Here is a 139,931-nt window from a genome sequence, read left to right as displayed (position 1 = left end):
ACTGACATTTTTGGGACAAGACAATGCAAAGCAACCTGGCATAACATAATAAGTACTTAGATTACATCTATGATAAGCTAAAAGAAAAATGATAATAAATTATAAAACCTCCTAAATATACAAAATAGTATACAATATATTAGACCTCTAATACAGATAATGACCTATACTAACCTTAGACCTATACTAACCTAAGACAAGTGGGGTACAGTTAGTGTAATATTGCTGATAGTGCAACCAGTAGCTGAAAGTGACAGTGTGTAAAGTGACTAGTGAGAAATGCATCAATGTAAGGTGGCTAGTGAGAAAAGTCCATGTAAATATCCCATGTTACCCCGCTCCTCATCTCTCTCCACTGGCTACCTATCATGGCCCGTATCAGATTCAAGACCCTGGTATTGACCTTCCGAGCAGTGAATGGGACTGCACCCGTCTACATCAAGTCTCTCCTGCAGCCTTACACCCCCACCCGTCACCTACGGTCTTCGTCAGACAACCGCCTGGTGGTCCCACCGCTCAAGACCGCCCGGTCCCAACACAAGCTCTTCTCCTGTCTGGCCCCCCAGTGGTGGAATCAACTCCCCACCTCCATCAGAGACACTGACTGTCTCTCCACCTTCAAGAAAAGGCTCAAGACGCACTTGTTCCGAGAGTACAACGGTACTTAGGAATGGTTCGCTTGACCCGATGTTAGTTTCCTCAAACATTAGTTTCCTCAAACATTCCTCGCAATGTTTTGTGGCTATCTTGTTGTTATGATCAGTGACCTATGCACTTTGTAAAGCTCTCTCTTGGAAGTGTCTTTGGATAAAAGCATCTGCTAAATGAATAAATGTAAATGTAAAATGTAATGTAAATGTTCATTCAGAAGCCTGCTGGCCCTTGGATAGAAACTGTTGTTCAGAAGGCAGCGGGGTAGAGACTGAAAGATGGGTGGTAGCAGTCTTTTAGAATCCTGCCAGCTTTCCTGAGGCATCGTGTGGTAGGTGTCCTGTAGGGCTGGGAACTTCCTGTCGATGATAACTCAACAGACCTGACCACACTTCGTAGGACCTTGCGTTTTTTTTTGTCACGCCTCTCCAGACATCGCCCCACAGTCTTTCAATGCGTTGATTATGAGTGCTCCCTCGGGTTGATCCTCGGAAGACATCCATGAAGAGACAAATGGCGTTGTTTTCCCCTCCATAGTCACATCTGACTCTGGATGGGACACCAAACTGGGCGACTGCTTCCGAAAACAGGTCCATTACAATGTCACTTCTGTTGTTGTTAGAAGCCTTCAGGAAAACCACCAGTCGGCTGAACCCATCGATTCCTCCATGGATTACAATACTCCAAGATCTCTCACCCAAGATCTCCGCAATCTGTTTAGCAGAGAAGTTAGGACAACAACATATGCAACTGCTCTTGGGCGATTTGGTAAACCGGCCTTCCTCCAGTCTGTCCTCCCATTCGAGGTACGGTGAAACCAGGAGAAACTGCAGTTCAAGAGAAAAATGTTAGAGGCATCGTGTTTTTAATCTTGCTTCTTCAGATCATGTTTAAATATGACGAGTACATTACCACGTTGTTGTTGCTGATCGTTGGCTTCCCGAATTAACTCGCTGAGCAAAAGCATTTCATCAACCACTTCAGATTGAAGCAGTCGCCCTCTGCTCCAGCGAACGCTCGTCGCCATGATCTCCAACCTGTTAGCATGACAAAATATATTAGTGGTAGGCTAACTACAACAAAGCTTGTTAAACAACTGTTTAAGATTGCTGGCTTCAGTAACATAACCGCATTCAGTAACGCAATATTCAAAGTCTTATAAGGTCTAGTTTAGCTGCGTTAATTTGAAGTTGCTCATTATTTAAGAGTTAGTTAGCACTAAGTGTGTTGATGAGAAGTCAGGAGCCCAGGAGGACAGGACTAGCCAAACAACTATACAAAACAAGTAACTTGGCTTAACGTTGCTAATTGATAGCTTACCTGGTTAGAGCAGTCTGTATAGAATCCTGGTCATCTGAAGACAAATGTCGGGTACATGCTTCAAAAGTTCCGAAAGTTTGTGGTCTCATTGTCTGCTATTTGCCTCCACCAGAATTCGAAATCACACACGTGTTCGTCTTCTTCTTTGGTTCTTTTAATGGCGGTTAGCAAACAAGGTATAGGTGCATCATCGCCACCTACTGGACTGAAGTGTGATACAGGATAAACCGCACAATTTTTCTTCCCCACACAAATGGACTGTCCCAAATACTAAATGATAGCTACGTAACAGCCCACATGATCACAGTAGAACTACGTACAGCCTAGCGCAGACACTAGGTCAAAATGGGGGGTGGCTATGTTGGTCCCAACCAATAGCATGGAAGCATAGATGGTCCAAACGTGTACAGACGTCAAAATTTACGTCTGTACACGTTAAAATGTAACGTCTGCACACGAACGAGAATTCAGACGTTTTGGCACAGTTGGCGTTCCATAATACTAGAGAGCTGTCATAGTCTGACACGGTAAACTACTAAATACGCCAGGAAATAATAAAGCCTCATATTAGTATTTCGTTTGGTCTCAGCATTTATATTTTTGACCCTTTTGTGATAGGAAAATGTCACCCAAAAAGAAAAGATGTATCATAAGTTTTTTTCACCACCCAGAGAGTAGCTAGCAAGGTCGTTGTTAGTTAGCTAGTAGGAAAATTACCCACACAGTGCAAACCTGCTAGCCTTACATCGCCACCCATTCTACAATGGAAACATGTTTTGAAAGTTGTTAGTGTAGTAGAGCATGTAACTTTTGCTTGTATTAAATCTATCCCTAGCGTCTGCAATCTTTCGGCCAGGGTGTTAGCAGCAGCTGGTCTTGTTGAAGCCAGAAGGATAAAGCTAACCTACCCACATAATGGGACCGTGCTAGTTTAGCCTAGTACCAGCAGGCTAGCAATTTAAAAGTGATATTAACTGGTAATAAGTAGTTAGGCCTATAATCCCTTGGATAGTAATATGGCTATCCCTGTAATCTCGACCAATGTCAGCAGTCAACTAAGCATGGTTAGTGTCTGTTTAAAATTGATGAATTACTGTGCAGGAAAAACAGCACTCTGAAGCTACAGATGTCGAGCAGGTTGGTGATGAATCAGCATCAGGGGTTCAGGTGAGAAGTTGAATTTGTCCATTTTGGTAAAGATTGCATTAAATTGCTGTTTTTAAGGGATGTTTAGACAATGTTATCCATGAATGTTATCATTCACACTTATACTTGTAGGTAGTAAAAAGGTGCTATAAATTGGGATGCCCAAATATAAATCATGATTTAATTGCTCAGAAGTCCAGTACAGATGATGTAGGCACAGCTCCATAAAACCTAAACCAATTACCTACATATATATATATTTTTTTTTACTGGGGGGGGGGGGGGGGGGGGGGGGGGGGCGTTCAGTGTCCCTACCAAAGCTGAGACCAAACCTACACCCTTGATATATAGTCTGTGGGACTGTGAGCGGACGGCTTCGATGTGTCGCATTGGCAACATACGGCTGAAGCTGGCAAAGATACGTAATTCCCTCTGCTGAGAATCTATAGCTTTCTTAAAGTTACTCATGAGGGAATGCGAAAGGGTTTTGTCGGTCTCTAAATGTTCTGGCTCTTCTGAGCGCACCTCTCACTATCCGCGCACTAAGCTCCACAGGATCTATGAACGGTGACGGCATTATCCTCAAGAATGAGTTAGTGGGCGGGGCTTTTATACCGGTTGATCTCTGATCTCCAACTTAACCTGCTCCCGACCAGGTTAGCTGTTCAGCATGTGTTACCATGGCGATCTACCCCGGTAACAAGTGATCCTCCGTCGTAGTACAGAAAACCCTGGGTTGAACCTGAAGTTACCATGTATAGTTTACATTTATGTACTGAGGGGGGGGGGGGGGGGGGGGGGGGGACGACTACTTCTAAAGAAATTTACTATAATTTAACCACACGAGGTTTTAAAGAGAAGACAAATCATTTTTTATTAGTATTCGTAGAGCGAGAGAGCATTAGTGCTAACACTACTGTGTACTGTCTTGAATGTCAAGAAAAAGGAAAGAATCATCTACATTTTAAAGATAATGAAGGGCCTCATAAAACTGCTGTCTGCTCCCGTATTCCTGCTGCATTATTTCACCTTTGATGAAATAAAAATGCATTTGAAATTACCAAACACATTATTTAATAAAATATCTTTCTTTTTGGTAAAAAAAACCCAACAAAAAAACGATTTAATTACTTACAGGCAAAGTTAAGAAATTGAACAATTTATTATTAATAACAAAAACAGCTGCAAGTTTACTAGGACAGCGAGTAAACACATTGATCTCAATTGAGATATGGCACGGAATACACAATATTGAGACTGCAAAGCTAAAATGTGGGCTCCAACAATTAAATCCTTTAGATGGATTTTAAATTATGCAGACCTTATGGAGATGCTTATGAAGACCTACCAAGTAAAAATTAAGACAAACGGCATTTCATCAGTGTTACTTGATCTGTTAAGAAATACTTTTGTAAATGCCATTGGAAATTTATCAAAATATATTCTTTGAACTACCAAGGGTATGAACCAGATTTTTTATAATCTATAAGCAGTGGTATCCTAGAATTACCTACCCTTCCTCATAAATTTTAACATCATATCTACCACACAATTGTACAAGTTAAACTGAAACAGTTCAGGTTCCACCAAGGGCGTTGAGTGGATCGTCAAATATGTTGCCTGTTGAATCCTCTGCTGCACTGGTGTCTGGTGCGGGAGGGGTTTTCTTAGATTTAACTGAAGTCTTTGCCACTGGTTTTGCGGCACACGATGAGAAGATGTCATCTTTACCAAATACATAAAACATTAGTCAGTTACATGATTAAAAAGAAATATATTTTCATAAATGAATGCACCCCGATCCATGATCTTCTGTTGTACTTTCTATGTGCACTATTTGTATGTCATTCTGGATACAAGCATCTGCTAAATAAATAAAATGTAATTTAATTCTGAAAACAAAGTCATCAAATAGGTACCATTTGATTGATACTGTTACACTCACCCATGTCATCGCCAAATATCGATTTTGTTTCCACTTTCTTTTTGGATGGCTTCTCTTTTGGTTTCGAAGTTAAGGTCAAATCAGCAAAAATGTCTATATTGTCATCAAACAAGCTGGCATTCAAAGATATGTCAGTGTGTTTCTTATTAGTTTGGGGTAAAGGCTCCATTTGATCCTGGAAAAAAGAGAAGGCAGACCAAGGAAACATATTTAAACAATAAGACCTATGAAACACACACACACACACACACACAATATTGAACAATACTAATGAGCATACCTGGAAAATGTCCTTCTTGGTCAAGTTTGCGCTCGAGTTAAGGGCAGCTGTGGGGGTGGACCCCTTCCCAAACCCAAAGATATCCTCTTCATCATCATCTTTCACAAGGAACGACGAAGCTGTGGCTTTCTGAGCTGACCTTGGCTTGACCTTCTGAAATAGGTTGTCACTGTGATCATCAAAGATGGAGGGAGCTGTATCCTTCCCTTTCCCCTTCCTTACAGCCACACTGCTGCCGGCCAGATCCTCTGTAGTTGTTGTTTCAGATTTGATGGAGGGGGTTGTTAACTTAGGGGCTGGTATGGACCCAAACAGGCCATCAGAGCCAAAAAGGTCATTCTCATCTGGAGAGGGCAGCACTTCAGGCTTGCTTATGCTCTTGGCAGATTCTGTCTTCTGAGAGTTAGTAGACACAGGCAATGTGAGGACCGAGGGTCTAGTGCTAACATCTATGAGTGGGGGTTGGAAGGGCAGGGCAGTGGTCGGCTGTGTGTTAGTTGGACTAGGTAGTGTTGGACTAGACTGGTCTGGCGTCAGCCGGGATGAGTTGGGTAGAGCTGGCCTGGGATGGACAGGGTTTGGCCCAGAGCTTTCCTGGTTCTCTACTTCTTGATCTATGGAGTTCTGAGCTGACTGCTGCCTCGCTGCTCTGGACTGGGGTCGACGGCGGACGGAGCCTTTGGTACGTCCCTACAGACAGAGACTGGTTAGACAGCAAGGACTTTTCTAAGATGAGAAAAGTGTAAAACCGAACCATGACCTACCTTGTTTGCACTCTGCAATGTGGTGACCTGGGCAGGGCTGTCAAAGCTCACCCCTTCACCAGTGGCTGCCTGGGCCCCCCCCCCCGGAGTGAGGACAGGGCTATGGCTAGATCTGGTTATCAGGCTGGGACTAGGGCTGTGGCTGAGTCCCCCCAAAGAAGCAGCAGGCACCAATCTGGGGAGTGCACTGACCCCCCCAGGAATATGGGGAACAGCACCAGGGAGGAGTGTTGCAGGATTGATGAGCAGGTTGGTCTGTATGGATGATAAATGTCAGTCTTGGTCACATATTCGCACTCTCTAACTGGAGAACAGATGATGGGGTAGCAACTAATGAATTCCTTAGTAATCATACATTTCTATGGATAAAATGGAGGAAAGCTGTCTGAGGCAAAGAACTAGCAAGTACAATCTTGCTACACACAAAAATGATCAATAGCTGATTTTTGCACATGCCAGAGATACATAGGAGAACCCAAGAATACAGATGGTTTGAAAAGTGATGAAATGTAAAACACACAGTGCAGCTGGAACAAAGGACGATCAGACACTTTAATTTAGGAAAAAAATAAATGTCAGCTTTCAAGTAGCATTCAGCAGTTGAAGGGGACAGAAAGAAAAAAAAAAGCCAGTGTTATGTTATTTATCTTATTTACATGACGGCATGTCATTTCTATTTCTACACGGTCGCAGCCCCCCCCCCCCCCCCCACAGCGTAAAGAAGGTGTAGCATCAAGTACATGAAAAATTACTTGAATTTTTCCAATTTGTGATGAAGGTTCTTTAGCCTTTACAGGGCTTGTAGCAGGCTTCTGTGTGGTTGGGTGACAAAAAGTTCAGAAAATAAACTCAGCTATAATCATTTGGCATTACAGTTCAGAAACTCTGAATATGAATTGTAAAAGGTGTACAGATATAACTACACTCTAACACCAATAGCAAATGGACAAACACACAGTATATCCTCATCTTTGAGTTCTCAAGTAAGAGAACATTCTATTTGGACCTTAAAAAGCTACTTAGTGGTCTTTGTTGTGTGAGAAGAGTGATACAGTAAATGAGCAGTACCTCAGAGTTTGGCACTGTTACTGTGGCAACAGGTTTGGAAGTTGACTCTTCTTGTGTGGGTTTCCTAGGCTTATCTGAAACCTTCTGTGAATTAAGGTTAAATACATTGTCACATTGTTAATACTGGTTGCACATGGCTGCTGTGAGGGTGTCACTTCATCAACCAAGTCCAATCAAATTGTACTTGTCTACATTTTTTGTACATGTGTGATTCTGTACCGGAGGTGGTGCTTTGGAGCTGAAGAGGTCATCGTCATCATCATCCACAAACAGTGTGGGTGCTGATGACTTTGAAGAGCTGGGTTTGGCACTCTATAACACAATGCACATATAGCATCACCATGCTCTACTGACTTTAAACAAAGTTGGCTTATTACAACTATGGTTTGGAAGTGAGAAAAAAGCACAGATTTCTGGTACATACTGTATCATTTTGACTCACCAGAGTTTTGGACGGTGTCGCAAACAGGTCAACATCAGGGTCATTGTCTTTCTGTTGAGTCTGACTGAACAGCAGCTCTTCATCCTGGAACACCCCTGTGCTCTTGGTGTGAGGTCGCTCTTCTGGAGCCTAACAAAAGTACACAAACAGGAGTTACACACACTTCCAAGTCACACAGGAGCTTAACATCACAAAAGAAAGAGATGCAGGAGTAAAAAAAGAACATATATATTAGAATAACAAAACACAAACCTTTAGTATGTTTTGGGAATCTGGTTTTGAACTGGGTATGGATATAGGGGCAGTCCAATCATCATCTTCCTCATCAAAAAGACTTAGTGTTTTGTTTTTGGCTTTAATGTCCTGCTCCTCCTTTTCTCCCTTCTCCTTTTCCACACGGCTGTCCTTAGACAGAAAGTCATCCTCACCATCAAGCTCGTCCAATGGGCTCTTGTTCGCTTTTTTGGCAAGTACATCAATCCCCCCAAACAGACTCACAGCCCCTATGGGCTTCTTCTTAGCCTCACTAGCCTCTGGTGGTAACAAGGAGGACTGCACGTCAGGTTTCTTCTCTGTTGCTACCCTCTTCTCCCCTGGAAACCTCCCCTCCTGGGGAGTTGTCACTTTCTCTGAGTCTAAGAGGGAGGGGACCTCGGAAGCCACAACAGAGGCCTGCGGCTGAGCACATGGTACAGAGAGAAGAGTGGTGAGGTTAGGGTTAGAAATCATTAAAAACACAAAAAATCAGGTCACATAACTAAAATGAACAGAAACTGCTGTACTTTATCAACAGGTGATGGAGTGTTGTTGTTGACAGCTGGTTTGGAACCAAATAAAGATCCTTTATCGTCAACATCCTCATCCTCGTCTTGAAATAGGAGAGATACTCTCTGTGGCTTCTTTTGACTGTATATATATATTTTTTTTTTACAAAAAAAAAACAACAATTATGACAAAACAAAGCATTTAACAGATGTGTGCAATCATTAGATGTTACAGTTGCACAGTGTTGCACAGGTGTTGGACAATAACAGCTTGATGGAACTGTGAGCACCTTGTCTCCTTAACAGCACCAAAAAGGTCATCGTTGTTATCGTCAAAGAGGCTGCTTTTCTGGGATCCTTTGACACCAGGGAGACTGGATGGGGCGCTAACACTAGGCTTCATCTCTCCAAGTTTAGCCTCAGGTGCACCCACAATGGTTTTGTCTCTCATCCACTGGTCCTGACACAAAGCAATAGCACACACACACACACACGTCAGTGAAGTGACAGCACACACCTGGCAATCATGTGTTTGAGTGGTCCATTAGATGGTACAGTTTAAGATGGATAGATGGCCTCAAGGGATTACGGTTACCTCGTCGTCACTGAAGAGGGAGCTGGAAAGGGGCTTCTTGCCTTGGGATGTGGTGGCTTTGGCCTGCTTTGATTTAGACTTTTCAGCAGATGCAAACAGATCCTGTGTGATGAAATAAAGATAGTATTATAAGATGTGTCTCTGACTGTATAAAGCAGCTTTCTGTGAACATTTCCTGACCTCTTCCTCCTCCTCCTCCTCATCGTTGAATAGGGACAGAGGGGAATTGTTTTCTTTGATCTTGGATGTAGTTTCAAGCTTGGACTGACACTTAGGGATGGTGGGAAATACCTACAAACAAAAAAGAAAAAAAAAGTGACACTGCTTAAGTGAAAATACGCATCATGTGAGTTATTAAATCATTAATTGGTTGTTTGGGTATGACCCCTTCTAAATAGTTTAATAACTTGTGAGACTTCATTTTATCAGAAAAAAATAAACCATACCTGTGCGTCTTCGTCATCAGAGAAGAGACCCAAGGTCTGGGGTTTCTCAGTTGGTTTGGCAGGGGCTATCTTAATATCTGAAGAAGGACCGTTCTGTAACAAGTAAAATAAAATCGGTAATGAATGGAAAACATGTCAGAGGTGAAAAGAGGGGAAGCAAGAGAACCAAGAGACAAGAAACCAAATCAGATATGAACAAACCTCTTCAGATTTCTCAGACTCCTCACTGGTGGAAGGACAACGTTTCCTCAGACCCTCAGTGAGCAGACTCTTTGTGCCAGGGCCAAACATGGAGATGGCCCCTGCTGGCATCTAAACACAAACAACAATAAGAAACAGCATTCGTTCATCACTACAACTTGGTCAAGGTAGCCACACAGGTGATGGCTAGCAGCCTCGTTACCTTCTTCTCTGAAGCTGTTTGTTTCCCTTTCTCATCAACCACCTCCTTATTGCTGTGCAGGGGTGGGGGGGCTCTGGAGCTCTCACTAAAGATATCCCCCTCTTCATCATCTCCCCCAAAGAGATCCACAGTCTTCTTTACTTTGGCTTTCACCTGTCCAGCTATGAGAAGACAGTGAGCCAGATGAATCCCAAGTTTGGATTTAGCCTACGTTGCTGTGACAAGGGACTAGTGAAGGAAGTGACATACTTACCAGAGCTGGACTTTTTCAGGCTTTTACTATTGAAGAAGTTGTCATCCTCATCATCGTCAAACAGCCCTCCCACAACCCCAGTGGAGGCCTGTTTGGGGGCTGTCTGTGTCTTGGATTTCACTGGACTGCCATTCTCTTTGCTCCTTACCGAATCAGCATCATTACGCAAGCCAAACAGGGTCTTGTCTATAAAGAAAGTAAACAGAACGAAAAAATCATCTGTATGTATTTGTTCTTAATATTCTTATATTTAATACAGTATATCATCTAGCTATTCTGCTGTCCTTCCAGCATTTTCTGGTACCTGGGAATATTGCAACAACACTCAATGGCACTTTATTCTTCAAAGGCGTGGGAGGTTCTGGCCAACAAACATTTAAAATTTTTATTTTTATTTTAAGTTCAACCCAACTACATGCAACTAGCATCTTACTTTCCACTTGACTTAAATGTGATCGATGCTGGTTGTTACCTGAGGTCTGGCCAGTGCTCTTTGTCTTCTCTTCAGCTACAAGATGTTTTGGTGCATCAGAGAACAGATCACCCTGTACAAACAAAACATGTAACAATGTAAACACTTACTAAGTTCCTAATGGTTGTTTTCAGATGTAATAGGTGTTATTTGAGAGATGTATGAAAAGATCAACCTACCTCTTCATCATCATCATCATCATCAAACAGCCCCTTCCCCCCACTGAAAAGGCCACTTTTCCCTCCAAACGGAGAAAAGTCCTCGTCCTCCATCTTGGGCGGCTCGAACAGCTGGTTACTGTCATTGTCAACTGCTGTAAAAAAGGCAGACAAACGGATGAGGTGTTGAAAATCTGCAAACACAGTTACAAAGGGAATTTCTCACCCATCTCTAGATTATTCATAATAAAATCTGAGAAACGATGAGTTATGTTCTTTTCTATTAAAAAAGAAAAATGTCATGGGTAGGTATGTGAAGTATTTGTGTGAATGGGATGGTTCTAGTCCTACCCGGTACTTTGGCTGGTTTTGGCTCAGTCTTCCCTTTACTCTTCTTCTTAGATGCAGATGACAAAGCTTCAGAACCATGACATGGAAGAAAGAATACATTCATGTGCATGCATTGATGGGATGTGCTATGGTCTAAACTGTAGCACAGAATCTCATCATAACAAACGCAAACTGAGGATAAAAGAGCTAAATAATAGCCAACACTGATGAGTGGACTTACTTGTAGGATCTTCTTCAGGCTTGCTGACTGGTTCCCCTTTGATTCGGGCAGCAAGCTCATCAGCGAAAGACGATGAGCCTGTCTTCTGAATGCAATGAATATACTAGTAAATCCATACAAATACTTTATTCTGGGTTAAAAGAGAAACCTGTCCAATGAAATGCTTAAAATACAGTGTGTGATTGTTACACTTGGCAAAAAGCCATCACAAACAAACCTTTCTTTCTACGTCATCGTTATCATCTTTGTCTGAGTCTCCAAATATGTCAGAATCACCATCCTCATCCTCTTCTTCCTCATCATCAAAGCTCATCATTGATGCTTTCTGTGGCAAAACATCAAAATGTGTTTTGGGTGTAGGTTGGGTTTGAGAGTCACAAACCACAGATCTTTGACCAAAGGTTTAAAAAAATAACCTCACCTTCTTAATGCTGCCCTGATCCCCATCCTCCTGATCAAAGTCCTCATCTGATTGCTGTTGCAATAAACGTTATGTGGATTACTCTTATAATACACCCCTATACAGTCACGTTTACTAAAATATACTTTCACCATGACCAAAACTTACATCGGCTTCTTTGCCATCCTCGCTTTCCATTACACTGTCTCGATCACTGTCTATTGACATTTCTGGTGGTAGAATTTTTTATTTTTTTACAAATTGAAAACTCGACACAAAAAACACAAAAGAAAGCTAACACAACTGATTGAAACAACAATAATGGTACACTTTACCTTCACTGGAGAGGTCACCAAGTCCAACATCCTCTTGCTCCATGAAGGGCTGAGAGCCTATCAGATACGGCAAGGGCCTGTCCACATACAGGTCCTGAAGAAGACAAAGTAAAGAAGAGAGAGGCAGAACTGCATAGCTCAATACTTGTTCAAACCCTATGTTGAGACCTGTATGCAAACTTACAAGACTCAGCCCCAACTTCCAAATGCTACACAATTCAAGTGAAAATACCTTACACTGTATGTTTGAAGTAAGAAAAAGTATTCAGAACAGCAAAAATGAGGAGGCAGTAGAGATACAAAAAATTGGACTGACAGAAATCAAGCACTCCTTTTAAGATGTATTTTGTCATTACTGGAATAGCTTCAAGGTTCTACACCAGGGCCCACCTTTGGCTCCAGTATAGGTTCCACTCTGTCTGTAGCCTCCTCGTCCTCAGAGTCTGAATTTCCGGCCTTGATGTCAAGCTGCTCGAAGGCTGAATCCAGAACCTTAAGCCCATAGTTCACTGCTTCCTGCATCTTAGGAATCAGCTCTGCCTCTTTCTGCTCACGGGTCTTTTCCTGAGTAAAACAAAAATCTGCCATGAAGGCTGTGCTTTGTATGAATAGATTGAAAAAGGAAGGACTGAGAAGGATGTTTACCTGCTCAGGCTGCTTCTCTGGGACCTCTGGCTTAGGGACTGACTCCTCCACCTCTTCATCATACACCCTCTGTAGAAAAACACAACTCAGGTTATCTTCTGTGTTACGATGTATTTCAGAAAATGTCAGTGCAAAATCACCTACATTCTCTATAAACTGTGTATTGGAGAGCATAAGGAAATCGTTGAAGACAGTGTGCAGACAGCAGTCTGTAGCCTTGGTATCCCTGATAAGTCCATCCAGCTGTTTCTCTATTTCATGAGTCTTTGAAAGCATTCTCTGAGAGAATTCTTGGAGGAACAGGAAGAGCTGTAAAGGGGAACTACAGTTAAAATCCATTGTAATAATGCGACATGGCCATGTCTTTCCAATAAACCACATTGATTTTCTAAACAGGTAACCAATGCACTTAGTGACAATGTGGTGTTGCCTTGGTCGAGATGAAGATTAGGCTATTGCAAATACGCAAGTTGCTACATCTTATATGTGACTTACCCCCGAATCGGCGGCAAGTGACCAATTTGCGCCTGTTTGTCGAATCTCGTCAAGTGTCCAGGGTCTCTCCCATATCTGCACATCTTTCCCAATGGGGTTGCTCTGACTCGGGCCATACGCACTGCTGTCGGGCAACCCGCTCATCTGAAATTAAACAACCTGTTGCTATCTGTCCCTATCTTGTCAAGCAAATTTGCTATTTCGTTGAACAATTCATTTTAGTTAAGCTATAGCCCTGGCAAGATGTCAACAACAATAGCTGGCAAGCTTTAGGTAGCTAGTCTACCTGAACTCTATATTGATCATAATATTGCCAAATACAATAGTTAATTTTCACACCCTCAACCGGATAACTGATTCTTTACATGATTACTTAGTTCACCCAAACAGACATAACAACGGAAGTTCGTGTCTGTAATTAAAATCGAATAGTTCGTTGCTAGCTGTTAGCTAGCTAACAAGGTTTCTAAGTAACAAAACCTAGCTTTCTTTCTCACCCAGCGATGTTACACTTACTTTGAATAGATAAGGTATTCACAGTTATGGTGGATATGCAACGAAAAATGTTAGAAAGTGAAATCGATTATGCTAAATAGAGCGTTTTCCTCATTGGTTTTCTGACAGGTCGGCCATGTTTTGTCTGCAGGCAATCAGCTGATGATAGTCACCTGATACGCGGTGCAAAGCAGCAATGTACAGTAATAAATATAAAACGTATTTCTATCTATCATCAAGTAGGCTATACACAAATCTGACAGAAAGATTATCTATTGCAAAATCAATTTAAATATTTTGTCATAGACCATCATAGAATAATCCGTATCATTTCCTTGTTCTAAAAAGATTGCGACACGCATTCTCTGTTTTATATAGATATTAAAAACACATACTTAGACACTACTTGCCCCATCTAAACCTTGTATGTATGATAATTTCAGTGAATTAAGTTTCGTTAATTAACTAATGCGATTAACAAAGGCATTCAAAGGTTTGGACATTAGCGGTTAGAACCGAAGCTGTACTGTACTGTAGCGAGTGGTACGTGCCAGTGGAGCGAGTGGTACGTGACAGTAGCTTGTGGTACAACCCAGCAGACAGATATATATAAATCTTTATATATATCTATGCATGCCAGTGCCTCCACTGGCACGTGACAATAGGTGAGTTCGACATGGACTACGGCTGCATGAAACGACCGGCGAGAGTAGCCGCTCGCAGTCGGGGAGGAGTTGAAAACGGCTCTGTGAAGTCCGACACAAACTGTTGCTGCATTGACGTCAGTCATGGCCGATCAAGCGCTGTTTGCTTACTTTACTTTATTCATAAACTTAATCTTTCCGTTAGTGAAGAGGCGGACTAAAACCCTTTCTTCAACACATTTTTAATTCAATTAAACTGTTTGGTCCGGATTTGAGCGTTGGCGAAACTGAAGGTGTCAGAATAATTACAAAACACGCGTCAAAGTTGTCGTGTGTGAGTCTGGCCAATCATGAAATAGCTGTGTCCTCATTAGAACCCGTGCAGTTGCTCTTGAGAAAATGCGCTCGGCTACACCATAGACATAAGGTGCGTTCGACATGACCTGACTTGACGGCTGACTTGAAACAGTGAATTCTGGTTAGACTTTTTGTCCGACTTGAGACGGCGCCGAGGCTAGGTCACTGTGACGTAGCCATCAAAGTACCGTAAGATCGATTCGAGAACTGCCAGCTGTGTATGGTGTGAAATTAGTGCCAGGAGAGCGAGCTCTGTAAAAACGATTTGTAACTTGCAAAAAAGATTTGTATCTCTGTAGAAAATGATTCGTGTACTTGCAAAAAAAGTTTTGTGTCTCCGTAGAAGAAGGCAAGATTTGTGTACTTGCAAAAAAGATTTGTAACTTGCAAAAAAGCTTTGTGTACTTGTAAAAAAAAGTTTTGTGTCTCCGTAGAAGAAAAATATTTGTGTACTTGTAAAAAAAAGTTTTGTGTCTCCGTAGAAGAAAATGATTCGTGTACTTTTAAAAAAAAGTTTTGTGTCTTCGTAGAAGAAAAAGATTTGTGTACTTGTAAAAAAAGTTTTGTGTCTCCGTAGAAGAAAAAGATTCGTGTACTTGTAAAAAAAGGTTTTGTGTCTCCGTACAAGAAGGCGGGAACAATGCTCCCAAAACCATCTAAGCCAATCAAATATAGCCATTTCTGTGTCTAGTATCATTGGACATTTTCGTCTGTCTATCACACAAAGAACGTCAGCGAATAAGAACAAAACTAGAATGCTGATGATTTCAATGGCGAGTCATTGGGTGTGCTCAAGCCTTCGGCGAGAGCACAACCTTTGTTCTCTCACATATATATTATTATTATTATTATTTTTATTTCTTTTTGCCCCCCTAAAACTCAGTAAATACTTGGCCTACATAGACAACGTAGGTGTCAAAAGTTTCGTCTTGGTAGCGATTGAGTTGCTTCTATTGGAATTTACGTTCCGTTGCATGGTTTAAGCGTAAGTTAAGTTTTTGTGGCGAAAAGTGAAGCTAACGGTGGCTAATTTGCTAGCCACAGTCACTGACGTTACTAACGTCACTGCGTCACTAACGTCACGAAAACACGCGTGACTACCTTTGCCAGAACATTCGTTTCACATCTGTTAACTTGGGGGATAGCTAGGCTAACTATAGCTTTACTGCAAGGCAGCTGCAGAAACGCCACAAGCAAAGAGGCCAGGGTGATAACTATTTACTCATTTTACTTTGTGATATGACACACAATTGTGATGTGTAATGTACAATATAAGCTGATATTATTAAGGAAGTACATCTACTTTCGGAAACAGTAGTCTACTATTTCACTGAAGTATTAGCATCATGACATTAGCCTGTGTTTCCCGGGCAACACATACTACAGTGGTCTATGATGTAGCGTTATCTGTTTTCAATCGTTAAAATAAACATTCCTCACATATACATTTTCGTTGTAGGATTTATTCTGACATTAGAAAACGATTTGTTGGTGAAATTACCATTACCTGTGGTTTCAAACCAGTGTAGCTCACTGCAACGCTGTAGCCTACTGTACCCGAGACACTAGTGTGAGTAGCTAACAACAACTCCTCAGCTGTTTAAGTCAAACGGCAACAGAACATGTTCGGCACTCCCCTTACTCAAAAGTCTTTCAGTAGGGAAACTATCTGACTACTAACCTGAACTTCATTGCCACAGCCTAAACTTTGTCAATCTGTTCATGAAAATAATTAATTTCAGCCTAAACCGTACAACGGAACGTTTAATCGAATTCAACCAACGCAATCGCTATCAAGACGAACACAGCAGTAGTCTAGTACTGTACTGTAGTAGTAGAATTTACCGGGGCAGCTTCTCCACACAGGGCTATATCGCATTTTGAGTTGTTACTGACAATGATCGCTACCAGTGAGCTTTTTATGAATGAGCTATTTTCCACTAAATAAATGTCAAGCTTATTTACGTTTTTGGGGGCATATTTTCAGTTAGCAGATGGTACTGTTTGAATCGCGATTCTATCTTCTGCCGGTAAAGTCGTAGAATAATCTTAAAAGGGGGTTCTTTATTAATGAATGAATGCAATATGAGTAGTCTAAATGCCTGAAAATATCACGAGAAGGGACAACTTAAAAGGACGTTTAAGTCATAGAGATTAGGTCCATTTGTACACCGGTCTGCCAAATGTATTCGTTTTGATTCAGCCTGTCAGCTGCCTCTTGCAGGGGAAATGAGAAGACATCATATTTCATTCTACACTTCACTCATATTTTGAGTTGTAAATGAGCAGCAAAAAAAAGATGCTTTTAAATCTATGTAATCTTTATAAATAATAAGTAGGCCCGATGCATTTTTATATAAAATATACAGACCCCTGTGCAACCGACGCAAGCAAGCACACCCTACAATTTCCCCAGAAATTGTATCCTCTCTAGTTTGGTAAGTAGTTCAAAATATCCATTTACATTTAGTCCTTTAGCAGAAGCTCTTATCCAGAGCGATTTACAGTAAGTACAGGGACATTCCCCCGAAGCAAGTAGGGTGAAGTGTCTTGCCCAAGGACACAACGTCAGTTGGCATGACCGGGAATCGAACTGGCAACCTTCGGATTACTAGCCCGATTCCCTCACCGCTCAGACACCTGACTCCCGGGCAAGCATCCATGGGCATGTATCTTTAATGCAACATTTAAAGATTATTCGGTTAGCTCACTCTTAACAGTATAAATTAATGGATAAGAGTCGTAGTAAGTTGAATAGTTTTTTAATGTATATATGTATTCGGATATTTAATTAGACGACCTGTCATTAAACCTAGCCTTAGTTGGACAATGTGCAGCAATTTTTAGCAAGTTACAAATCTTTTATGCAAGTACACAAATCTTGCCTTCTTCTACGGAGACACAAAACTTTTTTTTTGCAAGTACACGAATCATTTTCTACAGAGACACAAATCTTTTTTGCAAGTTACAAATCGTTTTTACAGAGCTCGCTCTCCTGGCACTAATTTCACGCCATAGCTGTGTAGCCGAGCGCATTTTCTCAAGAGCAACTGCACGGGTTCAAATGACGACACAGCTATTTCATTATTGGCCAGACTCACACACTACAACTTTGACGCGTGTTTTGTAATTATTCTGACACCTTCAATTTCGCCAACGCTCAAATCCTGACAAAACAGTTTAATTGAATTAAAAGTCCGCCTCTTCACTAACGGAAAGACTAAGTTTAATTATAAATAAAGTAAAGTAAGCAAACAGCGCTTGATCGGCCATGACTGACGTCAACGCAGCAAACACGAGAAGCTGGAATGTCCGACTTTACAGAGCCGTTTTCAACTCCTCCCCGACTGCAAGCGGCTACTCTTGCCGGTCGTTTCATGCAGCCGCAGTCCATGTCGAATGCACCTATATATACATGTATATATGTCTATGGGCTACACAGCCTGCAGTTCTAGAATCGATCTCACGGTACTTTGATGGCTACGTCACAGTGACTTAACCTCGGCGCCGTCTCAAGTCGGATAAAAAGTCTAACCAGAATTTCAAGTCAGCCGCCTGCAGCCGGCTGCAGCGCTGCATGAAGTCAGTCCATGTCGAATGCACCTTATATTTCCAGAAATCTGTGTGTCACTGACATAATCGCAGGCAATGTGCCCCATCTATAATTCCAGGAATCTGTGTTTGTGCCACCCATTTTATCATGGGCATTATGCATTTTCTATAGTTCGACTAATCTCTGTGTGTTTCACTGACATCTTAATCTATGACTGCATCACGGGCACTATGCACTAGCTAACTATAATTGTGTCTGTCTGTGTGTTTGTCTATGTGTGGCTCAATTAACTCGAGAACTGGGCAATGTATAAGTGGAAAATCGGCCGGTATATTGTTCAGGCCCCAAGGACGTGAAGTTCTTCGTGAAACGTTGTTTTAGGTGCTGTTCCATGTTTGGACAAAATTAAGTGAGCGAACCACCACATAAAGGCATTTGCTGCATGCCAAAAAAGCAGTGCCTCACCCGGTCTTGGGGCTAGAAGCCCTCATACTTGTGTCAACCTGTGATAGACCGGAAAGGACCTGTGCATTAATGACGTCAGTGAGAATTCATACATTGGTATTCCAAGACCTAGCAGGCAACAAGCATTCAAATAGGACAGCACAGAAGGCAACTGAGACAAATAACTTAATATTCTCCTTCAGATCTTCAAGGATTAAGAGCTCATTGGATAAATTAGTTTATACTGATCAATGGGAAGAAACACAAAAACAGCAATCACCAGAGAAGTTAACTTGTTTATTCTCAAAACTAAATCCTTCTGATCATACTATGAAGTCCCATTGCAGCTAGTGTGCATTTAATAGAATATCTAATTGTTAAAATATGAATACAAAAAGTTTACTTTCACAGCTTGTGAACAAGTTGATTTGAAAACATGAAAAAGTCAGTGGGGGTAGAATCCTTTTCATAGGCACTGCAAGCAGATGTCTTGGTGAAAAATACCAAACCTAAAATGTACCAAGACACCACATTAATTGAGGGATCTCTGAGATGAAAGTATAGTGTGAAAGTCATCTCTGAAATTTAATTTAATCAAGTGCAAAAAAGACATTAAGCTAGTCAGGCGTATTATGACAGGACTATATATGGTGGTTTCCAGTCACAACAGTTTAATGTTTCACATCTAGCAGAGCTGAAAATTTGGTACGTTTGCATCCCCCCAAAAAGGTCAAGGCCAAATGCCATTTATTGATTGAAGTAGGGCCCTAACAATGACACATTATCTGAAACTGTACACATCCATAACTAAAAGCTACAGGAATCGTCAGTTTTGTTCAGCTTTCCTGTTGAACAAGCATGGAGGTAAAGCAGTATCACTTTGTAAATACTCTTTGACCATTATCAGATATCCCATTTGGAATTGCGTAAACAAACATGCTGATAAAACATGAATTAAACATTCCCAAGAGGTGCACATCTAGGGTTCAAATAATAAACAGAACTTCTAATTTTTAAATCAATTTCACATTAACATATTTTCAAGAATTCTTCTGCATTAACACAGTACTTAACACATTAAAACAGGAGGTCAAGGACCCAAACTATTATTTACTTTCTCCTTTGGGAACTCGAGAAAAATAGAAGGATAAACACAACACACAGGGGAAAATACAGTGCAAATAGAGATGCTAAAAATATAGAAAACGTTTTTTACAGTACAGCCAAAACTATTTATTGCAAACAAGACCCTGAAAATCTAAAATTTCCCTGAGATAGAGGAATACACAAGTTAATAGGAAAATCCTAAATTATAATTGTCTCACTTAGCCACTGTTTACCTTTTTCTTGTGTCTCTTCTTCAACCTCCTCTACTTCTATGTCCTTTTTTGGTTCCCTCCCCTCAACCAAGTCTTCCTGGAGCTCCATCCTCTCCTCTGACTCTTCACTGGTTGGGGATGGATCATCCTCTTCATTGTCCTTTAAGGACTCGTCCTTCTTAGGCAAGACATCATGTTTTCTTACATTTTGGAGCTCTTCTTCAGCTATCAAAGAGTCTTTTCTCTCTTCCCTGTGCCCTTCCTCCATCTCCTCTTTGTCTATGTTGGATTCATTTGCAGGACTATCAGTCTTCTTCTCATCTTCCTCCTCAATGCTTGAGTCATTCTCTTCCCTCCCTTCTTGAATGTTGTATTCCTCGCTTTCCACCTCCTCTTTCCCACCGGTAACCGCTTCCTCCACCTTTGCCTCTCTTTCTCTATAAATGTCTCCTTCTCTCTGGGCACTGAGGCTCTCCTGGCTGCAGACCAGCATGTCCTCTGGTAGAGGCTGCCAATAGTCATACAATTTACCCTGTAGGGACATAAAGAGCAGAAAATCACCACCAAGCATGACTGTGTGCTGAGATGAGAAGAAAAGTCTGGAGGTCAGGGAGATGGTACAGTACCTGGAGAGGTCTGGTTCTCTGGAGCAGCACCTGCCATTTTGTGTAGATCCGAGCAACAAAGTCCTTCACCTAGGACAGACACAGACACACAGAGACGTGTAAATTATTGAAGACAATTGAGTAGTTACAAATTATAGGTGCCGATAGCTTGAAGTCATGAATGAATGCAGTAAAAAAATACTGTCCATCTACCTTGCTCCGGTAAAGACACTTCTCACTTTCTCTGATGTCACACTTTATATGCTTCTCTAGTTGAGCACATAGGTACTGCAAATGGTTCTGATGGTTAGGAGGGAGCAGAATGAAAAATGACAGTTTAATGGCAACCAGTTGCATAACTGAAAATTACTTTCTGTACACCAAAGACTGGTTCAAAATACCTTCTGTTCTGGTGGAAAGAACTCAAAATTGGAGGCTTCATTAGCCAAAGCCAGAAGGCTGTAGCACAGGTAGTAGGCCTGTAACCAAGTAACAATCAACACAATGAACCATGTCTAGCTCACTCTCACAATCCGAAAACAGAAGACAAATTTGGTAGCATTAAGGACCCTAGTCTGAACGGCAGTAGTTCTTTTTAACCTGCTGATCAAGGCTTCCCGAGTCATCATAGTCCTCCTCCTGCTCCCTTTGTCTGTGGCTCCTGGCAAGCTGCATGCCTTTGAGTAGGGCCGAAGGACGCATAAGAGGCAGGTACTTCTGTAGATCGGACAGCTGGGACACAACACACACTGCAGGTTAGCAATTGACATTCATAAAAAATATATGTAAACTAAATATTTAAAAGTAATGATTTAACCATTGCCTGGTTCATTACCTGGAACTCTGTCTTGGAAGGCTTGTAAGTGCACGTGTGGTTTAACAACTTGGAGATCATTGCCACACTAACATGTCTCCGGAGTTGCCTGCAGGAAAGTAGATATTTTCTTTTGTGCTGTGCAATCATTAGGCCAACTGGTCATGTGGATTTCACTTAATTGTTCAGAAAGACAACTTCCCACATCTCAGGATAAGGAGAGTAAACAAAGAGATGGACGTGGAGGACAGAGCCAGGCTTACGTTCCACGTGTGTTGTCAGGTAGCATCTGAACGAGCCAGCGCAGATTGTGATGATCCTCCGTCAGGTTTGAAAGGGCCAAGCAGATCCTAGGAAGCTAAACCACAAACATCAGTCATTACCATGACGCATGGTGAGTTGTCCTAACTGTTAACAGTGGTTGTTGAGAGGCTCCGCTAAACTAGAACCTTTCCATCATTCTTAAATTACATAACTGAGGTTTGCTGTACTAAAGAGAAACTGACCATGTTGTCCCAGTCCCTCATGTTGTTGACCAGATTGTGCTCCAGGGAGCTCAGGTCCATGGTGGGCAGGAGGGTGAGCTGTATCTCCAGACCTATTCTGCTCACCATGGTCATCAACAGCAACAGCTCTGTGTCACAGTAGGCCCGCGGACACAGGGCTGTCACATCAGACAAATACTGAGGAGGATTGAGAATACAAACATGTAAATATGGATTTACACAACGTAAAATACACACACGAAACAGACCAGAATAATACAAATGAAAGCAGAAATTAATCTCCAGTACATTGTATATTCCTTGAACCCTAATCCCCATTACCAGAGATGATGTTTTACCTTGATGACATTCTCAACGTTGTGTTCTGGAAAAGTGCTCAGTTCTTTCTTACAGGATAAGCTTTCAGTGCTGATATGGATGCCCTCTCTACAAGCACATACAAACATGTAACACACACGAAAGCCAATTCTCAGCAGGAAATACAGTCACCTTATTTAGCTACATGTACAAATCAATGCAAATCCTTGGACTTACAGTAGGTCTCCCTCGGTAAAGGGTGGCTGTAGACTTTCCAGAGGGAAAAGTGTGATGAAGGAAACCCCCATGTTCATGAAGACCAGAGCCACGTCGCTAATGCTGGGCACCCACACCTCAAACTGAGAACTCTTATTCACCTCTGTACAGAAATAAATAAAATATACACAATATTTATAGAATAGCTTTAACCATAACAAGAAAAAAGGAACAGGAAGACTGTCAAAGAAACACACCTGTGTGTTCTGCAGAGGAGCAGGCAATGTCTCTGAGTGCCTGAAGTATTTGGTTGGAGATCCTCCTCTCACTGTGGACAGACATCAACTGACAGGGACCACAGACCAGTAAATACACACAATTCAATAAAAAAAGACTCCTGTCACACTAAATAGTCCCCATGTGGTTGAATGTGAAGTCCACATAGCCAGTAGCTGTGGTTACTAGGTTACCTGGAACAGCCTACGAGCCACCTGGGGTGGACAGGGGGAGGACCGGTAGGCTGCCTGTAACAGTCCAGCACCGAGCAGCAACCTGAACTGATCTGGACTGGACCTGAGAGACAGAACTAAATGGAGTAGATTGTCTAACATTAACAAAACCCACAGCCAGCCATTCACCCACCCCTTACCAAAGTAGGGTTTTCTGTGCCGTTCCTTGCGGAGTGACATTGCATTGCCTGAAGTGCAGGGTGTGCTGGTTGAACAGACGGCCAAAGTTGGCCAAGCAGAAAATCTCTTCTCCTGGGTGCAGGTCCCTGATGGCGCTGGACACAACTGAGAAACGCAGCAGGAACTCTCTGACGGACAACAAGAAACGCACACAAAACACTGAGATGCAGATCCCAAGCAAGAGTCCAGAAGTTTGTGTGTGTGTCTGTGTTGAAGTGCCTACTTGTGTTCCTTTGAGATGGCTTCCTCCATGTTCTCTTTGCTCTCCTCCTCCTCCTCCTCTTTGAATCGCAGCAGATCCTCCTTACAGGAGAGAAGCAACTTCATCTCAATCTCCTTGAACCTGGAGATGGGGAGGCGTACAGTGGGGAGGGGGAGACATGCATGATTAAAGAACCTGCTTCTTAAGCTGATCTTTCCTCTATGTTGATTGCCCGCCACGGCAACATTTCTGCCACGGTATTAGAAATAGGGCTGTACAAAAGGCCGTCTATCAGCAGTGATTGTTAGAGTGCGGGCGCGAGCGCCACTGTGCGTCCTTGATAACTGTAAGTCGTATAACTTATGATGTCAGTTCATTTAAGCCTGCCTTTATATTCGTCTATAGTTCTTGAAAATTACAATTAAGTTAACTGGTGATTTTCGTTGTTTGTATTCTTCACCTGCTAGGTAAATTGCACTTGGCTGTTGATTCGATAGTGATTGCTGAATGCCTGAAGTAGTTACACTGCATTAAGATAATGTAATTAATAGTGGGTTTATTGTTATCATTTGCTACACAATGCTTAGCCTATATGTCAAGATCAAATTAAGCAGACAGTGTACACATGCGTTGGTGGCCTACCATATGCTGCATACACACTAAAAGAGTCTTTAAATCTTTTAAGATTTTCAAAATGTGAGAGACCACAAACATGAACCGTTTTGCTCCTATAGTGTGTGGTGTTTGTCCTCGGGGTTCCCCCCACACATCAGGATTTCTGATCAATATTCACGATCGGGGCGGCTCCGACGGTCTTCCGAGGAAATTCTGTCACTCTTAACACACCTCACACCAAGGGAAGATCTGATAAAATAATCTGTAGATAATCGGGACATTACCTAGGATTGTCGGAAGGGGGAAATCGGCCCAAAATCAGCCCGATTATCTTGTGGTGTGTACCCAGCATTAATCGATAGGCTATAGCAGGGATGGACAACCCTGGTCCTCGAGAGCCACTATACTGCAGGACAGCGGCTCTCGAGGACCAGGGTTGTCCACCCCTGGGCTATAGGCTACTGACCATTTACAATATGTTATGTCAATTATTAATTGGCAGCATTTATGCCTTTTAGAACATACTGTATGAGTGGAAGGGGTGTCTTTAAGTAGCCTAACCTTATTGCTTTAGGGGGAAATAGGACAAAAATATGTGTAATATTACATTAGCCTTTAGACAGTAGACTATTACATTAACCTGCTCTGAAATATAGTGAACTTCGTCTCGGCTGGGGGCTTGGGGGGGGGGGTTCTTGTTCGGACAGACCTGCCCCCACTTCTGAAGAAAAAATCCTAAAGGAAACACTGCTTTGGTGAAGACAAAACGTTAGTCAGAGCTTTACCTCTGATTGCTCTCTTTTTCCTTCAGCATCTGCTCCAGTGTGTTCTTGTAATTGACAGGCTTCCCTTTGGATGTTACAGGTAGCTGGAGCTGGAGTAAAAACGAACAAAAAAAGAGAGAAACTCAAGTATTTGCCACAACGCCATTTGCTGACAGTCCTTATTGAAAAGACCTGAATTTCAATACAACTTCAAAAAAAGAATTGAGAATGCCCAGTCGGTGTAATAATCTACTACATAAGGCCCCATTGGTTTGCAACTCACAAGTTTGGATTGGCATCTGGATAACACAGGTGTGCCAGGTTCAGGGAGGGTTCCCTTCTCTGGTGTGTCTGTAGGCTTAATGCTGCCATCCAGAATCTCCTGCAGGGACAGCAGATGATCCTCTTCACTGCTGCTGCTGCTGCTCTGGGACAGGTCCATATCCAGCTCCAGGCTCAGGCCTAGCTCCACATCCAGATGGTCTTCCTCCCTGCCCATTTGCTCTCCCTCTCCTCCCCCTAGTCTGGCCAGGGGTGCCAAAGGAGATGGGTGGAGGCTGGGATTGCCTTTAGTTGTCTCCATGTCCCTGCACGGCCTGTTTCTTTTGGGACTGACTGTTGATTTGGTTTCTGTCTCCGTTTGAACTGATTCATCTTCACACTGTCTAACTTGAGGAAAAGTAGGACTATTTGTGAGTTTAGAATTGTCTTTAATCATACAAGACGTGTCTAAAGACTTCCCTGATGTGACAAGAGAGTTGATTTTAGATAGCGGGATCCTCTCCAGTTTGACAAATCCGTTTTTACATGGCTCTTGTTTGACCAACGAGGAGTGTAAGGTTTTGGGGTCTGGGGCCACCAGAGAAGAGGATGCTTTAAGGATCTGCCTCATTTGAGAAGGGGATCCTGCCTCAACTGAGTTGGGAAGAGCAGCTGAACTAGACACAGAGCGAGATAAACCGTCACTTCTCTCAGAACTATACTTTTTTGATTTTGGTGAAGGGTTTGACACCAAGATCACAGGGTCAGGGGTGAAGAGTTCATCCTGCTGAATCAAAGTTCTTCGAAGGCGAGCAGCTTTATTCTGTTCTGTTCCACGAGATTGCGGGGAACCTAAACTTAAACTTGTGGTGAGTTTGGAAGCTCTATGGTCTATGCTGCCTACAGGTTTACCACTACTCCCTTCTCTGATCTCTGTTTTGCTCACGTCCTTATTCGGCATTCTGAGAGACAAGGTTAGGGATCCACCTTGAGTGTTACCAGACTGAAGATTACCACTACGGTCTCTAAATCCCTGAGAAGGTGCCTGAGTCTGGCCTTGGAGGAAATGTTTAACAGGCTTAGTGGAGGCTGGAGATTTCCCTTTCTCCTCCATCCCTTGTCCATAATGTATTCCATCCTTCACTGGAGACAGCCACTCTTGCAGTTTCAGTGTAGGACTTAGACTGGGCTTCATGTAGACTTGCTTTGTGCCTATGGAGAATTGAGATCTGAGTGGTTGGCTGGAAGCAGTACTGGGTCTAGGCTCCATCCCAGCCATTGGTTGTGGTCTTGTGTCTGGGGGACAGCTCCTCTTGGCTTGGTCCCCAATACAATCTCTGTCCTCTGACTCAGAGTTTCTGTTTCTCTTTCGAGACAGGGATCGGCTGCCCCCTAGTGCAGTAGTGGAGTACAAGAGCATATTGTCAACACTGTCATATTCATTGATGTTTCGTTTCACATTATAGTTCTAGGCAAGATAAAGGTGAATAGTAGGGGTGGGGGGAAAATCGATTCACATTTGAATCACGATTCAGTCTGCTAGCAATTCAGATTGATGCACAAATCTATGAGAATCGATTTTTAATTTTATTTTAATTTTATTTTTTATTATTTATTTTATTTTTAATTCTCTGAGAAATCGTGAATTGATTTTTAATCGAATCTTGAGGTACCAAAAGATTCCCACCCCTAGTGAATAGACAAGCCTATATGTCAACTCAACTGTGAGGAATACAAAAACAAAGAAATACAAACAAACTTGAGAAGTGTAACCAAAGTCTACAATACAAATGATCACAAACCTCTCTTACGTCACTAAGATTCCTTAATATACATTTTCCTTCTCAAAGGCAGGGTAGGCAATGTTGTTGAGAAGCACTTTGTCATTTTTCCTGAAATAAAACCTGATTCCTTCACATCCTGATAGCAACCAATCAATTTAAAGGTTTGACAGTAACATTTAATCAATTCGATATCTGTGGAAGTGAAGGACAGTAATAAACATGACCAATCATTAAGGTCGGACTGACACTAATGATTGGACATTCGGACTGAATGTAACGATTGGATGGGCTACTTGTCTGTCTGCCTCCCAGCAGCGTTCATGTGTTTTGGGGAAGTGGCTTTGAAGGGAGGGGTGGGATATTTTGGTCTGAAAACATTTTGGACGTTTAGGTTTGCAAAACGTGCCTAACTTGCCTTTGATGGGAAAACAACTTGTGCAAGAACTTTATTTTGAATTTTACAAGAATGAAAGACATGTAAAAGTATACCTGCAGTAGACCTCTCTGTTGAAGGAGTCCTTTTTTGCTCTAGGGATATATGCTCCTGAGAAAATAATAGAACAGGGACTCCTAAAAAAGCATCTTATGTGTGGGAAATGAAGCCTGAAGCACAATACATGACACTGACATGACAGCCAGAAATTGAGAACAGTCACATACAGCACATGAAACAGGATTACTGAGACTCACTAACAGCAAACAAACTAGTGAAGTGAGAACTCACTGTTCTAAGGGGAAAAACAACCCTCAACGGCATTGTCTGCTTCTACAAATGTTTATCAACTACCTAAGCAGCCTTGAGAAGCAACATCAAAAGTACTCACTTTAGGTTTTGGGAGGCAGTTGACATGGAAAACTTGCATGTTGGGTGAGACAGAACAACCATTGTCAAGTTTGTTCATTCCGTCTCCTGGGGACTGGGAACTGTGCTGCCTAGAAAGGCTGGACCCAGGACTCCAGTGGTCCGAATGAGAAGAGGGGAGAGAATGGCATTCTTGACCAGAAATGAAGGTGTGGGATGTGGGGACTACAAGCTTGCGGGGTTGGCTCGCAGGTCTTGAACATCCACCCCTGGGTCCACCCTAATGGACACACAAACAGACATCAAGAAACTTCCACTCATTAATTGCAATTAGTCGAGTGAACATGTTCCTCTTTTCTAGGTGTGTAGAATGGAATTCACAACCATACCTTGTGCGAATCCTCCTCTGAGGTTGATCTGGGTGTACTGGGTTTGCACAGAGGGGGTGTTTCACTCTTATTGGAGGGGGGTGAGAGAGGGTTGCCTTTACCTGGCCCAAGGCTACACCTTATGTCTTTGGATTGATTAAGGCTGATGGGAGCTGACTGAACCTTCCTAACCTGGGAGTGTGAATTGGTCAAACTGCCTGGGGTGCCACGTGGGACCCCTGAGGAATTAGGATGGCAAGTTGAGGAGTGTTTGCCTCTGTGGTCCATGTCAGACCTTTTGAGGGTTAATGCCTGCCTGAGTGGAGGATAAGAGGGTCGGTAGTTAGGGGGCTGAATTGGCTTCATGCGAATTTCCTGATGTGTGACTGGTTTGGAGACTGGGCCTTGATGGCGATGGGATCCCAGAGGGATGAGGTCCTTCACTGAAACAAAAAATGTCAGCACAATTTTCGCATTGTCAGCACAACAGACAGATTCCTAAACCCTTGAAGTTGACACACTATACATTAAACAGACACAATCAACGCAACTTAGCATGTAGCTGAGTCAGCTTTTACCCATCACCATGCATTAATGCATTAGCAAGCCCATTCACTTGCCATAGCACACATTTGTTTTGGGATTTAGTAGCCCGATACTATACAGCAACAGCATGCCATTCTTAAGAGTTTGCAAAAAGGGTTTTCAGGCAGGAGAGGGAATTGCAGATGAAGGATGTCATGCCTCAAGCCAAATTGTAAAATAAAATGTCTCACCAGCATTTGTGAAGTACTCCCTAAGCCTAAGGTTACTCATCATTCTATATTTACAGGATAAAGACCAGATTGAGAGTTGAGGCTAACACAAATGTATAACACATATATGCAGAAATAAAATCATATTTATATTACCCCACCCTATGAAACCAGTCAGATAACTACTAATACATAAACAGTGACAACAGTTTCTGTTGTGTTAAAAAATATTGTTATAAGGAACCATTGTAAACTCATTAAAATTTAAAAAAATATGCATAAGAACGTGTGACTCATAGAATCTGAGTTCTAAACCACATCTTAACTATTTCAAAACAGTGTAAAAGTGTCAACACAATCTTTGTATTTCCACCCACCTTTGCTTTTAGGACAGAAGTAGTCTGGAATTGTTCTGCAAAAAAACAACATAGACGTTTGTCTCACACATCCCAGCAAAATGGGTATAATAAAATGCTTGTGGCAGAGAAAACAGTGAAAATCCCAATCTTGACTAGCTACTGTTTCTAACTATTCATACAACGACATCCTTAAAATGCTCTATTCACAACCAATCACAAACTGAGAAGTGGCAGGTCGAGTTAACAGAATTATGCTGTTAACCAATCAGTGTGTTCTTTTAGCATGCTAGCCAGTCGTACTAACACATACTAGAGCTAGATTATCTGGTTTACGGATAGCCACTCTAGGCTAGGTAGCTATCTGAAGTGATAGCCGTGGCCCTGCTGCTGTCTAAATGTATAAAACAGAACAACAGCCAAACAACATCAAAACACGGAAAACTAACTAGATGTATAGCTAGCTCTACCTTTGTAACACGTTTGTAAACTAATTGCCTTAGCTAAGACTTAAGAGTAATACCGGTCTTGACTAACATACAGCCATCGGTTCTTGTCAGCGCGCACCCTGTCACTACAACGTTAGTACTTGCTAGATAGCAATGGATGCATGTTGTTTGTCAACATGACATCTAGCCTAGCTCTCTAGCTAGTAAAGCTAGCGGAGTCATGTTCGAACCCAACTTCGCAACGCATAGAGCTAGCAGTTAGCTAGCTAGTTTCAAATCAGGAAATTGTCAGCTACAGTAACGAAGACAGCGTTAACTAAGTACAGTAGTTTAGTATACATGAGCATTTTAACCTCAAGTACAGTAGCAAGAACACACACAGAGGTATATTTTTCACGTAACAGCAGTACGATGGGCTACTACTAGCTAGCCAATTTGAAGAAAAACACACGCAGTAGGGTACAGTACAGTAGTGGCTAGCTAGGATTATGAACCTAGTTTAAACAAGCGTTAGCTAGTCAGCGGTGTTAGCCTAAGTTTGGAATGTGTTCAATTTACCTGCCTAAACCAACGTTAATTGCTTTCTCCATTGATAACGCAGCCTATACGCAATTGTTGTGCCAAACTTGCCAGATCCTCACAACTGTGGACCGTAGCTAATTTCACTCTCCCGCCACCTCTAGCGCCATGTTACCCGCCATGGATACCAAAGTCTAAAACGAAATGTCACTTGGAGTCGAATCTTGCTACTATAAAGAGTCGACTCGATTGATCCTCAACCTCCTCCTCAGAATCTGCTTTGGTAGGTTGGTGCATAACAATCAAAATAGTAAGTACAAATACAAACAAATATAAAACAAGTAGCTAGTAAAACTTGAGTGAACTTAGTACGTATACAACAGATATGAACGTAGCTCTAGTGATTTATGAGATTGGTTGATTTGAATGCTTTATTTGGGTCTTAAGCATATTTAAGTTTCAGTGAACATTTTAATTGTTCCTTTTAACCTACTCTCTAGTGTTTTGATTAATTGCAATCTGAATGCAAGAACATCAAATTCACACTTGGAACGAAAGTGTATTAGCCTACCCAGATAGTAGACCAACAATGAACCAATGAATCAACATTGAATCAATGTTAATGTATCAACCAAACTATCACTGAAATGTAACATTTAACATCAAGTTTACACCCTGAAATAATGTTATTTCAATGATGAAAAATATATCAAGATAGACATAAAATCTGTATTTTTTCAACTTAAATTCAATTGCTTATTTAACATTGAATCAACATTGAAATAACATCAAATCAATCTTGTTTTATGTACAGCAAGATTATATTCCAGTAAATCATCTCTGTTTTGATTCATTTCAATTGGAGGTCATGTAGAGCTGCAATTAACATGGTTTTGAACCAAAAAGTTACTAACTCAAAAAATAAAATGTCCTTCAATTTAAATGCAAATGTATTTATTTATGTCCCACACATTGTTTGAACAGGAAATAACATCACATTCGGGAAAAACAGGAGGCTCTAAAGATGGCATTTTGTAATTACTTTAAAATGTCTAGAGTTTAAAATACAATTAACCTTTCTGGAATCCTGTTCAATTTGCCTGAAAACGCCTAAACAGCATACCCAAAGTAAATTGAAAGCTGTTCTTGAACCATTTGGAGTACATGCAGTCCTACTTACGCCTAGATTTTGTTTGAAAACAGAGGCCTGAAGAGGCCTAGAGGTGGTAGGTATTAGCTGGAAGACAAAATTGGACCACAGGATGAAGCCTTACCCAATTCAAATCAAAAGTCAAACATAATACCACAATATATTCATATTTGATACATGTTTTTATAAGAGTACATTGAGGAGTTTTCTAAAAGGTCCTTTTGGAGACTTCAAAATGACCCTTTGTAACCAAGGTCAAATACTTAGGATAAAAAGGTATTATTTTTCATAATGTTATTCATTTTTCATGTTATCTCTAATGAAAGGTGGTACTTAGAACTATCATATACAATAGATAAATCCCTAATTAGTATTACTGAAACACAAAACCTGAAGCATGAACACATTGGAGTGCTTTATCTGATTCCCAGGATTGGCGCACAAAGAACACTGATTCTGTCAACCATATTGCGCAATCAACTTTTATTTTGGCTCCACAGAGACATACATATGAGGTATTAGCATTTTCAGCTAGCTCTCAGCTACAAGGCTAACGAGCTAATTTCAGAGCCCGTCAAAGCCAGTTCGAGAAATTTGTTTAGAACGAGTGTGGGGGCAGGGAGGGGGCAGGACGCACAGACCTAGTTGGCTTTAGAGGGCTGTCAAGGGGGCATGGAAGCTCCTATTGGGTCAAACAAGGTGTCAATCGAAAGGGCAGAGTGTAGCGGACATTTTAAGACCATCCACTCCTAAATACTAGTGATGGGCATTCCGGCTCTTTTTCGTGAGCCGGCTCGTATGGTTCAGCTCACTAAAAAGAGCCGTCTCTTTTGGCTCCCGAACGGCTCTTTAAAAAATACATGTTTTAACTATGAATTTGACTATGATAGGTGTGAAAACAATTTGAATTAAATTATGAAATCATACTCGACCGTAACCACATATCTTTAAAAATGCATTGATTTGTCATGGCTCTCCTCCGAGTTTTGACTACTCTCTGACTGTGTGTGAGTTGGCTCGGCCCTCCCTCATGCAGGATTGACAGGAACAGAATGTGAGGATGATCGTGTGCGCCTTTAAGCCGACAAGTATTTTTTTGTTCTTTGAATTAGTCAATTATTTTAAGTATACAATTAATATTCATTATTTCATAATCATTTAGTTTTTATAGGCTGTATTAATCTATTAAAAATAGAGTCGGCTCTTCAGATATGCGAGCCAGCTCCCGACGTTCACCTTCAAGAGCCGGCTCTTAGAGCCGGATCTTTCGCGAACGACCCATCACTATTAAATACTCGAACCACATCTCCTCCTATGAGGGATAGTGCGTGAGAGACTGAAATAAAAATAATTTGAGAAGGAAGAATGAAGCAACAACCCAGCTAACACAGTTACGTTGCCCTTACGTTGACGCAAACGTCACTCGATGACCAAACATACGTTGCCGCAACGTCTTTGTGTTAGTGTTAAAGGCCGTCTGTCTCTGGTCCATGTTAAAACTGTCCGCCGTGAAATGGTCAATGCAGAGGCGGCTGTTGGAGTTTATCCGAAGCTTTCCATGAGCGTGGCTCTTCACAAAATCTATCCACCTATTTTTCCTTTCATTATCAATAGGGAACTTAAATGGCGTTGCAGCGCAGCTGGAGTTCTTGCATCCAGGGAAGATGCAGTTGCGGGTGGTGGGAGACATCCTGAAGCTAGCTAGCTAGCTGATGTAGGCTACAATAACAGTACAGCAGGAGGAGCCATTGAGTGATCTGACGTAGATAGGGCGAAATGACGTAGATAGGGCATTTTTTGGCTCCGCCCATTAAAACCTGATCTGAAAACGGAAGAGAAACTGTTCTTCGGTTTAACTCCACATTTCAGTGTGACAAAGTTTTAGCGCTTTGCACATGCTTTCAGGAACTCATTTCAGACGTATATAATGTACTTAGAAGCAAAACATGGAATTTACTTTACAGGATCTTTTAATGTACATTGCATTAAGCTTTACTGTACTCGTATTCAAAAAGGCAGTGTAATCTAATTTATATATTTGAAGTTCCCAAACACGGTATAGATTATGGAATAGTAAACTCGTCTGTGGTGAAGTATAATGTCTATCTACTCCCTGTGGCACAGACTTTTTTTTTTATCCCTTTCTACTTTGCCTTCCCCTGGGCAGCAACAGCTTCCATAGCTTTCCGTACGGTCTCTTCATCTCCCAAGAACTGCATGGGTTTGACAGGTTTCAGGTTCTTGTCCAACTCATAGAGAATGGGGATGCCTGTGGGCAGATTAAGCTCCATAATGGCCTCCTCTGACATACCTGTAGATGGCAGCACAGACATTGACATGAGTTCCCCTTTATTATCCCCCTCTATTCAGAACCATGTTACGGAGTTACTGCAGGAGAAGTGCTGCTGCCAAAGTGAAAATATGCAATGTGTGACAGAATGAGTCAACTTCTGATTACTTAGCTGTGAGAGGAAGCACTTACCCTCCAGGTGCTTAACAATACCCCTGAGGCTGTTTCCATGGGCAGCTATGAGCACCCTCTTCCCCCGTTTGATCTTCGGGGCAATTTCATCATTCCAGAAGGGCAGTGCCCTGGCAATGGTGTCCTTCAAGCTTTCACAGGAAGGAAGCTGCTCCACTGATAATTCAGCATAGCGACGGTCCTAAACAGATCTCGGGCAAATCTTTATCATAGTACTAGTTGTTGACCCAGACCCTGTCAATGCAGAGAAAACTTTACCCAATCAATCTCAACCTCCCTGAGCTTTGAACTTTAAACTTCCCCTCTACTCTGTTATAAATTAGCCTCTACAACATGCCCTCTAGTACACAGGTTGTGACGATGGCTTTTTTGTCTTTTTCATTGAGTTTTCTGGTTTGCCACAAAGTTTTGAGAACAATTCTACACAAAATTCCATATTTTCTTTCTGGCTACCCTCCTGGACATCCTAAAAGCAATTTCTCCTTCTTTTAAACAAATTGCCATTGATCTGGTACATTAATGCAAATGATTATGTAGCCTTCATTTGTTGGCCGTTTCCTACGTTATCAAGTCTTGTATTGTCTTGTATTTATTGTATTCACATAAATAAGACACAGACAACTGACTGAGGAGGCTATATCCGTGCCTCAAGAAACCGACCGAGGAGGCTATATCCGTGCCTCAAGAAACCGACCGAGGAGGCTATATCCGTGCCTCAAGAAACCGACCGAGGAGGCTAAAGTGGTAGGAATAGTGTTCTTGTTCTATACCCGTTGCAGTTCGTTTCGGCATCGACAACCAACCGAGAAGCAGGCCCGAATCATCAAGTTACAGACCCCGCGCATTGCCCGTAATGCAAACGGAGATTAAGATATTGCTTACTTGATTCAGTGGCACACAGACACAGAGTTTCCAGGAAATATAGATAGTAGTTATAACGTGGATCTCAAAGCTCTTATCCAAACAACGTCAAACATGGCACTGCACATCTTTGGGTTCTACAACTGCAAAATCAAAATCTTGCCTGGTTTGCAAAATAATTGTTGCCTATAATCCCACTATAAAACCACACACAGACAGATTCATTTCATTATAGTATAGAAGATGTATCACCTTGCTGATGACTGTGTAGAAATCATGGTCTGGATCCATGGTGGGAGGAGGGATGTCAAAAGATCTTCTCCAGATCTTAACCTGTGCCTCTCCATGCATGGCGGCCGTCTCTGCCTTGTTCAGTCCAGTCAAGCCACCATAGTGACGCTCATTCAGGCGCCAGGTCCGGTAGACCGGCACCCACATCTGGTCGATACTGTCCATAACCAACCACAGAGTCTTGATGGCCCGTTTCAGTACGGAGGTGTAGCACACATCAAACTCATACCCAGCATCTTGTAATGTCCAGAAAAGATTAGCAAAGTATGGACTGTCAGAAAGGATTCAATACATCTTGCATGTAATTGTGTAATGTTACATTGTTGAATATGAAGGGGGTCCAGCGGAAAAGACAGAAAGCATACACTAGATTGACACTTATGAGGCGCTGTTTATTAAATATTTCACTGTTGTTACACAAACACATATGAAACACTTACACATTCACTTCTGAAACGTTCACACACATCCTACTACTCACATGAAACGCATATTGATTTTGTTGATTCAAACTGTTTGGATTTAGCAGTCATGAAGTAGTGGCTAGGAATTTATTACGTCACAGCAGTGTTGCCAGGTACGCGGTTTCCAGCAGAATTGGGCTACTTTTGAAGTGTTGCCGCGGGTTGAATTTTTTGTCCGCTGGTTCGGGTAGACCTTTTTTGCATGCAAATTACATGAATATCTTAAAAAAAAATCCATATTTTAAATGAAATAATGTATTTATACCCAAATCCTACCAAACTGACTCCATATCAGCACGTACACACATGGACATGGGACACGCCCACATACACACAGTGCGTGTGCACACGTGCCTAATGCTCTCATTCTCCTGAGAAAACCTCCTCAAAGCTGCTTTAAATGCTGGCATACTAAACATTTGGTGTTACTTTGAAGATATTACAATACATTTGGCAATGATAGCAATGCTGTTGGACTTTAAAAGCAGTGTATATGGTTTGGCAGGGGCATATTTTGAGTTCTGATATTGGGCTGGTTTTATTGGCCATTGGGCTGGTTTTGTCACACAGACCTGGCAACCCTGCATCACAGTCAACACAGCTTCCAAAATGAGCTGTGTTGACAGCTAAGACTGAGAGGAGGGGGAGTAGTGCTCATATTGGAAAACATTAGAAAGGAGGCGGGCCAGCATCGTGATAAACGTTGCAAGTGAATAGATTGAACGAAACATTTATCTCTGGCAATTGGTTAAATCGTGTGTTTATTATTCCTATCGAATCCATAAGTTAGTATGCGTTGCACCATGTAGGACTAAATGTAGTCTTCATTCATTGCAATGTAAGAGCTTAATTGATGGACACATGGTGCAAGCATATCGTTCCGCTTTGTGAACAAGAAGGAGAAGTCACTAGCTTTTCGAGCAAACGTTCTAAAAGAATAAGAAGTCACCTTTCAGGGCCTGTCCTCCACGCTTTGCCTCCAGTTCTCCGGTTTCGCTCAAATCGGCATCGAACCAGCCACAGAATCGATTCTCCTGGTTCCAGTTGCTCTCCCCATGCCGAATCAGCACCAATTTATAGGCTGCCATTTATCTGATTTTCGAGCTATGCTAAAACACAGACGTGTAACTCGAAAGGAGTTGCCTGTCGCCTACTTGTCTAATGCAGTGAGTAGTCCCACCTTGACCTTTGATCTGAACTGAATGGTGACAAATAGTGTGTTGTAATTGGTTACGTAGCCACAACCCTTATTTCACAACCAATGGAACTCCACGTTGTGCTATCTGTACTGCCGACCAATGAGACGGAAAGGACAAGGGTTGAGTGACCTGCAAGAAGTCTCCGGACAATATTGGACATTCGTCACATTTGAAATATCATTTTCATTGTTAAAGTCTGCTTAAACAATACCATAAATTGAATTTGAATAATTCTGTAGCGGGGTTTGCTCGTTTAAAGATAGAAATACTTAATTGATCATAAAGTCTCGGGGCCCCCCCTAATATTGGTTTAGGACATTAGGGAATCCTATGTTTAATATGTAATAATCAGTCTCATCTTTAGGAATGAATTCGTTCTAAGTGTAGAGCCAATCGTAACATCAGTGAACACGCACGTAAAAATATCTTTACAATGAATTTATTCAAGTAAGGTAAACAGATCTTATGAACAAGTTGGATTATGGGTTTGATATGAGAGATTGGTTTCAATGAACAGAATGAAATGGTCTAACTTAAAGAAAGACAGAAATTTTACAGTCAATGATTACATCCTTACAAATCATAAACAGAGCTCACGCCAATGCCATGTCGAGGAGGAAAGAGCGTTAGCCATAGTTACGTTTGATCAGGGGTTGATCAATGATGTTGAGGGCGGTTTGCGCCAAAGGTCCATTTGAAGAATCTGAAGTCACAGCGCGGCTGCGCTGGGTCATGTGACTGAGTCTGCGGGATCTCAGTGAAGTCGCATTTGGAATTGCGTTTTTGGTTCTTCTGTTGAAACGTCCAGCTAGTGACACGTTCACTGTGAAGTTGAATTTCAGGAGAAGCTTGGCGACGTCCTTTGGAACGCAAATCCTGATGGCGTTCATGCCATGGTCGGTTTCGCTGGAGTCCGAGATTGATGGTCATCTTTATACAGTTCGAGAGAGGACCCGTCTGGGGTCAGATGTGGATTGGGGGAAGCTGGGTTCTCAACTCCCCCCTCCTTCCTTCACACCTACCAAAGGTGTGATCTGATCTCTGGCTGGTTCATTCGATGGTTCAAATATTGTTCTGGACATCTTGGTACAGTTACAAAATATAGTTAAATGATTGTTTTATTATGATAGCTTCGTGTAGATACCAAGAATGACGTGGTTATCTTTCAGGAAGAAGGAGTTGTTACTAGAATCAAGATTTCAGTGAACACAACATTAAAACAAAGTAACAAACATAACACAAATATCCCTCTCATAATTCTCCACCTTGTACTCTTGTGGTAAAGGTGAAGTCTCAAGAACTTTCCTCAAAAGTTCTGATCAAGGTATGTTCTTTGTTCAAATCGCCGCCGAAACGGATAGCAAATGGTCGCTGGAGACGTGTTGTCTAAATCAGGCCCTTTGAAGCTTGCAAGCTAGCAGGAGGGCTGATTAGGTAGATTGGGGAGGTCCCCCCCCCCAATTCTATGGTTCCTTTGCATCGGCGTTTGGTGGGTAATCAGCATACTGAGGGTGTCACAAGGGCTGATTAGGTTTGTCTGATGTGATTGAATCACTCTTCAGGTGTGGCAAGATGTTGGCTCTGTGTGGTCTTGCGGACCTCGCTACAATTCTATAAACGTTTATTACAAAAAAACGAACTGAAAAACATAGCTACACCACTGAAGAACTGCCCCTTATTCAGTGTTTTTTAGTTTAAGGTGGTTGTACAGAGAGCTATTATTAGATGGTGGCACTGCCATTACAAAAAATGCCTGACACTCATCACGAAGATAGCTTTAGAACAAGAGAGCAGCTCAGCATTCTACCAAACTCTACAGGGGGAGACCCTCAGCTCAGCTGACCATTATTAGCCTACGTGAGGTATGGCGCGGAGTTCCAACTGAGGAACCGCACGTAGCCGCTTGTCAGTCTTTTCACCCAGGGGCAGCCGACTACGGCAGACAGGCAGTTTAACCCTTGTGTTATCTTCGGGTCATTCTGACCCATCAGTCATTGTGACCCACCGTCGTATTGCGACAAATTTACCTCATACAAAAACAAAGTGAAGCATTTTCTTTTAACTGTCTGGCTGTCTCAGACCCCCCACATTGGAATGGTTAAAAGAAAATGATTTTTATTTGTTTTTGTATTGGGTAAAATTGGGTAAACACAACGATGGTTCGTTATGAACCTTTGGGTCATGTGACCCGAAGGCAGCACGAGGGTTAAGCTCGATGGGCTTAACCCTCATGTTGTCTTAACATTCTGTACACTCCCCTTGTCCTAAGGGTCAAAAATGACCCACCTTCACCAACCCCCTAATATAAAGCAGCTTAATTGAATTTTAAACTCCTAATCTATTTTGCATGAAGAAACAACCTGTACTTCATCACAACATTTGTGAATATGTGGGTTTTCCCTCTTCACATTGCAGAAAGACTGCATTTAATCAGTGGACAACCATTTGTTTTTATTACAGCAGACCTGTCATAACTTTTTTCTTTACTAAAGTAGAGGTGTATTATTGCTTCATGCTCTGGGTTGTATTATTCCCCATCTTCTTCAGATACCTCCTTTTCTAAATCATTTTTCTCTTGTTCCTTCTGGACATCTGAAAATATCAGATCTACAACCTGTAGATCTGAGAGCTTAGACCCTAACCCTGTTGGGCACTGAAATGTGCAGTCATGGCTTCAGCAATGAATACTGGGGGTACTGTCATTTGCAGGACCTTTGTAGCCTCTGACTGCATTCCCCATTAGTAAACAATGCTTTGAAGACATTTTTATTTTGTCTGAAATTTGGTTTAGTTTGTCTGAAATTGTTTTTATTTTGTCTGTGAACTTGAGTCATGTAGGGAGGGGAGATGCTGCACCTGCACATGGAAGTTTTAGCTTTGTCTAAGTTCAATCAGTAGCACAAATAATGTAATTATCTTATTGTATGTGTGTGAGTGTATGTGTGTCTCTTTGTTGTTTTTGTGGTGTGTATAATGGTTTTATAACTGCCGGTTCAAAAATGACCCCTAAGAAAATCTTTGTACCCTAGTGGTGTGCAGCTTTCATGGAAATGTGAAAAAAGACAGTGTTTCACTTTTTCTTATGTATGGGTCATTCTAGGAAAAGTCATGAATTTTCAGTTTAAAAAAAATCAACATTTTTGGGGTTTTCTCTGCTGATAAACATAGTGATGATTTTTGACCCCTAAGACAACACAAGGATTAAACAGCCGCCCAGCTCACCTTGGGATCTGTTTAGTAGATGGCATAGATAGGCCAGTTGTTACCACTCTGTTTTGAATGAAATGTTGTTTTAATAGACACGGGCCTACTTTAAATACTCAAATAGCATATGCCTAAAATAAAATATAGGCTAAACGCCAAGCCTTGGCTAAACGCCAATCTGCACCAACGTAGCTACACACGCTGTTTCAGTCATTCAAGTTTCTGCTATGTATTATTTTTGTATTTAATTAAAAAATACTTTGAATAGCCTGAGTTGAAAAATTGGCTTTGCCACGTTTATACAAGTCCAAGTGGTATGGTGTCATGTAGGTCTATGCTTTGAAAACAAGTACCGGTAATGTAATTTAAACTACAATGATTGACCTTGGTGTTGTAGACATGAGCAGGCTCCAAAAATATAAATACAAGGAAACTCCAAAGCATTCTCTTTGAAAATATTTGAAATGTCTTTATTGTCATGGCATGGTCATGTTAAAGAAACCCTGACGCGTTTCGGCATCAAGCCTTCGTCTGGGAGTCAAAAAGGGCTGGTTCTTAGAACCCCTCTGGAGTAGATCCTCTTACATATTTTTGCTTCAATTCAGAATCACTCAGTAGTGCAGCTTCATGTTGTATTTTGTAACTATAGGCCTACTTTTAAGCAGCTTTTTAAATATGAAAAATATGAAGGCAGCAGTTTGTTGTCAAAAAGATTCATGAGTAACTTTAAAAACACACGAGAGTTGTTATTAATCCTGGTTTTCCAAAGTGGGTTATGGTCAGTGGTTGCAGCCTATTTCCATAGCAATTGTCTTGTGGTAGGCTTGATAGGCACAGTACTATGGAAGGCTGTTTGTGCCAAAACACCAAATTTAACGTTTGTGTACAGACGGCATATTTAACCATGTACAGACATCAATTTATGTCGTCTGTACACTGCCGTTTTTAACATCTGTACACGTTTAAAATTGGGTGCTACCACTTCATTTGTTTCTGAGGGGAAACCAGATAACGATCATTGCAAGAGAGAAAACCTGTCCCTACTCAACCAATCTTGATTGAATTAAGGTTAAGAAATAGGCTAATATAAATTGCCAGTGACATTATCAACAACTGTAGGCTAGTTTGTAAGCTACTGGTTACTTACTGAGAAAATAATTAAGCTTGTATACTATATCATATTCACATTTCCAAAAAGGTATACATTTAAGATTGCTAAAGTGTCCACTAGATGGCAGTGTGAGAGCACAAATGGTAAGGGCAGAGCCTCTGGTCAATGTGATGGGTATACCCAAGGATAAATTGGGGCGCAACAGCAAGCAAAATAACATTACAATAAAACAGGTTAGGAATACACAGGGTTGAAGACAACTGGACAGTACACAAAGTAGCCTTATTCAATAAATAAAATACAGGTAAAAAAAAAAATGACTAAATGTAAATGTAAAATGTAATACCCATGGCAATATACAAGTAATATCCAACACAGGGAATGTACAAAATACTTTTAATGTAATTGAGATTAAATGAAAATGTACAGGGTCTGGTTTTCCCCCTGGATAGGGATGGGAACTTTTATAGGATAGAGACCTGTGTTAGTCAGAGCATGTTTGAAGGGAGTTGTAAATTAGCTTTCGAACAATCACATATGTGCAACGCTACTCCTTAACGGGTTAATAAGTTATTGTCTCCCCCCAAAAAATAATATACAGTTCTATCTACTGCGAGCAATTAATGCACAGGTCAGGTAATAAAGGATAAGCACAGGGCAGCAGCAATCGTCAAATCATAATCAATCATAAGGCCTAGCAAGCCCTGGAACTTTAAAGGGCAGTGAATGAAATTCCAAATCTTGGCTAGTGCTCTACAGTTTACAAAAATAATCCTCCCAGAACTTCCCTCTTAATATCAAAACCTAAAGTAAATAGACAACGACTGAAAACGAAGACAATGGCCAAAAAATATATATATTTTAGAAAACAATTGCCTAATCATCAAAACTTTCCGCAGTGCCGCAAGACTCTCCAGGTCGCGAGTCACAGGTCACGTGTCATTCGCTTCCGCTCCGACCCTATGCTTTCTACCTGCCGCACACACAGGTAGCTAACTGCAAGATTAGGCTTCAGTATTTCCAAATGGAGTGACAGCAAAGGCTACAATCGTTGGCAAACAGATTTAACAATGTGGTTATTCGTTATAACTCTGGACAGACTGAAGAAGCCAGTGACAACCCTGCAAGTTCTGCGACACTGGTAGACAGGTTAGTGCAATATTTACTTCAATAGGCTATTAGTCTGCCAGAACCACGATTGGGTAAATTCCCACCACAAAGTGTAATGTTACATCTTAATAGTCGGCATACTGTAGGCCTATAGCTAAAACAAACTTTATATGTACCTGATCCTCATTGTATCCCACTATTGTTGTAATCACTAGCCAACCTGTTTGAATGTTGGACATTTACAGTCTATATATTTCGGAATCAGAAATCTAATAACACGATCATGGGTCATTTTAGCATGCATTGATAAGGCTTTGAAGGTCAGTCATCGTATTGTGTGTCGTAGTAGTGCATGTGTTTTAGATGTTTACCTCTTCCAACACACCTGACGCCTCTTCCACAAAGCAAGTTTACCGAAGAAGCCAGGCTTAACTCGCTTTGTGGAACATGCCCCTTGGTTGAAATGAATGGGTCATTATCAAACTAAACACAACCAAATTACACATTCAATTGTATCTGGTGTTGTGGAAAAGGCTAACATAGGATTGAGAAAGGCAGTTTAGTACATAGACAATGGTTGCTTGTCTTCCTACATACCAACCAGAACGTTCCATGAAAATTATCTGTCTGGCACCATGTGAAAAATGGACACGGGTTGAATGGTCTTTATTTTCAGATTTGATAATTTGAGTGAATTTGATTTTAGCGTTTATGTAATGATTCTTTTTCATAAAGACTTGGGGTGTTTAGGAGAGGTCAGGAGCCCAGGAGGACAGGACCAGCCAAACAGCGGATGACGACAATAAGTTCTCCCAAATGGCAGAGACACATTATATTTTCCGAGATGTAATTTAAGGGGGAGAACAGTAGTAGGCAGGTGTGACGGATATGTAACAGAAGTAGCCACGCTCCGTCACAACAAGGTATCGTTCGCCACCCGCGGGATTCGAACACTCGACCTCCGACTTGCCAAGCACGACCACTACCAACTACGCCAAAGAAAAGCTAGCTCTTCTTTGACGCGGGTGGCCTCTTACATACCTGGGGAGTGAGTTTCACGGTTCTCACTCCGTTATACAGGGGCAAAGACAAGATTGCTTATAATGTCTGCCAACCCAACCATCAGAAAGACGCTTAACCTAGACAAAGTCTCTACAGACAAGTTTAATAAAATGGTTTACCAATGGAAAGTCACAATCGTTTAGAAATATTCTTTGTCACTGTAAGTAGTAGCTTACATATGAGTAGGCTAATACAACCTAATTTCCAATAAACAAGCTATGTTGTTTTAAGTAACTCAATTTTTGAAATTGATAAAAGGATGTAAAAGAACCTATAAACAATTTCCGATCTTTGTGGTTTTATCCTTTCCTCAGCTGGTTCATCAATAAAGAAACTTGCGGTTCCACTGTCCAGAAGGTGAATTTATCAACAAGATTATTAGGCCTATTGACAATGTGATTACAACAGTTAAATGATGTGTGTGCACTGTATTTAAGACAGGACATTGAGAACCTGTTCAAGAACATCAGTTCCCAAACTGTCTCTATCTCCACCCAAAGGATTTGTGTGTTGCCAGATGTGTTCCAACTGTTCGTCACTTGGTTGAAATTGGTTTAGGGGAATCACAACTCTGTAGCCAGTCCCCCTGGTCGGCCACTCCCTGGTCGGTCGGCCGCTGGAACTGGCCCCTCGTCTGCTCCAAATATACCTTGGATACCAGTGTGATGTTGCAACTGTTGTGTCAGACAACCTTGCACAAAAATCTGATATGGTGACATGTATCTGAGACTTGTGTTCCCAGCTTAACGCACTGCTTCCTGTCAGACAGGAAGTCTATGATCAGGTGGAATCAGCCGGTGGTGATTCCATTGATTGCAAAACAATCCAAGTACACGATTTATACGAGGCAGGTGAACGAAGTAAGGAGGCCAAAGATGCCTTTCGTTGTTGGCAATAATGATTCCTTCCTTTTTCTAGATATGTAAACAAGGAGTGGTAGACTCCTTTTGTCACGCTTCTCCAGACATCGCCCCACAGTCTTTCAATGCGTTGATTATGAGTGCTCCTCCATCTTAAAGCACTCTCTCAGGTTGATCCTCGGAAGACATTCACATCTGACTCTGGATGGGACACCAAACTGGGTGACTGCTTCCAAAAACGGGTCCATTACAGTGTCACTTCTGTTGTTGTTAGAAGCTTTCAGGAAAACCACCAGTCGGCTGAACCCATCGATTCCTCCATGGATTACAATCCTCCACCTAAAAGATGACGGAAGGGAAAATAAAGGATTTCACTTGCATATCTAATTTTATAAATAACAAAAAAATATAAATGGCTTTAATGTAGCTAAAATGATTTGTATACATTTCTGTGCTACATGTTGGGCTAGAATAGCAAGAAAAGTCAGAATCAGAATGGGTTTTATTCGCCATGAAAGTTTGCACAGACAAGGAATTAACATATAGGAATCTAAAATGTAAATATGAGACTAACTATACTAAGGGTACATAACTAGCAATACTAAGTGGAATAGAATTAAAATAAACTATACAATAAAATTTGCAGTAATTTACAATATAAAAATACAAATATTACAAAAAATACAAATGGTACAAGATTGTGTAGTTCAGTGCAAAAGCAGTGTGTTTTAAGGACATTGAGTCATGAAGTCAGTGTGAACCCTTGGCCTTGTTGAAGAGGCCAACAGCGGAAGGGAAGAAACTGTTTTTGTGGCGTGTGGTATTGGTCCTGATGGACCGCAGCCTTCTGCCGGAGGGGAGTGACTGAAACAGGGAGTGACCAGGGTGGGAGGAGTCGGCCACAATCTTCCTCGCTCGCCTCAGGGTCCTCGAGGTGTGCAGGTCCTCGAGGGTAGGCAGATTGCAGCCAATCACCTTCTCAGCAGTGCGGATGATACGGAGCCTGCTCTTGTCCTTGGCAGTGGCAGCAGCGTACCAGATGGTGATGGAGGAGGTGAGGATGGACTCAATGATGGCTGTGTAGAAGTGCACCATCATTGTCTTTGGCAGGTTGAATTTCTTCAGCTGCTGTAGGAAGTACATCCTCTGTTGTGCTTTCTTGGTGAGGGAGCTGATGTTCAGTTCCCACTTGAGGTCCTGGGAGAGGATAGTGCCCAGGAAGCGGAAGGACTCCACAGTGTTGACTGGGGAGTCACACAGGGTGATGGGGGTGAGTGGGGCTGTATTCTTCCTGAAGTCCACAACCATCTCCACTGTCTTAACCCTTGTGTTATCTTTGGGTCATTCTGACCCATCAGTCATTGTGACCCACCGTTGTATTGCGACAACTTTACCGCATACAAAAACAAAGTGAAGCATTTTCTTTTAACCGTTGGGCTGTCTCAGACCCCCCACATTGCAAAGGTTTATTTTTATTTGTTTTTGTATTGGGTAAAATTGGGTTAACACAACGATGGTTCGTTGGTCATGTGACCCGAAGGCAGCTCAAGGGTTAAGAGCATTGAGCTCTAGGTTGTTCTGGCTGCACCAGGTCACCAGGTTGGCCGCTTCACACCTATAATCAGACTCGTCTCCACCAGAGATGAGCCCAATGATGGTGGTGTCGTCCGCAAACTTCAGGAGTTTGAAGGACGGATGACTAGAGGTGCAGCTGTTGGTGTACAGGGAGAAAAGCAGAGCAAAAAGGACGCAGCCCTGGGGTGATCCAGTGCTGGTGGACTGGGAGTCAGAGACTTGTGTTCCCAGCTTAACGTACTGCTTCCTGTCAGACAGGAAGTCTGTGATCCACCTGCAGGTGGAATCAGGCACGTTCAGCTGGGAGAGCTTGTCCTGAAGCAGGGCGGGATGATGGTATTGAAGGCAGAGCTCAAGATCAAGTCGCAACAGCAAGTTCGGTCAACGTCTTTGTCCAGTCACAAATATGTAAACAAAGCAAAAGCAAACTATTCTACTCACCCTAAAAGGTTCAGCCTGGTCCAGGTATGCAAACAATCTGAATAAAAATTGACTGGTTACATTCCCAAAGGTCCAAACTATCTAACCAGTTTGTCCAAACCATGGGCGTCATTAGACCCTTTTTACTGGGGCATGTGCCCCAGTATGAATCTGCTTTGCCCCAGTAAATTCAAAAGTTTTAGTTTTAACAATTTACTTTATTTGTCAGTGCATTAATTTAGATTGATAATCCTGGAAAAAATAAACGCAGGATCCCAATCAACGGTTGTAAAAGTGTTTAACCGAAAACACAAACCGATGCCCGCAGAATTCCATGTCAGCGCGCTCTTCTGAGCTTGCCAAATAGCCACTGCAGCACGCACACAGAAGTCCAGGTGTCGGACTCGGCACACAAGTCAGAATTGAGGTAGGCTAAGAAAACATTACAAAACTAAAGACAGTTTATAAATGAGAGGCCTACCGATAATCTTATTTTGACTAAAACATAAAAACATTATTACATTAAACCCGAAAAAAAACTGTATTTGCACTCAAATGAATGCGAAAAAAATGTGCCCTCGCATTAACTATTGCTGTCCCTGCCAAAGCTGATATCAAACTTGCGTCCCTGAACTGTTGTATAGCGGGTTAAACAAGGGGAGTTTCTATAGCCTAGTAGTGCATTGTGCGCAGCAAGCGTGAAAGAAAAAAAGGGATATGAATAGGGGCCTGTGCCCCAGTAGAGTTTTATGTCTAACAACGCCTCTGGTCCAAACAATGAATTATATCAAGACATAGCCACGAACTTGTTGCTTCATTCTGCTTTCGCCGATTCAATTTTTGCACCCTCTCACGCACTTTCGCTCATAGGAGCGATAACATTTAACAGAGATTAACTGCATCGTCCATAGACCTGGTGGCTCTGTAGGCAAACTGCAGGGGTCCAGTAGAGGGTCTGTGATGGATTTAAGGTGTGCCAGCACCAGGCGCTCGAAAGACTTCATTACCACAGAGGTCAGGGCGACGGGTCTGTAGTAATTATGTCCTGTTGGCCTTGGCTTTTGGGCCGCCACGGCAAAATCAACATAGAGGAAACATTGTTAGCAGCACTTTCAGGATTAGTCCTGATGACACCTTGCCTCACACGCCATCTCTGGACTATGACACCCTCACCCACAAGCCAGGGCTTGACAGCTTCTGGTCCTATTTCATCATTGCCAGAGATGATATCCAGCACATGGTTATCAAGTGCATCATCTGTTAGATCCGTGTAGCGACCCCTAAAAGAGAGATTGTACTGTCTATGGAAGACAATGTATACATATTAGAATTTAGATACATTCATCCCTAGTAGTAACTCTCAACAAAACAATGCGTTTAAGGAACAGTGACAAGGCCAGCTATGTGGTACATGCGCATTAGTTCTTTTCCCCCAAAGATATGGGATATGAAAGAGTTCTATCACAGTATATTGTTTTCTTTATGAAATGTATAGAAAGGGTAATTCTGCAGTGTTTCATGTGCTTTGTAAAGAAACAAAATAATTGTATAGGGCTCAGTGAAAAAGGGGTTACATTTTTCACATCTCTCCTGAACTAGTCCTTAAATTGACACATACCTTAATCATCGGTTCACTATTCTTCTAGAGACACCCAAGGAGATTTGGTAAACCGGCCTTCCTGTCTGTCCTCCCGTTCGAGGTATGGTGAAACCAGGACCAACTGCAGGTCAAGAGAAAAATGTTAGAGGCATCGTGTTTTGATTCTTGCCCCTACAGATTATGTTTACTATGAGGAGTAAATTACCAGGTTGTTGTTGATCGTTAGCTCGCTAATGAGCAAAAGCATTTCATCAACCACTTCAGATTGAAGCAGTCGCCCTCTGCTCCAGCGAACGCTCGTCGCCATGATCTCTAACCTGTTAGCATGACAAAATATATTAGTGGTAGGCTAACTACAACAAAGCCAGTTAAACCAGACTCTTTGAGATTGCTGGCTTCAGTAACATAATAACCATCAGTAACGCAATATTCAAAGCCTTATAAGCTCTATTTTAGCGGCGTTAATTTGAGCTTGCTCATTATAAAAGAGTTAGCACTACAAGTGTGTTGACGAGAAGTCAGGAGCCCAGGAGGACAGGACTAGCCAAACAGCTATACAAAACAAGTAACTTGGCTTAACGTTGCTAATTGATAGCCTACCTGGTTAGAACAGGCTGTATAAAATCCTGTTGGTCATCTGAAGACAAAAGTCAGGTACAATCTGCAAAAGTCTGGGAACAACTGTTCAGAAAGTTTCTGGTTGTCATTTTCTGCGATTTACCTCCACCAGAATTCGAAATCACACTCAACGTGTTCGTCTTCTTCTTTGGTTCTTTTAATGGCGGTCAGCAAACAAGGTATAGGTGCATTACCGCCACCTACTGGACTGGAGTGTGATACCGGATATACCGCACAAGTGTCTCTCCCCCACACAAATGGACTGTCCCAAATACTAAATTATACGTAAGAGCCCACATGATCACAGTAGGACTATGTACAGGCTTGCACAGACACTACATCAAAAGGGGGGTGGCTATGTTGGTCCCAGCGTCAAAAAGGGGGTGGGTATGTTGGTCCCAACATCAAAAACGGGTGGGTATGTTTACGCCAACCAATAGCATGGAAGCATAGATGGTCCAAACGTGTACAGACGTTAAAAATGGCCATGTACAGATGTCAATTTATGTTGTCTGTACACGGTTAAAGATGCTGTAAAGTGGAATTGAAAATGAGTTTTAAGTTCATCACACCACAGAAGAATGTGTTGTTAACTACCCATCCAAATGAGAATGGATAAAAAACACAGACAAGTATGTTAAATTAGGCTTTGAAATCGTGAGAAAATCAGCAGTCTTCTCTGCTTGAGACTGGGGGGGTGTGTCGCCTGAAGGAGCTGAAGCTCCGCCCCCTCAAATTTGTATTGAATTTAGCAACAACAGCAACTAGGTAAATCAATTGCAGATATTAGAACAGACCTACATGCAGTCTCTAAGTGTTTTATGAGTTAATTATTTTGTCTTTGCATCATACCAGCTGAGTAACAGAATGCAACCGTCTGTGATCTGACGTAGATAAGTCGCTGTGACGTAGATAGGTGGGGTTTTGGCTCCGCCTATACGCAAAATCATGGAATTTGCTTTACAGCACCTTTAAATATGACGTCTTTACACAAACGTTAAATTGGGGTTTTTGGCACAAACGGCCTTCCATACGGTACACACTCAAGAGCTGTAACATTAGAAAGTGTGCAGCGGCGAGGATGTGACGAACACGTGGGAGTGATGGGTGGAAAGCTGACTTAAATGGGTTTATCAACAAAGTGTCACAGGGGGGTTTGCGCAGGTTGAGCAACCCGAGACCACCAATCTGGGTGGGTCAACCCCATACACGGACATGGAGACTTTTACGTCACAGCTGGGACTCCCCATTAAGCAGGTGCTTGGCAGTCAGCGCGTCGTGTGATAGTGAACGAGAACACAGGACACCAGCCGCCAACTAGACACGGACACTTCTTTTAAATTTCAATTTAATCGATTATTCGATGGTCTTATTTCACTCGTCAAGATTCACTATGAATGTAAGCAACTTCGGATTCACTTTGTTTAATGACAGTAAAATATCGATGTAGGTTAACACGTGAATAGGCAGTGATATTACTGTCATAGTTTGTGATACAATGTGATGATAATCAAGTTGTTTGCAGGTCTATTATCTTAATCATATCCTGTATAAATCTAATGCCAGTCTCATTAGACTCAAAACAGCAGTTAAAAAGACTTACTATGGATCTATGAATCTATTCTGGAAACTTGGTTTACAGCTATACAAAACATGTGACTGTCCATTTATTTTGCATTGAGGTCACAGTTATGTTTAATCTATCTCTTTGTGATCCTATTACAGGTGGCAACAGTCAATTTGCATGCTATGAACCTGCTAAGGAGAATGAACTTCCAGAGAATAGAGGGCCAGTTCTGTGACTGTGTGATCCGCCCATCCATTCAACTAGGTCCAGGTGGACTCTACCTGGCACACAAGAACATCCTGGCAGCCTCCAGTCCCATTCTGGCATCCCTTCTGCCAACTACAGGTGCTTTGCTGGAACTGCAGGTCCCCTGTCTTACAAAGGAGGTTCTGGAGTCTTTGCTGGATTACATTTACACTGGGGCTCTTCCTCCTTCACATCAGAACCTCTCCCTGCTGTCTGCTGCCACCTATCTGCAGATGGAGGAACTGCAGCTATCTCTGAAAAGGAGACTGGATGCAGCACACCGGTCTGCCAAATGTGCTGAGCCTGAATGGATTGTTGATGGTAAAGTACAAGCCATAAAATAAAGCTATTATAATGAAAATGTATCTATGTATATATACAGTACACATTCTTGGAATACACCATAAATTATGAGAAGCTTTCTACATGGTCAGCTGACATTCACAAAACAGATGAGAAGTGCAGATATTTTTATTATATGTGCCTTTTAAAGGAGTTGAGATTCCTTAGAAATACAGCCCCTGATTTCTACAACTATTCTTTCTTCCAGGTGACAAGAATCCACATTTGAAGATGAAATGTGTTTCTGGTCAGCAGCCTTGCAGGAAGAAAGATGTGTCTTCTTCTCATTGGCCCCTGTTTCCACTGAGCTGTGAGGTGGTCCCAGTCATCTGTCACAGCCGCATGGCAGGGAAACCTCCATTCCTGGCAGAAAAACGTCCTCAGGATTATCTTACAACCTCTCATGACAGGATAGAACAGGCCAGCTGGCAACAACACCGTCTCCACAGCTCTGATATGGAGAGGGATGGGGAGGATGACGCTAGGTTTCGCGAGCAACAATCTAAACACAGTAAATTGTCATCAGCCAGAATGAGACAATTCGGTGTGCAGGAGGTTACCATGGGTGCTCGAGACGAACCAGCCTATTACAATAGGGGTCAAAGAGTATCTTTAGGTTCAATCTGGTCACACAGCCCAGGCCAGGCAGTGCAAGCAAAGTCTGGTGTCTGTTCAGAGTTGGGCAGTGAGTATCTACTCTCTCCTCAGTCTGAAACAAGAGGGCAGAAGGGAAACTATATGCACAGCTCCTCCCAGATCCACCACTCCATGGATCACCATGGCCATCCATTTTCACCCTGCAAATTCACAGTGTCACAGACATTAGACCTGGATTATGACACTCTCTCAATGTGTGACCAATCAGAGCCAGAGAGAGAAAAGGCCTCAAGACTCAGCCCTTCTCCCTTTTTTGAAAACTGTTCTGGTACTGATGATGTCATCGCTGAAGACACCCAGGACCAACTGGGGCCAAAGTTTACAAGCAGAACCTGTTCACCGGTTGAGGAGACACAGTTGGTTTGGGTGGAGCCTGGAAGAATTCCTAAAATACACCCCTGGAGAAGGGAAAACCATAGATTAGAGGGGATTACGTCAGAAGAGCACAGACATGACATCACCAGTGACGTATCCCCCCAGCAAGGCCAAGTTGGCTACCACTGCCAGCCTTTGGACACCCAACTGCCAGCCACCTCCAGTGAGTCCAGTGATGAATATGCTCCCTCCTCTAGTCCCAAACAAGGTCCCAGTCCCGTCAAATACCCTCTGGGGGGCAGAAGCAGACAGACTAGCATCTCCCCCTTGATCCTGCTGGACATAGAAGCCAAACCCCTATCAACAGCCTCCACAGACCTCCTTGGGGGGGCCCTGGCAGCCAGTGTGCCTGGTGGCGGTGTTGGCCAAGCCTACCAGTGCTCCCTATGTGAGCGGGCATTCAGCCAGAGGGGCTACCTCAATAGACACTTGCGTTCCCACCTGGGTCTGAGGCCCTACTCTTGTCCCCATTGCCCCATGGCCTTCTCCAGACAGTACAGGGTCACAGAGCACATGCAAGTGCACCAGAGAGGCCTGGAAGTCCTACAGAAGACTGGGCCCACCAGATGAGATCTGGATCGCACTGGAACACTTATGGAACATAGATACAAAAGGCAATGATCAAGCCCCTTGTGGATCCTTTTTTCTGACCAAGGCTGATTTGTTCATCAGAATAGAGCCTGTAGGTGTGTCGCTTTTGATAGGATTGGATGTAGCACACCAGGAACACCAAACATGCAATGTCAGAGAAATGGTTTGTAAATACAACCAACTCTGATATAAACAAAACATTTGGAAACTTTCTTCAGGTCAATATGCAATCGCACAAAAAACAAATGTTTTCTTGACCATACATTTTGTGTACTCGATCTGTTTGTGTATATATACTTATATTTTGTGAAAATATTAATGTTTGGGAAAATAAGCCCCAATTTTTTGGGGGGGAAAATAAGACTAATTTTCTATAATCTGCACCCCATATTCCAACAATATTCAGTTGGAATGTTTGAAATTGCATATATGCGACGTTGCGCTGTGAGACCCGCATTCGAACGATCACATATGTGCGACGCTACTCCTTAACGGGTTAAATAGCATTCAAGAAAAAAGTGTTTTTACAGTTGTTTTGTTATAAAAACGTGCTATAAGCCAAATCAAAATATAAGCCTCACCACCACAAGAACTATTTAAAATCAGGGTATAAACCACTGCTTTATTTCCGAAAAATACGGTATGTGCCTATACTGTGTTGGCAAGACATGCCCAGCCTCCCTCATAAAAAGTTTCATATACAAAGATGTGGTGTTAGTCAGTGCTGGTCCTAGCACATTAGGTGCACTAGGCAAGGTTTACCTACCTGTAATTTAAGTACTGTGTGTAAGAAATCACTAATGAAGAGGCCATTTGGGAGGAGGAGCATCTGTCACGCCCTGCCCTAACATCTAGCCTGTGTCCAGGCTCCCTCTCTCTTGTCTGTCTCTGTCTGTGTGTCTGTGGATGTGGTTTAAGGCTCCAGTGCTATCCTGATTACATCATCCAGTCCACCTGCTCTTTTAACACATCTGCCAAATCATCTACTATACAGTAGTCTACTCTGGTCTACTCTGGCTCTGTACCCACTCCATTTTTATTTTTTTATTTTTTGGGCTTTGCATCAGTTTTGCTGTAGGCTATTTTGTAGTAAATACCAGTAACTAGCTATTGTTACTAATCATGTTTTCCTGTTATTTAGTTCCACTCCCCAGTTCTTTGTGCGTGTATGTACATGGCCCCAGGCTCCGGTGTTCCATACCATGTCTTCAACTATACCTGTTTTGCCTTCACACCTGTGGTTCATCAGCTCATCAACTCAGTATAGCAACCCTGTTTCTCCATCCACTCACCGCCAGACAGCAGCGCGGTCAGGAGGGTGCCCGGGGGGCAACGGCCAACCTGATCAAATTTCTGCCTCCCCCCCCACTGGCCCCGCTAATCACGAGCTGCATATCGTCCGCCATCCAGATTTTTTTCATTAATGGAAGGGGGAATTAAACTTGACATAGGTTACTGGGAGTTATTTTATGACCAATCAACATATCCCTGTACACACAATTATTAGTTATTAAAATTAAAGTCCAATGAAACAAAAAGTATGTTTACATTTTTAAGCAAATTAAATGTGCTCTAGTTATGTATTAGACTGTTAGACTACAGGTTCTTAGTGTTGAGTGCCAGTGTATAGAAGGTGCTGTGCTGTGTCTACTATTATGTGAACAGACTGAATGTGCACTGCAGCAGCACTGAATGTGTCAAAGCAGATTATACAGGAGTTGTGGTACTCATTAGAATTTAGATGTTATATAAATAATATTTTAATATAATATGTATAATATGCAGACCAAACTAGTATTTATTTAATAAACAATGTATTAGTAGTTAGTAAGCTATCTAAAAAATGTTTATTAATGACTATATTCCCTGCAGCAATTATATTTTGAGACTGCAGAACCTTTGATTGCTTTATTTGGTCTGCATTGACTTTTTGGTTTATTAATATAGTGTGATTTTAATTAGTGTTGGTTATCATTTGAATTTGTCTTTGTTTTTGTTGAAGTTAATGGGGATCCAAATTAAAATAAATAAAAATAATCTTCTTTCCAGGCAATGGTCGTGGCTTTATTTTGAAGCCAGTGATCATCAAAGTCAATAAAGCTTTCAACTGTCATCTTGGGCATAATGCTATTATAGTTAATGTCTTTAACAACTGTAACTGTTACAGTGATGCAAGAACACTGACATTCACCACTAGAGGGCACTGCATATTGCGAATTCTGTTGATGGGTTACCCAAATCCTCACAGACATGTGTAGCCCTGAATATTAAACATTTCATTTGATAATGAAATGAAACGAACCTTAGTTTGTTTGTAAAATTTGCTTTTCAGATGCTCACAAATAAGATTTCTTTTTCAACAGTTATTTCCCATTATTAAAGTGCATTTGTTCTTCATGCAGGAATTTATTTGTTTTTTCGAATCCTGACTTCTCCTCGAGAGATTTACAAGAACTGGTGTGAGAGGTTTTGACTTGCAGTAAATGTAATCTAAAAGCTCCTATGAGTTTTTTGGGTACCTTGTTAGTTGATGGTGGAGGCAGCCTGTTGATGTCTGTTAGAAACATTTGAAGAAAAGTGGAGCCTACATTTGGGTGTAGGCTAAGCAGCTTACAAGTTACGACCATCCAGCCTCAACACACTGCTCACTGGTTTGAGGTGCTTTGGGCTACAACTGAACATCACTGTTGTGGAGCAGGATAAGAAAGTCACTCTGAGCGTTGACGTGTTACAAATCACTACTGGTTAACACTCTTCCAACTTCTCCATACATGACACAGGGATATAGTTAAACTAGGAAATATAATTTATTGCATAAAAATTATATTTAGTTACAGGTAAGAAGGCTAGACGTTTATTTACAAATGGTAGTTTACAGAGTGAAGCAAGTCTGTTTTTGTCTCAGAATTTGTTTTTTTTTGTAAAAACAACATGAACAGCCTGAAATCGAAGGCTTGTAGTCCGGTTCTGATCCAGGTGGCTACCCGAGTGGGTTATGTCTGGTAGGATTCAGACCCAGAGAAAACATCAAACATCTTGTCATTGTTCTGTAATGATAACCAGTCTTCTGTATCAAACAGGTTGGGAGAAGGGGGTAGTGGGATAGCATCCATTGTTCAAGGAGGTTCAATGCTTGTGACCCATTTAGAAATCTGTTTCTGTAGGGTCACGATGCTGAAGGACATAATATTCTTCATCATCACTGTAATCATCATCATCATCCTCAATATCAGCATTTCACTTCTTAGGCTGTGCTTTACTGAGCAGGGATTACAGTGATCATATGTCAGCCCAGACTTTGTATCCATTTGGAGCTCCCACATTACACACAAGAGAACTACATTAGAGTATCATCAGAGTTTCCATTGCTGTGCACTTTGTTCAATCAGCAGGTGTGACACATTATCAATTCAACCCTGTCTGCCTGCATCCTTGCATCTCACTGAGAAATATACATGTTTCCAGGGAACAAAGAGGATTTGATAATTCACTGTCATTTTGTACTTGCATAGTACTTAGAAAGATGGCAGATACATCTCAATCAAGCACACACACATACAGTTTTTAATTCATTCATACAGTGACGGATAGCTCACGGCTGGGGAGGAAAGATGAGATACTGCCATGTATTTGTTTTGGATTTGCAATCATGGAGTTGAACACTATTTTTTTGCTTCAAGGGCCAAAAACCAGACATCAGAGATACAGAGAGAGTTAAAACAAATTTAGGCTGTCTGACAATAAACGAAATGACAATATTGACAATGTAAGTAGCTTAATGACCCTGACCACAAAGCAGGCAGCATGTAAAAGGGAAACAATCAGTTAGTAAGAGGCATGGAAGAAAAGAGTAAGCTAAATAAGAGTTAGACAGACAGAGAGAAAGAGACGCGTGGGGCATATAGGAAGAGAAAGGGGTTGAAATACAGTTTAGAAAACTTGAGGTAAGGATTTATGCTCCATTGCTGCCAGGTCAACACAAGGCAAGATTAATCTGCCAACAAGCCACATCATTATTATCTGGCAGCACTGCTGACTGTCAACATGATAACAGAGGTTGTCTTACCACAGCCAATGTTATTTTACATATTAGTTTGATAAATCAAGTAAATACACACATTTGAAAATTATTATTTGTTTTTCCAGCCTTCCACTGTTCCACCTCTTCCAGGCTAGCTCCTCCAGCATCAACAAAAACCAAGCAACATTGTACCTTGGTAATCAAGCACAACTTTAAAAAACAGATTTCATGTCTTGATAATAACAGCAGTGACACAAATGACAAAGAACAGATCCACAAATATGGATAATAACTTAAAAGAGCGTTCCCTAAAGGAAACTTTTAAGGGTGGACTGAGGGCTCTCCTGCTGTGTATTCTGAATCGGAACAGATTAAAGGCCGAGCAGAAAGACAGGAGAGAATGATTCAAGGAGAAGGAAAGATAAAAGAAAGGAGAGAGACCTTCTTTGAAGCTGACTGTTCTACCAAGACTTTGAGGCATCTGGGGGTACATTATCAATAATCAGTCTTGATCACCTGCCCCACCTATCCATAAACACCTCTGTCCTCATACACCCCATTGTACTCCACCCCCAAATCCAACCAAATTAGAACTTCAAACTCAAAACCATTCCTGATATGATTTGTTGTCAGTCACACCATAATTATGAGGATAATATCTGTCAGAGTTGGCAAGAGGGCAGTCTGTGAGTCTGTCCCTCTGTGTCTGCCAGTAGCCTGAGGGGTTGCAGACAGGTACCTATCCTGTCGCTAGCTGCAAACACACCATGACAATGGGGACCTCAAATATGGGCTGGTCGCTAGGAAACAAAGCCCAATCCATGAGGTGAGAGGGTGTTTAATCATGCACTTTCACACTGGGCTTCGAGTATGTCTGCAGACAGAAGTGCGGGCGTGCCTGTACGTGCATGTGTGTGCTTTGATGTATGATTGCTTGGATTTTTGTGCGAGAATCCTCAAGCATTGTGTTTATGTACAAACAAACCACATTTATTTGTTTTTCCTCTGAAGAAGAATGCAATTTGCACTGCACATACAACACTGGGATGGTTATATGCCAATATTTTACACCTCCTTGCAACTCCACCCGTATTCACCTCCACAAAAGGTGCCACATTGCTCTGAAGACAGGCCTGGGTAGTGAGTGTCACAGGTAGCCCAGTGTGGTGAGGGTGTGGTGGAACTGATGGGAAAGCTTGGAGAGGAGATGAGGCAGAGGTAATAAAGAGGTGGATATGACAGAAATGCTCTCTAAGAGCTGTGTAGGGTCCTAGTTTCTTTGTGCATATATAGGCAAGTATTGGTATTTTCTTCATGATGGCAGATGTGCTCTCTTTGTTCTGTTTTCACTTGACCAATCAGCAATCCCCATCTGTTGTCATGACGACCAGCACCTCACTCTTGCCCATGTCTTCGAGTGCGGTCGCTAGAGAGACTAGGTCTGCGTCACCTTGGTGACAGGCCTCCCATAGGTCCAGCAGAACACCTGTGGGGCTGGGTTTTGTTGCAAAGTAGTTGAGATACCTGAGAGAGGCAGGGGAAAGGAATGAGGTGAAGGTTAGTGTCAAGAGAAAGGAATATAACAATAAGGGCTCTCTGCCGGCGCTTTATTATAGATACATACAGTTGAAAAAACAACACAGAGAACAATACAATTCACACACAAGCAACCCCCCCAAAAAATACAAAATAAAAATAAACCCCACACAATAACAAGCCATGTCTGAGGTTGTTTCTGACCTGTCGAACCCCAAGCTATGTGCCAGTAGTCTCCAGTCACATCCGCGGGCACTAGGGGCGTCAAGACTGGCACAGATTTTGTGGCGGATGGTGGCAGGCAGGCGAAAGGCATAGGGGCCCACCTGGGAGGAGGGCAGACAGGTGCCTCCCGAGGGCATGGGCGAGTGTGGTGGCAGGGTCTAAAAAGTGGGTAGGAGAAGGCAAGCTGTTGGAAACCAAGAGAGGTCTGGCACATACTGTTGATGCTCCTTTCCTTGTACATAAAATGGTGGTGGCTTCATTTTAACTGACCTTTCCCCCTCTAATCCCAACCTCCCAAGTACCTCCTGGATGTCTGTGTTCAGCTGGAAGATCTGGCCTTCTCCCTCCACCTGCCGGACACAGATCTTGCAGGCAAGCTGGGACACCGCCAGGCTGCCTCGCTCCAGACTGAAGGTGCAGTGGAGAGGCCTCTGGCTGCCACTCCAAATGTGGTAGAAGGGGATCTCCTACAAATCCCCAAAACACAAGCCCAAATAGCTGGGGTCACAAAAAAAGTGACGAAAGCCATTGACAAGTTCATTCATTTGTTTTAGGGTTGGGGTAATCTGTAAGATGTCTGACTTGTCATGACTGGGATGTAAACTCAATAGCTGAGGTTCTCTACATGTTTTACAGAGAGAACTGGGGTGGCAATGATGTTGGTTTTCTGACCTGGTACTTTGCCAACAGCTTGCTCCTCCAGTGGGAGTGTGGGATGTCATGGATGGACAGGCGCAGGTTGTGGTAGCTGTCTTTGAACATGAGAGGCTTGGGGTCCTCCAGCAGAACTCCACCTAGACTCTTCTCCAGTTCCAAAACCTCCTATGTAAAAAAAGAGAGAGGGGGGACATAAGGGGCATGTGGGTCCAGATGTGAACAGAAACACAGAGAGGGATAGAAATAGAAACATAAAACAAATTAGGGAAAATATGACACAAGAAAGGGAAGGGGGGGTTACCTTGAGTGCATGGGGGGTGTCCTGGATGCAGTAGATGCGCAGGCTGTAGTCCAGGGAGAGGCAGGGGGCTCGGGGGGCAAACAAGGCCAGCTGCAGACGCTTGCAGGCAGACTGGGGTGGTGCGGATTGGCCCACCAGGCCGTAGGTGCCAAGCTGCTCCAACAGCACGTGGCAGCTCTCCTCCTCCAGTTGCAGGTAGCAGGGCGATGACAGGGTCTCCTCCCCCACCGTAAGCACCTCCTTTAGGCAAGGGGCAGAAGCACAGCATCAACAGACAGCACACTGCACACTTGACTAATATATGAAACAACTCACCAGATTTGATGAAGTTATGTTTTGGTTGTTTGTAATTAGCAGTGATAGGAGAAAATAGATCCAGATCCCCCCCCCCCCCCCCAACTACTCCTCACCTCCCAGGCCCCCTGATGTGTCTGGGTCTTGAGGGTGAGGATCCAGTCTGGGGTAGGGGTGTCCAGCTGGGCGCAGTGTGGCAGTGTGAGAACCACAGGCCGGCTCAGCAGCATCCCTGATGGTCCACAGCTCACTATGGGGCTGAGCACTGTTTGATTGCCCTCTGACGGGAGCCTACACACAAGGAGAACAACATGAGAATGGCCATTTTTTGCTTCTCTATCACGCAGACTTAAAGTAAGGATCCCAACTGAGATTGACATGTAGGTAATGCTAGTTACCTTACTATCACAGATACTGTAAAAAGAAAGGATTCTACAGGAAGAATGTAACAGAACAGGTACTTTTTGCAGGCTGAATCACAGCTTTAAACTTGCTTGCACAGCAACTCTGAATTCAACTTAGGATTTGTTCTCTTTGGTTAGGAACCCACAGAACTGTAACTTTTACTGACGATCCATGAACTAAAACCTTAGAACTAAAGACCCGATACTTCTAAATGATAGTGATTTTGATGGTGAGGTATTTTCCCCAAAGTTATTCCTTCTGAGAAAGCTTAGAGGAAGGGAGATGCTGGCTTACGTTGTTTTTTCCCACTTGCTGATTATCAAGTACATCTCGTAAAACTTCCCCTGAGGAATGGTTCCTGGTGGAATTAGCAGACTCACACCTAAGAGTATGTGTGTGAGAACGAGATAGACAGAGGGAGAGAGAAAGAAATAGAAAGAGCAGATTACACTGATTACTATAAACCACCATTAGAAGGCACCTCCATTTGCTGTTGCGTGTGTGTTCCAGTGCGTTACATTGTCTGTGTGTAACTGAACAGGCCTTCACATTACCTGTGTTGGGGATGGTGAGGCGCCCACCCAGGTGACCCAGGGTGGCGCTGGTGCTGTGTCCAGGCTCTCTGGACAGTGTCTGCCCATGGTGCTCCCTGTCCCTGCCCACCGTGCCCACCATCTTCAGGCTCAGGATCTCCCCATCAGAGGAGCCCCCCGAGGGGGGAAGCTCCAGGGAGGACAGTGTGGAGGAGTTGTACACCTTAATCTTCAGGCTGGGGAGAGGATCCAGCAGGGGAGAGGTGGTCATGGGGATCTTGTGGGGGCTGTCGTTGGCCCCCTGCTGCAGGGAGAAAAGGGGCCCACGGAAGGGTCCCACGGTGGCAGTCAAGTCTGGGGGCGCTGAAGGGTGCAGGAGGTGGGGGTTGTCTGGAGGGAGAGAGAGACAGAAAGAGAGAGAGAGATGAAAGAGTCAGGTGGCTGAGCGGTTAGGGAATCGGGCTAGTAATCTGAAGTTTGCCAGTTCGATTCCCAGCTGTGTCAAATGACGTTGTGTCCTTGGGCAAGGCACTTCACCCTACTTGCCTCGGGGGAATGTCCCTGTACTTATTGTAAGTCGCTCTGGATAAGAGCGTCTGCTAAATGACTAAAATGTAAAAATGTTAAATGTAAATGTAAGAGACAGATGAAAAAAGAAAGAGAGAAAGTGTGAGAGAGACCTATTTATATGTTGTCTGGTAACTATTCAAAGATCCTAAGAAACACAGTTGCTACAAAGGATTGGTGCCATCAATAAACTTAGGATGGTTAGGGTAATAGAATAGAGATAATAAAAAACACATATAGTGACATATAGGGTACAGAACCCCCCACCACAACAAGGATGGACAAATTAAGAACACTACAGACAAAAGAGGGATGATCAGGCAAATCAGAGCATTGCAGAAGCCATTTAAAAGCAGAAGCATGAGAGCTCCCTACCCTGTCTGGGAGCCTTGTAGTTGCCAGGGTGGAAGGCCGCTGTGAGGGCAGAGGAAGAATCTGTGATGTCACCGTGGAGGTGGCGGCACCTGCGTCGGTATGCCAGTATACCCACACACAGCACCAGTACGCCGCACAGCAACAGTGCCCCCACCAGGCCAGCATACACCGCCACACCCATGCCAGGCTCCAAAGCTGGGGGAGGGCAAAGACGTAGGGTTAGGTTTTCCACAACGATATACACACACACACACACACACACACACACACATCTGGATCCAAAGCTGACAGAGGACGGAGTGGCAGCTATATGTGTATACATGTACAAATCCACAAGTACATAAATAATTAAAATCAGGGAATCACAAGAGAACAGGGTTGTTTGTGATGCAGATAACAACTGTAGCCTTTAAAAAAAGATTTATTTCATTCTAACTTTGTTGTAAAATCAATGCTACATTCCCATTTCCTCTCCAAGTCCATTATCCTGTGGGGGCTCTACAGAACAGTGGTAATGATCACACATTAGTCTGCCTCCCCACCCTTGACTTGCAGGGATAGTTCTTCACAAAAAAACTGTGGCAAGGGGAGGTGGGTGAGGGGGCATTAACCTGACCTGCTGCCTACCCCAACTCCCTCCACGCTCTCTTCTGCTGGTAGATCGTATCTGACTGGGTAGCAGACACACACACCAACACACACTACTCAACTCCTCTACCTATCCCATTTCCTCCTACTAGTGAAAAGATGAGCAATTGATGGCACATGAGCTAGAGGAGAGGAGAGGTGGGGAGGGGAAAGGAGGGGAGAGGAGAGCAGAGGAGAGGGCCACTTGGGTAGTTGGAAAAAGAGGACCAATACAGTAGAGGAAGAATGGAAGATGTACGCTCCACAGATGAGAAAGGAATGAACACTGTTGTTTGAGAGAAGGACCCAGGAGGGGTAGAGAAATGAAAACAAGTTAGGAGACAGGAAGGATGGGAATGCAGAGAGGCAAGAGCAAAAAAGTACATGGAGTACAAGGAAAAGTTAGGGAGGTTGCTGAGAGCCAGAGGCGGCCTGGCCGAGAGGAGGAAAAGAGAGCTTGCACGCTCACGTGGCACAACGGAAGTGAATCCGACAGCCGTCCGCACTTATTACCAAAGAGGGAACAATGGAGAATTAGGTGCATTACTGGGGCCGGCTCGGCCTGCTCCCCTGTCACATCCAGCTAGTCACAACTAGCATCACCCCGACGGTAAACTCTAGAATATTGATAACATGGGCCCGATTTTAAATCTGTTGAAATTGTGAAAGTGAAAATAATTCACTTTTTTTTATATATACCTAGTAGATCCTTCTATGTGAATAATAAGCAGCGTCGACTACACTGCAATATCAACAAATCTTGCACAGTACAAGTCCCGACTACTCATTTAGGATGGATGGATTCGCTTTTGATTTTGTTTTTTCATGTGATGGCATTAATTATTCTCTTTCTCGTGTTTGTGTATCTTCAAACCACTGTTTATTTAGGTTAGCTGGCTTCCTGTGAGGGAGGAAACCAAATGGGAGCTGGTTGGCAGACGTATGTTAGTCTAATAAACGACACACAGCTCAGGACGTGACAGCAGTCCTAACCAGGATAGACAGGGACAGAGGTGTGTTTGAAATGACCTCCTTGTGAGATGACGCAAAACAGGACACAGTCATGTGCCATGCTATGACTCCTCATCTGTGTCCACAGAAACACACACACACACACACACACACTAACACACACATACTAACATATACACACAACTAGGCAGGAAGTGGATGAATAGTGGACAGTGGGAGGGGAAGTGATGAAGAGGTGAACTTACGATGACTTGCATGTTCAATAGAAACCTTTTTATCTGTTTGAACAGAAACAACAAGAGAAGGAAGAAAAGAAAGAACATAAAAATGTATGTAGAAATGCAAATGAATGTAATAGCAACATAAGGAAAATGCAAAAAAGGTGGTCACAAAGTCCATGAATACAGTATGCAATAAAAAGGAAACTACTGTACTGAAGTCAAAATGAGCCTATGATAAAACAAGATCAAACAAGTTTACACCCTATTTAATGTAATTTCTGTTGAAGTAGGCCTACGGCTTTTTGTACAAATACACACAGCCTGGCCTGCGCCAGTAAATTAATGAATGAGAGAAAGGTTGAGTTGATTGTGAGTGTGATTACTGTGACGAATGAACAGTAAAGCAGTTAATCCAGCTACTTAGGCAGTAGTTTTCTTCTAGACTCCAAGCTGCTACAAGTGCTGTAGTCTCTCCACTGGACTCTCCACAGGGCCTCCAGCACTAAGGAACTACAGACAATACTCCTGTGCAGCTGCATCAGTGTGTGTGAGCTTTAGGCCTGTATTCCTCGCTGCTTTGTGTGAGAAGAGTCTGTAGAGGACGTATTTTGTCTGCATCCACACACACTGTGAGTGTGTGTGTGTCTCAACAAGTAGAGGACTCCTGTGGACACTGTGAGTGTATGTGTATGTGTGTCTGTGTTTGTCGAGTTTCCATGTATGCATTGAGTGTTGGAGCACAAAGATGTGTGCGTCTGGGAGAGTCTAATACGCTGTCAGCTGGATTCCGCCCAGCTCATCACGGGTTGCACATCGGGTGTCAGGCTGGATCTGACTCACTCTCATATGCTCTCCCCTCTGTTAATTCCTCTACTTGCTTGTGTCATGCACACTTCCCAACTCTCTGGTCTCCTTACCACACCCTTGTTGAGTTCCTCTATCTGCACTCCTTTAATCTGGACGCTTTTCTATTCTCCTCTCTAGGAGGCAATTTTCCACCACCAAACGCCTTTGTGTGTGCCAGTTTACTAACTACATGAGGGCTTTTTCAGACCCCCCTTCCCCCAAGAAGACTACTTGGGGCTGATGCTGAACTGCAATCAGATTTCTGGCTTGTCATGCTGATATCTGATTGGATGCTAGTCTACTCTAATTTACCAATTGGCTGCTCTGTGTGAGGTCAGGTGACTCACTGCGTGTGCACAGGCCCTCGGTGCAGTTCTTGCTTTCCATTATGCTCCCACTGCAGTGGCGGCCCCCATTTCGAGGAGGAGGGGCCTGGCATTCGCGGCTGCGCCAGTGAGTACACTCCGTCCCACAGGCCGACCACTTAGCCCACTCCGTCCAGCCCCCGTCAACTGGATAGGAGGGGGCAGAGGGGCGGAGGTCACAGTGAGGATTTCATAAGTTCATGTAACAAATCCACCTCTGACTGGCTCCCTATGCATTAACAAGGCCTTTGTCTTGGCTGAAGGGGGTCATATGTCAGTTCTCTGTGTGTGTGTGTTCATACTTTCATTCTCACCTGGACAGAGGGTGGTGCAGGTCACTCTCTGAAAGGGTGGGCCCTCACAGAAGGTTCCTCCATTGAGTGGAGCAGGATTGGTGCAGCTGCGCGTTCGTCTTTGCCAGCCCCGCCCACAGCGTGTGTTACATTCCGACCATTCGGTCCAAGAGGACCAGCCTCCACTGACTGACAGAGGATATAGCCAATCAGTGGAAATAAAAACCTGCAACTCATCTCTGTAATACAGCCCCCCAAATGAAGCCCCCTGATGCTGAGTTTATGCATGTGTGTTACCGTAGACGATAAGTGTGGCCGTGCTGCTTCGTCGCTTGGCCACCACGTTGCGGGCAACGCATGTGTAGTTTGCCGTATCGGACAGACGAGCCTGCTTGATGATGAGGTCATGGTCGATGGTCATCAGGAAGTTGGAATCCAGAGCCAGGTCGATAGTATCCTCGTTCTTCAGCCAGTCCACCTGCGAGAGACATTACAGGAAAGACATACACACAAGCGAACACAAAACAGACCAAACAAAACACGTACACAAACACACAAACAAACCCACACAGGACAGTAAATAAACACAAAGAGTAATCCATCAATCCAGTCTGTGCTTGCAGTGCTCCTAAGTCCTTCTGACATTTGCAGAGCACTGAAGATATATTTGCTGAGGGAGATATGAATATCATGTCTGTCACTCACACACACTCATACACACACACACACACATTACAAGCTTAATCGGGATCAGAGTAAAGAGGGGGAAGAGGATGAGAACGAAGAAGAATGATGAAGCAGGGGTACCTCAGCAGGTGGCATTCCCTCTGGGGGGCGACACTGGAGTAGCACCTCCTGATCCAGCCGCACCTCCCTGCCCAGGGGCTCCTGCTCAAAGTTCTTCCGTAGGTCTGTGGGGGTGAGGGGGATGTAGAGAGCCGGGGGTTAGTGACAGTCTGACAGACACCCTCCTCGTCTCAGCCAGTCATCTGCTGTCACACCCTGGGAGGGACGTGTGGGTGCATCCAAGAATAGCCTCTGCCCAGTGTTTAGCTGCATTTCCTTATAAACATGCACTCTGTCAGTCACTATGCACAACACACACACATGCCCATGGGAGAAACTTGTGAGGAGAAGATGCACTGTGGAGTACACACATGCAAAAATAGACCTATGTAAAATAAATAAATAGTGAAATGTGTGCATGCACACAAGCACACAGCCCTGGGAGATCTGAATTGGAGAAATCCTACTTTAGCATTAGGCTGCCTGAAGTGTCTGGCGGGAGGGAGCATTCTTAAGGAATAGTCCCCTGATACAACACAACAGACACGCACCCTTGAGAAAAGATAAGTCATTCAAAGTATTACCAATGGTACCCAGGTCTGACACCCAAAACTGCATACATGAATTCAAGCACATGTGTATACATACACACACATAGTGGTGAGGTACTGACATGCGATGCGGACGTATGCACGGGTGCTCTTGGTTGTGCCAGCAGAGCTCCAGGCCACACACTGGCACCAGTAGTCCTCCAGGCCAAACAACTCCTCTACCTGGGTCCTGGACACTGAGATGTCCACCTCCCTCACAACTAGACCTGGGTTTCCGAGAGAGAGAGGGGTGAGGGGAGGGGGGGGGGTGAGAGAGAGACGGAAACAGATGGGGGGAGAGGGGGAGCAGAGAAAGAAGGCAATGGGAGAGGAAGAGATGTGGAAATAGAGAAACAAAGAGAGATGGGGAGAAAGAGAGACAGAATGGGAATGTCACAGAGAGATGAGAAGTGAATGTTTATGCATAGTCCTTTAATAATCATGTAAGCAACCATTATTATGCAAAATCCATTTGAATGTCTATCGTCTATTTGAGCTAATTGTCGTGGGGTGTTGTAAGGGAAGTTGGGAATGTGTGTGTTTCTTAGTGTTATGTGTGTGATTTATGACTGGCTTGGTCGTACCTGTGACTTGGTCCAGGCTCTCCCTGGTCACATGGTCATTCTGGTTGACCCACTCTCCGTTGCATTTGAAGTAGATCTGGGTGGCCGGAGCAGCTCGGCATCGGAGCTGGACTGGGCGGTTCTTCACTATGAAGGCATCCTCAGGCTCCAGCTGGAACTCTGGGAGCGGTTCTGCTGGGGCCGAGGGGAACGAGTCTGGGAGGACTTCACTGTAGTCACTGCTCTCTGAAACACAAATAACCACACGGTCAGGCACCTGGAGGGAGTGTATGTCTGAGAGTATATGCAGTGTAGCAGCAGATGTGTAGGGAGTCAGGTGGCTGAGCGGTGAGGGAATCGGGCTAGTAATCTGAAGGTTGCCAGTTCGATTCCCGGCCGTGTCAAATGACGTTGTGTCCTTGGGCAAGGCACTTCACCCTACTTGCCTCAGGGGGAATGTCCCTGTACTTACTGTAAGTCGCTCTGGATAAGAGCGTCTGCTAAATGACTAAATGTAAATGTAAATGTGTGTGCCAGAGGGATGGTATGCAAGACATCACAAAGAAGAACACACTTTTGTTGGGGTGGTGTGTGTGGTGTGAGTATAAAGCGCATGCAAGTTTGTTTTGAAAAGACCTTTTGAGGTGTTGGCAGTTCGCGTGTGTGTGGAGGAGAGGGGGGGGGTTGACATTTGTGCTCCCTTCTGGTCTCAGTGGTCTGCTTCAGCCAGCCCCTACCATGGGTCAGGTCTTTCTAGGGTGTGTGTGTGTGTGTGTATGCGTGTGTAAGAGGGGGGCATGTCTCAGTGGGTATCTGGGGACAAGGGGACCTGTGACAGGCTCAGTGATCACACATTAGGCCTGACATTTTTCTCCTATGATATTTTCCTCTTAGAAGCTCCACTGAGAGAAAGAGGGACACACAAGCTCAGACTTTTCTCACAGACAGCCCTTAAAGCTGGACCCAGGACCCAGGGTGCATCATATTTTACCATAAAACATATTTAGGTAAAAAAACAAACTTTTAAGCATTTCACACATTTTGCAAGTACACACCAAAATAAAACAAAACTCCAAACCCTATTCAGGTTGCAAGTCTTCATCAGCCACTGTCTGAATCTTGACAGATGTATTGAGTATTGATCTCTCACATATTCTTAACTCTCAACACCTTTTAGCTGAGTCTTCTCATGTCCTTCAGCCATCCCTCTCCACCTCATTGAGCCTCTGGGCGTTTGGTCAACTTGCTGCTGCCAGTAAACTTATCTAGAGTCAATAAACATAAGATGCAGGACAGGAGGGAGAGCAAAGAGATGGAGACCACATCCTCATGTCTGCTAATGCCAATATGGCATTAGACACACACACACACACAGAAACACACCAGTAGCCCTTTGCAAAGTGTCTGAAGATTGTGACTATCACTAGGCTCTTTGTTGTAAACAGTTCTTAGAGAAACAGTCATTAATAACAAACAAGAACAGCTGCTCTCCAGGGGCAGATCACTGGGTGGCATGTGAACCAGCGTGGCCAAGGACAGGCCTAGCAGGGCCAGAAGCCAGAGTGGCACTCAGCTCTGGTCCTGGGGTAGGAGGAGAAGAGGAGAGAACAGGACGATAGAAGGACAGGATGGAGGGAGAGGAGGACAATAACAAAATAAAGAAGAATGGAGGGGGCAGGAAGACGGAAGTAGAGGGCAGGGGCTTCAAGTCCAGAGGGCATCCAGTGGACCTGTCACTCTCAATTTACCTCAGCCTATCACACACACAACACACACAGGAACAAACACAGCAGTGTCCTCTCTGGTCCTGAGAAAGGACAGGCCACACACACGCACAAACTCATATATTATTTAAATATCACACATCTTTGAAAATGATAACATGTCAAACTTCAAGATGTAACCTTTGTATTTTGCATCAATCACACTCTTGTTCCTTTTGAGTTTTTTGAGGGTCTCTTTCTGTTCACCTTTCTCTCCCTCCACAACACTGTCCCTTCTCTAAGCTGTCGCCTTCAGTCTTTCAGGCTTTGAGTACTCTGTCAATAACCAATTGTGTTTCTCTTTCTGTCCCTGCCTTTGTCCAGCATTGATCACTTTGCTCAAACACAGAGTAAAAAACACAGCCTGTCACTGTGAGCTGGAGCGTAGGCACAGAGAGACAAACATGGAGAAATAGGGAAAGAGAGAGATAAAGGGAAAGAGAGAGAGAGAGAGAGAGAGAGAGAGAGAGAGAGAGAGAGAGAGAGAGAGAGAGAGAGAGAGAGAGAGAAAGAGAGACAGAAAGAGAGAGAAGCGGAGAAGACACATTGTCGAGACAGCGGTGTAGACAGAATAGGAGGAGTACTTTGTGTTTGTGTATGTGTTGATGTTTGTGTGTGTGTGTGTATGTGCGTATCTTTGGTGTGCCAGCAAGGCAGACACAGTTTAATTAAAACACTGCTGGGAACTGACAAAGCTTTCCTCCACTCTTGGGGATAACAGAACTAAGGGTTTACAATGTTTTGGAGCAGGCAGGCAGGCCGACAGACAGACAGGCAGACAAACATCCTTTGGGCCCCAGCAGCCAGCAATTTGTGTGGAATGGAAAAGCCTTGAAAGACAAGAGGCCATGTAAAGGCTCCACAACTCTTTTATTACACTAATGACAGACTGCAGCTCAACATTATTTTCTGTTAAACATTCACACACACAGAATATGACAAAGCAAGCAATGAAAAACACACATGCTGTATTGTACAACAGTAAAACAGGGTATTTGTGCAGGCTCGCAGAATTATGGGTGTCGTCAAGTTAGCCAACCCGGAGTAAACACACAGACTCTCTCACACATACACGCACACACACACACACACACACACACACACATTGTAGTGGCCTCATATTTGTCACTCTCTGTGTAATGGTGTTGGTCTCTAATGACCAGTGTGTAACAAGGTTAACAACAGTGTTGCTTCATCTGTAAATATTCTCTTTCCTAACAGAGCTCTGTCTCTCTGTCTCTCTCTGTTGCTTTTTGTTCCCTAGTGCCTCAAGCCAAATTAGAGTCTAGAGCATCTATACTTTCGTCCACATTACCTTACAGAGTTAGTCATTGTTAGTCCCCCCTTGTGAAATAGCTTCCAAAACCCCAACACACACAAATGCACACACAAATGCACACACACACACACACACACAGTGAGAGAGAAGAGAAAGATGCAGATGGTACAGACAGGGTCAGGAGGTGTCCAGAGAGATCTCATGCCATCAGCTTGTTCTTGTCGAGTCTTGAGCAGTCTCAGAGGAGAAAACCAAACAAAGATATGAGTGTGTCTCTTCCTCCTCCTCTCCTTCCAGTGGAGTGTCTAATGAGGCTGTGAGTTTCTGCTTCCTCTCACCAGCCTCCTATAGCCTGCCAGCTGGGCACGCTGCACTCCAGCTCCAGTCTACTTCAACTGCTATTTCATCGACTTAAACACACACAATACACACACACACACACCCAAGCTGGAGCTACGGTAGATAGCGCCAGAGATGGGGTTGTGACCCTCATCTACTCATCACAGATGATTCACTAAGCTTTCTGAGACGGACACACTGATAACAACAATGACACTTAATTCTGTTTAGCCAGGAATGATCATGAATTTTCATCAACCACAATCTCTCATTCCAGTATGTGAGCCATGAAGTATGGACACCGTACACACACACATATATACACACACTCACACACACACACACCCACACTGTGTAGTGGAGACAGAGATGGATAGAGGGAGAGTCTCTCCTTGCCTTCCTTAAAGGACAATTAAAGTACATGATTGATATTCAGAGTGACCTCATCCTCATCAGTTTCAACACAGCTACTAACATACCAGGAGTGAGGGGGAGAGAGGGAGAGAGATAGAGAATCGAGAGAAAGAATGAGAAAGATAGAAAGGGAGTGGGAGAGAGAACTGGAAAGAGAGATAGAAAGGAAGCAGGAGAAAGAGAGGGAGAGAATGAGCAAGAGAGGAGGAGAGCGAGATTAGTCCGAGATTTTTGATTATAGAGGAACAACGGCAGAATAGGGTGCGGAGCTAAGAGATTGAGGGGAGCGATTTGGTAGTGAGGCAAAAGAAGAAGTGAGATGATAGACAAGAAAGAAGCAGCTTGGCATCAAAGTGTGTGTGGAGGTATATCTGGGTATGCAAAGACATGTCTAGTGAAGGGGTCGCCAGGTTTGACTTAACAGCGTCCTCTCTCCTCTTCACACCAATAAAGGCAGACGGAGCGAGAGGAGTCGTGTTGCCCACTCATTCGTCTGACTGCACACACACACACCCTGCTTGCTGCACCTGGCAACATGTTCAACACACACACACCGATCCCTGCACCTGGCCACATGTCACACAAATATATCACTCTTTACATCCTCTTCAGCTCTGTCCATCTTTTCCATTTCTGTGCCTCTCTACCTCTCTGCCTTCTCTTCCTTTGCTTCCCCAGTTTATCCTTTTCCTCAACACCTCATTGCTCGCCCCCCCCCCTTCTCCATTTAACAGGTTGGAAGTGATCATATCTGAGATAAAAGTCACACACAAAATCCCACCTACATACTGTATACAATCACACACACAGCTACACACAATGACACCTACGCACTGTAAACAAAAACACACGCAGACACATGCAGACACACGCAGACACACGCAGACACACACATTCACACGCTGTACAGACCCGTTTCGGGTGGCTTGGGAGCTCGTCACAGCAGTGGAAATGTCACGCCTTTGATTGCCTTGAACATAACAAGGACGCCTGCGGTGGTACTATTTCGGTCAAGTGTGAGACCCCCCCTTTGTGTACGAGTCTGTTAACGCATAGGCCGAGCGAGAATCAGAGATTATGTTGAGACTTGGAGCTTGTGTGTCTGTGTGCGTGTGTGCGGATGAGTAAGGTGGCAAGGTGGCAGGGGGGCAAGAGAGCAGATTGGGAGAGGAGAGGGCCAAGCAGGTGATGGAGATACAGAGTGACAGAAATGCTTCGCTCGTCCATCTAGTTTGTCTGGGTGACAGGAAGAGAGCCTAGGGATGCACACACACACACTTAACCCCCACACACACATACATACACTTGAAGAGTCACACGTACACAAGTTGGCAACCTTTACTAACCTGTGAGCAGGCAAATACACAAACACACACCTCTGAAATAGGGTGTTTTTCTAATTAGATTTAACACTCCTCTAAGGTAGGTTACTGAGTGACACCTTAATTAGTTGTGTAATTGTCCATTCCTACTGGACACATTCTTTCCCCCCAACTTTTGGTAATTTAACTTAATTAGCCACACATGCGCGCACACAAACACCCACACACACAAACACACAGCTAATCGTACTAGACAGCCTTAGATAGTGTTGGCATGTGTGCATAAGTCATAGTGACAGTTGGTGTTTTTGAAACTGATAAGTGGATGGAAGTTCTTATAATATGGTGTACAAGGTTGATGCCTTGTTCAGATAACCAAGCATGTATACAGTCATACCTGTAAACACTGTGCTTTTGCATCCAGTATGGGCTTGCATATGCAAATTATGTGAGGCTATTTGTGTTTATGTGAGTATGTGTGGGTGAGTGTGACTATGAGTGTGGGCGTAGTAACAGGATTTCAAATCCCAGAGCGGATCGTCAGATCCATTGTGTTCCTCATCGAGGGTGATTCTGCACTTCAAAACCTTGGAGGTAGGGGGCGCCACCCCCTACTAAGTCCATTCATCACAACCCTTTAATAAGTGTCCTGGTGATGTGGATGTGTGTGCCTGTGTTTGTGTGTGTGTGTGGTGTGCATGTATATGTCGACGCATGTGTAAGCCCATCCGACCACCTACTGCATGGGAACTTAGACACACAACTACCTCCATCAATCACTATCAGAGAAAGAGAGAGGGAAGATAGAGGAAAGGAAAGCAAGAGGGAGAGCTTCACAATATTGGTGTTCCCAGCATAGATCAACCAGTCTAGTACAATGTCATCACATGGAGGTCAAGCTCAGACAAGGCAGAATGTGACTGAGCGTGATTTTGTGTGTGCGTGTAAGTGTGTGCATGTGTGAGCATGCACATTTTTTCATGTGTGTCTTTGCATGGGCGTGTGGTTAGCTAGTTATGTTTGTGTAAGTGCCAGTATGGGTGTGTGTGTGTTTTACTGTCGGGCGCCACTACTTGTCTGCTCTGCCGCTGTGCAACTGCTTGATGAGCCCAGTGTGGCTGGTTGCCATGACATGCAGTCACACTGAACCAGCTCCTCAAGAGGCCTGCAGTCCACACACGGATCACCATGGTGCACACAGCAACTAGACACCAGTCTCTCTCCCGTCTCCCCCGCTTTCCTCATGCACCCACTGATCTTCTGTAATGTACTTCTCAAAGTGTGTGTGGGTGTGTGTGTGTGTGTGTGTGTGTGTGGAGGTGTGTATAGATGTGTGTACATGTGTGAGTAAGTGTGAGTGAGAGAGAGAACAGGAAAAAAGAAAGAAGGAAAGAGTGAGAGAGAGAGAGAGAGAGAGAGAGAGAGAGAGAGAGAGAGAGAGAGAGAGAGAGAGAGAGAGAGAGAGAGAGAGAGAGAGAGAGAGCGGGGTGGAAAGAAAAAGAGAGAGAGATTGTGGTGCTAGTACAGTGGACTGAGTGTTTGGGAGCAGGGGCTGTTTAAATGGCAGTAATTACATGAGAAGATGAGCAGCATTCCTTCCTCAGGGCAGGCTGATTACAGGCCCCTCTCTCTCTCTCTTGCTGGGCCCCTGTAATTAACCCCCCGCCTCCCCTCCCCTTCTCCTGCACTCAGTTCTGCCCGGGCTGGGGCAACAGGGCTGTACTCTTCCACCCCTTCTCTTCGCTCTCTCTCCTCCTCCCCACCCCCACTTTGCCTCTTCTTCTTGGTGCCACTTTGCTTTTCTGTGCCTGATTAGGGTTCTTTGACAAAGGACACACCAAGGACGGAACAGACACTTTGATAAAGTAACACGTTTCATAAAGTTACACAGAAACATGACAGGGCCTTACACAAGCAACAACACACACACAAAGATTGCATTTCTACTGAACAGGCAAGTAAGAATACAAACACATAAGTGCAGTGGTCAATAAACAAACTGACCTGACCTGTGTATGTAAGAGTTAATTTTGTTGACAATCTATTAAGACTCTGGACCCCACCCAGAGACCAGCCCAATGACAGGCCCTGACAAGTAATTCACCCCCACTCCCTGCTCCCCTCATGCCCTTCCGACTGTTCTCACACAAACCAGTTTGTCCACACCAGCCACCAGCCAGACTATACCTGGAGACAGACAGATTAACAGATAGTGGAGAGACAGATAAACAGACAAACAGATTTCTAGTCCCAGTCCAAACCTCCCCTCACTCCACAGACCCAGAGAGTTCCTCTCATGGTAGTAGGGTGCTAGTTTGTTTCCAGCTGTGGCAATTTACCATAACCAACTACCATGAAACACACTGCATGACTTGATTTGTTAGTGTGTCTTTTTTAAGTATAGTGTGTATATGTGTGTGTCTTGTTGGAAGGATAGTGAATGTGTGTCTTGTTTGACCGATAGTACTGTATACATATGTGCCATGTTTAAAGGATAGTGAATGTGTGTGTGTCTAATTGGAGGGACAGTGTGTGAATGCATCTTCATTTTACGTTGATAAGGCTGCTTTATTCTCACAGCACATTATGTACACCATTATGATGACTACAGGTCTGTTGTACGATGGGCAGTGTGCATTTGGTTGGTTGATGGCAGTCAGTGCAGCTACTGTAGGCATTGGGTGTGTGCGTGTGTATGGGTGACAGCCTGTCTATGAGCTCTATGTTAGCACTATGCTTTTTGTATTTTAACAGCAAATACTGTATGTGTCCAAGACAAACGTCCTTCGGGACAATTAAGTAAATCCTATCTTATTATTGTTTGTAGCAAAGTACAGTCGGTGTGTAGATGATTGCCAACATGATGATATTATGGGATGTTGTGCTTGGCATGTGACATTTACGTGTGTGATGGAGTGAGTGTCAAGGAAACAGTGTTAACTAGAGCTCAATATATAATTCCCACTCTCTTGAGATGGGGGCTTATCTGAATCCGACTTCCTGTGACAACAACAGCCGGCGCCTTGTCAATGGCGCTAATGAAAAGAACCAGGAGACGGGGTGAGAGGAGGGCAAAGGGAGCCGAAGAAGCAGACACACTCGTCTGACACAGAGATGGAGAGGAAGGGGTTAAGAAACCCTCTCAGGTAACCAGGGTAATGCGTGATCATGTGATTGGGAGGGATGGAGGAAGGGAAGGAGAGACAGAATAGAGACAAGGTGTTGAGGAGAGAGGCGATCACAGTGTGACATATGCGCAGGGAGCAGGTAACCATGGCAAGGGAAGGGTGGGGTGAGAAGGAAAGAGAGAGCGAAAGAGAGTGGAAAAAAGTTGAAGGGAAGAGGTAGGGTTCATACTACCTGGTTACTGTTTCAATGCAACATGTGGTGAGGTTAAAGAAGGTGTAGATGTGCGTGTGTGTGTTGCACTTTTAGAGAGGCAGGCTGGTATAATGTGTTGTGACAGGGCTGCTTCTTGTGACTAACTGCTTTGGCAGCAGAGGGCTAATAAAAACATGAAGAGATGAACGGGATTGACAGGGGATCGACTGTCAAACCATGCACACACGCGAACACATACACACATACAGATACTGTTTCTGATTGTTTGATCAGTATTCTGATCAGTAATCAAACTCTAAGAGATGGGTGAAAACAAATCTACAAACCAGTGAGTTAACAGCGGACAAACAAAGACAGGCTGGCGTCACTGTGTTCCAGCATTGCGTCCCCTTGCATCAGGATGATCCCCAGGTAAATCAGTCACATCTCACAACAAGCAGTGTTGGAGAGCATGACCTGTGTGTGTGTGCGAGAGAGTGTGTCTGGGTGTATAGGATTGTTAAAGAGGGTTGGAGAGACTGTGAAGTGTGTGGGTTAGAGTGATGGATCGTGAATAAATAAGAAAAAATAGGGCAGAGATGAGAGGAAGAGATGGATGAAGGGCAGTGATGGGAAATAGTGTGGAAGCAGGAGTAGAAGGAAAGGTAAGGGATTGAGAGAGATTTGGACCTCATCTCTTCACCTCGTGGATTCTCTGGGTCTTGTAAGGGGAGGCAGTGCTCAGTACTGGTTAATTAGGGCTAATACTCACGTTATCCTTCCTGCCTCTCTTTCTCTCTCCTTCATCCTCACCCAACCTCTCTCAGTATGTGTCTCACTTACTTACATAACTTTTTCCTCTCTCTCTCTTTCTCTCTCGCTTGTCACTTTTTCCTATCTCTCCCTTTCTCTTGTCAATTATTTCTATTTCTCTCTCCTTCTCTCTCTATTCTCTCACTTACTCTATTTCAATTTATATCCATCTTACAAACAGACAACAGATCTCTCTTTGTGTCTCACCTCTGTCTGCGTCACTCCAACTAGGTCAGAAGAAGCAGATCACTTCCCTGCCTAGACGGCAATGGACAACAAAAAGTATAACTAGCCAGCCAAGACCCTGACAGAACCTCAAAAGTTGCTGTGTTTCTGGTGCCAGTATGAATGGGTTTCCCCAGGTGGTGAGTCAGCATGTACACATCAATCATTTCTGAGCCCTTTATTTGGGCATGTCAGCAGGGGATGATGTCACAATTGTGTGGTCAGCAGTCCAGGGGGTAAACTATGTGTCCTACATCTGTGGAATGAGGAGGGAGTGGGGCATGTGGCATGTGGAGGGGGTGGGGCTTGGGACACTCTGAAGCCTGAAAAATCCCAGTTGGGAGGGGGAATGAAGAAAGGGTAGTAAGGAACATTGTCTTGTGCAAATGGAAAAAATAAAAGAGCTGGCAGGAGTCAGAACTGAACCAGGAGTGAGGGATGAACAGAGGGAAAAATGGAAGGAAAGGAGGGTCGAATGAACAGCGCCCAAGGCCACCCTGGACAGGGTTTGACCATGAGTGACGAGTGTGTAAGACACGTTGACAGTAATGAGGGGCGACTGCTTCGGTTTCCCTCGCTCTGTCTTTGATCCTCTCCTCCTTCTCCCTCTGACTCTCCTGACATCCAGTGCTCCCTCCCTCCATCACTGTCCTGTCAGCAGCCTATCCCTGCAGGACCCACCCTGCCCCCACCTTCCCAGGGGAACATTTTGGCTGTAGCTTCTCCGGACAGCCGGGTATTAACATACTGTAGTGGATCCTAATGACCCTGTCCTACTCATATTTGGGGATGGACGAACTGATGAAAAGATGGCCATTCTGTCAGTCAGACAGGCAGGAAGAGAGACAAGCTAGCCTGTAGAGGGATACTGTAACTGGAGCAGAGCCCCACAGTGACACATTCAGTTGTTTGTTGGACCGCACAGTGTGTGTGTATCGGGGATGCGTTTGGACCAGAGTGGCTCGCTCCAGGAGCCTAGTGGGCAGGGCAGAGGCATCTGTAGCTCTGCGTCTGGTTAAGAGGGTTGTGTATCCCATTAGGATGATGAAGAGGCCTTTCATCAGTGAGCTCCCTCAGGCCACTGCTCTGACAAGAGCTTTACCTCTACGAGCCTCTGTCCTACACACTCTACGGGAGACAGCACAGGGATCCGCAGGCACAGGCACAACGTGCGCACACACGCACACACACACAAAAGATAGGAGATAGCTATTGGAAGGCCGGGACATTTCCTTAACGCCTTTCAGTTTGCATCACACTCTGTTTCTAACAAGAGCAAATGGTTGTTACTGTATGGTCGGACGTGGGGTGGGGGAAGGGGTGAGAGAAAGACAAGGCTTCACTAATTCTGACACTCTATTCTCATCTATTTTTAACCATTGCCTCATGAGGACTAAACTAATAGTGGGACGGCCATGCAGTGCTAGGTCCAGATGGGCACTATCATTTTTCGAGAAGGAGTGAGAGATCTAGTGCAAAGTGATGTCAGAGAGAGAGAGTGACAGAGAGAGGGAGAGAACTACAGGAACCAAACTGACCTGGATTTAGAATAATAATATTGATAAGTAAATCATGAAAGGGAAAAAGAAACCAAGAGCTCAAAACCAAATAAATGATCACACACACACGTAGAGTGTGTACACACGTATGTGAGACAAACACACACATGGCTAGAGCCCTCAGAAACAAACATGATTACCGTAAGAACACAATCTAACTCTGAATATTTGGCCTTTGATTTCTGAGGCAATATAGGAGTATATATGAGTGTATAGGAGATGTTTTTTGTTGTTGTTTGCAAGCATTTACACTTGAATAAACACACACACAGAGGCCCAATCGCAGCCTGGATTATACCATACAACCATAGCGACAGATTATCTTTCTGTAATCACTCAGTGAAATCAGAGCTAAAAGCAACCACGCCCTTTCAACATTCACAATAACACCCAAACCTTGAGACACATGTAAGACCACTGCTATTATGTGATCCTGGTTCATCCCTTTAGGAGATGATCAAGCACATCCCTAAATTGCAAGCCCAGTCGAAGGGTCCACAGTGGTGCCAGCTGGAGAGCTTGGCTCAGCTCAACTCAGACTGCCTGCACATTCCAGAGGTGAGGGCGAGAGAGCGTGAGTGTGTATGTTGGGCCCAGCTGAAGCAGTAGAATGGACCTGCTGTATGAGGAAATGAGGCTAAGAATGAGAGTGTTTGACACTCATGTAGCTGCGGTCAATTGGGTCATTTATGGAACACAATGGCAGGCAGCAAACAACACAGACTAGTCGATCTTTTTTCCCACAATTCACAATCCATTCAGCATGACTGGCTTACGATCTGCTCACTCCACCTCCACAAAGAACTCACATTTGATGTGTGGAAAGGGGAAAGCAAGACATTCTTCTGGAGAGAGCAGACTGGAGACTTGAAAGTAGATGTATGTGGCCAGACATGGAGAATCTCAAAGAGTTAAACCCTAGAGTAAGAGAGGTAGATTGAGATGGAGAATTGAGGGGGGTAGTAAGGGGGCAAGTAAGGGGTCTTCAGACATACAGCTCTGGAAAGAAATTAAGAGAACACTGCAAATTTGTCTTAAATTATCATCTCTACATGAATGGCAGCCATTCCATTCCTGTGTCTGTTCCAACACAGGCCCACCTCATTCTACTGAATGAGGTTCTGATCAGGTGATCACCTGAACCAAATTGTATTTAACGAGGAAAAGTATAAAAACCACTGCAAATGTCATCACTATCCTTTTGCAATAGGACCAGCAACGACGACCCTCCACTGACTGGGATGACCGCCAACTCATTTGAATGTCATTCAACAACTGTAGGATGACATCAAGTGACCTACAAAAAGAATGGCAAACAGTAGCTGGGGTGAAGTGAACGACAAGGACGGTTCAAATCAGGTTCCTAGGGGCAGAGCTGAAGTCAAGCAAAGCTAGACCACTGTTGAATTTGGTGGAGGATCAGTAATGATCTGGGGCTGCTTCAGCAAGGCTGGAATTGGGAATATTTGTCTTTGAGAAGGATGCATGAATCAAGCCATGTAAAAGGTTGTCCTGAAAGAAAACGTGCTTACTTCTGCTCTGACAACATTCCCCATCTCTGAGAATTGGTTTGTCCAGCAGGACAATGTTCCATGCCTCAATCAAGGTGTCAATGGAGGACCACTAGATCAAGACCCCGTCATGGCCAGCACCATCGGGCTCTGGAATGTGATCAAGGAAACTCTGGAATGTGATCAAGAGGAAGATGGATGGTCACAAGCCATCAAACAAAGCCGAACTGCTTGAATTGTTGTGCCAGGAGTAGGGATGGGTATCGAGAACCGGTTCCCAGTGAATCGATTCCTTGGAATCGTTAGCAAAATTCCTTAACGATTCTGTTAACGATTCTCTGTGCCGTTAAACAATTAAAATGCTAAGTTTAATAATGGATTAAAAATCGATATGCTCAGTTTAATAATGGGACACGCGAACGTCTGTCTGAATAAACTATAAAAGTTTGCGCACGCATGCGCGAAGACAGACTGCAGCAAACATGGAAACTAGGAAGAAGCGTTCTAAAGTTTGGTTGTATTTCACACCACAAAATGACAACAACGCCACTTGTAACGCGTGTAAAAAGTCTATTTCGTCGAAGGGAGGAAATACTACAAATATGAAGAAGCATTTGAACACATAGCATGGAATGAAGTTACTGGAACATCATGTGTTCGATGCATGCAGCAGCGCAGCTAACGTTCGCGCTTCATCTCTAACTATCTAAGGTAGAGCTAAACTGCTCAATAGTGATCACAACCACTTGTTACTGTGTGAAGAAATTTGCCTTTATTGTGTGTAGTAGATCTAGTTATCTTCTGTCCCGTCGTTTGAAGCATACATTTTAGCTCCGGCATTCGTCTCCCATTAGTATTGATCTTATTGATCATTTCACGTTATCAGGGCGCCGTGTGTTATCAGCAAACGTTCGCGTGTCGCATTATTAAACTGAGCATATCGATTTTTAATCCATTATTAAACTTAGCATTTTAATTGTTTAACCTTTTAATAGTCCTGTTAAATGTGCCTGAAAACGCCTAAACAACATACCCAAAGTACATTGAAAGCTGTTGTTGAACCATTTGGAGTAAATGCATGAAAATGGTCTCTTTTGAAAGGTGACACTGAAGTTATTTCCCCTGTTGTTAGGACCCCTGTAAGTCCTACTGGTGTTGAGTAATAGAAGCTTGAACACAAGGAAACTGAAAGTTTCTATCTCCGACTAGATTTTGTTTTGAAAACAGAGGCCTGAAGAGGCCTAGAGGTGGTAGGTATCAGCTCATTTCAGAGCCAGTCAAAGCCATTTTGAGAAATTCGTTTAGAACGAGTGTGTGTGTGGGGGGGTGCAGGGCGCCCAGACCTAGTTGGCTGTAGAGGGGAACATCAATAAGAGAATCGATTAGGAATCGAATCGACAAGCAGAAATTGATAAGGAGTCGGAAGCGTTAAAATCTTATCAATACGCATCCCTAGCCAGGAGTGGCATAAAGTCACCCAACATCAATGTGGAAGACTAGCAGAGAGCATGCAAAGATGCATGAAAGCTGTAATTGGAAATCCGGGTTACTCCACCTAATATTGATTTCTGAACTGTTCCAAAGTTAAAACATTTGTATTGTTGTTTAAAACGAATATTAACTTATTTTCTTTGCATTATTTGAGGTCTGACAACACTGCATCTTTTTATGATCAGCTGTCATTTTCTTCAAATAAATGCTCTAAACAACCAATGTTTTTATCTAGATTTCGTTGTCAGTAGTTTATAGAATAAAACTGTAATTTGACCCAAACAAATCTCTCTAATAATGCCAGGAATCCGTGTGTTTGTGTGTACAAATTAGAATGAATTTAGTTTTCCACGATCAGCGAAAGAACCGGGCACTCTGCAAAGTTCCTATCTTGCAGGTGTCCTCTTTATAATCCAACAGAGTGCAGTGCCACGATTGACGTTGTTTGGATAAGCATTTCGACATTAAATTATGAAAAAATAATTTTTGGACAGTTTGGCTTGCTCTCTTCGGGTCCCAGCCCCTTCACTCTGATTGGTCCTCTGGTCTGCAGCGAGTTGAAATGAAAGATCCTGTAAAGCTAATTTCATGATTTGCTTCTCTGTACATTATATACGTGTGAAATGAGTTCCTGAAAGCATGTGCAAAGCGCGAAAACTGTCGCACTGAAATGTGGAGTTAAACCGTAGAACAGTTTCTCTTCCGTTTCCAGATCAGGTTTTAATGGGCGGAGACAAAAAATTACCTATCTACGTCATTTTGACCCATCTACGTCAGATCACTGAACGGCTCCTCCTGCTGTACTGTTATTGTAGCCTACATCAGCTAGCTAGCTGGATGTCTCCCTCCACCCGCAACTGCATCTTCCCTGGATGCAAGAACTTCAGCTGCGCTGCAGCGCTATTTAATTTCCCTATTGACGAGGAAAGGAAAAATAGGTGAATTGATTTTGTGAAGAGCCACGCTAATGGAAAGCTTCGGATAAACTCCAACAGCCACCTCTGCAGTGACCATTTCACCGCGGATAATTTTAACATGGACCAGAGACAGTCGGGGTTCAGGGACACACGGCTTCTCTTGCAGCTCGGAGCCGTACCGAGCATCGCCCTCCCGGCCGTTCCTCCTCCGGTCGCACCTGGACCATCCACCGCCGCCAGCAGTTCATCACTCAGTTCTGTGTGCTTGTTATAATTATACTAGATAACGTGGTAACACTTTATAATAAGTCAACGCTTTTTGGCATTTACAAAGTGTTAACTAATAGTTAGTTAATCCTTTATAAAACATTTTGAAACATTAACAATACATTATTAAATAGTTAATAAGCTTATTATTAAATGCTATGTTAATCATTAATAAACACTGTTAAACATTATGGATTTGATTCATAATTCAATTCATAAGGTGTTTGATAACTGCATTACCATACTTTATAGACAGCTTGTTAATATAGTTGCAAACCAGTAGTTTATAATCTGTTAATGGTACATGCGCTGGTATAGAAAGCATTAGCAAATGGTGAACAAACCATTTACATTACCTTTACAAAGCATGAGTAAATAACTAACAACATATTTAATTATGTCTTTAATTAATGTACGCCAAGTCGAATAGATGATGTACACTAATACTTAGCAGATGTCTTAACAACTATTTTATAAACACTTACTAATGATGCAACTTGTGATTAGTAATGCAAGTTATAAAGCATTTACTAACTGTTAGTTAAGGCTTTTGTGTTATTTATTAAGGTGTTCTTGTCCATTCTCAAACCTCACATTCACAAAGGTATCATAACAACTATTTTATAAACACTTACTAATGATGCAACTTGTGATTAGTAATGCAAGTTATAAAGCATTTACTAACTGTTAGTTAAGGCTTTTGCGTGACCTAATCTAAAGTGTGAACTATCTATGCCTTATTAAACATTTATAAGTTATTTATTAAGGTATTCTTGTCCATTCTCGAACCTCACATTCACAAAGGCTGAACATACGTTTCTCAAAAGGAAACAGACACAACACAATGTGATACAAAAAATTACTATTTTATTGAAGTAATGACAGGCATGTGTCTTACTAACTACAGTACTTAGCTCTACTAGCCGAGAGTGACAGCGGTCGATACTTATAACCTCAGTTTGATATTTCTCGGCATGACCGAACGGTCGAGGTTAGTAAGTTGTTTATTATATGGCATTTTTAGCTCTTTTCATTTAAAACATGTCGTTTTGTTCAGCTCTACTCAAGTCTTCACACGGTGTGTTTCAGGTGTTAGCACCTACAGTACCTAGCAACCAATCTGAAATCTGAGCAACCAAACCTAGCAATCTGCCTAGCGCTTGTCGTTTATCTCTCTGTGTTCACACTTTTCTGCTCTTTTAGAAAGTTAAGCATTTCCTTGTCGGTGTTCAGAATCAGAATCAGAATGGGTTTTTATTCGCCATGAAAGTTTGCACAGACAAGGAATTTACTTCGGTAGGAGAGCCTACCTAGGCAGCCAATTTCGGCGCCAACTAGAAAGTTACAGCATAACATGAGGAGAGAGGAGGAGAGAAAAAGGCAACACCCAGACAATGCTCCTAGAGGAGTACAGTGTGGGAACAGACAAAAACCTCAGCACATAAGCACAACAACATTTACAAAAACACGATACTTGCAACGAGTGGGGGGGGGGGGTAGACAAGCAGCATCTGGACCTGCAGCCATGTAGGCGCTGGACACAGAACCGCCAGCCACCCTGGGGAAACAAGCAGGCGAAGGCGTTGGATGGGGGTGGGGGGGTGGTGATATCTGTAGTAGGTGAAAGTTAATGTGTGAGTAAGTCTGGGTTGGCGCCCTCGACCTAGGCCACAATCAGTCCGATTCTCCCTATGCAGATTGTGTTGGCCAGGAGACATCCTTGGTCATGACCCGGGAAGAGACCAAACCACAGATGTCGGTGGGGGGGGGGAAGGGAGGAGCAAGATAGTCTCGCTTCAGCGCTCTCCGGGGGAGTTGTTTTCCAGCAACGACCTTGGCCAGGCCTTGTGCTGGTTACGGGGCCGAAAGAGGATAAGATTGGGGTAGTTGTTTTGACGAGTAGCCGCAACTCAATTTTCGCGTCCACCCTTCAGGAAGGTCTCCAAGTCCTCCATCTTCCTCTGCAGAGCCGCAAACTTATCCCTGTTGTAATCAATGCTGCGTTGTAAGTTCACAGACTGAGCTCCAGCAACTCTGCCCACCGCATCAATCATATCGGGCAGCCTAACGGGGCTTTTGACGGCTGCAGCCGTTTCCTTGATTTTACCATATACAAAGCCAGCGCCTATTCCAAACAGCAGAAAGCCTGTAATCATGGTTCCGAATATGAAGATGTCTTCAACGTCCTCCACGGAAAGCGCCGTTAGACACACGACACGCCAATTCTCCCACGCGTCCATCGTGTAGCCAGCTGCGAACGTCCCGTCCGGACAGTTGGGTTCCCCCGCACCCGAGCTTCTCTTCGAGAAGATGGTGTCAATAGCATTAAGAGACCAGCTAATTAATTCCATGCTTCTAGTTTCGGAGAGTGATGATGAGAGAGTATCTTGAGACAAGACAAGACACAGACACAGCCAAGCAGGGAAGGTCAGGGAGGGGAGGATAGAAAAATGCGACCGCCTTCGTCAAGAGCAAGAGCAAATTTGATGTCTTCCTTGTCATCTGGATAGTAAAACTCCTCGATCTCGCTCATTGTGAAGATGACATCAACGGAGGGCAATAAGAATACGTATCAGACCGCAGGTCAATACGCGCATAGAATATAAAGACTTAATACGCGGCTGGCATGACTACCCATTAGCCAATCAGAACGCTCGTACTGTTGTTGCAATTGAACCAATATGCTGTTCTTATTGGTTCAGAAGACGTTCTCAAAAGAGTTGTTGATATGTTGCCTTGGAGATGTAGTGACGTCACCAGTACAAGTGCCGCTCATTGCTCTGACAAGATGGCGTCTGCTCCAGATTCGCCGTGTTTGATTTGGGATCTTCCCACATAGTATATTGTAGTATATAAGAAACCAAATGTTTACTCTTCGACAGGTCAGCAAACGCTTTGTCGCCTCAATTTGTTAAAACGATTTGTTTGTTTGTAACCCTCGACCTACGGTCTCGGTTAACAAACGTTTTAACAAATCTCTGCTTTCAAAGGCGTTTGCAGACCTGTCGAGGAGTAGCTAAACATTTGCAGTTTATTACAGCCATTTTTTGAAAATAAAATACAGCTTTGGGTAACCAACTTTTATACCAATTCTACTGTATCGCTTCTTAATGGAAATAAAATACTATTTTATTACCCAGGTAAATAAATAAACAGCTATTTCTTCAACAAAAAAAAAACACAACATCTATAGGCCTATAGTCTTTCTATAAATGCTTAATAAGGCATAAATAGTTCACACTTTAGATTAGGTCACGCAACAGCCTTAACTAACAGTTAGTAAATGCTTTATAACTTGCATTACTAATCAGAAGTTGCATCATTAGTAAGTCTTTATAAAATAGTTGTTAAGATATCTGCAAAGCATAGTGTACATCCTGTATTCGACTTGGCATACATAATTTAAAGACATAAGTAAATATGTTGTTAGTTATTTACTCATGCTTTATAAAGGTAATGTAAATGGTTTGTTCACCATTTGCCAATGCTTTCTATACCAGCTCATGTACCATTAACACCTTTTAAACTACTGGTTTGCAACTATATTAACAAGCTGTCTATAAAGTATGATAATGCAGTTATCAAACACCTTATGAATTGTATTATGAATAAAATACATAATTTTTAACAGTGTTTATTAATGATCAACATAGTGTTTAATAATAAGCTTATTAACTATTTAATAATGTATTGTTAATGTTTCAAAATGTTTTATAAAGTATTAACTAACTATTAGTTAACACTTTGTAAATGCCAAAAAGCGTTGACTTATTATAAAGTGTTACCGATAAAGTTTCCAGAGGTATCTCTGCTATGAGTTAGTGCAAACCGCTAACTTGATATTAGGCTACTCGGTGTAGAATGATGGTATTTTGGTGAAATGGTAGTTAATGTGCTAGAAGTAGTTGGAGAGCTCTGTCTGCTGTCTCTGGTGTCCATTTTTACTCCTGTGTTACAGCTCAGGGGAACATTTCATTTATATGCATCTGTATGTTTCACTCATTGAACAAATAAATTCTAATTCTATACTGTTTTGTTCGTCTTGACGTAGCGTCCATTATCTGGGTCGTAGGTAGGCAGCGAGGGGCGGAGCTTCAGCTCCTTCCGGCGACATGCCCCCCAGTCTCAAGCAGAGAACAGTGCTGATTTTGTCACAATTTCAAAGCCTAATTTAACATACCGTATTTCTTTGAATAAACGCTGCAGCGTTTATTAAATAACGTTCATTTTTGGTGCAGAGTTTATTCGAGGGCGGCGTTTAATTAGTAAGAGAGATTTCATGAATTGTTGCTGCAGTGCAGCCATAGACAATTTCGTTGCTGGCATTGTGACAAATGAATCATGCAGCTAAAAACGCAGGTTTCATTTAGGCTACTACCGCTGACCTCCTTGTCTTTTCTTTGTTTGTCTATGAGTGTGGCAACTCCCTTTCTCACTGGCTATCAATAAGGTGTGCGTTGGTAATACAACTGTCTCAAATACAAGTGTTCTACATTGTGTAGAAATCAGAAGCAGCATGCCTAAACGTTCATACACGTTAGCTTTCAAACAGAAATCTGTGCATTAAGTTATGTACATGTGTAATAAATACTGGGGTTGAATTTAAACAATTAAATAACCGTTGTCAGATTTTTTTGGTGCAGCGTTTATTCGAGGGCGGCGTTTATTACACAACGTTCATTTTTGGTGCGGCGTTTATTCGAGGGCGGCGTTTATTCGAGGGCAGCGTTTATTCGAGGGCGGCGTTTATCCGAAGAAATACGGTAGGCCTACTTGGTGTTTTTTTTCCGTTCGAATTTGGATGGGTAGTTAATAACACATTCTTCTGTGGTGTGGTGAACTTAAAACTCGTTTTCAATTCCACTTTACAGGATCTTTAAATGAAACAAAGCGTAGTACGGAAAATAGAGAAATTCTGTTTCGTTATTTAGAAGCAAATTTGCTTTTACAACCGATATTCAGCTGCTTTCAAAGGGGCTGACTAGCTAACAGAACGATGGCTGAGCGGTTAGGGAGTCGGGCTATTAATCAGAAGGTTGTTGGTTCGATTCCCGGCCGTGCAAAATGACGTTGTGTCCTTGGGCAAGGCACTTCACCCTACTTGCCTCGGGGAGAATGTCCCTGTGCTTACTGTAAGTTGCTCTGGATAAGAGTGTCTGCTAAATGTAAATATAATATGAAGTGGATACACTTTTCAGTATAGATCAGTGAATTTTGTTGTGTTTACTGATGTAAAAACTGTCTAAGTAGCCTACTGCGATTGAACTTGCTAATAGAACGACAATATAAAGTGATACTTTCAGTATAGATCAGTGAATCTTTTTACATAAATTAAGGATGTCAAAACTGCCTGCACATTCCAAATGTACAAGCGCTGTATGGTGAATTAGGCCTACAATTATGACAACTGGCTCAACCATTGTGCATGTAATGACTTCTGTAATTAACTAAATGTTTAGATGTTTGTGTTGGTAAGACAATTTAACAGAGAAGATAGTACATTTTGATCAACACAACGTAAGCAATTTATAACTAGGAAACAGCAAACAAATGAAGGCTACATAATCATTTACATGAATGTAGGCTACCACAGCATTGGCAATTTGACTAGAATAGATGTGGAGGTTGAACAAGTAGGCTACTTAAGAGATGAATTTCTGAGAAATATAGGTACCAAAACCACTGAGAATAACTGTCATCAACAGCTGCATCATGGGCACGGCACTATCTATAATTCTAGAAATCTGTGTGTCACCAACATCATCGCAGGAAATGTTCCCTATCTATAATTCCAGGAATATGTGTGTGTGCCACCAATTTTATCACGGGCACCATGCACTACAAGGAATCTGTATTTGTGTATTTCACTGACATCTTAATCACCGACTGCCTCACGGGCACTGTGCACTAGTACCTATAAATAGTAAAACCAGAGAAACTACTAATTTGCAGTGGTCAAATTCTTTTACAGAGCTGTATGTTCGCTACAAACTTCCTACTCTGCATTGCCCTACTGGAAAGAGAGAGATAAATATTTAAATAATGCAGTGTATTCACAAGGCTTTACACAGATTTGGCATGTAGAATACTCAAGTGGCTGTGTGCAAAGAGTACACATGCTCATGAGGATTACATACTACATACACTCAACTTAAATCCACTTGGCATTTACACAAGAGTATATTCGTAACATGTACATAAATCATTACAAGGCAACTGTGGCTGCCAGTTTTACAGGTTCAATATGTAGTCCATTGGAAATTCTGTCAGACTATCCATGCTTTATCCATCCAGACACACCTCTCTTGGTTCGGGTCAGACCATGGGCCAGTCAGTTTCTAATCAGTAAATGAGGTTTGGGTCCCCAAGTAGCTTGGTGCTAAGCTATCAAGCTCCACCCCCTGTTCTCTCACACAACACTGGGAGAGTGCAGAGAGCAGAGGGCAGGGAGATATCCTGTGTAGGGGATCATCAACCTACAACCCGGCCTCATTCGTAACCCTGTGACCTCCATCCCAGTTCAGAGTAGGCTTCTCCTTGAAGGCCTCAGTACCCTAACAAACTCAACACATACAAGGAAGAACTATTTGTAACGACATATTCATAAATAAGAAATAAACCACCAAAATAAATTACAAAACACTGCTTTCTATGGGTTTCAACTCACTCCAACGATGTACGTGCTTATGTTTCCTTCAAAGAAGATCAAGAGAAAAGAGAGGTTAAGATAGAGTAAAAAAGGTAAGCAGAGGATAAATTACTTCAAACCAATAGAGGAGAGGGTAATGATGGAAGAAAGGACAGAGAAAAGAAAAAAGAGAGATGGAAAGAAAGCCATAACAGCAGCAGGAAAAGTAATTTGGAGAGAGCCAGATACAGAGTGCTCTGTTGAAATGTTTCATATTACAAGGTGTGGAGATCAATAAGGTCCATTTACTCGGAAAGCTTCATCTCATCACTTGTTGGCAGCTCTGGAGGGGTTGTGAGAGCTTGTGGGAGATGCAGTCCTTCTCTCCTCAGAGGATGGCAGAGTAATGAAATGTACACTACAGGCCCACCGGAGCCAGCGCAAACAAGGGCTTGCACCCCTCCACCTCTCCACCCACCTAAATGAGCAATAACACTAAGCCTCACCTCATCCCTGTCTTTTTCTCTCTGCATCCTCTCATGATGGGCTCGTTTGTTTGGCTATGCTGCATATTAGTGAGGTCCGTTAGGAACGAGAGGTGTAACGGGGCATAAAGACCAAAATATATCTCTATTTCTCTCCTTCTCTCCCTCTCTCTCTTCCATTGACTGTATGCCGGAGGGTAACATGACAAAACATGGTCCTCTGTACTGCTCCCAGATGTCTCTCCATAATCTATCTTAATTGAGAAAAAACTAAAAAGCGTGTAGAGTGTTGAAAGGGTGTTCACTGGGGTAAGAGTATCATTTAAGGGAGAGTGATTTGAGCAAATGTGTGTGTGCAGGGCCGTAAAAAAATATATGCTCGAGCCCCCACCCACAATAATCAGTGTGCTGATTTTTACAGTTCATAGAAGTCATTCAAAATAATGTAATCTACCCAACTATGCCTGGAGCTGGTGCCTGTATACGCACCTGAGTTTAACCGATCTACACCGGTTAAACATGCACGCTGTGCATTTCATATCTGTAGGTTATAGGCCTATCCAGTATTTCATAACTGAATGTTTATAGTTGAATGGTAACTCATGGAGTACTTCATTACGGAAATATCAGCCCATTGTCTGTTATTGGTCTTCACCGTGGGCAATATCAGATAACTAGCTGACTTTCATAAAACTTGAGAAGTGCTAGCTAATGTGCATGCCTGGCTACCACTATCATGATAGCTAGTGTAGCCTACTGTAGAGGCTCACCTCTCAAATCTTTGCTGTTGTGAAAACATTTGTTAACAACAAATTCCCAGCATTGACTCTCTTTTCTCTGTCCTTTCTTTTTTTTTGTGCACCAGATTTATGTTGCGACATTTTCCTGCCACCCGTTTCAAAACGCAATCCACCTGTCATACTGAGTCTCATTTAACAAAATTGGGAATTGGGAACGTGCAGTTGGATTTATTAGAACGGAGAGGAGGGGGGCCTAAACATTTCTAACTGTTCCATTTAGAAAAAGTTTTATATTTTTGTCTTGTAGACTGTATTTTTGTATTCTTTTGGTTTGAAATATTGATTTGATTCACAATTAATTACTACAGACATATGAAAACCCACACAGTAATGGGCCCCCTCCAAGCCATGGGCCCCGTGAATAGCGTTAGCAACGGCCCTGTGTGTGTGTGTGCGCATATGTGAGCTTGACTGTATAGGGTCAAGGACAGCGTCATCCATATCTGACCCACTACATGCATACAGTGCATACAATCATGCTCATATCCTCAGATTATCTGTACACTCACACACACACATGCAGGCAGTCGCATGCATAAAACACACACACATATAGTATATTACAATATTATATCCCATGTCTATATGTATTTGGCCTACCGTCTTTGAGAGTCAATCTAGGACAGTGGTCAGCAGATTTAATCAATTCTCCAAACAGGAGCTCCATGGAATAAAAAAAAATCCAACAGGACAGTGGGCAATGGACATAGCAATAATAATAACACAAAATCTAATCTGAATTAGGGTCTAAAGAGATTAAAACAGTTTAATCCCCAGAATAAACAGAAAAGGGAGGGGAGGCTAGCTGGCTGGAATGAATGGAGGCTAGGGAGAGGAGCTTCTCTGTCTCAGTGTGTGTGTGTGTGTGTGTGTGTGCGTGTCAGCTGGAGGTCTGCTGTAAAGGTATATATATGCATATGTATGTCTGTGTATATTTGTGCAGTAATGTGTGTGTTGGGTGTAGCCGTATCATGTAAAAGTTATAAATCGGTGCCCTTCCCCCTACCCACCACTACAACTGCAGGACACATTCCCAGCTCAGAGAGGTTCGGTGTCAGAGTGGAGGCTGCGGCGTTCCTCTACGGGAACTTTCTCCCCAGCCTGTGTGGTCAGGAGATGTCAAGGGCCAGGGGTCAGGGTGGACAAGGCCTGAGTGGAGCCAAGGGTCTGTGGCTGCCTTTGTGCCGAGCTGCCCATTGTTCTGCATCTGCATGGCCCACAGAGCTGTGGCACTATTGAGGAGCCGAGGCTGAGAGCGCTGTCAGACCTTGGCCTATTTTCTGACCACCACCATACGCTACCCCAGGACTTCATCTCCTTTGACTGATCCTCTGGAATGGGGGCAGGTTTACACAGGCTAGATAGATACACTGGCATATTCACACATACGTCAGGACACATAAGAGGGTGTGGTAAACATGATGCGGATTGGTAAACTCACTCCTCAAGTATGTATATAGGCCACCCGCACCCGAAAATAGCTAGCTTTTTGTTGGCGTAGCTGGTTGAGCTGGTCAATCTTGTGAGTCAGAGGTCCTGGGATCGAGTACCAGTGAGAGGAAAGATTGGGAGGACTAATGAGCAACACAACTCCCCCCTGTTACACCTGCAACCTTTATAGCATCACCTCCATCCCATAAACAACATACACTGTATATTATACATTATGTAGCTAAATATGTACAGTGTTCACTAACACACACACAGTGAAAATGCCATCTGGTAACATCAGCACTTCTGTAGGCGTAGCAAAGTCATAGTGCAATTCCTTCCTGGTTTAAAGTGCCTATAAGAGCCTCAATATGACCCTCCAATAATGCAATTTGTGCTTTAGACCATTTAGACTTTAAGTCAACATTAGCGGTAAGTCATAAAAATAGCTCCTCCTCAATCATCAGTGAATATCACTACCGGGTAAGACGGAAACAGAGGCTTGTATGTCACAGTTACAACTCTGTTGTTAATGCCAAAGACAGACTGCATACTGGCTGGGGTGCTGGAGAGATGCCATGCATACATTAACATCAGAGCTAATAAATAGACTGGGGACAGTGGGTATTAGGCATCCATAAGTACAAGTTAAAGACAGGGGTTCCTAGCCATATCAAAAGGCCTAAACACTAAACACAGTGCCCTCGTGCTGGATGTCTTTGTGCAATTATACGCAAGAAAGAGGTCACTACTCCTCCATTCACTACTCCTCCATTCCTCACCTCACAGGGGGGAGATGAAAGACATGTAAGACAGAGTCATGTAATCAAAATTGCTCAGCAAACACAGATAGAGAGAGAAGGATGGTGAAAGGGGGGGGAGCAAGAGGAGAAGACGGAGCTGTAGTAATAAAGTTTGTCTATTGACTACTTCCATGTCTCTCTCTACCCATCCTCTCGCTCTTGCACTTTTTCTCTCTCTCTCTCTCCCTCCCCCTCACCCCCTTTCAGTCACTGAGTGTCTCCAGTCGATTCTGGGTTCATTATTCTGCGTTTGTGTGTGTCTGGCATTGCCTCCCGGACAGATGTGTAAATTGTTGTGCTAATGCAAAGCCCACTGCTGAGTGCTTTAAAGGGAGGGAGATTTACTCACTCTTCACTACTGTATAACTGTCACTCACTCGCTCATGCTCGCATGGGCACAAAGACAAGAGGGCCATAAACGTTGAGATGTTCACATACACACTTGACGCCATGCGCACGCACCCACCCACACACACACACACACACCGTGGCACTGACAGGGAGAAGAGTGGGTGGGTAAACACAAACGCATATGTTCCATTTACTTCCGTCAGTCACACTCTACAAGCTAAATCTAACAAAGGGCTCCCTCCCCTCCACATAAAGGACCATTGAGCCGTGGGGCGTCCAGCCTACAATTTGGCTCCTCTGTACTCCTGTTCAACTCCCAACCACAAGGAGGTTGACATTTTCATTACAGACTTTCTTTTTAATCCAAACAGATTTTTTTGGGGGGTGTAGAGAAGCACTGAGCTACAAAAAAAACGAAGAAGAAACTTCAATTTACTTACAGTCTATTTAATCTATTGTATCACTAAAAGAATGGAGATGGTGGGTCACACACACACACACACACACACACACACACACACATAGGCACACTTCCCTCTTTCATGGCTGCCTGAGTATATCTTGGCTCCATCTGAGTTGCATGCTGAGATGCAGTATTTGTGGGTTACTTCTCCTTTAGCACTCTCTTGAGGAGGAAATTGGCCTCTAAGGACCTCCTGATGACCCATCTGTTCCCAGGATGCTACTTTGTCTGTCTGTCCATCTGTCCACACATCAGTCTATCCACAAGCCTGTCTGTCTGTTTTTCTATTGATCAGTCTGTCTGTCTGTCTGTCTGTCAGTCAGTCTCTCCATAGATTGTTCTGTCACATACATGTCTGTGCAGGTCATCAGTGAGTTGATCTCTAGGGTGGTGAAGAGCAAGGGGCCAGGACAGCGTAGTACTCTGAGGGTTGAAGCTACACACATGGCATTTTGTGTGTGCGCACTGTAGTTGATGATCCTCTGTAACTGCACTTATCCATCCCATCCATCCCCTATCCACCAGCCTGCTCCAAGGCTATAAAATATAAAACTACAATTCTCTGCCAAGATTAATTCTGGCTCAGTTATAGTCCCAATGCAATCTTTTTTGTGTGCCACACACATGCACACATAACGTTTGCCAAAAGGAAACATATTCACCTCAATGCAGTTTGACAGAGTTATGTCACTAAGTAGAAAAAAACTGCAGCAACAGTTTAATATTAACATGACAAGCAGAAACTCTGTGCTCACATCGTCTCACCAATCTTTAAACATCTATGTGGTTTTCACCAGTGTCTGACGCCCTCTCTCTACCCCCTCTCCACCGCACCATCACCACCGTCTGTGCTCGCTGGTGACAAGAGGATTGAAATGGAAAAGCAGGAGTGTATGTGCGGCAGGGCATCTATGGTGTCAGAGTGGAGACACACAGAGTTAATGAAGCCTCACCAGTCAGCATGTCTGTCCATCTGCTTTCATAATCCCCCATAAACACCAGATTCTCGGTGCTCCTATATATACGTGCGCAAACACACACGCACACACACACAGGCACAAACACACAGAAACAAACACACACAACACCACCCTAATGAAGGAGATCCCATTCTCGTAGGGAAAAATAAGCAGTGGGCAGTAATCGTATTTTTATAAAGGGGGGGCTCATCTGACCTCCCCAACTAATCTGGGCGGAGTGGAAGGGTTGAGGGTGAGGTCTACTGTACAGCCCATCTGCTTAGTGGCAGGTAAGAGTCTTGGGAAGTAGCAGAAAACACACACACACATAACCACATGCTCACATACCCAACCCATAATAACCCCTAACCCATTATAAACCTCACACACACTGCTTGATACAAAAACCATGAAAAGGCTCACATGACACATACACACACATAGGGCTCGTCCTGTGTCCTGTTTTAAAATGCACCAGGCCAGAGTTAATCCAGGTACACTCTTTTCCGAGGAGAGATAGTGAGAGGAAATGAGACTAAGGGGAGTGAGAGAGAGCAAGGGAGAGAGATAGAGAGAGGCAGACTGCTTATTGAGACAGAGAGTATGACCCTGCCCTGACCTACACACAGGAGACACACTAATACACAAGCTTTCTGCTCCTCTGCTCACAACACTTGACACACACACATCTGTACATCCCTCCAAAGAGGCTGTTAGCCCCAGATTAAGACATGCAGTCAAGGCAAGAACAGAATCTTAACCCTATTGGGAGACTGGCAGGCAAAGCCTCAGAAAGAGATGCCAGAAGTGAGTTGGAGGGAGGGAAGGGTGGAGGGATAGAGGGAGGGATGGAGGGATGGATGAGGCCATATCTCATCCTTTTATTTCACACTCTGGAATGTTTATGACCCAAGAGCTTTCATGGGAATTATTTCTCCTTGTGTACGTGTATATTTGTTTGTGTGGCTGTGTATTGGTGTGTGTGTGTGTGTGTTTATGGACAGAAGTCTGACCTCTCTAGTCCATGTGTGGGGCTGTAAAGGAGCATTACTGTGTCTTCTCTGACCTAAGTGGGCCAATCACAGCTCTGACCTCTCCATGAGTGGCCAATCACATCTCTGATCTCTACTGGAGTGGCCAAGCTCAGCTCCATTACTTAAATTCATGCATGCACTACTGAGTCAAACACTGCACAATCTGATTCTTTAAAACACCCAAACACGTAGATTCACATCACTAATAGTCCCCCCCGCACGCTCACATTACACACCCACTTATGTGTTAATCAAATAGAAAATACAAAGAGACGTCAAGCTGTGTTTAAAACTGTTAAGACGCCATATTATGAGGGTCAAACTTCTTTTCTGCTTGTGCGTTTACATCTGTGTTTTGATTTTCTTTTAGATTTTGTAAAATATCACAATGGTAGGTCATTCCTGCTGCATTAAACCATCCCCCGAGGCAAGTAGGGTGAAGTGCCTTGCCCAAGGACACAACGTCATTTTGCACAGCTGGGAATCGAACCAACAACCTTCTGATTACTAGCCCAATTCTCTAACTGCCGATTCCCTAACCGCTCAGCCACCTGACTCCCATTGTTGTTAATGGTGTTTAATTTATCCAAATATTGTTTTCCCTTTCTCCATATAATTCTGGAATTAACACAATAGGGATAGGGTTACAAGATGGGTTACAAGATGGTGGCTGCATGCAACGCAACCTGACGTAGCTTCGCATTCTCTATAATCTCCCACCCCAGACTCACACACTCACAAACTATGCCAGGTGAAAAACATTTCTTGAGTTAGCAACAATAAAAATGGAGAGAGACTTATCTTAGGGTAAATTTGATTCATAACATGGGGACATGAAAACTCAGTTTAAAATTCCTGCTGCCTTAGCTAGCGGCATGTAATTAAAAAGGGATGTGAACCAAAACTAACACATGTGCATCATCTCAGTCTCCCCCACCATTACAAAGACACACACAGATGTAATCGCCTCAATCCAGGCCTCTCCACAGAGGACTTTCAGCCATTCCTCTACTTTTGACACACCAGCTGCTCTGTGTGTGTGTGTGTGTGCCCAAAACTAAGCCCTCTTCCCACTTCATCCTTGCTCAGGCCCCCAGCGGCCCTCAGAGCCAGCACATACAGAGGTACAACAAAAGGCAACTACCTCCCCCAAAACACCCCCTACACTCCAACCCCTTCCCCACTCCCTAGGGCAGATGGGGCCCTAATAAGCGTTACACTCACAGAAATAGGATTCTCCACAATGACTTCTAAAGAGGAATTCCCCAACTCTGAAGGAGGGCCGGCTAAGAATGGAGGATGTAGGGACACGGGATGAGGGAGAGAAAGAATGGAGGGAGAGAGGATGAAGGAGAGCAGGGTGATTTGAAAGGATGACAGAGGGTGGTATTTGTAAAATGGGGGGGGGGGGGGGTGTAACCGATGAGATAAGAAACAGATATATAAGGAGAGAGTGAGTTTGGGGATAGGAAAAATAATACATTTGGCTTTATGAAACTATGCTATGATTAAATTCATAACAAATAAACTGACACACAAATTTGTGTACCAATCCTCTCAAGTGCATCCTCTCCTCTTAAAGAATTCTCAATCTCTGAAAAAATACTTTTCCCCTTCAAAACATCACACGTATATTTATCAAGTATATTTTCTGTAGGTATCAAACAAACACACACAGAAACACCCCAACACAAGCACAAATGCACAGATTGGTCAAGCTTTAATCTCTGTGCATGGACTGAACTGCCTTTTGAAGACAAAAAGCCTTTGCTAAGAAGATTCTACATGGCCTCAAAACCTCCTCTCTGTGACTAGGACACACAGGGAGCATGGACTGCCACATAGCCAATCACAAGTGGCGTGCAACGGCCTCTGATCTAACACCCTTGTTTAATAATAGTCGCAGTTAATGTATCAGAGAGAAAAGGTGGGGAGGTCATGGGTTTTTAGGTTTCGTATCACCCGTTATGGAAGATCCTGAATGCTCCCCTCCCCCACTCCATGATAAGTTATTTAATGACATTCCTCCACTCTCTGTGGTGGTCCTTTATCTAACCTGGAACTTAGGGAACTCCTTCACACCTGAATAACACTTCACCTCAGCATGAAAGAGATCATGCAGCTCATTTCCACAGGACTGGCCTTTTGATCTGAAATGTCAGTGCCCATGCCTTTGCTGGTGATTCGGCCTTTGTCAATTATGCCCCAAAACTATGGAACAAATTACACATAAGTATTAGGGAAGCAAACACGCTAGACATTTTTTAAAGACAGCTTAAGACCTACCTTTTTACCGAAGTGTTTAAGTAATTTTATCTCAGAAGGGTTTCACTACTTTTATTAGTTATATTATTGTTTTTATAGATTTGCTATTTTAATTATTACTTTTATCACTTGTATTATTGTTTTTATTGATTTTATGTAAAGCACCTTGAGCTACAATTCTTGTATGAAATGTGCTATATAAATAAAATCTTACTTACTTACTTACTTTGCATATAAAGGTGAGACTTTACTAATAGGATGCATGAGGACAGACAAGGCCAGGTAAGGTGTGATTTTACAGGTTATGCCAACAAGACACAGGCACACATACACACACACCCACGCAGTCGTGTTTTATTTAGTAGTTTACGAAAATGTGCTGTGGTCCCCCCTCACCCAACACAAAGAGGCAGAAAAAGCCCTCTGGAGTTCTCTGCATTCAGATCCATCACAATGGACCCCCACCGAGGCATTCTTCCTGCTTCCCTGTCTGCCCCACCCACCTACCCCTGGGGGAGGCAGGACAGAGGGGCAGGGAAAACCCAACTCCCATCTGCCACTTCCCCAACTTTACCTCCCTTCCTTCACTTCTCCATCAACCCCCCTCCCCATCCCCTCCAACCCCAGCTGATTCCTCTCTTCTAATCCTTGGTTCCACACCACTCTTTCCCTGCTATTCCCGTATTGACTACCCTTTCTTAGTCTCCCTCTCACTGCTGTATGGAGCAGATTTATGGGGTGGTCTAACATGTGCAATATTGGCAAAGCATTAAACATGTCTCGTCTTACTAATACTGAGAGCTCTTGCCACCCATAAGAGCCTTAATAAAACATCTCCCCAGTGGACGCCTCTTTCCATCTCTCCTTCTCCTGCTCCTCTTCACTTCCTCCATCACTTTCTCCTCCACTGTTTCTTTTGCTCTTTTAATATTTTTGCTCTCCGTCTCCTCGTCCTTCTCCTTTTCTCTCTTCCTCTCCCGTGTATGTGTGTCGTTCCCAGGCCTGTGCCAGGTATTTAATGACGCTTGAATGCCACCGCTCTGGACTTTTCTCCCTCGCTCTTTTCTAATACAGGATATTTAAACGCCAGACCCTCAGATCCATCCATCTCAATATGCCACCCTCTTCCATCTCTCCATCTCTCTCCCTCTACCCTCCTCTCCTATCCACCTCAGATGGATGGCATTGCCCTGTCTGACCTCCTCTTTTGCCTCCTCCTTTTCTTTGTTCAGATTTAAACATGTCCTCCCCATAGCACTTCACTCTAATGGGAACAGTTTCTAAAATTGTCCTGTTCTACATGTATGCTAAGAATCTAATAGCATCCCACCTCCACTCCTTCCTGCCCACATGCTGCCTACATCATGCTGAACACCCTCCCCCCATACACACACACACACAAACCTCAATCCCACCTCCATCCCTGACCCCACCGTCAACCCTGTCAGATGCCTTGTCAGGGATCTGAGCATCATAAACACATTTAAAATATTAACAACAACCACTTTGCAGTGATGAATAATACAGCAGTGAGGGCTGTTGGCTGGCCGGTGATCCCCCTCTGCCGCCCGCCACCCGTTAAAGTAATGCACTGATCTGGAGCTGGTGGTGGGAGGGGCCTGCCGGGACTGGAGCACAGACAACAGCCTGAGGAGAGCTCTGTCTGTGCTCTGTCTGTCTGTCTCTGTTTACAAAACAACCGTAACAGCAAATGTTCTCAGGATATTACAGCATTACCTCTCCTATCATATCCTTGAGTGTCCTTACTATTTCTCTGAGTAAAAATAAATCTTAATGCGGGATAGACAACGGTGTTGTTCTTTACTCTCCCCCTTGAGAGTTTTTCTGTGTGCTTGAGACCACTACTGTCTTGTAGTATTGTGTAAGAAAAGCTTCAACAATTAACACAATGAGACAGCAAGTCTTGGATGAGTGTCGCCATTCAGGCACTACTATCTGGGGAGTGGCTGACATGTTCCGCTCCCTAACTCTTAACACTCTCCTTTACTTCCAGCCCCCTCGCTCCTCCACCCCCTACTTGACCTCCTGTGCCTCACCCCCAATCCCTAGCTCTTCCCCTACACCATGTCCATCACCATCCAACTTCACCTAATCCCCTCTCCCATTCCCTTTAATAAAATATGCTAACTCCTGCCTTTTTTGTTAACTCATGTCAACAGCACATACACACGTGTGTACACATACACTCAGATCCCCATCTAGGCCAGCTGAGTAGTCGCTCCACATGGGTGTTCCTGGCAGTGGAGTTAATTAATGTGTGTGTCAACACAGACAGAAGAGCAGCACAGCGGAAATGTGAGCTCAGCAAATCCAAAATACAGACTGAGAAAGGAGAGGAACGGGGTGAGGAAGAGTAAAGGAATGAACATTATGAGAGAGAAGATAAATGCAATCTGTCAGTACCATCATGCTCCATGCACTCCCTACATAGGTCTATGCTTCCTCACCTTTGTCTCTTCCGTCTTCTCTCCTTCCCTCTCTTTCTCTTCTCTCTTAGAAAAACTTTTTTATTGGGATACACAGAGGCCCTCATTGTGCCCTCTGCCCCTCCTCTCTACTCTACTCTGCTCCTCTACTCCCAAGGCTGAAATCCACTGCAGCTGTTTATTTTAATATTTTTCATTTCTCATGCAAGGATTCTGAACAGACCTTGCTTTAATAAATATAAGCAGCTTTTCTCCTTTGTCCATCCAGTAACAACACAGGGAGATTTGGGGGTGGGTGGTGGGACAGGGCTGGACAGGACAGCGTTCAGGGACTTAGTGGACACTTTAACAACATTTATCCTGACCTGGTCAGAAGGCGACCATGGTAACGTTACCATGGTATATAAGGCATCACCATAGTAACACATCACTTTTATCCTTTACCGTTGTGCAGCTGAAGTTCTAGCCAGACCAAGGCATGCAATGTTTGTTCTTTTTTTTCTGCATAATCCACAATTCAACTAAGCCTTCAGATTTCTGTAACGTTTTTGCATCTGATTTACAGAGATTTCGAGATAGACTGAGCAAGAAAAGATATGGGGGGTGGGGGGGGGGGGGTCGTTGTCACTGGTCTATATTTGATCGCAAGACCAATAAATGCATTATGAGTATAGGCATCCTGAATCCTGAACTGTGTCATTATAAAAGGCTGACAGTATATCAGCCTTTACATTCGCAACTTTAATTAACATTAAGTGCCGTACATTTCTAACAGACGTCAAATTTCTTAAAATTATTTCAACCCTATGTGGCCCTAAAAGTTGGGGAGAAAACAAATATCTAAATTTTGACCAAATAAAAATTGGATTTAACGCCAGAAACAAATAGCGGACTATAGTTTGGAAAAACGCATACAGTGATTAGGCTACCTATTTGCTTGTAGTCACCAGGGAAAAACAACACAAGTTAGGCTGCTCAAATCACAAAACGGCAGTCTAAAACAGGTGTCACAAAATGTAGAATAACTTTAAAGCGCTCGCACAGCAGCGCTTTCCCTCGGGTTCTCTGCGGCGTGTCTTGCTCTGCTTTCCTCCCCTTTACTTTTTCGCGATGCAGATCCTTTTCTTCTCTTTATAAGAGGCCAAGGCACTGAACAAAACCTTAATTACTCCCCGCACACCGGGGGTTCGGCTTGTTCCGTTCCTTCTTGAACTGGACTGTGAACACAGTAACTTGTTTTGGAACAGTGGAGGGTCACAGTGTGTGATCGAGAAATCCTGTATTTCTCTCTTCCTATGAATTGTAATCCAAATGCATGGATGTAGCCTATGCATGGATGTAAGATAGAAATCTACTGCAAACTATTTTAAACCACAACGGCTGTCTTGAAATATTGTTACCAAGGCCACTGTGAGAAATTGTGACAGAACACATTGGGCCGTTCGGCTGTTTTCTAGTTTGAACCATTGTAATAAATACATTGTGTTTATAATGTGACGCTCATACTAACATGATGTAGTTTTACAAACTTACCAGAATCGGCCACGAGATATCCACTGAACAGAAATAGAAATAGTAGAGGACCACGAGCCAGGTCGCGATGCATCTGAGCTGAGAGCATCTTTTTCAAGTTACGTTGCTGCAAAATGTCCCAGGTGCTCTCGATGTCGCCCCTCCAACTTAAATGTTTGTCTTTAAAAGTTAGAATAATTTCTCAGTAAGAGAAATTGGTCTCAAAACATGAAAAAGTTCAATAAAGGGTCTGGTAGCCTACACGTAAAAATGATTACCAAAACATAGAACACGAAATTAGTAGTATGGCCAAAAGACAAAACTAACACGTTTATTCTACTTGATAAATTAATTCATAAATGACACGAAACAATGTGTATCCTTGTTATAAGGTTTCCCTGATAAAACAAAAACAAAAATCGTTCAAAACCCCCCCACCAACTTCTGCGTTATTCCCGTTTGTATCACCCCGGTCCAATAAAACCCATCAAAGCGGAGCCAGTCACGGGAAAGTTTGTGGTATCAATGCTTCATATTTAGGAAAATTTGTTGCACATTAATTACAAGAAAATCACGAAGACTGCGTAGACTGCTGTCGAAGCGACTGAAACTTCGCTTACGACCATAAAAAGTACCGAGGCGCTTCTGCCTTCCAACACGGCAAACGGTTGCTCCAAGCTTCCCGTTCCCTGCGGTCTGTCCTCTCAGCTCCAAGATTGTGCAAGGTGTAAACATGAGCACGGGGATGAACACCGCCCTGCAATGCCTGCTACCAGACTACCATTCCCCGCCTGGCCAATCATAGACCATCACCCCCTAGAACGAACGATGAAATCAGAAGGGAACAGAGAGAGGGGGAGCTGGGGTGGTGGAAAACTAGAAGGAGATTGTGGAAAGATGGAAAACCTGGAACAGGAAACAATGTAATGGATTTGCGTTATTAGTGATTGACACTCCCATGTGTCATCAAGTAGGGAGGTAACCTGCTATTCCATTGAAGATTCAGTTGAGCAGTTTGTCACCATTGGTACCTCCTGCAGAATTCCACTTGTAAAGGCTTCATTTGTAGTATACAATAGTATACACTGATATCATTTATATTTCTGCTTTCATAATCCAATTTTGAAACTTGTATAAAAGATTTCAGCAAGATGGATTACCGTGTTTGGAATGAAATAAGCCTAGGTATAGAATGGCATACTTTTCACCTCTAAAATAACCAACCCAGGTTGGATATGAGGGTGAGCCTTTTGAAATCTTATGACTACCACTAATTGCCACAAGAGAGCACCATTTCATAGATGTGTTTGAGTTGATGGAAAAACCTCAGCAGACACACAACTGCCAGACTTTTCAAACTGTTTCCAAGGAGAACTTCCCAGATGGTTATGTGTAACTGTTTACATTTACATTTAGTCATTTAGCAGACGCTCTTATCCAGAACGACTTACAGTAAATACAGGGACATTCCCCCAAGGCAAGCAGGGTGAAGTGCCTTGCCCAAGGACACAACGTCAGTTGGCATGACCGGGAATCGAACTGGCAACCTTCGGATTACTAGCCCGATTCCCTATAGGTGGCTACCTATAAACAAACCTACCTACCTATATATTACCTATAAACTCTGTTTATAGGTAATATTGTGTATTAATCTGATCTAAGGTAGAATCCTATTGATCAACAAAAAATAAATAATGCAGAACTTTCTCTAATGTAGATATGGCTGTCACTGATAACTAGTTGATGATTCTGGATGGGTGTGTGCCATGATTGTGCTGATGGATAGTATGTATAAACTGTATGATGTGTTTAATGCCTGTGTCAAACATTCATCTAGAGCATTCTGGGCTTGTGTACACAGCGCTAGGCCCTCCCTGAGCTGTAAAAATATCAGACAACAGAACAGCAGTCCCTAGTTGAAATCCTACTTCAAAGGTCATAATCCGTTTGGACAAGTGATAACTCCCAGTTTCCAGCCTCAACATGAGAATTATCTTGCCGCATCCTGGAGCACACAATATGATGGGGATTATTCATTCCTTCTCAAATATCTTCATTATGAGGATGATGCCAACCTTCCCAAAGAAAAGAATTTTTTCTTTTTGCATGAATGTGCATGTTCACAGTGATCTGTGTAAATGTGTATGCGTCTGAGTTTTTTTGTGTTTGTGTGTGTGTTCGTTTTTGGAACCCATAACTCTCTATATTTATTTCCTTTGAAGACTTGAATTGCTACAATCTGTCGACCACACTTTTAACATGCTATCCTCCACTACCATTAACTTTGAAGCACATTGTTGATGTTCAGGCTCCTCAGAGCTATTTGTTTTGCACTTTGAATGTATGAGTTTCCTTGTCAACCTCCACAGAGACCTACACACCTCTGTTTGAGCTTTCTGATGATGGTTCCACAGTTTCCAGATCCGATCCAGCCAATAATAACCAGACTGATGACAATGTCGATGTGTCATAAGTTATAATTTTGTACTGAGGTATGCTAAGAACTAATGGGAGATATAAGTCATGGGTGCCCCATAGAAGGAGAGTCTGGAAAGCAGGTAAAACATGAAGTCCTAATGGACCGACTATGCAGCTGACTGTAAAGAGGGTTTCTCAAACAATGAGAGAGCTAAGACTATTATTAAGCTGTAATGGCTGTGAGGGCTGTTTATTACTGAAGAACCTCCCATAGCTTAGTGTTGGCGATGTGACATAAAAAGAAGCATATTCACTATCTCTGTAAAACAAAGAGCGACTATAAATAGCAGCCATACTCTGGAAGTTGCAGAGGAGATAATTGAATATTATTTTCAGGAATGATTAAGTTGACCTATCCAGCAAACTAATTATTTCTTGCAGGCCAGATAAAAGAGTGTTTTATAGATTTCAATAACAGTGAACGGGTACCATGTCCAATCTTTAGGCTTTCAGTTGACTAGAAATAATATGCAATATTCTGCAGGAGAAAGACTTCAAATATTTTTTATTTGAGAGGGTCACAGATCTTTCCAGATGCCACGTGTTTATGTTGTGAGTACAGCAGAATACTTTGAACTTTCTGGCCCTTGGCATGTCTCCCAAAGCATTCCTTTCAGAATCTAAATCAGAATCACAATCAAAATTGAGTTTAATCGCCAACTAAGTGTACACAAACAAGGAATTTACTTTGGTGGGCAGGTGCATACAATAAACATATAATAAACATCTAAGAATCAACACCACTGTCAATCAATACCACAGTGAGCACAGTATTCTTTGTGAATTGTACAAGGTGTACAGTGCACCAGTGTCAGTTTGGTCAATGAAACGTCCACATTTTTGTGATGATAACTATAACAAAGACAAAAAGAAACCTAAAATTGCAGTATTTTCTAAAGTTTGGTGTGGAAGAACTTGACCATCAGACACCATAGGCATGAATTCTAATGCCACCTGCCAGCCTGGTCCAGTCAGCCAACATCAGTGCTTGACCTGACTAATGCTCTTTTGGCTCCATATGAACTTACCAGTTTCTCTATGGGGTTGAGGAATGGAGAGTAGGGTGGGAGGAAAACTTACACCATCCTGCGATGGGCTGCAAACCAATGTGTGACAAAATACAAGACAAATTTTGCCCAATTTCCTCATCTGTTACAAGCCTTCCATGAAGTTCTCTGAAGTCTCTGATGTTTAGAGTCCATACAATTTTTCCAAAGATGTCCCATTTTCTATCTAAGGAGATCGAAAATACAAACACCTGGGTATGTCTTCAGTTAAAATTAAACTCAGCTGTGGTAGGTAAAATAATAAAATATAAATAAAACGCTTTTTCTAACATTGCCTTAACAGTTCTGAAAATAGTTTGCATGTGCAAATGGGCTGAGGATAGAGTTTTGGTGGTGATTCAGTTTGAGTACAAAATATTTTAGTTGTTTTTAGTTTTGTTGTTCAATGCATTTTATGTGAAAGCAATAAAAAAATAGAAGATTAATTGTTCACATAGACTGGTGCTAACTGTGTGAAGAGTTTTGAAAATGTTATCGCAGTTTAATTGGACAAATGTGTGACCATTTGTAAAAAACTGTAATAGTTGTCTACTAATAGTTCAGGCTATAATTGTTTTGATGGACCAATCATATTAAAATCTGGTGAAAGGTAAACTTACTTCTGTAACATTACAAGGACTAAAAAGCATTACAATTACTGTAATCAAAAGACAAAAACAAAATACAACAGTCTATGCAATATTTCATAGTATACAACCAGTATATTTTTAGTCATTTTTTTTTTTTAGCAGACGCTCTTATCCAGAGCGACTATATATTATTAATGATGATGCGTCTGCAAACTTTCTGACTGCTTTCTGAATAATTAATAGTTATCTAATTGTGCCACCATTTATGTGTTGTAACAAGTAATTGTGAAGCAAACGTGTGTCCTACAATGTCAGTGATTGAGGTTTGTGAAAGGTGTACGTGTGTGTCTGTCACTGTGTGTCAGGGTCACCTGTCCTCCATTGCTACAATCCCCTGGGTACTCCTGGGTCTTTGGGCCTCAGGCCTTTTAGCAGATTGCAAATGTCAGACTCAGGACAATTACACTGATTGTTGCCCTAGAAACTCTCCTCCCTCTGCTTCTGGGAGAAAAAAGCTAATAAAATTAAAAGTGCCAGAACAATAGTGGTAATGAACATATTTCTGCTGCTTCAAGTATGTTTGAGACTAGAGGTAATCAAATACTAACAAAACTAGTTTGCTATAGTATGTGGCACAATACACACGAAAGGTCAATCAATCCCTGTACTGTTTTTTTTCTGATGACTTTCCTTGGAACTATAAACTCAAACAGCTCATGTAGTTGATCTGAAGGAATGAGGAGCAGTGATTAGGGATCTTCATATACATCCTAACGGACCAAACGCAGCTCACTGCATAAGACAAACATCCAAATTACGTTCACAATATTCTACTTATGCAATAGAGATAATGGAGACTACTTGTTGTGTTGCTATGTTCACTCAAATATTAGTATTAGCACAAGGTATGTGAACCCCATGCGGACATGCTAGTGAGGGTTTGTCTGAATGGGTGTGTATGTGTCTGTCTGTCTCTGTGTGTGTGTGTGTGTATCTCTGTGTGTATACCCACCTCAGTACACATAGATTGATGACAACTGGCATAGGAAATGCCACCGACTGGCGTTTTACACAAACAACCTCTGGTTCTGTGATGCAAGGAAAGGCCTTGGGAAGGAAACATGCCTTTTGCTGTCCTCTGTTACTCCCTCCATCCCTCACTCTCTTCATCATCCCTCACTCCTGCTCACCTGTGCCACCTCGCTAATGATCGCACAGCGTCTGTGAGTCTACCATGCATCATTTACCCTCTGCTCCGGAGAGAGGCCGAGAATGAGAGAGAGAGGGGGGGGGAGGTTAGATAGTGAGTAAAAGATAGAAAGAAACAGAAAGATAATATGCACATGGGATGAGAGGTCCAAGTGGGAAAGAAAGAGGGAGAGAATGAAAAAGCATGGACAAAGACAGATTCTGTAAGAGAGGGATGCATGTGATGTAAATGTGCTGTAAAGGGAGACGGTGAAAATAGGCTGGAGGGGACTAAGAACCAGTTTTATTAATCACAGGCTTGATCTTGTGGCAATGGCTGACAGCTGCAATATGTGAACAATACTCTGGACACACCACTACTGCTTCCCAACTACCTACCATACACACTCATACACACACGCACCCACACATTCTAACAACCACATAATCATCACCACTGCAACTGCAGTAATAATAAGATAGAAAAGAATCAATTTGCCTCGAAATAAAATTAATTAGCATTACAAACCTGTGGCCAGAACATATTTAAACACAACTTTATTCTATTTGGCTATTTGGGGAATAGTTTTATCATCACAACCAATTGAACGAATTGATTCCATTCATTTTTTTATGTTCATTTTATTCATACGCTGTGAAGTGACACTGTTATTAAGTGTCTGAGTAGGTAGCCAATCAGCAGCTAATGACAGGGCAGGTGTCTGTAGGTAGTGGACGGAGAGCCGAGAGGCTGGCCGATCCCACAGCACCCCCACACTTCGGTCAACTTATTAGCCTATAAAAAGACTAGGTGTAGGCGTGCTCTGTTTTCCTAGGCAAGTAGTGACACCAGTATCATCTCATCTCTAGAGGTGGTAGACAGCCTATGGATAGGGGTTGAGGTGCAGTCGCTGAAGGGTGAAGGGGGGGCACAGTGCCTACAAAAAGCTGAATATTGAAAATCAATGACCAGATTGCTAATACAAAAACTCTATGTGGGTTTGAGGGTTGACAAATGAGAACCTGAGGATGACCATTCAATGGCAAAAACAACACGAGCACACACCCAGACATTCATCTTGTGGGTTTGTATTTTCATGCTTCTCTTTGCTTGTCTCCCTTTGACCTTTACTCAAGCAGTTGCAGTGCTCTTTTTCAATGGGATGCAAATCCATGTTGTTATTCAAATCCAAACAAAGTACAGCCTGGCCCAGTTTATGGGTACAGAAGGATAGAGAATAAGATAATATGTTATGATTTGTCTTTGAAATTGGACACTGGAAATGTATACAGACATTAAAACGGCAGTCATTTAAATTATATGATGCTGCATTGTTCTTTATAACTCACATCTGCCGTTCATTGTGTTAAAATTATGGTTTTGCATGAAATGGATACCATACACACACTGCTTTTGAGACAGAGACAAAGAGACTGAAATTACTGACCTCTGTGAATCTCCTCCTTCAAACTATGAAACATTCTTTGCCTTTTGCTTTTAAGGTAAACCTGTCACATTGAAATTGCCTTATTGTTTAGACTGGAACCAGTCCTCAACATAGAGATCAGGGGTGTGTGTGGGGTGGGTGGTGGGTGGGGGGGTAGTTAATTATGTGAAGCAGAGATGAAGTGATCCTGGACAGAATCATCTGTCTTGCAGTGTCCCCCACACTGGTGTGGCAGGGAAACATTGAGAGGTGTGAATGTGATGCCAAAGAAACACCTGCGGTTATGTCTCTGTCTCTCACTTTCTGATCCTATATGTCTCTTTTTTTCTCTCTGTCTCTGTAAGTCTGTCTTTGTCTCAACCTCTGTCTCTACTTCTGTCTGTCTTCTTTCTCAGTATCTGCCTCTGATAATCCAGTCTGTCAGTCAACAAGTTATTTTTGATAATGATATCACCCTGAAAATGTATATTTTACCTTTTAATCACAATCAAATCAAAACATATCTTTATCAGAAGCATCCAGACAGATAGTGAATCTATCATGTTAATGTACGCGCCTTGAGATGAGAAAGTCATGAACTTAAAACATTCCCCTTCCTGCACAACTGCTATCAAGTTGCTCGTGTTCTTGTTCTCCAAAGGGGCTGCTTGGCAAGAAATAGAGCAGACAAAGGACCAATCAGAGAGCTAACACTCTGTGTGAGCACACTCCAAGCTCCTGGGCTTCTTCTCCCTCCAGAGACCACAACAGTCTTTCTTCCCGCCTCTCCCCTTCTCTGTTCCCTCCTGCCTTGATCTGTTTTATGTGCTGCAGGGTTTCATGTCCTGCAGAGCAGAGGTCAAGCATTGGGGAACTGTGTTGCAGCTCTGGATTAATGTTCCTCTGCAGACTGTTTCCAGGCTGGCAAACCAACCATCTACAACCTTGGGAAACTTTACAAACAAAAAAACTATGGTCCATCCATTGAATTGCACTTGTTAAGAAAGCGTGACGCTGTGATGAACCTGTTATGTTTAATCAATAACAAGATGGACCTGTGAGTTTCAGGTACTTCGTGTTTGCTCAATGTAGTTCATTCAACTTCACTATGGGGGCTCACAAGCCCAAACTTCAAATTCCTCGTCAAACACATCAACAGTCAGCCACCACACCAGCTGCACACAACAATACACAACAGATCAACAAAAACACCACTACAGCACACAACACAGCAATCCATGTCCAGCATGTAAGAGCACAGTGGTACAGGCTTGGATGACAGACGGGTGAACAGAAGGAGAGTATAGGACAGGTGGAAGGAAAGGTAGAAAGAGACGTAGGAGACGGGACGGATAGGGATGAGCAGGCTGAGACCACAGGAGAAATGTAAAAAGAAACAGAGCATGATATTCCAGTACTGTATGGTACTTTAAGCAGCATTCCCCCAAAATATCTTAAAATAAACAAAAAGCAGGAAGGAGCACCTGGGTCGATTTAGACTCCCAAGTTACATGGAGGAGATTGGCGTGCATGTGTGTCTGTTTGTGTGCGAAAGAGTTTGTGTGAGAAAGAGTTCATTTGTATTGATGCCGAATTTTTCTTTTGGGTGCCGAATCTTGCAGCTCTGATCCCTTGATTCTGATATACTACTAGTTGGAGTACTCTACACAAGTACATAGAGAGATAGAGAGAGACTATGTTCAAAGAGAAGAACTGATAGAGACCCATATCTAAATCATCTTTTTTTAAACCAGAAAGATATTCCCTAGTGAAACATTGAAAGTCATTATTAATTGTGTTCAGCCATCTTAATCTCATGATTCCACAAATACAATTAAATGGATTAGATAAAGAGGCATAATCTGCGGTCCAATCCTTATTACCATGGTGATTAATCCAACCTGATTACCAAGTTTTATTAATAAAATTAGATGAGTGAAAAACATTTCCTCCGATACTGAGGTTCAAACCTTTTTCAAGAGAATATGATTTAGTTAGTTTCAACTTAAACAATAATGATTTTGAGAACACAGAATATGTATAAATCTAGGTGTGTATATGTGTTTGTTAGTTTGACACTGTAGCTGAAAAAAAGATGAATGTATGACTGAAGTTGGATTACACAATCACAAAAGGACCAGTCAGAGCTCATGCATATTTCATCGAAGCCCCAGAGTCATAATTACTTAATGAATGTGCAGCTCTGCTGAGATAGGCTGGCTCTAATCCCCCACAATCCCCTAGGGCTGGTCTGGGCTCACTACAGTATGTGTCCTTTTTGAATGATGCTTTGCAACAAAAATGAAAGGGACTTTCTGAGTGGAAAGGATCATAGTTATGTTGGTATCTTCTGTAACCATGGAACTAAATACATAATATACCTCTCTTCTCTGGTAATCTTTGGCATCCAGTAAAAAGCCATGCTGTGGATGTCTTTTCCACTTACCCTGGAAACAATGGTCCAATTATGATACCCTAGGGGATGTCAGACTAATTACAGTACATGTTTGCACACAACAGTGCTGTAGATTTACATGTCATTGGCATCCATGTTAAGTAGGTGGAGAGGTTACCTCAGCAGAGGAAATGGCACACTGCACCTTATCTGTGTGTCACTGCTCTTGGCTCATGCAAAGGTGAAACGATTGTCTCCTCACTGTGCTCTAGTTGACTTGAAGATATTTAACAGGAGTTATGCATCATGACAACCTATTAGAATTTACAGAGAAAGTTAAAGAGATACATAAATAGTAAACCTTGGGGGGACAACACACATGTTAAATTAAAGGTATCAATGTAAAATAGTTAAGAGTGAGAGAAAACAACAGCATTAGCACATTATACCGTGTATGAGATGTTAACAGATCATTAATCACAGTGGTTTGCCCTCAGAGGTGCTCCTAATGAACCCAGCATGACTCGGATATTTAGAGTAGCTACTTAATGCTTGATAAATGGATATGAACAAATGCAGCAGCACTTATTTAATCACACCCTCTTGCCCTCTTGGTGCATGGCAAATAACATCTATTAAAAGAGTTAAAAGTTGACCCAAATATGTCGGTGGCCTCCCTCCCTCATTTGAAAAACAATTTCAGTCATGTATTAAACTGTAATTATTAATTATCTATGGATTCAAATAATATCATGAAGCACTTAACATTAACGATGTGTCCGCTGAGAGTAGGTGTAGCAGCAAATGCTACAGTGTGTCAACACTGGCAGCGTAGAGGGACCGTAGATGCAGCGTTCTGACTACCTAGCCAGTGACAGGAGGGGGAGGAGAGGACAATTGGGGAATGAAGAGAGAAAATACCCTTTAATATTTTTTTTACAATCTGTCCAATCAAGGCTTCGGCTTTGGGCAAAATTTGTGTTACTAATTTGCCAATCAGGGTGGGTGATGATGGGTGGGCAATAGTGGTTGGGGAGGAGAGGCAGGGGTCTGGCAGGCTGGCCCCTGAGGGCCCCCAGGGGATCTAAACTGTCTTTTCCCTTCATTAACTCCTGGTGTCCTCTCCCCTTGTCCACATGATCCCTCCAGCAGCTGGGGCTGCTGGGTAATTTAGTCTCCTGTCTCTAAGGTGACCCCATGCCGCGGGGCAAAGAGAACTGAGGACAGAACTCTTTCCTTCACTCTTTCACTTTTTTTCTCTCTCTTATAACACCTATGCAACTATCCATTCTCTACCTCTCTTACGGACCCTGGGCAAAATGTGGCTGTTACTTCAATCTGTCAAAGCTGTCAAATTAGCCACGCTCTGAGCATTTCATGTTTTTCATGCCATTTAAGGTGTGCTTGCATAGATTACGCAAAAAGTCCCCTTGAAGTAGGCGGCAAAAATGTTGGATATGTTGGGAGGACTTGTCTGGAGCAAGAGCGAAGGGCTGCTCCTCCTTTGAACATGCCTTATCAGCGATTGTAATTTATTTCCAAAACCACAATTTGAATAAAGGTCATCGATCAGTCAACCAAGCACATTTATTCATAGAGCTATGTGCCATGAAAATCGCAAGGGCTTCCATTGCATTAATGTTCAGATTGTTTGATACACAAAAGGTTTACTCACTTACGCCATACTGTACAAAGTGAGACAAATTATGCATTAAATCAATGCTGTCAACGTCCCAAGTTGTTACTGAAAGAATATTTGAATGCATGAAAATGCCTTTCCGATCGGGTATCGCTAAGTCTCCTTCTTAGCCTCCGGAATTTAGGTTGTGTTAAAGGTCGTGTAGGCAAGTTGTGCGAAACTAGCTATTTTAGCTAGCTATTCCAAACGATTCGAACCATAATATCCCACCCCTCCCTTCAAAGCCACTCCCACAAAACTATAGTAACGCGCATTGAGTGCAGGGTCAGAGTGCGAGCTGGTAGGTAGGTAAACAGACAGATAGCCTGTCCAATCATTAGTCAGGGTACGGCTTAATGATTGGTTGTGTTTATTACAGTCTTGCGACGCCCACAGATGTCAGAATTATTTAATATTATTATATGGCAACGACAGTACGAGCGTTCTGATTGGCTAATGGGTAGTCATGCCAGCCGCGTATTGACCTCATCGCCGGTCTGCGGTCTGATACGGATTCTTATTGCCCTGCTCTGACGTAATCTTCAAAATGAGCGATATCGAGGAGTCAGCTGAGTTTTACTATACAGACGATACTGAAGACATCACCAGCGACAAAGAAATTGTTAACTTTCTAAAAGAGTCGTTATTTGTGTTGGAATTAAAGCCATTTTAGCAGAACCGTGTTGTCCGCTTTCTATCAAAAGTAATTGGATGCTAGGCAACACCTGGAACACACCGTGAGAAGACTTGAGAGCTAGCTACAATTAGCCTACCATTTATTTTCATTTACATTTACATTACATTTAGTAGACGCTCTTATCCAGAGCGACTTACAGTAAGAACAGGGACATTCCCCCCGAGGCAAGTAGGGTGAAGTGCCTTGCCCAAGGACACAACGTCATTTGACACTGCCGGGAATCTAACCAGCGACCTTCTGATTACTAGCCCGGTTCTCTAACCGCTCAGCCACCTGACTCCCCATTTACAAAATGAAAAGAGCTAAAAATGCCATATAAATAAATATGCCAAGCTATTGCATGTAAAAGGTGTTTCTATACATTTTTTATCTGGACATTTCTGCACATGGACAGTATAGATGATCATACAAGAACATAATTAGCATTTTGGATCATTTAATCTTCATTTAGACATATACTGCATCAGTGGGCATTGAACATGGCACGGGTGACAGGTGTGGTATGTTCCACTGGGCAAATGAGGTGACAGTTGAACACGTTTGCACAGAGTGACAACTGTCAACTTCAATCTATCTCTCTTCTCTCACACACAGACACAGCATCCCCATGCTTCATGCCTCCAGCAAACCAGCCTTTCTAATTGTTATCCTCTTATCACACTGGGGGAAACAGGACCACCTCCTCAGTCCCAGGGGGGGTCAGGCGCTCTCCCAGCTACATCAAGGACACCCCCCCCCCCCCCAAAGTGCCACCAGCCCAGGCAGACCCCCTCAGGGCATACTTTAATGACTTCCCTTCTCTTCCCTTTTCTGCATATAAGTGGAGCTCCCATCTGAAAGGACAGGAGAGATTAGCATATCATAGCTCCAGATTAGCCCACACCGTGGTGTGCATGTACAGTTGGAGGGGGTGAGTAGGGATGAGAAAGTTCATCAGAGGGAGGAAGAAAAGTTGAAATGTAAGAAAAGGTGGAATCATCATCACTTTTATCTGGTGTTTACAGTCAAATTGGCATTATTTTGCGCCATTTTTGCTGGAAAGCTAGATGCCAGGTGTTTAAATTCAGAGGTCCACAAATTTGGATAAGTGGATTCAAAATGCCAGATGCAAGAACATTTATGAAAATAAAGAAAATTGTTTGTCTGTGATTTGGAAAAAAAGAAAAAACGTAATTTTGTTCCTTTTCTGATGCATATGTATGCATATATGTGTGTGTGTGTGTAAAAGTGTAGTTGTGTGTGACCTACCTGCTGGTCATGGGATTGGCCTTAGTCCAGCCCAGCCAAGCACCCAGTGACAGGCCCAACCCGGTGAGGCCTTACCCAGCCAGGGGCCACCAGAGCCTGCCTGACCGCCCATGACCTCTCCCTGCCGCAGCGCAAAAGAGCTCCTCACCCCCATGGATTTTTCATTTGTGGCTCTAGAGGAATCAATGCTCTGTTTCTGCCTACCCAGACAGAGGCTATGAATCAGCATGTTTTGAAGCGCTCCATATCTGTATATATGTGGCTGTGTATTTACCGATTTGTTGTTTTGCACAACCTTTGTATTCTGTGTCTGCCTCTTAAACCTCAATTGTTAACACTGTAAATCCCGATAAGAGGTTTACTTTAAGTTTTTGGGAAACTGATTATAATAAAGTATTTCAGTAATCTAATTATAAAAATAGCTAAATTAATTAACAAACTGTGTAAATTAATTATTTCCTTAAAGAAATTGCTTAGATTACTTAAAGATCCTGTAAAGTGGAATTGAAAACGAGTTTTAAGTTCACCACACCACAGAAGAATGTGTTATTAACTACCCATCCAAATTTGAATTAAAAAAAACACAGACAAGTATGTTAAATTAGGCTTTGAAATTGTGAGAAAATCAGCACTGTTCTCTGCTTGAGACTGGGGGGGCGTGTCGCCTGAAGGAGCTGAAGCTCCACCCCTCGCTGCCTACCTACGACCCAGATAATGGACGCTACTTCAAGACGAACCAAACAGTATAGAATTTATTTGTTCAATGAGTGAAACATACAGATGCATATAAATGAAATGTTGCCCTGAGCTGTAACACAGGAGTAAAAATGGATACCAGAGCAGCAGACAGTGAGCTCTCCAACTACTTCTATCACATTAGCTACCATTTCACCAAAATACCATAATTCTACACCGAGTAGCCTTATATCAAGTTAGCGGTTTGCACTAACTCATAGCAGAGATACCTCTGGAAAAGTTATCTAGTATAATTATAACAAGCACACAGAACTGAGTGATGAACTGCTGGCGACGGTAGATGGTCCAGGTGCGACCGGAGGAGGAACGGCCGGGAGGGCGATGCTCGGTAAGGCGTGTGTCCCTGAACCCCGTCTGTCTCTGGTCCATGTTAAAATTATCCGCCGTGAAATGGTCACTGCGGAGGCGGCTGTTGGAGTTTATCCGAAGCTTTCCATCAGTGTGGCTCTTCACAAAATCAATCCAATTCTTCACAATGAGATTAAACTTTTTTCAAACTTCATGGTGTGACCTGTTCTTGTATTGTTGTTGTTGTGTATTAGGAATGTTTATCATTAGTATCTTATTCTTTTGCCTCTTCTTTCTGATGGCTTTTTCCGGGGCTGCAGAAATATCAGTCCAGTGTGCTGGCCCTATGTGTCTCATCTGATAGGCCTCAGCCATGATTCTCTTCATCAGAACATGTAGGGCAGATTGGTCACTATGCAGATTTAGGTTGTGTCATGTAGCACCACTTATAGATGAATCTGGGCTACGTTTCTGAATTCATTTCTTTAGCAGTGATAGACACACGTCAAGCAAAACCAAATGTTTACTGCTGGTTGGTTTGCAGTCAGGTTAGCGAGCCAGATGAAGCTCACACATTCAGAAGAAAGCTGATATAACTTAACATTCAATTACCATAACTCAATCAAGAAATGTCAGTTCTTGTCCATTTGTCATCACTGTGACAGGAGTCCTGAATCTGACGACAAGCATGTGGATGCTAACCTAACTCACCAGATGGTTTGTTACACACATCTAGGAAGTCGTCCATGGAAACTGTTTGAGAAGGACAGGCACTTTCAAATAATACTTGGCAGGTGATTGGATGAACCATCTGTCTATCACCGTCTATTATGGACGAACATCAACCACACCTGTAGCTGCCTGTAGTTCCTCAAACACAAATGGATAACCTGGAGTTTGGCAAGATGGATTCTTGTGTGATAAAAAGGTCAGCTGATCAGAGATCAGTTCTCATGGCCTCAGTCCTACCATTATTGCAGCAGTTGGAAATGGCAAACGGACCCAGCATCAGTGGATCGGTTGTTGTCATTGATTGACCAGCGTTTGTTATCCTTATTGTGTTGATGAACTTGAAACACTACCTATTAGATCTGGGGTGTCATAGGGGTGAAACATCTAGTATGTTGCCACCAAGCAATTGTGTTTCTCAGAAGAAGAAAAAAAGTGCAGTTACTGAGCTGGTGTTTGACACTTGTGTGTGGTGATTTGATTCGGTTCATTCAAATGTTAGATGCCAAGCTAGGATTGTAGCTCGCCTGGAGCCCTCAGTTAACCCTTGTGTTATCTTCGGGTCGTTCTGACCCATCAGTCATTGTGACCCACCGTTTTCTTTTAACCGTTGGGCTGTCTCAGACCCCCCACATTGCGAAGGTTAAAAGCAAATTATTTTTATTTGTTTTTGTATTGGGTAAAATTGGGTAAACACAACGATGGTTCGTTATGAACCTTTGGGTCATGTGACCCGAAGGCAGCACGAGGGTTAAACTCCAGTTTAATCATTGGTTTAAACAATTATTATTATGTAAATTATCAGGGTGATCCCAGCAATGTCAGCTGTGGCATCACCAGAGGACATGTGGTAGAGATGCGTTATGTTTCTCTCCAGGAGTGGCTACCATAATGCACCACGCAGACAGGTGCAAATGCCTCAGCCCTCTAATTGAAGCAGGAGCTCAGGTGTGGGAGAGAGAGAGTACAAAAGAGTGGACCCACACACCAAGCAGAGGGAAGTGTACCTGGCACAAACGGAGTTCGATGCCAGAGGAATTTTGATCTTGCGCATACCGTTGGTAGGAACCAAATGAGGAGCAACTTTATGAAGCCTATGTTTTGCTTTAAAATAAAATACATTTATTAACTAGAGAGGGTACAATTTCTGGGGAAATTGTAGGGTGTGCTTGCTTGCGTCGGTTGCACAGGGGTCCGTTTTGGAATGAAATTTTTACAACTGATTTCTGTATATTTTATATGAAAATGCATACTTATTATTTATAAAGATTAAATAGATTTAAAGGAATTTTTTTTGCTGCTCATTTACAACTGAAAATACGAGTGAAGTGTAGAATGAAATAGATGTCTTCTCATTTCCCCTGCAAGAGGCAGCCTCATCGTTGAATCAAAACGAATAAATTTGGCAGACCGGTGTAAAAATGGACCTAATCTCTATGACTTAAACGTCATTTTAAGTTTTTCCCTTCTCGTGATATTTTCAGGCATGTAGCCTACTCATTGCATTCATTCATTAATAAAGAACCCCCTTTGAAGATTATTCTACGACGTTACCCGGCAGTAGAAGATGGAATCGCGATTCAGACAGTCCCATCTGCTAACTGAAAATATGCCCCCCAAAACGTAAATAAGCTTGACATTTATTTAGTGGAAAATCGCTCATTCATAAAAAGCTCACTGGTAGCGATCATTGTCAGTAACAACGCAAAATGCGATATAGCCCTGTGTGGAGAAGCTGCCCCGGTAAATTGTACTACTACGGTACAGTACTAGTAGACTACTGCTGTGTTCGTCTTGGTAGCGATTGCGTTGGTTGAATTGGATTTAACGTTCCGTTGTACGGTTTAGGCTGAAATTAATTATTTTCATGAACAGATTGGCAACGTTTAGGCTGTGGCAATGAAGTTCAGGTTAGTAGTTAGATAGACTTTTGATTAAGTAAGGGGAGTGCCGAACATGTTCTGTCGCCGTTTGACTTCCTACAGCTGTGTAGATGTTTTTGTAGTGTCTCGCGTAGGCTACAGCATTGCAGTGAGCAACACTGGTTTGAAACCACAGGTAATGATAATTTTACCCACAAATCGTTTACTTGTAATGTAATGTCATAATAAATCCTACAACGAAAATGTATTTGTGAGGAATGTTTATTTTAAAGATTGAAAACAGATGCATCATAGACCACTGTAGTATGTGTTGCCCGGGCAACAGAGGATAATGTCATGATGCTAATGCTTCAGTGAAATAGTAGACTACCGTTTCCAAAAGTAGATGTGGGCCTACTTCCTTAATAATATCAGCTAATATTGTACATTACATTTCATAATTGTGTTTCACATCACAAAGTAAAATGAGTAAATAGTTATCACCCTGGCCTCTTTGCTTGTGGCGTTCCTGCAGCTGCCTTGCAGTAAAGCTATAGTTAGCCTAGCTATCCCCCAAGTTAACAGATGTGAAACGAATGTTCTGCTACAGGTAGTCACGCGTGTTTTCGTGACGTTAGTGACGTAGTGACGTTAGTAACGTCAGTGACTGTGGCTAGCAAATTAGCCACCGTTAGCTTCACTTTTCACCACAAAAACGCAATTTCTACTTAAACCATGCAACGGAACGTAAATAAAAATACAACCAACGCAATCGCTACCAAGACGAACCTTTTGACACCGCCGTTGTGTATGTAGTCCAAATATTGACTGATCCTTAGGGGGGCGAAAATAAATAAATATATATGTGAGAGAACAAAGGTTGTGCTCTCGCCGAAGGTTTGAGCACACCCAATAATTATTAAATAATTTATGTTTGCTTCCTGAAATACTTTTTTATTGTTGGTTAATAAACCGGTTTCTTTGTTTGAATGCACTTTTGCCTGCTCTGTCCGGTTGTGACGCATTGCCCTACACCCCGCTTAGTGGTCCAGCCTCTCATGATACCACACAGCGCATAAGTGTTTGTAATGGTTAAACATTTATTTCTTCAAAATGAAGTTCAAAATAGTTTGCATTTATTTGGTGCAACCTACTAAAAATAAAATATTAACTAAATTAAAGCTAGTATACATTTAATTATATATATTTATACATACAATACAATTAAAACCATGTCCTGAAAAGTACCTAAAACTAAACTTAATTAAAAATTAGATTTTAACCTAAACTTAATGCTACATCTACAAATTTAACTAAAAACCTCAAACTATTAAAACCCTGAAAAACACTCACACACATATTGGTATCTGTATACACATGTTCCAGATACTCTCTGGTTCTGTTCTCATCTTGCAGGTCCAAGACAAGACAGGGAATAACTTCCCATTTTGAACAAGCTTGATAAACTGGGGAATGGAGCTAGACTACCTCTTTGAGAAAGTAAGCGTTTGATCTGCTCTTGAAAGCCCAGCACGGGGTAGCAATTTTCAGTTTGTGCACATGCTCTTTGTGAGCAAACGGTGTCTGTGTGTGTTTGTGTGTGTCTGTGTGTGTGTGTGTGAACACAGAGGAGCCAGACAATGATCTTAAAACACAAGTAACACAAGGACCAGCAAACATAATATATTTTTTTTAACATTCAATATTCATGATATTTTCAAATGTTACATTGTTGTAAAAAATTATTGCGATATTATCGCTAATATTCGACATCGCCAAGCCCTAGTCACTATGTTACATTGTGGTCTACGTCTGCAGTTTAGTCCAGGCGAGGATGTAACCTGTTAATGTAACTGAAGAAAAAGCCAGGAAAATTGTTATTTCCGACCGGCATTATGCAGAAACACAAAGACTCCCTGTTCTAGGTAAGATAATTGGGACTTTATTTTATCTGAGCTTCTCAGAGAAAAGTTTGGGCTCTTGGCATTGTAATGATGTATAGTAATGCTCCTATACACCTCCCCACACCTCTTCAATCACAGTGGGCTGTGGCAGTTGGGTAGTCAGGCAGAGAACGTCAGAAGGGGATATATGCATCAACCAAACCAACAACACAGGGAGGGCAGGAGGAAGGAGGGGTTTGTTGTGATAAAGCACCACCGATTGGATATAAAACTATTACAGCACTCACACACAATGTGGTGAATATACCTGTATATGGTTAAGATAAGGGTTGTCTGAGGTAACACAAATGTGGTATTGTTCTTAAAAGTGTCTGAAGTGATTTATCTCGAATCGCTGTATTACGAGCAACATGACTGATACGATCGCAATCTCACAAACATGCACACTCAACAACCATTAAGAACACTTTTTATCTGATATTCTGCTAAGTGCGTACATCACCACTATGCACTAGACTATGCCCTTTGTTACTGCGATACCTCCAACACCACCCAAACCTTCACATTTGGTTTTGTCTAAACTCAAGTTGTCAGGGTACCACTAATGTCTATACATATTTTCAAAGTTGGAATTCTTGGGCAGAGACTTTTTAGAAACATACAATTAAAGATGAAGAGTGTGTATTACTTAATGAGTCTTTTGTTCTGAAATATTGCACAGACTGAATAATTGTGCTTTTGAAATGTAAAGACTTCATGTGGTCCATGGTATCCTTTCAGAACAGATGTCAGAGTGTATTAGAGATATTGGTATAATTAGGACATTTTCTGGTAGCCATTGTGGTTTTGAATGACAGACTGCTGGGCTTACAGTGGCCTTGCCGAGACTGCTATTGTGATGTGAGAACGAAACGCCATTATAGGCTCTCTCACGATGCCTCAAAACTCAATGAGAATTTACAACAACGTTTGTGTTGACAGATGCTATGAATGCTGTCACTGAATTTAACTCAACTGAAATGCAGACTTGGATGCTGCTTGTAGCGATCCTATCATAATTTCCTTCCTCCTAAGCATCCTTTTCTTTGTCCTCTTCCTTTTTTGTATGTTCTCATCTTCCCCCCTTCTCCCCTCCATCCTCTTGCTCCTCCTCTCACACGCCCATCTTGGAGCCCAGCAGCTTTAGTGTTTTTCTTTGCAATTACCTTCAGTCGAATGAGTCCCAGCATGCCCCTTCCCTCTACCTTTATTCCACTGATGCTGCCACACAAGGCCAGTGTCCAGTAGATTACCCAATAGCGGTGCCTCAGAGTCAGGTGGGAGGTGTGTAGAGCTGACAGGAGGCTCATCTGCAGCCTCTTTCCTCCTCCAGTGCCTTGTATTATCCCCCCACTCACAAAAGCTAGGGGGCAATAAAACGCAGACTGGTGAGGGGAAAGGAGGAATCATTATGTGCAATTTATAAACCATTAAGAGACGTTAAAAAGAGAACCTGCGATCCGATTTACCTGGGTATGAGGCAGAAAAGCCGGTCTGAGGGGGAGAGTCACCTCATTTGAGGAGTGTTTTTTGGCTGGTAAATGTGTGTTTGTGATTAATAAGGTCCAAAGGTCACCTCCAAGCTCAGTGAAGCTGATACTGTATTGATGCCCATCTTGGCTGTGGGAGGGACAGGGAGACTCTAGAGACTAGTGGAATGTTCTGTTAATGTATTACAGCAATGCTGGCACCTCCTATCTGGGGGAATGCATGGATTCATTTATTAGATATACTGTTAATGGTCTGGATGGACTGTTCATGCCATAATTGTTGGTAATAAGCATGTGTTTAGCAAGTATAATGTCAGTATGATAAAACCGCTTGTCGCAGATAGAAGGTCATGAAGGGTCAATACGAGCGGCGAGCAGAGCATCCATGTGGAGCCATGGGCCTAGCTCTCTATATCACAACAACACCACAGTCAATACACTCCCAATTGAGCCCTCAGCCAGGACACTGCACAGATCAATAATCTTAAAAAGGTTACACATCAAACTATTAAACACTACATTGATCTGTACGCGATCTGTGGAGCTGGTATAGAAATCTATACTTTATCCCAGGCCATTTAGACAGAAGTAGGAAATACCTCTCTTACAGGCACTATTCAGATTTTATTCAGAGGATCGGATACTTCTCCATATGCAGGTGTTGAAGAAGTATTTCTTTAGACCCTATGAAGCTAATGTCTCCCAGTGTGCACTGCTATGGGCTATTTTAAGAACATTTCAACACACAGCCTGCAGAACACCATCTTGAACATATTCATCATCTTTCCAGTGGCTGTCAGTATTGAGAGCTGGGTAAAGAGCTAGGTATTTTGGAGACAGAGAGCGCTGTAAAGCAGCCAGCTAGCAACTGTAGTCTGTGATGTCAGACCTGACAACCTTGTGGCATTCACACAACATTCATTGTCTGTTTGGGATGCCACTCACTAGTCAGACTTTTAGGACAGACATGGCAAGTTTATGCAACAGCAAAGCTGCCAAACATGAAATTGGAAAAATATCCAGAACAACATTTCACTCTATATGGATGAGAAATCAATTTAGTTTTTTAAGTTTGAAAGCTGATCACCACCTTTTTGACTTGTGCGAAGGAGAAAAATACTGAAATAGCAAGAAATATGGGAAGGACAGTCATGGAGACAGAATGGAGTGAGTGATGAGGAGAAGGGCCAGGTGACGAGAGACAGAAAGAGAGAGAGAAAAAAAATTGGTTAGAAGCTGAAGATTCTGGAACTTTTTGAACAACAGAAGCAACGAGTAAGTGTCTCATGGCAGTAATGGATGCACAGTCAATAGGGTAAAGGAAAAGAGAACGGAGGGAGGCAGAGAGAAATCGAAAAAGGCAGAATGAGAGCAAAAGAAAGCTATGGAGAGAGAGAAAAGAACATGGATGAAGAATGGGGTCATTTGAGATGTCTGGTGAAGAGATCTGTTATGACAGAGAGTGGGAGACAAACAGCTTCTTTTACGGAGAAGTAAAGACACTCATCAATTTAAATTGGGAGAGGTCCAGGACCTCACACCCCTTCTCTTCCAGGTAGAATGTGGTGGTGGTGGAGGGGGGGTGGCTCTTGTCCTCTGCTCCTCTCTTCTCCTCCTCTCTACTCTCCTCCATCCATCACTCAGGGGAAGCAGACATGCCTCCCAGAGCATCCTGGGTAATCTTGCGTAACCGGAAACGTGGCGATGGTGTGCGGATGGCGGCGGGACCCTTTGTTATTTACTGCTCACTTAGCCCCCTCTGCACCCCGACACACATACAATTTATGAGGACAATCCTCAGGCCTGCCGCGCTCCACTGGAGCACTTCTTGATTGATGGAAAGGGAGCCAGGAATGGAGGGATGAAGGGGAGAGAAGTGGGAATACTTATGTCGTTGTGTCTCCTATGGTTTGCATTATTTCAAAGTCAATGCCCTGACAGAGTTTTTATAGATACTCTTGTCAGATGAAGTAATCTATGATCTAATGAACATAAGGCAAAATTGGGTTATTTTAGATGTATATTGATATGGACTGGGGGGCAGTTAAGCAAATATGTTTTGAAGAACTATCAGTTTTGAAGGTCTCTTGCAGGCCTTTTAACCTTAGCTACTGATGCAAACTATGGTGCTTGCTTATATGTCTTTCCAAAGGCCATTGACGCCCAAAATGTCAGGAGAATGTCACCTCTTCCGCTGTCTGTATTTTGGGCTTTCAATTCACAGGATTTTGCTTTTTGTTGATGCCTCTCCACTCCTCTCCTGTCCTCTCATAACAATCCATTAGAATAATTAGAGATAACACAGTCCTTTCTCATGAAGAGATAAATGAATTGGATTAATGAGATTAACCCTGTTATGATCCCTTTATTCAGTGCTATAAATCAATAATCTAGTAATTATAATCTTCACTGGGGCCTCAAATCTGTTTGTTGTAGTAGCCTCTCTGAATTTTCTGAGCTATCTCCTGTTCTCCAGCTCAGGACCATACACACAGGGAGCCATGAACCACAATGGTCCAGATAAGGCTCCTGGGGTACCTGCTAAGGCACTGGTGTAGTCTAATGCTATTAGGTAATGCTCAGAAAATAACAAACATTTAGGATCTAGCCCATCAAATCAAAATCAAATCAAATTAATTTGTATAGCCCTTTTTACACGCAAGCATGTCACAGAGGGCTTCACATACACCCATAGAACTGCCCCTCAACCAACCTAAACCCTCAAGGAAGACAAGGAAAAACTCCCAGAAAAACTCTCAACAGGAGAAAAAATGGAAGAAACCTTGGGAGGAGCAATTCAGAGAGGGATCCCCTCCTCCAGAGACGGTTGGTGAGAGAGAGGAGCAGAACACAGGCTAAACATAGTCATACAGTGTCGATGGGTTTTGAAACACCAAAATCCATTGTTCAACTTTATAGATGTAGGACAGGACCGGGAGACTCGGGACCAGGTCCAGCGCTGGCCGACCGACGACCAGGCAGGTCGGTGTGGACTGGTGCAGCAATTTAACAGAGCAAAAAAGGGGTATTTGATGCAGCCCCACACACCAAGACAGCGATAGCCCCCCTCGGTTGGAACATGAAATCTGTTCCTGGGGAAGAGAACTCTAAAATAAGTTATACTTATAGAATATAGCACATAATTCATAAGTAGGCAAGACCGGCATCCCCAGATGGGAAGAAGAATAACATTATTGATTAAGTGGCTGGTGCTTGACGGTACAAAAGGTGGTTGTGTGATAAGAAGTAGTAAGTAAAAGAATATCTTTGCAGAAGTTATAACATCCTAAATTCACAAGGCTGAAATGAAAGTTCGCTGACATAGACATTAAAATAAACATGATTTATGGAGACTCTCAGCACAACCCATGGATTGCTATGTCTAGAACCCCATGTGAGGATTTAACAGTGTATGTCAGTGCATTTCAGTATTGGGTTTCAAGAACACCTGAGCAATGCAAAGCCAGGTTCAATCATCTCAGACGGAGTTTGAAATGATAAAGGCAAGAATTTCTGGTACCTCAGAAATGTATTGTACACTGTTTCCTGTATTGTGCTTGGGTTGGGTTTATGAGGGTTGATAGAATGTGCACAGTATACCACAGTCAGTTACAGTTGGGGGGGGGGGGGGGGGGGGGGGGGGGTTGGTTCATGTACTTACATGTACAACAAGCCTATCAGATGGGTCCTTATGTGATGATAAATTACTGCAGTTTTAACTTAACATGTTATTAGTAGCCTATAATTTTAAGTCCATCTTATCGCTTCAGTCTGCTCCTCATTTTCATGCAGCCAAATGTCTATATATCATACTATAATGGTAGGAATCTCTGTCTGTTTGTCTGTCTGTGGCTCAATTATCTCGCAAACCAGGCATTGTGTGTAGTTGGAATTTGGCAGATGTACTGTACGTCTCATGTGCAGTAAATCAATCATGATGTATGTGAACTTGATTTGGAACAACTGTGGCAATTTCCTCCCACGCCTGTTTAACCGAAGCTAATTTGGGTAGGTTTCTTCTCCCATGCCCATCAGAATCAGAATTCGGTTTCTTATATACTAGTGTAATAATTAGACCAATACGCTGTTCCTATTGGTCCAGAAGACGTTCTCAAAAGTTAATAAATCCGTTTATATACCTCCTGAAAGTTCGCAGAGGTAAATAAATGTTTTTACGGACCTAGCAACAAGCGGTTGCCTTGGAGACGCTTTGTCGCCTCGATTTGTTAAAACGATTTGTTTGTTAACCGAGACCTTACATATCTCGGTTTACAAAGGCGTTAGCAGACCTGTCGAAGTGGGCAACTTCGTGCAATGAGAAAACTGCTCTGCCTTTCCCATACAATGTCACTTCTATATCTTTTACGGCCCTGACGATCGTCGGTCTCCTCGGCTGTGAACCGCTCCTGGCGTGCGCCTGGCAAATCCGCCGTGGAACAAGCGCTGCTCTTAAAGGGAATGTGAGATGACGCTCTGATTGGTTTATTGCACGTTACGCCCAAACCACACCCATTAGTAATGTAGCTACTTCAGACCAACCCATTTTAGACTTGCGCCAGGCGCTAAGTCATTTATCCCGCCGGCAAAATAGCAACCGCGCCGGAGTCCCGCCCACAAAGTTACTTGCGCTTTGCGTTTTGATACTTGCGTTTCAGATCGTTAAAATGGGGCCCATACTTTGAAAAAAGTCTGATACAATAGGCTAATTATCTGTTTACAAACATTATCCGTGCTAATCCGCCAAGTATTTTCAGGGCTCTACTATGCGACCAAAATGTGTAGGGGTGCTACTAAATGTTTTCCTAGGTCGCACCGGTGCACCTAACCTCCTCGCATCCGTTGTCTCTCCACAAACGAAGCGTTTGTTGTCATAAAACGGAACTGACACTCATGGTTAGATCATTTACATTACATTTACACATTTAGCAGACGCTCTTATCCAGAGCGATTTACAGTAAGTACAGGGACATTCCCCCCGAGGCAAGTAGGGTGAAGTGCCTTGCCCAAGGACACAACGTCAGTTGGCATGACCGGGAATCGAACTGGCAACCTTCGGATTACTAGTCTGACTCCCTCACCGCTCAGCCACCTGACTCCTGATGTAGGAGGAAGAGAAGAAAAGTAATGGGAAGTGAGCAAGAGATAAGAGAGAGGAGAATGAGGCCTTAGAGAAGAGGGGAGAACATCTAAGAGGAAGGAATGCGACTGAATGGTGAAGAGAAGCAGCTTATCTGTTGTTCCAAAGAAAATCATGCACAAAAGAGACATGGTATTGGGGTGTTGTGTGTTTGTATGGTGGGCAGTGTGCATGGGGTGTGTTTGTTAATGAAGCACTGGAATAGGCTGTGCTCCCTCCGGTGTGCTGTGCAGCGCTGACTCTGCTCCCAGTGGAGGGAAGGGGAGTGGAGCAGAGAGTGGGTGGAGGAAGGGGAGCCGTGGCAGGTTAATTTGAAACGTGTTGAGATCATCGGAGCGCAGAAAACCTCCCCTAACCCCATATGGCTGCTCTTCTCTCTGCAGCTCCAGCTCAGCCCAGCTCAGCCCAGATCTGCCGGCATGGAGACTGAGGGGAGAGCGAGAGAGAGAGAGAGAGAGAGAGACACAGATATAGAGAGAGAGACAGGGAAGGAGAAAGAGAGAACACACAATTATGTGCACATGCCAGACAATAAAGCCTGCACTGACTTACTACAAAAACATTGCACCAGTCGCAGACTCTGCAATGTTACTCATGCCTCTCATGGAACAGAATAGAACCGAATTGCTTAGGACAATACAGGGGATATGTTTCATTCATGGTGCATATCTTCCACTATAAAGATTGGAAACACTGAAGCTATTCATTCCTTTGTTTTGAGCACACCAAACAGTTAGTTGGAAACAGAAACACACAGTTAGTTTGACCAACCCGTCTTACAGCATGTAAATGAGATGGAAAGCCCAGAGTGCACATACTCAGTTTTTTCCTGCAGAGCTTGGGATAGGGATAGTGGCAGGGCCTGAAAAAACGACACATGCCATCTGCATATTATTAGTACAGAAACTCTCTCTCTCTCTGAAGTGGGTGCACCTCCCTCCCTCTCGGGCTTCCTCACTCCTATGTTCTCTCCAAATCCCCATGGTGGAACACATCCAGCAATCAAAGCACATATTATGGCTTATGAGTTTTCCTTCCAATGTGGGTTAATGAATTCATGAGGTAGTCGGCCATGGTGAGCATCATATCAATAACACCCCGACAGACACACCTGCCAATCTTTTGCTCATCAGACGACTGGGTGGCACATCGATCAACACCCCAGAAGAGAGGACCTGCGGGGGCCAGGGGAGTTGTCCCAAAGATGCAGGGCCTCCCAGGGCAAGTCTATTCATCACCTAGCATCTGGAGCTAATGAAACACACTGAGGGTGGGATTAAGGCATGGACACCCACCACACTGGGCCCCAATTCTCAATGCATTAATCACAATGTAAGTGCATTTGTATGTGTGTGTGTGCAGGTCAGTTCATAAAGGACTATGGCCTTTGTGAACAGCAAGCTGTGATTTTTCCCTCTGCACTTGTTTTTGTGCATGGTCCAGGAGATGTGTGTGTGCCAGAACTGGGATTGGGTTGGACAGAACAAGATATTGTTAACTCTGAGTGGCGATTGGTATTTTTTTTTTCTTCATACCTGTAATAAGACAGATGGCATCAACAGAAAGCCTAATCCCCCTTCCTGCCCTGGATAAGACTGCTTAGCAAATTGAATAATACAATACAGGCTTTTTTTCCAAAAGTACTTTCTCCACCGACAATTACTCATTGTCGTCTGGCTGCAGCTATATTTAAATGTATCAGATGAATTTGGGGAAATAATTGCCACACCTCTAAACAACCACAACTGTTTTAGTGCAACGTTGCATACAGATCTCACCCACTGCACCATCTGGGGTGTCAGCACAGGAAGCAGACTTAAGAAGTTAAACAGCCTACTGTTTATGAGAGGAGCAAAAAGGGATTAATACTGGGTTTTATTGCAGTACAAATGGAAATTAACATAGGCTGAAGGTTATTATCTTCATATATTAATTAGATTCATTAAGATGGGAACATTTGTTTCCCAAACCCCCAGTTGTTAATTACATACGTATACAGTGCAGCCAGGACTCCTAAATACAGATGTCATCTCACCACAGCCACTGTTGGGGATTAAACGCTGTGCTTGTGTGTGGTGTGTGTGTGTCTAAATGAATGTGCATGAGAAAGAGTGCCTGTGTATGCTTATCTTCTGCAGTGTCCATCACCGAGAACTGTCACACAGAACAATCTTTCCTTCACCATAACTGTGTGCCCAAACAGCTGTGTGCCCAAACAGCAACAGCTACAGTCCTGATAGCACACTCAGTTGTGGGTAGGTGTGAGTGTCATCTACAGCCAAAGAGTGCAGCACCTGCAAAAAATGCACAACCAATGTACAGACAGTGCCAAATCTTTGTCCAGAACTGACCAGTTGTTTGACTTGCTGAGTAGGCAATCTTTCTCTCTCCTTCTCTCTCCCTCTCTCTCTTTTTCTCTGTTCCCTATGTCCCCTCCCCCTGCCTTGCTGCTGCCTCACTACTGCAAATGGGACAGCGACCAAGGGGTCTGCAGTACAAGCAGGAGATTAAAGGATTACCATTAATTAGATGTCAGGGACAGAAAGGGGCTTTGCCTGTCTTGGCCATGATACAATATCTTCTAATCTGCTGCACCCCCGGATAAAAAGAAATCAGTCTATTGATGACAGAAAAAAAAAACTGAAACGCAGGGAGGGGGTAAGGACAGATCGGCGAAACAAGAAAATGGGGGACAAGAAAAAATTGAGTGCCGAGAGGAGAAAAGGGAGGAGGGATGAATGGGCTGGAAGAAAGGAAAAGGCCCCTGGTCGTCTTAAATGTATATTGAGCTATTTCTATAGCAACAGAAGGAGTTGGTAAGAGGGGGATAATAGAAGGTATAAAGGGTTGAGAGAAAGCAGAAGGAAGCATCAATGAGGTAATAAAAGAGAAACAAAGGAAAGTGGAGTGGGGGGAAGTGGAGAGGGCAGTAAGAAAACCAACAGTGAGGGATGAGGAAGAGAGAGGGAAGAGGAGGGGAAAGTTATTATTATTGAAAAAGGCTGCTCTTTCTGACACAACAGTTGACACAAACACATTACAGGCCTTTCAGTGTACTTGAAAGACTGTAATTTTGTCTATCTGTAAGTGTGCCACCACAAATGTTTGTTCCAAGTGCACAATAAATGCCTGTCCATTTCATTTCTCGTGTGGTGTTCCATTCTGTTTGCTGCGTGACTGACAGGTGATGGACTGACAGGGACGAGAAATTGATGAGCCTCTGGGCAATGATGGAAGGCCTGATCCTCCCTACAGCTCCACAAGCCTCTATCTGACAAACGTATTATACCAGACCTCCACTCATTCTGACAGAGAGGGCCAGGCTGGGCTTTGGGCAGGGAGAGATCACTAGAGTCCTTTATGGCACCCATACCTCTTCCTCACCTTTTCCCTGTGCGTTCTGCCAAGGCAGGTGTTCACCTCAGGGGGGGGGGGGGGGGGGGGGCACTGTGCCTCCTGTGCCTATTGGTACAAAACAAACATACTTGCTGTATAACTTTAGTTTAGAAGGCATTTGGTTATGTTGTAGATTAGCTGTGCAAGCTAAGGTTTAAAGTGTGAATGGGTATATCACCATTAATGACTGGTCAGAGTTGAACAAAGAAGATGTATATGTTGTGTGGTCTGTGTGTGTAGTGAGGGGGAGATGGATAGATGCAAAGAGTCTGGGACATGATTTTCATGGGGCCAGGCATGGTCCCATCTTTATTTTGGAGGAGGGAAACTTAAGGCACCTTTACCAGCCTCTCTTGTCTGAAATTCTAATTACTTTGGGGACCTGGAGGATTCAAAGGATTTAGATAGGGGGTGGTAAGACTTTCCAATTTGCCAGAGCACTCGATGTTTGTCTCCATTTGTGGTCTGAGCCATGCCTTTAGAAGGCAAACAGGCTTGTGGCACACATTTGTATTTCCTGATAAAAGTGAAACATTATTAGAGCGCTGTCAGACCTGTGTTTATCTTCCGGGAGTGTGTGGAGGGGGAATAATCTTCCTGACTAACACATTGCAACTCCTCCTTATTGCACCCAACCAAGTGTACACACTGTTTACCGCCATTGCTACCACACCTCCCCACCCACCAGTCTAAGTTAGTTTCATCCCTTCCCATCATCATCCTCAACATCATCATCCTAAAAGCTCACAATAGTAAGCCACCCACTGACCCATCTCTTGGCCCAGGGGATAAACTCCTTGTAAAAATGTTAAGCCAGACCTATAGATTCTATTTGATGATTGAGTCGTAACTCATTCATTTTTACCATGTCAATGGTTCGACATTTACATGCAATGACAAAACTACAATGATTTTACAGATGGGGAATCGGTCTGCATAAATATCTGCGTTCTACTCTGCAGTGTAGAAAGAATGTTCCATAGCCGATCGGGTAGGAACAATCCCATTCTAAACTATACTAATTTAGCAAGAAACACCATTATGTATTATAAATGTTTTTATTTTCTCAATAATTATTTGTCTTACCATTTTTTTTTCATAAAATAAATGCAATAAAAATTATATTAAACAAAACCAATTCAAAACAAAACATAGCAACTGTTATTTTTTGTTAACCACCACTTAAATGTTCTAAATCCTACAACCTTTAACAGCTCTGAAAAGGTTAAGGTAGTGAACTAGTAACCATGTAAAACATCCCTTGGTGGATCAATAGACGTCTCTAGTCACACTAAGTTGCAGTCGTCTGTTGGTGTTTACTTTTGTCCTTTTCGTTTAGTTTGTGTATATTATACACAGTGTGTACTGATTCACAGGAGGGCATGTTGTACTGACACATCCAGCTTAATTAGCATATCAGTTTAATTCTCATTCAACACATTCAGAATATGGAATTATAAGGTCTCAGTTGCTTTAGGATCTTAATTTGATAGGTCACACATTACCGGTTTGAAAATTTGACAGAAATTAAGATTTCTAACATCTCAATGTGGTTTGGAAAGAATTTATGGTATTGTTGTCTGATTCGATTATAATGAGAAGCTTGACTGCACAGCTTTCCTCAGTGCCCTCCCAAAGAAGTGTAATTCCATGACCAATAAAATGAGAGAGAAAATGGATGGTAAACTTTTCCATCATCTCCATTCTTTCATCCTGTTTAAAAGGAGGATAATTTCTGTTTGCTTGCTGTGGCAAAAGCCAGTAAATCCATAGTGTTTTACAGCCTTGCAGCTCACCTCAGTGCTGACTGGGATGAGACACTGGAGAAGGAGAGGAGGGCTGAAAGTCACTAAAGTCAGCAAGGGTGTGTGAGTGTTTTGGGGGACGATCCTTCAACAACAGAATCTGCTGTTAATGCATGAAGACATGGGCCTTACAGATTCCAACTTTAATTGACTACTCAGTGGGCAAAACATAAAATAGCACAGTCTCTGGAGGGGGCAGAGATGTGTGTGTGTCCTGGGTGAGATAGTGTATGTGAGTGTGACAGGTAGAATAGGACCTCTCAGAGGAGGGTGTGAAGAAGCTAATAAATACAGCTCACCACAAGGTATGTGTGTGTGCAATGTGTGTGTGTGATGCCTACGATAATGATGTGCCATGACAGGGGAGACTGGGGCATATAAAGATCCAGAAACAGAGTCCTGTGTCACCAGCCCTTCTGTTGCCTACTGTGTCTTCCCTTTGTTCACTGTGTACCGTCTGCAATACCTTTGTAGCCAGCACTACCCCATTGTAAGGCAATCCAGATCTGTTGGAAGCTATTGATGGGACATGATGATTAACCTACACATACTGTGGCAACCCCTGAGCTCAGCCAGTGCTGGTCAGGACCATGGACAGCACTCCAGATACAGTAGGCCTTTGGGACATTTGATACATGCCAGGTATTACCAACATTATCAACATGTAGCTGCGGCTCGTCAATTAATTGGGAGCCACTATACTGAAATGGAACTGTAATTGATTCCTGATAAAAACAGGAACAGTATACGGCTGATACCGGGTAAAAACAGGAACAGTATAAGGCTGATATCAGATAAAAACAGGAACAGTATAAGGCTGATACCAGATAAAAACAGGTACAGTATAAGGCTGATTCCTGGTAAAAACAGGAACGTTAAAAGGCTTAGCTGTGTGAGCTTCATCAGGACAGACAGTCCCTGAGGTCCTTACCATACAACATGAAAGCAACTGTGAGGGGCATGTTTTTAATTTCATAATGCAACCTGATCCCTGGAAGTTGATTGGTTCTGGACCAGCCAGCCAGCCAGTTCTTTCAGCCATTCCGGATTCCCATCCATCCATTTCTATGCAGGCTGCCAGTAAGCAGTGCCAAAGTGCTGATAGCCCTCATTACGAAGGCTGGATCCAGGAAAGCCTCCGAGTCAATGGTCGCCTGTCTAGAGAGTGACCACAGCTGTCAAGGATAGCTCTGGTGAAATTGAAGGTTAATCATTAAAACAAGCCTCCATAGTCGAATGGCCTCAAAACTGTGGGACATATGTATTCTCTCCTGCTTGTTAACACTAAATAGTATACAGCAATGAAAACAGGCATATAGATAGAGGATAGGGTGAATGCATGTGTATCCAAGCTTTGTGACTTCCATCCATACAAACATTGACAATTTGATAGCCCCCCCCCCCCCCCTCATCAGAAACTCAAACAAGTCTTCCATTATCCAGTTGCTCCTAAGTTTATACTATCCCCAACACCCACAAAACTAACATTTTTCCAGCCTTATGGCAGCACCTGGGGAGCCTTGGCTCAGAGCCTGTTGGGAAATGGAGTGAACACAGGTCACATCCCAACTTCCATATCCTCAGGCTAAACTACGCATCCTCATTTCCACAAGCCTTCCAAGTCTCTGTTCTCCTCTCCCTCTCTTGCTCAATTATGACTTTACATTTACCTTCTCTCTCACTCTCTCAGTTTCTATCGCTTTCCGACACACACACACAGGCAGGCCAAATGTAAATACACACGTAAACATACACAACCCTAACACACACCTAATGCACACAGAACCATTTTGTATTCACACCCTAGCTCACTTGAAAGCCTTCTCTCTTCTGTGGATGTGTGTGAAGGCTGGGGGCCACTGCAGGTGTAGTGAGGGCCTATCTGTGCCAGACAGGGCACAGGGATTACACCCACACTTGATTAAACTTCCACTAGCGCCTGTTGGGAATACCAACAATTATCGGCTCCCTTCTCCAGGGGTGTGGGACAAGCAGAGGATGGAGCTGGAAGGGGGGAGGTGTTACTGTGAAAAAGGGTAGGATAGTTAGTGGGTGGTGGTGGTGGTGGCGGGGAGGGGGCTCATGTCCATCGTAAGAACTGGTGTGCTAAACAGAGATAAACATTGCCTGCTGGGCAAAGAATGCATTACAAGACATCTGATGTTCCCAATTGCTGCTCTGAAGCGACATAGCTTGAGGAGTAGCACGGCTGATTACTCTGTGTATCGTGTGCTTGGCTTAAGTGTGCTACTGGTTATCTAATTTGTTTCATCCTCCTCCCTTGCCTCTGTCCCTTGCCTTTGTGGATGATGATGAGGCTGTTTTAGTTAAATGGTTCTATTCACTGGATTCACAAAGAAGGCCTCTTTGCTATTGTGGGGATTGTTGTCAATTGAAGGGCCCTTCTGAGGGCAGGGGAGAGAGAGAAAAACCTGTAATGAGAGCACTCAAACACCATATGCTGCTTACCCTAACTCGGCATTCAAGGTTGCTATTTATTTAACCTCTCTCTCTCTATTTTGCTCTCTCCTTCTCACTCTCTCTCTCTCTCTGTGTATTTCCCTCCACCCCTTATTTGAATGTCATTGAGAGTCTTTGTCAAAGACAGGCTGAAGTGACTATGAAAGTCTGGAGTCCCTCTGGCCCTGCTTCCCATGATGTTATTGGTACCATCTGACCACCAGAGGCAGGCAGGACTAGGACAACCCAGACCATTAGCCCAAACCCAGGAGACCAGGTTGGGCTGTACATCCTGGCTAGTCGGCCTCTCATCTCTCCTCTCCTTCATGCTCCAGAGTCTGCAAAGTTGACCATGAGCTATCAGGCCTCAGTTAGGGCCAGGTCCTCTGCTCAGGCTGCATGGATGAACAGCCCACCTTGGTCCCAGGTGAGGCAAAAGTGGAGCAGGGAGGTGAGAGGGCGCAGGTGACAAAATGGAACTGCTGACCAGAGGTTTCAAAATGGGGTTCAAATCCCATGAGGGGTCACACACTCAACTGTATGACCTTTAGCTGGCTACCATGGAAACATCTGTACAGTGACTTCACTGGAACAACAAAGGCCATTCTACCAATTAAAAGAAAAAATGTGTGTAAAAAAGAGGCCAAAGGCTGGAAATATAAAAGGTAGTCTAGGGCATTTAGGACGCTCTGTGTTACAGGAAATCATTTGAGGTAGCTCACAACTCATCAAATAAGCAGGCAGTGTAGAGTAGCTGCATTTGAAAGTAGAAGTCACTGAATAGAAGTCTCTGAGAAAGGTGAGAGGGAACAAAGACAGAGAGACAAAGAGAGACAGAGGACCAGAACTACTCAATACGAGGCCTTTGAAATCAATGGACAGTACAGAGATACATTGATTACGTTCAAGTTTACGTGAGTAAACTAAACAACTTCTCCTCGTAAACTTCCCATGAGCTATCCTGCTCTTCCCTTAAAGCAACATACTCTTATTTTACCTTTCCAACTTGCATGATGTGAATATTCAACACACCCCAGCAACAACTGGGGATCTGTAGTACCTGCCTGTTCTTTCTTGTCTTCCATACTGCTTCTTTGGCCTGTTTTATTAAATAGTTAAGGAGGCATGATCCTTCTCCTTGACAGTGAGAGAAAGAGAGAGAGAGGGACTGGGAGAGAGACAGACAGACAGAGACAGACAGACAGACAGACAAAGACAGATAGAGAGACCAAGAAATTGGGGAAGAGACAGAGAATGTTAGACAGAAAGGAATGATGGAGAGACTTCTAGAGAGGTACTGTATGTATGGTTTCACACAAGGATAGATTATGAAGGATAAAGTCACAGATGGAGTCAATTAATATCTTCTCGTCTGCCATTCATCCAACCTCAATGCCATGTCATTGGCTGACCATGCTGTACCAAGTCCCTTGCTCTAGTATGTCAATGTGAACAACATCTAATTACCACTGTGCAGCCCTGCCTGTGTCCACTGCCAAACACAACCAGATGGTATTTATTTGACTAATCAGGTAATTCTTAGACATGAAGTCATATATTCCCTGGACAAAAGAGGAACATTAGCCATTTCCAAGCACAAGAAGATGATGTTAGTTTCAATTCAGTAGTAGAAACTGAATTGAAAGACAGCACTGGCATGCAGACAGTACATTAAAGACAAAACAATTATCTAGTTTCTGTGTCATTGAGCCGGTAAGCAAATATAGAAATGTTTCCAAAAAAGCAATGTTTTGCCATTAGATATTTGCAAAACCAATTAATTTGCATGTGTTTTGCATGCTAGATAAGCTGAAGTTCAACAATTACAATTTCAGTATGTATTTCAACCAGACATTTGATCTTTGTTTGATTAAGATATTTTTGCGAAAGAGGGATACATCTGATGTATGTGGTGGCTCTTTTTTCCTCTTTAGTCACTGTCCTGTTATATTTTGGGCACTGTAGTCTCATAGGCCAGTATAGTGTGATACAAATAAACAGTATATGTGATACTCCCCTGCATATTTTTTTCTGCATATTCCTTCTCAGTCATTTACATTTACATTTATGCATTTAGCAGACGCTTTTATCCAAAGCGACTTCCAAGAGAGAGCTTTACAAAAGTGCATAGGTCACTGATCATAACAACAAGATAGCCCCAAACATTGTGGGTAACCAAACATGAAGCATACATTGTGAAAACCAAATAAGTCCCAAAGGGAAGAACCATAAGAGCCTAAGTGAGTCACTTATGACATAAGAGTCATAAGTGAATATAGAGTCAAATCTAAAGAAATACAAGGAGCTTTGTCACACACCATCACCAACAGTAGTTTGCACATGATGCAGGCAAATGTCCATATGCAAAGACTCCCCAGTGAATTGTGCTTTGTTTGCTTGTCTACTTCGCTCCACCAATCTCTGAACGATCCCTCCCCTCTTTCACATCCATTACATGTAAAAATGAAGTGTACTTGCAAACAAACAATATATTTTTAGAATGAGAGATAGAGAGAACAGTGACCAGAAATACACAGAGAGAGAAGTAAGGAGGGAGGGAAAGAGTGAGGGTCATGTGTTTTGTGTTTGCACTGAACAAACATCAGTTCCTGTGGGTATGGCTCTTCATTGCCTGCAAGGTGTCCTTGTGAACCAAGTATTTTATTTCTCAATTAAAGTGACCCCCACCCTTGCCCACCGCAAACTGTCCACACCCTCTCTTCTGGGCCCCCTGCTCTGAGGATGGCCATTATCACCACAGCTCTCATAAGTCTAATTATTCCTACCCCCCCCCCCCCCCCGCCCCCCCCAGTCCCTCACCTCCCTGCACATCCTGGACCTTGGCAGGCTACCTTCTCCGACCTGCCCACAAGCCAATCAGGAGGCAGCAAGCGTTGTCATTACAGTTCGGAACGGCAGCACCACAGGATGTTGCGGTGATGGATTCCCCTGAGGAAGGAGTGGCACAGAGAGGCTGCTGGTTAACCCTGAACCGCCTGTCAGCAGCACTTTGTCTGAACATGACTAGCTCTTTACAAGACCCTGCCCTGCCAGGCCCTGACACCCGGCCCAGGTTTACCCTCCCCTCACCCTGTCACCAACCATAATGGTGATCCTATCGTGGAGGTCTGGAAATGTGTATTTAAAACAAAAGCCTTGTCACAGGTTACTGACACAATCCAAAGTCAATTTAGGACATTCATCAATATTCTGTGCTGTTTGCAGTTTTGTAATCTCGTGCGTACCTAAAATAAAGGAACAGATCTGTAAATAAACAATAATAACACAACAGACAGACAGACAGAGACACACATTCACACATAGACACAATCCTACATTCATACGCACGCACGCACGCACGCACACACACACATAAAGGAGAGAGAGAAAGAAAGATGTAGAGATAGGCTGCATTTAAATATGCAGGTGATAATCTGGAATAGAGATCAGAAGTCCAAAGTTAAATCAGGAATTTTCCAATAATTACAAATTCATAGACATGGGAATAAACATGAACAGAGCTGCAAGTAGTAAATTACATTAACAATTGTGTGGACAAATTAGCAAGACACAAAGCATCTGTTGAATACCTAGTTGATAACTCACGTTAACATTCTTCTCTACCCCTCCTACATAATGCAGATTCATATGAATTAGGACTCTATAAGAATTTGAGTCATTATTGAAATTAAGGTAATTTCTTTACTGTAATAGTTTTCTGTCAGTGTGTGACTTGAAGATGTATTCCCAGGGAGCCATGATACATCTTAGCTGTCCTACTGTAGCTCAGCCTACCAAGGTGGGTGGTGGGGATAAATGGTCTGTAGAATAGCATAAATCAATGTGTTATGTATTTGCTTAAATGTTCCCTTTCAATGTGTGTGCTACATCTGCTTTAGTTCTGCTTCTTTCTCTCTTTAACACACACACACACACACACACACACACACACACACACACACACACACAGCATGCAAAGTGCAGCAACAGCAGGCCAGAGTGATGTAAACTAGACACCATAGTCTCAAAACTAAAAATATATGCTTGTGGTTTTTAATACATTTTAGAATCAATGCCCCGGGCCATTGTTTCACACTGTAGCACTTTATCACTGAAGTGGGAACTAGTCAGAGAAACAGGCAGAGAGCTATAAGTAGTTCATCTTATTCTATCTCTATGGAGCCAGCTCTTCTATTATCCCTCATTCCAGCATGCCACCCTCTGTCTCCTCTCTCCTTTGAAATATTCATTACTCATCCCTTCATCCTGCCGCTCCACGTGAAGGTCCCAAAGGAGAGATGGGTAAAGATCACTCTTCATGAACGCTGTTTTATTTCCCCAAAGGTGCTATTGCTGGGAAGTCATTGAATCGCCACATCCAATGGCCTCGGAGAATGGGGTGGAGGGGGTTGGGGGGAGAAGGAAAGAGAGAGAATTTATCAGGAGCTCTGTCACTCAGGTGTCACAGACTGGTTCCTCTCCGGGGAGTGTGTTAGTCGGTCGTCAGGTCAACCCTTTCAAAGTAACAGAAGATCCCACAGGATCCTCATCAACCCCCATTAAAAAGTATTTTTTTCCTTTCATTTTAGCACTCTTCCCTTCCATAAAACAGATATCAGGAGGACATATCAGGAGGACATACCTCATCAAGGTGAGAAAAAGTCTGGTTCACAAGACGAGCGTCTTAGGCAAGCATGAAACAATTTTTTCAGATATGGCTGCATGATTGACCCCTTTCATTTTCAAAGTCTGTGTTTTGCATTCCAAGATAACATGATTATTCCCATCATATCACCAAGAACAGTTTAAGCTTGGTTAGGTGCTTTCTTGCTTAAATTCTTTCTTAGGGTTCCTCAATTATTCCTCATTGATAATTCAGTGCCGAACTGGTTCTGCGATGGTGAAACAATGAAACCCTCTCATACTTAGTATTAATGAGTAAAGTATTGATGAGATCTTGCAATCTCTGTTCCTTTTTGTGTCCTGGCAACAGTGTCCGCAAAGGCATTCAATGCTGTGAAAGTTGCCTGTCAAATCCCTATCTGATATAATAATTCATTTATGAACTTGTAGGCCTGTATTTCCACTGCTAACAAGGCTCAAAAAACAGACAGACAACTTTTCTCTGTGAAATGTAACATTCTATACAATAGTTCAAATGTTCCTTCACTTGAGAATACACACAATTGGCATTATACAAATCCCCAGAGCAGAGGTTCTATGTAGGATTTTATCTTCCTAGTCCCCCTCTCTCTACCTGATGACTATCTGGCTGGTTGACTGGCTGGTTGAGTTAGTGTTGCTGCCTGATTTGGTGAAGTAGCTATCTGTCTGGTTTGTGAGTTCGGTATTGTTGAGGAGCATAGCCAGTGTTGAGGGTTTTAAGCTGTCCCAATGTTGACTAGTCCCTTAGGATCCAAAGAGGAGCAATAATCAGTCATTACCAGGGCCTTTGCAGCTAGAGCCAGAGTAGTGTGTCCCTGGGTGGATCAATAAGGCCAGGGTAATTAAAGAGCTGGGGAGAGCGAAGGGAGTGTAGGGCTGCCGGTAAATCCAGTGCAGCGACGGGATCCCTGCAGCCAGAGTGACTACAGCACTGATACTGAGAACGCAAAGGAGGAAAGGGCACTAACCACACACACTTTCAAATTCACAGATGCATATGCACATTTCACACACACACACACTGTCTCACTAACAAACACACTCTGACGCCAATGAAGATCTGCTTGCACTCATTTCTGGTTCGTCCTGTCACATGTCACTTAGTTTAATCCAAATGTTCATTGTCTTCTGGTGTAAACTGTCATTGTAGAAACTGTGATTAAGACGTATTTGTAGATTCTAACAGTGTTTTGATATGACAATGAGTTTTTGACTTTTCAGTAAATAAAATAAAAACGCTGAGACAATCTTTCTGTCTGTCAGACCATCTGCTGGTACCACAGTCTTTATCGCACTTTTTGGACAAGCAAAACCCATTTTTTTTAAGTATGGATAAGATAATAAGATAGTAAGATAATAAGAATGGAGTTGAACGTTTAATTACATATCTTATGTAATGAAAACCTTAAAACCTTATTTGTTCAGTGTCATTCACCAGTGTTTACCCAATACATTTCAATGTAGTCTTACCTCTGTCCCTCTCTCTCTGTCTTTCACTAATTCCTCTCAGCACTAGCAGGGCATTCTGCAGTCTATCCATCTTCACAAATTCCAGTAATCTGGTGAAACTTTAATTCCACTTCGCTGAACATCATTCTAATCTGAACACGTTTTCATCAGCACAAAATCCACGGCTGCTTTTAAGGCTCTCAATCTTGCAAGAATCTTTAAATCTTATGCATAGAAAAACAACACACATTTCTGCTCACGATCTGTTGTTTATTACACAATGCACAATGCCTGTGAGTCCAACCCACAGAGTGTGCTACAGTAGCTGTCAAGTTACTTCAACTTCATTACAATAAGACTGTTGATGAATAATTAACTTACACATCAGTTGTCATATTGTTTTTCCCATTTATAAATCATTAATATATGGACTCCTGTGTCAGGGTTGAGAAAACATGCAATTTATCACATTAAGTTGTCAATCACTGCAGAGAAACATGAAACTGAAGCAAAACAAAAGATTCAGTGAAGTGGGAGATGATACTCTATGTAAGATATCGTAATTGTACCCATGAAACTTGCTGAGACCAAACAAACAAGACCTTGGTCTTCTCCCTGTACACCAACAGTTGCACCTCCAGTCATCCGTCCATCAAACTCCTGAAGTTTGCGGATGACACCACCCTTATTGGGCTCATCTCTGGTGGAGACGAGTCTGATTATAGGTGGGAAGCGGCCAACCTGGTGACCTGGTGCAGCCAGAACAACTTAGAGCTCAATGCTCTTAAGACAGTGGAGATGGTTGTGGACTTCAGGAGGAACACAGCCCCACTCACCCCCATCACCCTGTGTGACTCCCCAGTCAACACTGTGGAG

At 43.0% G+C, this 139,931-nt stretch overlaps 5 protein-coding genes and 1 long non-coding RNA gene across 13 annotated transcripts; 1 reads left to right on the top strand and 5 right to left on the bottom strand.

Annotated features, from left to right (window-relative positions):
• Positions 1 to 4,260: 4,260 nt before the first annotated feature.
• On the bottom strand, positions 4,261 to 13,785 carry washc2c (WASH complex subunit 2C). The gene is made up of 31 exons (XM_067236135.1): positions 13,670 to 13,785; positions 13,154 to 13,297; positions 12,803 to 12,967; positions 12,659 to 12,727; positions 12,404 to 12,577; positions 12,014 to 12,107; positions 11,847 to 11,908; positions 11,700 to 11,753; positions 11,496 to 11,603; positions 11,279 to 11,363; positions 11,059 to 11,124; positions 10,729 to 10,862; positions 10,550 to 10,622; positions 10,382 to 10,438; positions 10,078 to 10,263; positions 9,825 to 9,985; positions 9,623 to 9,733; positions 9,422 to 9,514; positions 9,156 to 9,266; positions 8,976 to 9,077; positions 8,671 to 8,840; positions 8,399 to 8,522; positions 7,869 to 8,294; positions 7,617 to 7,745; positions 7,394 to 7,486; positions 7,175 to 7,258; positions 6,859 to 6,918; positions 6,107 to 6,361; positions 5,343 to 6,032; positions 5,063 to 5,237; positions 4,261 to 4,842 (listed from the first exon to the last, which is right to left on the bottom strand). The coding sequence occupies exons 2-31, from the start codon at positions 13,295 to 13,297 to the stop codon at positions 4,694 to 4,696; spliced, it is 4,404 nt and encodes a 1,467-aa protein (XP_067092236.1). The 5' UTR covers positions 13,670 to 13,785; the 3' UTR covers positions 4,261 to 4,693.
• Positions 13,786 to 18,924: 5,139 nt separating this feature from the next.
• Positions 18,925 to 30,148, bottom strand: slf2 (SMC5-SMC6 complex localization factor 2). 2 transcript variants are annotated; one of them, XM_067236892.1, is made up of 22 exons: positions 30,007 to 30,137; positions 29,021 to 29,055; positions 28,665 to 28,708; positions 27,910 to 28,331; positions 27,543 to 27,800; positions 27,208 to 27,262; positions 24,957 to 26,326; positions 24,695 to 24,783; positions 23,316 to 23,435; positions 23,053 to 23,220; positions 22,874 to 22,976; positions 22,661 to 22,748; positions 22,425 to 22,566; positions 22,229 to 22,316; positions 21,891 to 22,067; positions 21,648 to 21,742; positions 21,406 to 21,493; positions 21,171 to 21,302; positions 20,972 to 21,049; positions 20,784 to 20,870; positions 20,592 to 20,660; positions 18,925 to 20,497 (listed from the first exon to the last, which is right to left on the bottom strand). In XM_067236892.1, exons 3-22 carry the CDS (start codon positions 28,705 to 28,707, stop codon positions 19,952 to 19,954), a joined length of 4,218 nt encoding a protein of 1,405 aa, XP_067092993.1. In that variant the 5' UTR covers position 28,708; positions 29,021 to 29,055; positions 30,007 to 30,137; the 3' UTR covers positions 18,925 to 19,951. The 2 variants fall into 2 exon arrangements, with proteins under 2 accessions (XP_067092993.1, XP_067092992.1); XM_067236891.1 differs by lacking the exon at positions 28,665 to 28,708 and having other exon boundaries at positions 30,007 to 30,148.
• A 2,252-nt stretch (positions 30,149 to 32,400) lies between these two features.
• Positions 32,401 to 36,368, bottom strand: LOC136943156 (phosphoglycerate mutase 1-like). The gene is made up of 4 exons (XM_067236386.1): positions 36,165 to 36,368; positions 34,713 to 34,987; positions 33,600 to 33,780; positions 32,401 to 33,428 (listed from the first exon to the last, which is right to left on the bottom strand). Exons 1-4 carry the CDS (start codon positions 36,301 to 36,303, stop codon positions 33,262 to 33,264), a joined length of 762 nt encoding a protein of 253 aa, XP_067092487.1. The 5' UTR covers positions 36,304 to 36,368; the 3' UTR covers positions 32,401 to 33,261.
• Positions 36,369 to 41,039: 4,671 nt separating this feature from the next.
• On the bottom strand, positions 41,040 to 48,094 carry LOC136943047 (uncharacterized). 2 transcript variants are annotated; one of them, XR_010876652.1, is made up of 5 exons: positions 47,957 to 48,094; positions 47,562 to 47,673; positions 47,375 to 47,477; positions 45,778 to 47,057; positions 41,040 to 44,100 (listed from the first exon to the last, which is right to left on the bottom strand). It is a non-coding gene; the product is annotated as an uncharacterized lncRNA (long non-coding RNA). The 2 variants fall into 2 exon arrangements; XR_010876651.1 differs by lacking the exon at positions 41,040 to 44,100 and having other exon boundaries at positions 44,860 to 47,057.
• A 1,647-nt stretch (positions 48,095 to 49,741) lies between these two features.
• Positions 49,742 to 51,731, top strand: LOC136943330 (hypermethylated in cancer 2 protein-like). The gene is made up of 2 exons (XM_067236606.1): positions 49,742 to 50,108; positions 50,338 to 51,731. Exons 1-2 carry the CDS (start codon positions 49,742 to 49,744, stop codon positions 51,729 to 51,731), a joined length of 1,761 nt encoding a protein of 586 aa, XP_067092707.1.
• Positions 51,732 to 54,560: 2,829 nt separating this feature from the next.
• unc5b (unc-5 netrin receptor B) lies at positions 54,561 to 100,991 on the bottom strand. Of its 6 annotated transcripts, none has more exons than XM_067236750.1 (17): positions 100,350 to 100,991; positions 65,951 to 66,175; positions 65,450 to 65,593; positions 64,798 to 64,901; positions 64,288 to 64,468; positions 64,012 to 64,179; positions 63,680 to 63,844; positions 62,511 to 62,543; positions 60,667 to 60,861; positions 59,746 to 60,114; positions 59,486 to 59,573; positions 58,903 to 59,077; positions 58,493 to 58,732; positions 58,207 to 58,356; positions 57,805 to 58,032; positions 57,514 to 57,692; positions 54,561 to 57,297 (listed from the first exon to the last, which is right to left on the bottom strand). In XM_067236750.1, exons 1-17 carry the CDS (start codon positions 100,435 to 100,437, stop codon positions 57,132 to 57,134), a joined length of 2,898 nt encoding a protein of 965 aa, XP_067092851.1. In that variant the 5' UTR covers positions 100,438 to 100,991; the 3' UTR covers positions 54,561 to 57,131. The 6 variants fall into 6 exon arrangements, 5 of the variants coding, with proteins under 5 accessions (XP_067092851.1, XP_067092856.1, XP_067092853.1 ...); XM_067236755.1 differs by having other exon boundaries at positions 57,805 to 58,001; XM_067236752.1 differs by having other exon boundaries at positions 57,837 to 58,001.
• Between the last annotated feature and the right edge of the window lie 38,940 nt (positions 100,992 to 139,931).

The sequence above is a fragment of the Osmerus mordax genome, chromosome 5, assembly GCF_038355195.1.
Source record: "Osmerus mordax isolate fOsmMor3 chromosome 5, fOsmMor3.pri, whole genome shotgun sequence".
In the NCBI taxonomy this organism is placed as follows: Eukaryota; Metazoa; Chordata; class Actinopteri; order Osmeriformes; family Osmeridae; genus Osmerus; species Osmerus mordax.
The sequence above is the reverse complement of the archived record's forward strand: the minus strand, read 5'-3'. Positions and strand labels throughout refer to the sequence as shown.

Excerpts from the sequence above, each read along its gene's own strand:
- washc2c (XM_067236135.1), bottom strand. The coding sequence starts at position 13,297 with ATGAGCGGGTTGCCCGACAGCAGTGCGTATGGCCCGAGTCAGAGCAAC. Across the intron at positions 10,623-10,728 it reads ATGATGATGATGATGAAGAG|GGTGATCTGTTCTCTGATGC; the intron begins GTAGGTTGATCT and ends TTGTTTGTACAG. Across the intron at positions 7,487-7,616 it reads CGACACCGTCCAAAACTCTG|AGTGCCAAACCCAGCTCTTC; the intron begins GTGAGTCAAAAT and ends ATTGTGTTATAG.
- slf2 (XM_067236891.1), bottom strand. The coding sequence starts at position 30,038 with ATGGAGAAAGCAATTAACGTTGGTTTAGGCAG. Across the intron at positions 27,801-27,909 it reads CAGAGGAGGATTCGCACAAG|GGTGGACCCAGGGGTGGATG; the intron begins GTATGGTTGTGA and ends TGTGTCCATTAG. Across the intron at positions 21,303-21,405 it reads CTTCCAAGACAGAGTTCCAG|CTGTCCGATCTACAGAAGTA; the intron begins GTAATGAACCAG and ends GTTGTGTCCCAG.
- LOC136943156 (XM_067236386.1), bottom strand. The coding sequence starts at position 36,303 with ATGGCAGCCTATAAATTGGTGCTGATTCGGCATGGGGAGAGCAACTGG. Across the intron at positions 34,988-36,164 it reads TGGAGGACAGGCCCTGAAAG|ATGCTGGGTATGAGTTTGAT; the intron begins GTGACTTCTTAT and ends GGACATTACAAG. Across the intron at positions 33,429-33,599 it reads TATTGTTAAGCACCTGGAGG|GTATGTCAGAGGAGGCCATT; the intron begins GTAAGTGCTTCC and ends TGCCATCTACAG.
- LOC136943330 (XM_067236606.1), top strand. The coding sequence starts at position 49,742 with ATGAACTTCCAGAGAATAGAGGGCCAGTTCTGTGACTGTGTGATCCGC. Across the intron at positions 50,109-50,337 it reads GCCTGAATGGATTGTTGATG|GTGACAAGAATCCACATTTG; the intron begins GTAAAGTACAAG and ends TCTTTCTTCCAG.
- unc5b (XM_067236750.1), bottom strand. The coding sequence starts at position 100,437 with ATGCTCTCAGCTCAGATGCATCGCGACCTGGCTCGTGGTCCTCTACTA. Across the intron at positions 60,862-62,510 it reads TATTGAACATGCAAGTCATC|CTTTGGAGCCTGGCATGGGT; the intron begins GTAAGTTCACCT and ends GCCCTCCCCCAG. Across the intron at positions 57,298-57,513 it reads CATAGCTTGGGGTTCGACAG|GTATCTCAACTACTTTGCAA; the intron begins GTCAGAAACAAC and ends TGCCTCTCTCAG.